Source organism: Paroedura picta, chromosome 7 (assembly GCF_049243985.1).
Source record: "Paroedura picta isolate Pp20150507F chromosome 7, Ppicta_v3.0, whole genome shotgun sequence".
NCBI classification, from domain to species: domain Eukaryota; kingdom Metazoa; phylum Chordata; class Lepidosauria; order Squamata; family Gekkonidae; genus Paroedura; species Paroedura picta.
In genome coordinates this window covers 3,815,455-3,950,037 of record NC_135375.1, presented here as the reverse complement: position 1 = coordinate 3,950,037, position 134,583 = coordinate 3,815,455, and the positions used below count along the sequence as shown (strand labels likewise).

The 134,583-nt window shown below is 53.5% G+C and overlaps 5 protein-coding genes and 1 long non-coding RNA gene across 17 annotated transcripts; 4 read left to right on the top strand and 2 right to left on the bottom strand.

Annotated features, from left to right (window-relative positions):
• Window positions 1-26,321: 26,321 nt before the first annotated feature.
• LOC143842005 (uncharacterized) lies at window positions 26,322-26,838 on the bottom strand. The gene is made up of 2 exons (XR_013232960.1): window positions 26,639-26,838; window positions 26,322-26,522 (listed from the first exon to the last, which is right to left on the bottom strand). It is a non-coding gene; the product is annotated as an uncharacterized LOC143842005 (long non-coding RNA).
• Window positions 26,839-27,062: 224 nt separating this feature from the next.
• TPGS2 (tubulin polyglutamylase complex subunit 2) lies at window positions 27,063-41,637 on the top strand. Of its 2 annotated transcripts, none has more exons than XM_077346588.1 (7): window positions 27,063-27,227; window positions 30,125-30,204; window positions 32,493-32,580; window positions 33,816-33,947; window positions 34,692-34,811; window positions 36,103-36,263; window positions 38,844-41,637. In XM_077346588.1, exons 1-7 carry the CDS (start codon window positions 27,152-27,154, stop codon window positions 39,063-39,065), a joined length of 879 nt encoding a protein of 292 aa, XP_077202703.1. In that variant the 5' UTR covers window positions 27,063-27,151; the 3' UTR covers window positions 39,066-41,637. The 2 variants fall into 2 exon arrangements, with proteins under 2 accessions (XP_077202703.1, XP_077202702.1); XM_077346587.1 differs by having other exon boundaries at window positions 38,841-41,637.
• On the bottom strand, window positions 40,359-54,518 carry LOC143842004 (aquaporin-7-like). 2 transcript variants are annotated; one of them, XM_077346590.1, is made up of 7 exons: window positions 54,380-54,518; window positions 48,188-48,308; window positions 45,815-45,941; window positions 43,853-43,990; window positions 43,098-43,216; window positions 41,927-42,144; window positions 40,359-40,674 (listed from the first exon to the last, which is right to left on the bottom strand). In XM_077346590.1, exons 2-7 carry the CDS (start codon window positions 48,290-48,292, stop codon window positions 40,497-40,499), a joined length of 885 nt encoding a protein of 294 aa, XP_077202705.1. In that variant the 5' UTR covers window positions 48,293-48,308; window positions 54,380-54,518; the 3' UTR covers window positions 40,359-40,496. The 2 variants fall into 2 exon arrangements, with proteins under 2 accessions (XP_077202705.1, XP_077202704.1); XM_077346589.1 differs by lacking the exon at window positions 54,380-54,518 and adding an exon at window positions 50,561-50,811.
• A 3,107-nt stretch (window positions 54,519-57,625) lies between these two features.
• On the top strand, window positions 57,626-105,936 carry LOC143842002 (maestro heat-like repeat family member 5). 3 transcript variants are annotated; one of them, XM_077346585.1, is made up of 27 exons: window positions 57,626-57,883; window positions 60,375-60,790; window positions 61,827-61,966; window positions 63,515-63,637; window positions 64,811-64,927; window positions 66,348-66,470; window positions 67,700-67,849; window positions 69,224-69,343; window positions 71,362-71,441; window positions 72,436-72,571; window positions 74,804-74,899; window positions 76,611-76,715; window positions 77,060-77,195; window positions 78,434-78,552; window positions 82,152-82,301; window positions 83,649-83,803; window positions 86,060-86,207; window positions 88,772-88,950; window positions 89,812-89,949; window positions 90,870-90,984; window positions 92,538-92,681; window positions 94,378-94,554; window positions 96,145-96,300; window positions 100,664-100,789; window positions 101,780-101,882; window positions 102,802-102,867; window positions 105,505-105,936. In XM_077346585.1, the coding sequence occupies exons 2-27, from the start codon at window positions 60,376-60,378 to the stop codon at window positions 105,678-105,680; spliced, it is 3,693 nt and encodes a 1,230-aa protein (XP_077202700.1). In that variant the 5' UTR covers window positions 57,626-57,883; window position 60,375; the 3' UTR covers window positions 105,681-105,936. The 3 variants fall into 3 exon arrangements, with proteins under 3 accessions (XP_077202700.1, XP_077202699.1, XP_077202701.1); XM_077346584.1 differs by lacking the exon at window positions 57,626-57,883 and adding an exon at window positions 59,086-59,171; XM_077346586.1 differs by lacking the exons at window positions 57,626-57,883; window positions 60,375-60,790; window positions 61,827-61,966 and adding an exon at window positions 63,194-63,334.
• Window positions 105,937-110,157: 4,221 nt separating this feature from the next.
• DCTN3 (dynactin subunit 3) lies at window positions 110,158-115,434 on the top strand. The gene is made up of 7 exons (XM_077346582.1): window positions 110,158-110,309; window positions 110,743-110,827; window positions 111,173-111,259; window positions 111,737-111,820; window positions 113,276-113,334; window positions 114,740-114,799; window positions 114,999-115,434. Exons 1-7 carry the CDS (start codon window positions 110,214-110,216, stop codon window positions 115,086-115,088), a joined length of 561 nt encoding a protein of 186 aa, XP_077202697.1. The 5' UTR covers window positions 110,158-110,213; the 3' UTR covers window positions 115,089-115,434.
• A 1,913-nt stretch (window positions 115,435-117,347) lies between these two features.
• Window positions 117,348-133,845, top strand: RPP25L (ribonuclease P/MRP subunit p25 like). 8 transcript variants are annotated; one of them, XM_077346575.1, is made up of 8 exons: window positions 117,348-117,523; window positions 119,589-120,070; window positions 121,143-122,826; window positions 124,964-125,134; window positions 125,924-126,094; window positions 127,617-127,787; window positions 128,486-128,644; window positions 132,467-132,604. In XM_077346575.1, exons 2-7 carry the CDS (start codon window positions 119,788-119,790, stop codon window positions 128,616-128,618), a joined length of 2,613 nt encoding a protein of 870 aa, XP_077202690.1. In that variant the 5' UTR covers window positions 117,348-117,523; window positions 119,589-119,787; the 3' UTR covers window positions 128,619-128,644; window positions 132,467-132,604. The 8 variants fall into 8 exon arrangements, with proteins under 8 accessions (XP_077202690.1, XP_077202689.1, XP_077202695.1 ...); XM_077346574.1 differs by lacking the exon at window positions 132,467-132,604 and adding an exon at window positions 128,777-130,334; XM_077346576.1 differs by lacking the exons at window positions 117,348-117,523; window positions 132,467-132,604 and adding an exon at window positions 128,777-130,333 and having other exon boundaries at window positions 119,925-120,070; window positions 120,989-122,826.
• Window positions 133,846-134,583: the final 738 nt, after the last annotated feature.

Sequence of the window (134,583 nt, the reverse complement as noted above, 5' to 3'; positions counted from 1 at the left end):
GAAGGGAGGCTGGACTGGAGGGACCCTCCCTGGCCTGACCCAGCAGGGCTCTTCTGAGGGTCTTCTCAGGGGAAGGCCTCGGCCTCTCTGCCCTGTGGCTGGCCCTGCAGAGGAACTGGCTGGCCCCTGGGGGAGACGGGAGGCTGGACTGGAGGGACCCTCCCTGGCCTGACCCAGCAGGGCTCTTCTGAGGGTCTTCTCAGGGGAAGGCCTCGGCCTCTCTGCCCTGTGGCTGGCCCTGCAGAGGAACTGGCTGGCCCCTGGGGGAGACGGGAGGCTGGACTGGAGGGACCCTCCCTGGCCTGACCCAGCAGGGCTCTTCTGAGGGTCTTTCTCAGGGGAAGGCCTCGGCCTCCCTGCCCTGTGGCTGGCCCTGCAGAGGAACTGGCTGGCCCCTGGGTGAGAGGGGAGGCTGGACTGGAGGGACCCTCCCTGGCCTGACCCAGCAGGACTCTTCTGAGGGTCTTTCTCAGGGGAAGGCCTCGGCCTCCCTGCCCTGTGGCTGGCCCTGCAGAGGAACTGGCTGGCCCCTGGGTGAAAGGGGAGGCTGGACTGGAGGGACCCTCCCTGGCCTGACCCAGCAGGGCTCTTCTGAGGGTCTTCTCAGGGGAAGGCCTCGGCCTCTCTGCCCTGTGGCTGGCCCTGCAGAGGAACTGGCTGGCCCCTGTGTGAGATGGGAGGATGAACTGGAGGGACCCTCCCTGGCCTGACGCAGCAGGGCTCTCCAGTTCTCCTTATGAAGGCCTCGGACTCCCTGCCCTGTGGCTGGCCCTGCAGAGGAACTGGCTGGCCCCTGGGTGAGACGGGAGGCTGGACTGGAGGGACCCTCCCTGGCCTGACCCAGTAGGACTCTTCTGAGGGTCTTTCTCAGGGGAAGGCCTCGGCCTCCCTGCCCTGTGGCTGGCCCTGCAGAGGAACTGGCTGGCCCCTGGGTGAAAGGGGAGGCTGGACTGGAGGGACCCTCTCTGGCCTGACCCCGCAGGGCTCTTCTGAGGGTCTTCTCAGGGGAAGGCCTCGGCCTCTCTACCCTGTGGCTGGCCCTGCAGAGGAACTGGCTGGCCCCTGGGTGAGACGGGAGGCTGGACCAGATGGACCCTCCCTGGCCTGACCCAGCAGGGCTCTTCTGAGGGTCTTCTCAGGGGAAGGCCTCGGCCTCCCTGCCCTGTGGCTGGCCCTGCAGAGGAACTGGCTGGCCCCTGGGTGAGACGGGAGGCTGGACTGGAGGGACCCTCCCTGGCCTGACCCAGCAGGGCTCTTCTGAGGGTCTTCTCAGGGGAAGGCTTCGGCCTCTCTGCCCTGTGGCTGGCCCTGCAGAGGAACTGGCTGGCCCCTGGGGGAGACGGGAGGCTGGACTGGAGGGACCCTCCCTGGCCTGACCCAGCAGGGCTCTTCTGAGGGTCTTCTCAGGGGAAGGCCTCGGCCTCTCTGCCCTGTGGCTGGCCCTGCAGAGGAACTGGCTGGCCCCTGGGGGAGACGGGAGGCTGGACTGGAGGGACCCTCCCTGGCGTGACCCAGCAGGGCTCTTCTGAGGGTCTTTCTCATGGGAAGGCCTCGGCCTCCCTGCCCTGTGGCTGGCCCTGCAGAGGAACTGGCTGGCCCCTGGGTGAGACGGGAGGCTGGACTGGAGGGACCCTCCCTGGCCTGACCCAGCAGGGCTCTTCTGAGGGTCTTCTCAGGGGAAGGCCTCGGCCTCTCTGCCCTGTGGCTGGCCCTGCAGAGGAACTGGCTGGCCCCTGTGTGAGATGGGAGGATGCACTGGAGGGACCCTCCCTGGCCTGACCCAGCAGGGCTCTCCAGTTCTCCTTATGAAGGCCTCGGCCTCCCTGCCCTGTGGCTGGCCCTGCAGAGGAACTGGCTGGCCCCTGTGTGAGACGGGAGGCTGGACTGGAGGGACCCTCCCTGGCCTGACCCAGCAGGGCTCTTCTGAGGGTCTTCTCAGGGGAAGGCCTCGGCCTCCCTGCCCTGTGGCTGGCCCTGCAGAGGAACTGGCTGGCCCCTGGGTGAGACGGGAGGCCGGACTGGAGGGGCCCTCCCTGGCCTGACCCAGCAGGGCTCTTCTGAGGTCCTTATCAGGGAAAGGCCTAAGCCTCTCTGCCCTGTGGCTGGCCCCTGGGTGAGACGGGAGGCTGGACTGGAGGGACCTCCCTGGCCTGAGCCAGCAGGGCTCTTCTGAGGGTCTCCTCAGGGGAAGGCCTCGGCCTTTCTGCCCTGTGGCTGGCCCTGCAGAGGAACTGGCTGGCCCCTGGGTGAGACGGGAGGCTGGACTGGAGGGACCCTCCCTGGCCTGACCCAGCAGGGCTCTTCTGAGGTCCTTATCAGGGAAAGGCCTAAGCCTCTCTGCTCTGTGACTGGCCCCTGGGTGAGACGGGAGGCTGGACTGGAGGGACCTCCCTGGCCTGAGCCAGCAGGGCTCTTCTGAGGGTCTCCTCAGGGGAAGGCCTCGGCCTTTCGGCCCTGTGGCTGGCCCTGCAGAGGAACTGGCTGGCCCCTGTGTGAGACGGGAGGCTGGACTGGAGGGACCCTCCCTGGCCTGACCCAGCAGGGCTCTTCTGAGGGTCTTCTCAGGGGAAGGCCTCGGCCTCCCTGCCCTGTGGCTGGCCCTGCAGAGGAACTGGCTGGCCCCTGGGTGAGACGGGAGGCTGGACTGGAGGGACCTCCCTGGCCTGAGCCAGCAGGGCTCTTCTGAGGGTCTCCTCAGGGGAAGGCCTCGGCCTTTCGGCCCTGTGGCTGGCCCTGCAGAGGAACTGGCTGGCCCCTGTGTGAGACGGGAGGCTGGACTGGAGGGACCCTCCCTGGCCTGACCCAGCAGGGCTCTTCTGAGGGTCTTCTCAGGGGAAGGCCTCGGCCTCCCTGCCCTGTGGCTGGCCCTGCAGAGGAACTGGCTGGCCCCTGGGTGAGACGGGAGGCTGGACTGGAGGGACCTCCCTGGCCTGAGCCAGCAGGGCTCTTCTGAGGGTCTTCTCAGGGGAAGGCCTCGACCTCTCTGCCCTGTGGCTGGCCCTGCAGAGGAACTGGCTGGCCCCTGGGTGAGATGGGTGGCTGGACTGGAGGGACCCTCCCTGGCCTGACCCAGCAGGGCTCTTCTGAGGGTGTTCTCAGGGGAAGGCCTCGGCCTCTCTGCCCTGTGGCTGGCCCTGCACAGGAACTGGCTGGCCCCTGGGTGAGACGGGAGGCTGGACTGGAGGGACCCTCCCTGGCCTGACCCAGCAGGGCTCTTCTGAGGGTCTTCTCAGGGGAAGGCCTCGGCCTCTCTGCCCTGTGGCTGGCCCTGCAGGGTAACTGGCTGGCCCCTGGGTGAGACGGGAGGCTGGACTGGAGGGACCTCCCTGGCCTGAGCCAGCAGGGCTCTTCTGAGGGTCTTCTCAGGGGAAGGCCTCGGCCTCTCTGCCCTGTGGCTGGCCCTGCAGAGGAACTGGCTGGCCCCTGGGTGAGATGGGTGGCTGGACTGGAGGGACCCTCCCTGGCCTGACCCAGCAGGGCTCTTCTGAGTGTGTTCTCAGGGGAAGGCCTCGGCCTCTCTGCCCTGTGGCTGGCCCTGCAGAGGAACTGGCTGGCCCCTGGGTGAGACGGGAGGCTGGACTGGAGGGACCCTCCCTGGCCTGACCCAGCAGGGCTCTTCTGAGGGTCTTCTCAGGGGAAGGCCTCGGCCGCTCTGCCCTGTGGCTGGCCCTGCAGAGGAACTGGCTGGCGCCTGGGTGAGACGGGAGGCTGGACTGGAGGGACCCTCCCTGGCCTGACCCGGCAGGGCTCTTCTGAGGGTCTTCTCAGGGTAAGGCCTCGGCCTCTCTGCCCTGTGGCTGGGCCTGCAGAGGCACTGGCTGGCCCCTGGGTGAGACGGGAGGCTGGACTGGAGGGACCCTCCCTGGCCTGACCCAGCAGGGCTCTTCTGAGGGTCTTCTCAGGGGAAGGCCTCGGCCTCTCTGCCCTGTGGCTGGCCCTGCAGAGGAACTGGCTGGCCCCTGGGTGAGACAGGAGGCTGGACTGGAGGGACCCTCCCTGGCCTGACCCAGCAGGGCTCTTCTGAGGGTCTTCTCAGGGGAAGGCCTCGGCCGCTCTGCCCTGTGGATGGCCCTGCAGAGGAACTGGCTGGCCCCTGGGTGAGACGGGAGGCTGGACTGGAGGGACCCTCCCTGGCCTGACCCAGCAGGGCTCTTCTAAGGGTCTTCTCAGGGGAAGGCCTCGGCCTCTCTGCCCTGTGGCTGGCCCTGCAGAGGCACTGGCTGGCCCCTGGGTGAGACGGGAGGCTGGACTGGAGGGACCCTCCCTGGCCTGACCCAGCAGGGCTCTTCTGAGGGTCTTCTCAGGGGAAGCCCTCGGCCTCTCTGCCCTGTGGCTGGCCCTGCAGAGGAACTGGCTGGCCCCTGGGTGAGATGGGAGGCTGGACTGGAGGGACCCTCCCTGGCCTGACCCAGCAGGGCTCTTCTGAGGTCCTCATCAGGGGAAGGCCTCGGCCTCTCTGCCGTGTGGCTGGCCCTGCAGAGGAACTGGCTGGCCCCTGTGTGAGACGGGAGGCTGGACTGGAGGGACCCTCCCTGGCCTGACCTAGCAGGGCTCTTCTGAGGGTCTTCTCAGGGGAAGGCCTCGGCCTCTCTGCCCTGTGGCTGGCCCTGCAGAGGAACTGGCTGGCCCCTGGGGGAGACGGGAGGCTGGACTGGAGGGACCCTCCCTGGCCTGACCCAGCAGGGCTCTTCTGAGGGTCTTCTCAGGGGAAGGCCTCGGCCTCTCTGCCCTGTGGCTGGCCCTGCAGAGGAACTGGCTGGCCCCTGTGGGAGACGGGAGGCTGGACTGGAGGGACCCTCCCTGGCCTGACCCAGCAGGGCTCTTCTGAGGTCCTCATCAGGGGAAGGCTTGTGCCTCTCTGCCCTGTGGCTGGCCCTGCAGAGGGACTGGCTGGCCCCTGGGGGAGACGGGAGGCTGGACTGGAGGGACCCTCCCTGGCCTGACCCAGCAGGGCTCTTCTGAGGGTCTTCTCAGGGGAAGGCCTCGGCCTCTCTGCCCTGTGGCTCGCCCTCCAGAGGAACTGGCTGGCCCCTGGGTGAGACGGGAGGCTGGACTGGAGGGACCCTCCCTGGCCTGATGCAGCAGGGCTCTTATGGCCCTGCAAGCTAGCCTGATCTGGTCAGATTTCGGAAACTAAGCTGATGTGGCTCTGCTTTGTACTTGGATGGGAGGCTCCTTGAACCTTCAGGGCTGCTGCACAGGCACTGGCAAACCCCCTCTGGCGTCTTCTGCCTCCTGAGCCCACCTTCATGCCAAGACCCCTCCCAAGAATGATGCAAAACTGTCACCATCACGAACAGCCTAATCCTGCGAAGACGCAGCTGTGATATTTCCTAGTCCAGGAGGAGCAGATGGGAATGTCAATTAATTTTTCTGTTTCTTGTCTATTGGTTTTAAACCGTTGTACGCCGCCCCAAGACAGCTGTCCCGAGAGGGCGGTTCTAGAAATGGCATCAATCAATCAATGGCAAATTTGTTGAAAGCAGGGCAGAGCTGGGTGTGCCTTCGGGTCCCCGAATTCCAGCTGATCTGCAGAGACTGGCCAAAAGTCACCTGAGCAGCCCCCCTGGAGAAAACAGCTGCTTTGGAGGGCAGAGGCTATGGCGGTCTACCCCATTGAAGTCCCTCCCCTCCCCAAACCTCCCCTTCCTTCCGCTCTGCCCACTAGATCTCCAGGGATTCCCCCCCCTCCGGACCCCTCCATCCCACCTTATTATCTGGTTACTTCCAGCCAGCCCCCGGCTGTTATAAATTGACACCTGCAAAAAATGCCAGGCTTTCTGAAGACTGAATCAGAATCACAGAGAGCTGGAAGAGACCACAAAGGACCATCCAGTCCAGCCCCCCCCCCCTACAGAAAAGAGATCTGCACAAAGCCGCAAACACCACCAGTCTCTCATCCCAAGTGCCTTGGACGTGCACATCCTGGGGAACAACAAAATCAGAGTCCAGTAGCACCGTTAAGACCAACCAAGATTCATTCAGGGCGTGAGCTTTCGAGCGCAAGCCCTCTTCCTCAGACTGTGAACTCTTTGCATGACAGTGGGAATACACAGTCTTGTGCTTTAGGATGCTTAGGGCTGATCCTGCGTTGAGCAGGGGGTTGGACTAGATGGCCTCTGTGGCCCCTTTCCAACTCTATGATTCTATGATTCTGTTCTATGCTACTTCAGACCAACATGGCGACCCATTTGAGTACATCCCGGAGAAATACAGGATGCTTAGCTCTCATGGACTGTCAGTTCCAGGGCTGCCCCGCTCCCTCTTAGAGTCACCAGCTCTGGGTTGGGAGATTTGAGAGATTGAGCTTGGGGAGGGTGTGGTTTGGGGACCACAGCAGGGTATAACACCATAGAGTTCACCCTCCAAGCAGCCATGTTTTCCCCAGGGGAACTGATCTGCAGATCAACTGCTATAGCAAGAGGTCTCCAGGTGCTACCTGGAGATTGGCAACCCCACTTCCTCTGTGTGCTTGGTTTTGACCCTTGGAAGGCGCAAGAGAACAGGGCGCAGCATCCTGTCGGAAGGTGGGGGTGGCCCGGGAGGTGAGGGGGGCAGATTAACCCAGCCACCCTAAAAGTCTCTTCTGTGGATAATTCTCCCTTTTGACACTTGGTGGGGAAAGGCCGCCTCTCTCCTCATCCCCCTGGCACATAATCTATAAAGCAATCTATATTTATAGAGTGGTGGTTGGCCAAGTACCTCTGCAACTGGAGTCTATTATTTACCCTGCTTGGACTGACATTTTGTCCTGAGCAAAGAGGGTCTCTGGGTCCGGGGGAGGTGGGCCACCAAGAATCCACAATATGACAACCACCGGGAGCTGGAAGGTGCTGGGGAGTTAGAGAACCAACCTCTAACCCGGCAAAAACCTCTAATCTGTTCCCGCTGGTGTGACTGATTGTCACAGTCAACAAAAGCTCCGTGGGCGCTTGTTGGGATAATATTTAGCATCGATTATTATACTGCGCTCCACGTAGATTAGCTCAGTCATTTAATGATATATTTCATTTGCAACCCCCCTGTGAAGTACCTCTGGCCGGGAGGCTATGGCCGGCCCAGGGTTGCTCAGCAAGCTTCCGTGGCAGGGGGAGGATTCAAACCTGGCTCTCCAGATGTCTGTGGACTACAATTACCATGAGCCCCTGCCAGTAGTCCACAGACATCTGGAGAGCCACAGTACCCCCCTCCCCCATGCTGGAGTAGTGCGGCACTCTAAGCACTGCGCCACAGTGTCTCCCAAAGGTTTGCAGGAACCTAGAAAGGAAGGTCATAGTAATGATCCCCACCATGCAGAAGACAGATTGAGAGAGGGTAAGGGGCCATCAGGCGAGAAATAAAACTGGGGACTTTCAAAATGCCCTTCACAATCCTTGTTTTTGCTTAAATCCATCCAGGCTAAAGGGGGTGCCAGAGCTCTGTTATAAAGCAATTTCTAGGTTTCCCCCGCCCCATCCTATGCACCTTTGCTTAAGAGTAAAATTCAGTGGGTCTTACATCAGAGTAAACACACATGGACCACCATCTAGTTGAGAATTCTGTCTCACACAGTGGCCAAACAATGCATGTGTTCAGATCACGGGAGGTGATGGTACCGCTGGACTCTGCTCTGGTTCGGCCTCCCTTGGAGTCCTGTGTTCAGTTTTGGGCACCCCAGTTGAAGAGGGATGTAGACAAACTGGAGCGTGTCCCGAGGATGGCAACCAAGATGGGGAGGGGTTTGGAGACCAAGACATATGAAGAAAGATTGGGGGAGCATGGTCTGTTTAGCCTGGAGAGGAGACGACTGAGAGGGGATCTGATAAGTACTTAAAAGGCTGCCATGTAGAGGATGGAACAGAGTTGTTCTCTCTTGCCCTGGAGGGACGGACCAGAACCAACGGGATGAAATTAATGCAAAATAAATCCCATCTTGTAAATCTTGTTGCTATTCGTGCTATAATTAATTCTGTTTTAAGGATAGGTGTTACTGTGGGTTACCGTGTTTTTACTGTATTGGTTTTAGGGGATTGGTTTTATGTGACCCGCCTAAAGCCTCCAGGGGGAGACGGGATATAAATAAAATGATGATGATGATGATGATAATGATAATACTAATACTAATACTACTAATAATAATCTAAACATCTGGAAGAAGTTCCTGACAGTCAGAGCGGTTTCTCAGTGGAACAGGCTTCCTCGGGAGGTGGTGGGTTCTCCATCATTGGAGATTTTTAAACAGAGGCTGCAGAGCCTTCTGACGGAGAGGCTGATTCTGTGAAGGCAAAGGGATGGCAGGTGACAGTAGATAAGCGATAGGGATGTGAGTGTCCTGCATGGTGCAGGGGGTTGGACTAGATGACCCAGGAGGTCCCTTTCAACAGAAGAAGAAGAAGAAGAAAGAAGAAGGGTTGGTTCTTATATGCCTCTTTTCTCTACCCGAAGGAGTCTCCAGGCAGCTTACAATCGCTTTCCCTTTCTCTCCCCAAAACAGATACCCTGTGAGGGAGGTGAGGCTGAGAGACCCCAGAGGTTACTGAAGAAGAAGAAGAGTTGGTTCTTGGATGCCGCTTTCCTCTACCCGAAGGAGTCTCAAAGGGGCTTCCAATTGCCTTTCCTTTCCTCTCCCCACAATAGACCCCCTGTGAGGGAGGTGAGGCTGAGAGAGCCCTGAGATTACTGAAGAAGAAGAAAAGTTGGTTCTTGGATGCCGCTTTTCTCTACCCGAAGGAGTCTCAAAGGGGCTTCCAATTGCCTTTCCTTTCCTCTCCCCACAATAGACCCCCTGTGAGGGAGGTGAGGCTGAGAGAGCCCTGAGATTACTGAAGAAGAAGAAGAGTTGGTTCTTGGATGCCGTTTTCCTCTACCCGAAGGAGTCTCAAAGGGGCTTCCAATTGCCTTTCCTTTCCTCTCCCCACAATAGACCCCCTGTGAGGGAGGTGAGGCTGAGAGAGCCCTGAGATTACTGAAGAAGAAGAAAAGTTGGTTCTTGGATGCCGCTTTTCTCTACCCGAAGGAGTCTCAAAGGGGCTTCCAATTGCCTTTCCTTTCCTCTCCCCACAATAGACCCCCTGTGAGGGAGGTGAGGCTGAGAGAGCCCTGAGATTACTGAAGAAGAAGAAGAGCTGGTTCTTGGATGCCGCTTTTCTCTACCCGAAGGAGTCTCCAAGGGGCTTACAATCGCCTTCCCTTCCTCTCCCCACATTGTTAGGTCGGTGGAACTGAGAGAGCTCTGAGAGAGACTGCTCTATGAGAACAGCTCTGACACTACTGTGACTAGCCCAAGGTCACCGAGATTAGAAGACACAGCTCTTAACTACTACAACACATGGCCTCAGATATCACCCAGCCTGAGTCTCACAGGAAGGAAGGGCTGGAAAAATTCATTTATGTTTTTAGGACCGCCTTGGGCTTGAATGGCTGCCAAAGTGGCCAAAGCACACCGAAGTGAAAAAAATGCTAATTTAACCTTCTGGCAATATATTTCTTAAGAGATTTCCTGCACTCAGGATCCTGCTTCCATGGCTGGGCCAAATGTTGCCCTCGTCACCAAATCTCCCAGTTTGGTATTGGGACAGTCAGCCCCTAAGCTCATTTTGGATCAGAAAAAAATTGGAGTCCAGTCAGGCACCTTTAAGGCCAACCAAGCACAAAAGCTCATCCCTTGAATAAAACCTTGTTGGTCTTACAGGACTGGACTCCGATTTTGTTTTGCTGCTTCAGGCCAACATGGCTTCCCACTTGATCCTTCTGGACCGGCTTGCGCAAAAGCAATGGATCCAATTTCTGCTGGAGACAGGCCTTGAGAAAGGAAGGAGTTAACTTCCACGTTCTGATGTTTGTCTCTTTGGCCTGCCCTGCTGATAAGAAAAACATCAGCCTCAGGAAAGTTGAGTAAGGAAATGCGGAGGTGGGTGCTTTTGAAGAGGACAGGCTGTGGGTGCAACTATTTTTTTTTTGCCCAGGGGTGTGTATGCACACACACGCACATGTGTGTGTATGCTTGCATGTGACGGTTCCTGGTGGAAACAGTTGTTTTCAGTGGATTATCTTATTCAAAACATTTTTATGCCGCCTTTGGACCCAGCACAAGTCCCCCGGGCAGCGCACAGAATAACATGAAAACATGTGAACCATGTTTGCTAGTTTCAACACTAGCGAAGATTGGCAGAATAAGAGACAAGGCAGATTTGCCCTTCTGACTGAAGTCTTGGGCGCACATGGAAACAGCCCGGAAATTCCATGAAACAAGGAAAAAAGGTTTAGAAACTTCGGGATTGGTGGGGTTTGTTTCTCTGGCCCTAGGTGAGCACACGGTGGAGAGACCGGGCCCCTCCCGCCAGCCCCTCAATAAAGGACCGGGCACCGGCATTCCCTTGAACATGACAGGACATGCTTCAGAAAAGCCATTAAGACTTGCAGGCGGCTGGGATGCGGAGAGCAAGGAGAGGGGCACATCACGCCCTGCAAAGTGAGTTCTGGAGAGGATCAGGCAAGCAATGACGGCTCTCGTTGGTCTGCCACCGTCTTCTGACACACTTTCTCATTCCTGCCTCTGCCTGTTAGATGCTGTTTTGCAAAACATCTTGTGGTCCTCATTGCATTTGCATTCTAGGTGCCAGGAAGCCAGGACTGGGCCCCTGTTTTGCAGGTGGAGAATGAAGATCCCAACATAGTGAGCCCAGGGCAGAGATGGGTCTTCAGCCTGAGACACCGAGAGCCGCTTGTTGAATGATCAAAGCTTCATGGAAGGGACCTCCTAGATCATCTAGTCCAACCCCCTGCACTATGCAGGACACTCACTATCGCTCACCCACCGTCACCTGCCACCCCCTTGAGCCTTCACAGAATCAGCCTCTCCGTCAGATGGCTCTCCAGCCTCTGCTTAAAAATCTCCAAAGATGGAGAACCCACCTCCTCCCGAGGAAGCCTGTTCCACTGAGGAACCTCTCTAACTGTCAGGAACTTCTTCCGGTAGTTTAGATGGAATTTCTTTTGAATTAATTTCATCCCATTCGCTCTGGTCCGTCCCTCTGGGGCAAGAGAGAACAACTCTGCTCCATCCTCTACATCAATGGTCCGCGACCTTCCAGCTGCTGCGGACCGCTGTGTCAGAGTGGGGGGAGAGGGCGGCCCGGGGCCCCGCACACTCGCGGCAGCCTCAGCGCAAATGCTCATGTGTGGACTTGCTGTATGTGCGCATGTGCAAATCTGCCGTGCACGCGCGTTTGCGGTCCCGCCGGATGCAAATGCGCATGTGCGGCAGTCCGCGCGTGTGCGTTTGCACCTCCGCCATGCCGGTGGCCGCGGCTCCCTCTCCCCGCCCCTCCAGGCTGCCAGCAAATCAGGCGCTGAAGCAGCCAATTAGCTTGTGGCCCAGCAAGCTTCTCTCCCCCCCCCCCTCCTGAAGCAAGAAGGTTGCCAGGCCCCAAGCTAATCGGCCGCTTCGGCGCCTGATTTGCTCGTGGCCTGGCGAGCTTCTTGCTTCGGGGGAGGCGGGAAGAGGGATCTGCGGCCCGGCGTCAAGGCCTTTACGGCCCGGCACCGGGCCATAGCCCGGGGGTTGGGGACCACTGCTCTACATGGCAGCCTTTTAAATACTTGAAGATGGTTATCAGATCCCCTCCGTCGCCTTCTCTCCAGCATCCTGTCTCCTTCAGAGAGCAACATCTGTCCACTGGTGCTTATTATTGTTAATAATAATGAGAGACCACCTCCCTGCCTACACACTCCGCCACCTCCAACTGGCTACGGATCCCTAGCCCTAAAGAGGCATGTCGGGCCTCAACCAGGGCCAGAGCCTTCTCGGTCCTGACCCCCACCGGGTGGAATGAGCTCCCCGAAGAGATCAGGGCCGTGTCTGAACTCCCACAATTCCACAGGGCCTGCAAAAAGGAGCTCTTCCGCCAGGCATTTGGTGGGGCCGACTGACCCATAACATCTACAGGTGCCCCCAGACTGAGGGACCGAACGTACTGAGGGATTGTCAAGTTATTGTTGAAGTGCGGTTCTAATTGTTCCAGTCGATGTGTTGTTGTTATTGTTATACTGTTATATTGATTTTGATAGTGATCTATGTGAATGTTCAGAAATGTTTTATGTAAACCGCCCAGAGCCATAGGGAAGAGCGGTACAAAAATATAAATAAATAATGCCGATGATGCTAATAATAATAATTTTATTTATATCCCGCCTTACCAATGCTCATATCAGGTAGCAGCATTAAAACATGAATTTGGCACCAGCCTGTGGGAACCGAGGCTGTCCAGCCAGAATCCAAAGCCCGATTGATGCCCCAAAAGCCACTAAATGCAGGTGTTCTCAAAATCATACTTAGGCCTGTGCAATGGAGCTAATTCCCAGGAAAAACGTTCTTCATATTGCGCTTCTAATCATAGAATCACAGAATCCTAGAGTGGGAAGGGGCCACCCAGGCCATCTAGTTCAACCCCCTGCTCAACGCAGGATCAGCCCTAAGCATCCTAAAGTATCCAAGAAAAGTGTGTATCCACCCTTTGCTTAAAGGCTGCCAGTGAGCATCTCTTGCCAGGAGATGTGCAGTGTTACTGTCCCATACCAAATTCCTTTTTTTTTTTTTTTTTGGGGGGGGGGGTCTGGCAGAAGTCTTGCCAGCAATATGGGGAAATGCGACATCTAGCGAGAGGACAGAGAACTGCAACTGTAACTCAGCATACAATAAGGATCGCCCACAAGCATCTTGGAGGCCGACAAGAGTTGCAGGGGAGTCCAAACTCCCTTCATTGTTGTTATGTGCGAAGTCGTGTCCGACCCATCGCGACCCCATGGACAATGATCCTCCAGCCCTTCCTGTCCTCTACCATTCCCCGGAGTCCATTTAAGTTTGCACCTACTGCTTCAGTGACTCCATCCAGCCACCTCATTCTGTTGTCCCCTTCTTCTTTTGCCCTCCCTTCATTAGACAAGGCTAAAAATTGAGGTCTCAGAGTCTGTATTTCCTTGTCAGATGGTGGGGGGGGGCACCCTGTAAGGAACGCTTAATCCCAGGTTTAAGTTTCCATGAACATGCACATGAAAGCTTAGATCCAGAATTTAACTTTCTTGGTCTTAAAGGTGCCCCTGGACTCAAACTTTGTTCTGCTACTTCAGACCAACACGGCGGCAGGGGTAGTCAACCTGTGGTCCTCCAGATGTCCATGGACTACAATTCCCATGAGCCCCTGCCAGCGTTTGCTGGCAGGGGCTCATGGGAATTGTAGCCCATGGACATCTGGAGGACCACAGGTGGACTACCCCTGGGGGATGCTAGAGTATTTTGTATCCTGTTGGATCCGTGGGCTCAAAGGAAACCAGGACCACTGGGAGTTCATTTCAGCTCTTTATTGTGACCCCAGCAGGATGGTACAAGAACCAAAACTGAACCAAAGAAACCCACAGCCAACCCCAACTTCTAGACACAAGCCCCACAATAGATCTCCCCGCCAGTGGACTCTATTGGTCAGTTTCCCTTTAAACTGACTGGATCAGTCAATTACCTTGCCGGCTTCAGGTGCTGCATCTTGCTTTGGACCACACGCTCGGTTCTCAGCAGGTCTACAGACACACAACCAATTTGCCATGGTAAAATTGAACACGAGTCTTGTGGCTCTTTCGAGATGAACAAAAAATTTGTTCCAGCGTCAGTTTTCATGAAATTGAGCCCCCATCTTTGGCTGCGACAGGGATCCACTCACATCACATGTAGCTGATCTGCACAAATCTTCGGGAATTAAATTTGTTAGTCTGGAAAGTGACGAAAGAAGCCAGTTTGCAGTGGCAAAACTGTTCTTAGCAAAAACACACACACCCGGGAAACTAAGGGCCATTCCGCACCAGGATCTATGTAGCAAACTGGTTTCGGAATTTAAAAACGCCATTTTAAATAGTGGAATTCGTCGTTATGCACACCTGCCTTTGTAGTGGAATCCAGTTGCGTTTCTATCGTTTCCCACAGGTTTCCGGTCTTGGCAAAAATCGCTAGCCAGGAAGCGATATAGCCGAGCTTTATCCCGCACTTGGCCGTCAATCAAACAAGCAGCCAATGGGCGGCCATTATCATGCTCCCGAAAAGCCCCTTTCCCTTTAAGGCAGGTTAAAAAAAAAACACGTTGCAACGAATCTGTGTTGATTCGTTGCAACGGAGAGACCCATCTAGCTAGCAGGTGGTGTTTGAGCTGCCGTTTCATCGTTGGCACGCTCCCCCCGAGTGAAAAAAAACATACCCCCCCCCCGCACGGGCGCTATTTTCGGCTGAAAATAGAGTGAAAAATAAAGGGAAAATAAACCAGCAAACGGGGCTGTGTGGTGCTTGGTGACTTAAAACAGCTCTGGGGAGGGACTGCAGCCGGGGAAGCCTCACTTGGTGAATGAAGGCTCGCCGGTGTATTGATCTCCGCTTGCTCCGAGAAAAAAAAATGGCGATCACTTCGCCGGAAGATCAGAGGAGAGAGCCAGGGGGAGGGACTTTGCAGAAACAGCAACAATGGTAACACACAGAATTTTCCCACTAGTGTTGCAGATTGGTTGCAAGAGTGTAGCGCTTTCCGGAGGGTGAGTCCACTTTTTGGGATTTCCCTGAAAGCGCTACAACGAAGCGCATTTTGCGGATCGGTTTCAGGAGTGTGGCAGATTGTCAACGACATTGTGCATAACAGCAAATTAGTAGCGATTTCAATTTGCAACCATTGTGCAATTTTGAACGAGTGCGGAATGGCCCTAAGAAACCCTCTTGGTTCTTAGGAAGTATGTGGCTGTGCAAAACTCTCAAAATTACTACTTGACACAGAGAGGGTTTAAAATGTGGAATTTGTTACCAGAGGATGTAGTGACGGCCACAGGAACCAACAGCTGGAAAAGGGAGTTAGTCTATCAATGGCTCCCATCCCTGGGGTCTGAAGGGCACCCTCACATTCAGAGGCACTGAACTCCTGAATCCCTGAGCCAGGAGGCAACCTCAGGGGAAGTCCTCGGCCTCTGTGGAGCCAGCTGGCTGCTGTGTGAGAGAGGATGCTGGACGAGATGGACTCTCACTGTTCTGCTCCAGCAGGACTCTCCTTATGGTTTCCTCAGTCTTGGCCTCTGTGCCCTGCTGTTGGCCCTCCAGAGGAAACTGTTGTCCATTGTACAAGTCAGGATACTGGACGAGATGGACCACTAATCTAATCCAGCAGGGCCCTTTGGATGTTCTTGAGGTCCTCAGCCTCTATGTTCTGTTCTTGGCCCTCCAGAATAACTGGCTGGCCACTGTCTGAGATGGGAGGCTGGACCAGTGGGACCGTCACTGATCTGACCCAGCAGGGCTCTTCTTATGTTTTTATTCTCACAACGTGTTCAACTGGTAAGAGACAGTTGTCTTAAGACACATATTATTCTGATGGCTGGATCTTTTTTTAATTTTGGAGGAAGGAACTAAATGCATGAGATCTGTACAATTATGCCTCACTTTAACAACTAGCATTTGTGCGTGGCCTGGCTTGTGTGTGTGGGGGGGGGATATTTTCTCCTTGTGCCTAAACTTCAGTCAGCGAACCAGGAAATCCAGGGGAATGCACTGTAATACCTGCCTCACTTTTGGAATTCAGAGTTTTCAGAGCCATTCCCGTGAGGCTGCCACGTTCAGAATCTAACTGAGGGCCCAGCCAAGCAGGGCCCTGAACATGCTCCTGAGATCCCCCATTCCCGTGGCCTCTTTTCCGCTGGAAACTGGGGTACTTCCTAAACGCCCACTGTCATGAATTCTAATTCTGGGACAGGAGCTCCCTCTGGAGCATTGTTTTGAGTGTATGAAGCACAGTGTTCTGAATTAGTAAATATTCAGTGATGAAGGAAATATACTCTGTACATGCCTAGAGGCACTCTCATTGCTTCCTGTCTTGGAGTGCTCAGCCCTGGGACTGGGAGCAGGACTCTGTGGCTGAATCCTGATCCAGAATAAGGTCCCTTTCACCGTCCTCAGGACATTCTGTTCTGAAAAGCTGGTCCAGAAATTCACATGAAATTAAAGAGCAGGATTTTTTTCCCTGTTTTTTTTTTTTTGGGGGGGGGGATGCAATCCAGAGCAGCTTTTGCGTATAATTTTTTCTGCCGCCTTCCCTTCCGAATCTGCATGCCCTCATTTCTGCGAATGGGCAAATTAATCAGGTCCTTTTTGCTTGTTTTGCGCCTTTATAAATACGGTCAATGCGGATTTCAATTGCAGTTTAAAAAATTATTCCTTCCCACACCGAACTTGTATCTTTCTTTTTAAGTCGAAAACGCTCACCTTGTTTCCAGGTGCCGTAAGGCGGGCGCTGTCAATTAATTTCTCCGGCAAACGCCGGGTGCTGATGGATGCCCAGAGTATATCGCTCGACAGCCGCAGCGGACAGACGGATAGCCCCAGCAGATATCCAGATAACGGGAGACACAGAGATACACGAGATATATAGGGGCTTCACCGCGGATCTGCGGACAGCGCCGCTAGACAGATAGCCTGGTAAGCAAATCAATGGCTCCTGTACACCGAAGGACGGAAAGACAAAGGGAGAGGCCGGGAGAATATGTTGGGAGCTGCAGAGAGGCACATTTGTCCACGTCCGGAGGCCTGGGAGGGCGCAGACCCGACTCTCTGGAAAGCTTAACTTTACTCAAATTGCTCTGCGGCTCAGATACTCTCGCTGGGCCCTGGCTTCTTCGGATTCCACGGGGACCCCGGGCTGCCAACGTCCAAGCGGTGGCTACAGATCTCCTGCTATGACTGCTGTTCCCCAGGCAATGGAGGTGGTTCCCCTGGAGAAGACGGCTGCCCTGGGCGGAGGAAGCCCTCCCCAAACCTGCTCCCCTCAGACTCAACCCCCAAAATCTCCAGGTTTCTTATTTAGTATTATCATTGTGGTGGTCATAGACTACAAATCTCCAGGGAATTCCCAGCCCAGAGCCAGGGGAAGCCTGGAAGCCTTTTTGCTTTGGAACATCAGAAGAGCCTTGCTGGATCAGCCCAGTGGGCCATCTGGCATCCCGCCTCAAACAGGGCCCAGCCAGGAGTCAGCAACAGGGCAGGGAGTGCAAGGCCTTCCCCTGGGGGTCCATCTAGTCGAGCATCCTGTCTCTCACAGTGGCCAACCAGCTCCTCTGGAGGGTCAACAACAGGGCAGAGAGGCTGAGGCCTTCATAAGGACACAAGAAGAGCCCTACTGGGCTGGGCCAGGGAGGGTCCCTCCAGTCCAGCCTCCCGTCTCACACAGTGACCAAGCAGTTCCTCTGGAGTAGGGGTAGTCAAACTGCGGCCCTCCAGATGTCCATGGACTACAATTCCCATGAGCCCCTGCCAGCATTTGCTGGCAGGGGCTCATGGGAATTGTAATCCATGGACATCTGGAGGGCCGCAGTTTGACTACCCCTGCTCTGGAGGGCCAGCCACAGGGCAGAGAGCCTGAGGCCTTCCCCTGAGAAGACCCTCAGAAGAGCCCTGCTGTGTCAGACCAGGGAGGGTCCCTCCAGTCCAGCCTCCCGTCTCACCCAGGGGCCAGCCAGTTCCTCTGCAGGGCCAGCCACAGGGCAGAGAGGCCAAGGCCTTCCCCTGAGAAGACCCTCAGAAGAGCCCTGCTGGGTCAGGCCAGGGAGGGTCCCTCCAGTCCAGCCTCCCGTCTCACCCAGGGGCCAGCCAGTTCCTCTGCAGGGCCAGCCACAGGGCAGAGAGGCCGAGGCCTTCCCCTGAGAAGACCCTCAGAAGAGCCCTGCTGGGTCAGGCCAGGGAGGGTCCCTCCAGTCCAGCCTCCCGTCTCACCCAGGGGCCAGCCAGTTCCTCTGCAGGGCCAGCCACAGGGCAGAGAGGCCGAGGCCTTCCCCTGAGAAGACCCTCAGAAGAGCCCTGCTGGGTCAGGCCAGGGAGGGTCCCTCCAGTCCAGCCTCCCGTCTCACCCAGGGGCCAGCCAGTTCCTCTGCAGGGCCAGCCACAGGGCAGAGAGGCCGAGGCCTTCCCCTGAGAAGACCCTCAGAAGAGCCCTGCTGGGTCAGGCCAGGGAGGGTCCATCCAGTCCAGCCTCCCGTCTCACCCAGGGGCCAGCCAGTTCCTCCACAGGGCCAGCCCCAGGGCAGAGAGGCCGAGGCCTTCCCCTGAGAAGACCCTCAGAAGAGCCCTGCTGGGTCAGGCCAGGGAGGGTCCATCTGGTCCAGCCTCCTGTCTCATCCAGGGGCCAGCCAGTTCCTCTGCAGGGCCAGCCACAGGGCAGAGAGGCCGAGGCCTTCCCCTGAGAAGACCCTCAGAAGAGCCCTGCTGGGTCAGGCCAGGGAGGGTCCCTCCAGTCCAGCCTCCCGTCTCACCCAGGGGCCAGCCAGTTCCTCTGCAGGGCCAGCCACAGGGCAGAGAGGCCGAGGCCTTCCCCTGAGAAGACCCTCAGAAGAGCCCTGCTGGGTCAGGCCAGGGAGGGTCCCTCCAGTCCAGCCTCCCGTCTCCCCCAGGGGCCAGCCAGTCCCTCTGCAGGGCCAGCCACAGGGCAGAGAGGCCGAGGCCTTCCCCTGAGAAGACCCTCAGAAGAGCCCTGCTGGGTCAGGCCAGGGAGGGTCCTCCAGCCCAGCCTCCCGTCTCACCCAGGGGCCAGCCAGGTCCTCTGCAGGGCCAGCCACAGGGCAGAGAGGCCGAGGCCTTCCCCTGAGAAGACCCTCAGAAGAGCCCTGCTGGGTCAGGCCAGGGAGGGTCCATCCAGTCCAGCCTCCCGTCTCACCCAGGGGCCAGCCAGTTCCTCCACAGGGCCAGCCCCAGGGCAGAGAGGCCGAGGCCTTCCCCTGAGAAGACCCTCAGAAGAGCCCTGCTGGGTCAGGCCAGGGAGGGTCCATCTGGTCCAGCCTCCTGTCTCATCCAGGGGCCAGCCAGTTCCTCTGCAGGGCCAGCCACAGGGCAGAGAGGCCGAGGCCTTCCCCTGAGAAGACCCTCAGAAGAGCCCTGCTGGGTCAGGCCAGGGAGGGTCCCTCCAGTCCAGCCTCCCGTCTCACCCAGGGGCCAGCCAGTTCCTCTGCAGGGCCAGCCACAGGGCAGAGAGGCCGAGGCCTTCCCCTGAGAAGACCCTCAGAAGAGCCCTGCTGGGTCAGGCCAGGGAGGGTCCCTCCAGTCCAGCCTCCCGTCTCCCCCAGGGGCCAGCCAGTCCCTCTGCAGGGCCAGCCACAGGGCAGAGAGGCCGAGGCCTTCCCCTGAGAAGACCCTCAGAAGAGCCCTGCTGGGTCAGGCCAGGGAGGGTCCTCCAGCCCAGCCTCCCGTCTCACCCAGGGGCCAGCCAGGTCCTCTGCAGGGCCAGCCACAGGGCAGAGAGGCCGAGGCCTTCCCCTGAGAAGACCCTGAGAAGAGCCCTGCTGGGTCAGGCCAGGGAGGGTCCCTCCAGTCCAGCCTCCCGTCTCACCCAGGGGCCAGCCAGTTCCTCTGCAGGGCTAGCCACAGGGCAGAGAGGCCGAGGCCTTCCCCTGAGAAGACCCTCAGAAGAGCCCTGCTGGGTCAGGCCAGGGAGGGTCCCTCCAGCCCAGCCTCCCGTCTCACCCAGGGGCCAGCCAGGTCCTCTGCAGGGCCAGCCACAGGGCAGAGAGGCCGAGGCCTTCCCCTGAGAAGACCCTGAGAAGAGCCCTGCTGGGTCAGGCCAGGGAGGGTCCCTCCAGCCCAGCCTCCCGTCTCACCCAGGGGCCAGCCAGGTCCTCTGCAGGGCCAGCCACAGGGCAGAGAGGCCGAGGCCTTCCCCTGAGAAGACCCTGAGAAGAGCCCTGCTGGGTCAGGCCAGGGAGGGTCCTCCAGCCCAGCCTCCCGTCTCACCCAGGGGCCAGCCAGGTCCTCTGCAGGGCCAGCCACAGGGCAGAGAGGCCGAGGCCTTCCCCTGAGAAGACCCTCAGAAGAGCCCTGCTGGGTCAGGCCAGGGAGGGTCCCTCCAGTCCAGCCTCCCGTCTCACCCAGGGGCCAGCCAGGTCCTCTGCAGGGCCAGCCACAGGGCAGAGAGGCCGAGGGCTTCCCCTGAGAAGACCCTCAGAAGAGCCCTGCTGGGTCAGGCCAGGGAGGGTCCCTCCAGTCCAGCCTCCCGTCTCACCCAGGGGCCAGCCAGTTCCTCTGCAGGGCCAGCCACAGGGCAGAGAGGCCGAGGCCTTCCCCTGAGAAGACCCTCAGAAGAGCCCTGCTGGGTCAGGCCAGGGAGGGTCCCTCCAGTCCAGCCTCCCGTCTCACCCAGGGGCCAGCCAGTTCCTCTGCAGGGCCAGCCACAGGGCAGAGAGGCCGAGGCCTTCCCCTGAGAAGACCCTCAGAAGAGCCCTGCTGGGTCAGGCCAGGGAGGGTCCATCCAGTCCAGCCTCCCGTCTCACCCAGGGGCCAGCCAGTTCCTCCACAGGGCCAGCCCCAGGGCAGAGAGGCCGAGGGCTTCCCCTGAGAAGACCCTCAGAAGAGCCCTGCTGGGTCAGGCCAGGGAGGGTCCCTCCAGTCCAGCCTCCCGTCTCACCCAGGGGCCAGCCAGGTCCTCTGCAGGGCCAGCCACAGGGCAGAGAGGCCGAGGGCTTCCCCTGAGAAGACCCTCAGAAGAGCCCTGCTGGGTCAGGCCAGGGAGGGTCCCTCCAGTCCAGCCTCCCGTCTCACCCAGGGGCCAGCCAGTTCCTCTGCAGGGCCAGCCACAGGGCAGAGAGGCCGAGGCCTTCCCCTGAGAAGACCCTCAGAAGAGCCCTGCTGGGTCAGGCCAGGGAGGGTCCATCCAGTCCAGCCTCCCGTCTCACCCAGGGGCCAGCCAGTTCCTCCACAGGGCCAGCCCCAGGGCAGAGAGGCCGAGGCCTTCCCCTGAGAAGACCCTCAGAAGAGCCCTGCTGGGTCAGGCCAGGGAGGGTCCAAGGCCTTCATAAGAGTATCAGAAGAGCCCTGAGAGTTGCCCACCAGAGTTGCCCACCAGTCCACGTTCTGGATCTGCCCCTGTCTTTAGTTAACTCTGGAACACGTCAAGTTTCTTTATACTGAACTAGGACCATCAATACAAGTTTGCGTCCAGGGACGCCTTGAAGCCCGACCAAGTTCTATTCAAGGGGTAAGATTTTTGTTTGTGTGTGTGCACCCGAATGCACAAAAACGGATGCCTTGAACCTGGCCCGTCTTCAAGGTACCCCATACCCAAACCTTGTTCTGTTGCTTCAGACCAACACAGCAACACACCCGTCAAGGGCAATATGGTCTGCTCGGACAAGCCGTGGGTCTCCAAGGTCTCAGGCAGGGCGGCCTCTCATATCCCCTGCCACTTGGTCCATTTAACTGGAGACATCGGGGATTAAAATTGGGACCTTTAGCATGCCAAGCAGGTGTTCCTGTACTGAGCTACCTGTCAGAAATGGTAACTCTGCACGCGAGAGCGTCTGGCAGGGAAAAGGTGAAGAGGATTCTCACACTCAGGTACACTTGCAGGTGACCCCCCCCCCCCCGGTTGAACCTCTTCGGATGGCCTTGTGTTTTTGCAAGTAAAATTTCTTTCTCTTGTTCCCATTGGAGTCAGATCATCTTTGCAACATTTCCCCTTCCACTGGAAAATGTGGAGGATCGAGGATACTGTGTAAAGTTCTGTACTTCCAAGGTGAGTGATTTTTTTCCTGCCCTTAACCTGATACCACGGCCCTTCCCCAAAACGCACATGAAACTGCCTTATATGGAATCAGACCTGTGGTCCATCAAGGTCTGTATGGCCTGCTTAGGCTGGGAATAGCTCTCCAGAGATACAGGATTTTCACACCCCACAAGGATGGTGGAGGAAAGTTCTGCCAAGGCACAACGATCCTATAGGGCTGGCAGGGGCTCATGGCAGGGTCCTTGGACATGTAGAGGGTCCCATAGGGTTTTGGCCACCCCTCCCATAGGGTTTTCAAGGCAAGAGATGAGCAAAGCTGGTTTGCCATTGCCTGCCACCATGTCATGGCCCTGGTATCCTTGGAGGTCTCCCAACCAAGTACTAGGCGGGGCTGACCCTGCTTCGCTTCTGAGATCTGGCAAAATCAGTCCAGCCTGGCCTGCCCCCTACTGTCAGATTATTTTAAAAACTAGATAGGCTAGGGATTGAACCTGGGACCTTCTGCATGCCAATGAGATGTTCTACCCCTGAGCCACAGCCTCCCCCGAAGTTCCTGTCCTCAGTTGGAAGCCAGATTGAGCTGCAGCCGAGAAGCCCTGCGATCTTGCCTGGGTGGGCCGCCGATCGTCCCGGCCCCCTGCTCCCCATGGCAGGAAAGGTCACAGCAAAGAATCGACCCCCGCTCCCCTCCCCCGGACCATGTGGCGGGCGCCCCCCAAATGCGCAGAGACGGCCCACAATTGGGTTATCGACACGCAATCTGCAGAAAACACTATCGAGATGGTTCACACTAATGTTATTTAGCTGCAATACTTCCGTAATAAAAGGAATCAATGGGGGAGAGAAAAGACCTGTCTGGGGGTTTGATTTTCTCATTTTAATGGCATACTTATTTACTCCCGCCAGTCCCCAGATTGGATTTTCATTACACCGCCCAGCGCAGTAAGTGGACCGGTATTGATAGGAGCTGCTGACTTCAGCTGGCTTCCCCGAGGGCACAAATTAAAAATTACTCATATTCAGCGACAGAGCAGGATGCTAAATGAGTGGACACAGAGCAGGCCTGCAAGGCTAACCGGAGCTCGAAAACTTTTGGTGATGCTCTGAGGACTGCAGCATCCCCCGAGCATCTACACCCTGTTGCAGCAGGCAAGAGACGATGCTCTGCCCACACAAGAGAAGTTGCCACCCTCCAGGTGTGGCCTGGGTATCTCCTGCTATTATGACTGATCTCCAGATGATAAGAGACCAGCTCCCCTGGAGGAAACGTCTGCTTTGCAGTGTGGATACCAGGACACTGGGGGTACCCCATTGGGGTCTGTGCCCTCCTTAAGCTCTGTCCTCTGCAGGCCAAATCCCCAAATTCTCCACCCATCCCATCCCAGAGGTTCACCTGGCCCCTTCACTCTCAAGTCTTTTGGAGGCGGCAGAAAATGCCTTTATTTAGGGCGCATCTGATTAAGAAGAAGAAGAAGAAGAGTTGGCTCTTAGATGCTGCTTTTCTCTACCCAAAGGAGTCTCAAAGCGGGGAGGGGAGGCTGAGAGAGCCCTGATATTCCTGCTTGGTCAGAACAGCTTTATCAGTGCTGTGATGAGCCCAAGGTCACCCAGCTGGTTGCGTGTGGGGCAGGAGCGCGGAATCAAACTCGGCTTGTAGAAGTTCTAGATTGTGGTTTTAAAACTTGGCTTTTAAAGGAATTTATCTATGTTGCATGCTGTCTGGAGCATGATAAGGAAGAAAGACAGTGAACCCCCCCAAAAAAAGAAACCTCGCTGTCATGGGATTTCTGGGCTTTGGGTATCACTTTCCCCTCTTCAGACTTGGCTTTTGGGACAGAGATCCCAAGCACAGACATCAGCCTGGGACAGAGAGCAGAGGACGGGGGGGGGGGGGGGGCTCCTCCTTTCCCAAATGAGATACTACGACAGAGACAACCGGTCTAGGTAGGAGTCTTCCAGAGCAGATGGCTCCCTCAGATGAAAATTGTGGAATGACACAGTTGGCCCCTGACCCTTAATTCTGTGGCCTGGTTCAACCACAAGGATGGTTCCTTCATCCTTTTCTGTTGGAAGCAATTGGCCAACTTTCTAGACAAGGGGGAAACCAAAGAGGCTGATGTGATCTCAATGCACAATTCGTGGAAGATCATTCCAAGGGAGGGGAAAAGGCCAGAATTTCTGAGTAACCCCGGCCCAGACCCCTGCATCTGCAGCTATATAAAACGACTTCGAGAGGAGCTGGAGATTTGACGGTTCTCCTTGGAGAAACCCAGTCGATACTTCCATTTCCTTCCCAACACAAAATCCTCTCAAATGCATTGCAAACAGCTAAAGACTGCGAATCAGTATTGATTTTTTAAAGTACGTATTAAAGATACAACGTATTGCTGTAGTTACTACACTGTACAGAGGAAGCGCATTATAGGTTATTCTATGAAATTCCCCATCTTTCACGATTGTCCCTTGGAGACCGTTTCTTCATAATGGGGGGCAACGAGGGCATGGAGAGTCCCAACAAGTGGCAACCCTTCACTGGACAGAAGCAACCCCCCCAATGAATGAAGACGTTTCCAAAAGCAGAAAAGAGCAAGCGTTCAGGAGCACCTGAAGAACTAACACAATTTGTGGCAGGGTGTGAGCTTTTGAGAGTCTCTGCTCACTTCTTCAGATGCAGCTAGAATGTCAATCCATCTCTCTTACATATTGGAAAGTGGAGGGATTTCAGATGCTGAATGACAACAGCAGGTGAATTGCAAGAGTAGGAGTGATTGTATTAGGTCTGAGAGGCAGAGTGGTAGTAGGCATGGAGAAATTGATATGGAGATAGGAAACCTAAGTCTAGATTCAGTCCAGGAGGCTGCATTGGCTTGAGCTTCATTATCAGTTGGAATTCGGCAGTCTCTCCAGCGTAGTGGTTAAGAGTGGCAGCTTCTAAGCTGGCAAGCTGGGTTTGATTCTCCACTCCTCCATATGCAGCCAGCTGGGTGACTTTGGGCTAATCACAGCCCTGATAGTGCTGTTCTCACAGAGCAGTCTTATCACTCAGCCCCACCTATCTCACATGGTGACTCTTGGAGGAGAAAAGAGAAGGCGATTGTAAGCCGCTTTGAGACTCCTTAGGGTAGTGAAAAGCAGGGGATAAAAACCAACTCTTCTTCTTCCTCTAACGTTCCTTTGAAATCGCTTTGGACTGGATCGAGACCTAGGTTTCTTCTCTCATTACCAGTGCTCCCTTCTCCATGCCTACTACCTCTGAGCTTATCACAACAAATCCAATCACACCTGCTATTGTTACTCACCTCTCCAAGATATGACAGATGGACTCACATTCTTGCTGTATCTGAAGAAGTGAGCACAGACTCCCAAGGCTGAGATAGCGAAGAAGAAGAAAGAAGAAGAGCTGGTTTACTGTACCCCACTTTTTACTATTCAAAGGAGTCCCAAAGTGGCTTACATTGGCCTTCCCTTCCTCTCCCCACAACAGACACCCTGTGAGGGAGGGGAGGCTGAGGGAGCCCTAATATTACTGAAGAAGAAGAGCTGGTTCTTATATGCTGCTTTTCTCTACCTGAAGGAGGCTCAAAGCGGCTTACAGTCGCCTTCCCTTTCCTCTCCCCACAACAGACCCCCTATGAGGTGGGTGAGGCTGAGAGAGCCCTGATATCACTTATCAGAACAGTTTTATCAGTCCCATGGCGAGCCCAAGGTCACCTAGCTGCTGATGCTGCTAACCACTACACCATAAGACGTCTGGTCAGTGGAGGCATTGGTATGCATGTACACACTGATTTTATTGAGTCTATATGCAATAAGCCTTAGGTTTTTAATATGGAAATGGCTCACTGGAAGAAGACAGCTAGCATAATAGGGCGGCTAAATGGTCAAACTGAATCTGGGAGGCCCAAGTTCGAATCCCTACTCTGCCATGGAAGCTGGCTGGGTGACCTTGGGCTGGTCGCAGCCTCTCAGCCTAACTTACCTCACAGGTAGGATAAACTGGAAGAGAGGAGGATGTAAGCTGCGTTGGATGCCCACTGGAGAGAACAGTGGGACAGAAGCAAAGTGAATAAATAAGTAAATACTGCTGCTCTTTTGTTTAGTTTCTATATCAGGGCTGCCTCAAGGCAATGCTGACCTCCACCTGAGACCCTGGAGAGCCCCTTCCAGTCTCAGCAGGCGATACAGACCTTGAGAGACCAATGTCCTGAGGAGGGTCCTTGACACAGTGGTAGAGCCTCTCCTTTGAATGCAGGACGTCCCAAACTTAATCCCCGTCATCTCCAGTTGAAAGGAACAGTGATGGGAAAGAACTCTGCCTGAGAACCTGGAGAGCTGCTGCCAGGCTGGGCAGGCAATGCTGCCTTTGATCTAGGGCAGGTCGATACAAGGCAGGTAAGGGGCACCAGGATTTTAAGATGCTTGAGACAAATCTAAGCAAAAACAAGCTTGAACTTTGATGAAAAGCAACTTGACACTCAAAGGCATTTTCCCACCCTGTCCTTCCTCTGAGGCAGGACATACAATTCTTATTTTGTCTTCACAACAAGCCAGTAAGGTACACAAGCCTCAGAGAGACTACTCCAAAGTCACACAGCAAACGTCATAGCAGAATTCTGATTTGAAAACGGGCGTCCCAGCCCTCAGGGCAAGACACAAGCTGCTCCTTTCAGCCAATTCTTTATTGCAGAATAACCGCTGGCAAGACGGGATCTTTCTCTGCACATGCAGCAATTCGACATGGAAGGCCGGCTTCCAACAGGTGGGGCTCAATTAAACCTGAGTTGCTTGATAGAAAAAGCACCAACAAGGATGAAAATTTATTGACAAAATACAGAAACTGATGTGACATCAGAAACCAGCTCTCCTTCCAACTCTGTGATTGTGTATGATGCAGGGATTGTGTATGATGCAATAAAAGTCTCTGTGAACCTGAGAGCCTGAACTACCTCGCAGGACTGTTGTGAAGGGTGAAGCTCATCCGACGCCCTGCGGGCAAAAGGAAGAGGATTTAAGAAGGAAGGAAAGCGACGCCTCAGCCGTGACAGCGACCCGCCAGGAGCCCTCTCCAGCGCTCAAGGCGCTCCGCATGCGCAGTCACTCACAACAACCCTGCAAGGTAGGCGCGCGTCCACTAAAAACCCGGCCCTGCTGCCGCTCCTGGGCTCGGGTTATCTCCGCTGGCGACATCCCCACCTCCCGCCGCCCCTCGCCGCCCGCAAGGGAAGGATACGACCCGACTCCAGTACGCAGCTCCTTCCGGTCTCGGCCCCGCGGCCACATCCGCCATCTTGAAACAACCGCCACCCCCCCCCGACATGCTCGCTCCCCATTGGCTACCGGCGAGGAGGCAGCCTATCGCGGCCTTTCCCGGAAGACTCCAGGCGAGGACTGGGCGGGGTTTACGCCTCGCGCGTTGCTTCACGGGAGTTGAAGTCCAGCGACCCACGGCTTTCTCCGGAGCTGGGTTAAAGCGGACTACGACTCCCGTGAGGCAGTGCGCCTTCGTAAGCGGAAGCGAGAGGACTACGGGCCCCACAATCCCCGGCGGCGGTCGAGGACGGGTCGTGCGCGGGGCCAAGTGGGCTGTCTTTCCGTGGCCCGGCGCCTGCGGGAGGATGGAGGAGAGGGCGGCGCGCGGCGGCATCAAGCCCCACCTGGACAGGCTCACCCTGGGCGTCACCCGCCTTTTAGGTAGGCCCCGGGTTGGCATGGCAACCGCCGCTGTCGGAGCGCCGAGATGGGCGGGGCGGGCGAGGACCGGGGCCAGAACACATGCCATCCTCCCGGTGGGGCCGGGAGATCTCCCGGAATTGGAGCACGTCTCCCGGAAACCGCTATCCTGGAGAGAATGGCTGGAAGAAAAACCATGCCCCAACACCCCATCCCTCTCTGGGGTCCCTGGACACGTGCCACCCCCTAAAGGCTCCAGATATTCCCAACACGGGATCCTGGTGGCAGCAGAGAGCGGGACCCACAGGGATCAGCGGAACCGGCGAGGTCTCAGGGCTCACATGTCACAGTCAGGGTCGTTAAGCAGGGGAAGGGGCTGCCTCAGGAGGTGGTGAACTCCCCCTCAGTGGTGGTCTTCAAGCAAAGGTTGGATACACACTTTTCTTGGATGCTTTAGGATGCTTAGGGCTGATCCTGCATTGAGCAGGGGGTGGGACTAGATGGACTCCATGGCCCCTTCCCACTCTAGGATTCTAGGAGTCTAGTTCAGCAGGGGAAGGGGCTGCCTCAGGAGGTGGGGAGCTCCCCCTCACTGGCTGTCTTCAAGCTGCGGCTGGACAGATCCTTCTCCTGGATGCTTGAGGCTGACCCTGCACTGAGCAGGGGGTGGGACTAGATGGCCTTTGTGGCCCCTTCCCACTCTAGGATTCTAGGAGTCTAGTTCAGCAGGGGAAGGGGCTGCCTCAGGAGGTGGGGAGCTCCCCCTCACTGGCTGTCTTCAAGCTGCGGCTGGACAGATCCTTCTCCTGGATGCTTGAGGCTGACCCTGCACTGAGCAGGGGGTGGGACTAGATGGCCTTTGTGGCCCCTTCCCACTCGAGGATTCTAGGAGTCTAGTTCAGCAGTGGAAGGGGCTGCCTCAGGAGGTGGGGAGCTCCCCCTCACTGGCTGTCTTCAAGCAGCGGCTGGACAGATCCTTCTCCTGGATGCTGGAGGCTGACCCTGCACTGAGCAGGGGGTGGGACTAGATGGCCTTTGTGGCCCCTTCCCACTCTAGGATTCTAGGAGTCTAGTTCAGCAGTGGAAGGGGCTGCCTCAGGAGGTGGGGAGCTCCCCCTCACTGGCTGTCTTCAAGCTGCGGCTGGACAGATCCTTCTCCTGGATGCTTGAGGCTGATCCAGCACTGAGCAGGGGGTGGGACTAGATGGCCTCCATGGCCCCTCCCCACTCTAGGATTCTAGGAGTCTAGTTCAGCAGTGGAAGGGGCTGCCTAAGGGGGTGGGGAGCTCCCCCTCACTGGCCGTCTTCAAGCAGCGGCTGGACAGATCCTTCTCCTGGATGCTGGAGGCTGATCCTGCACTGAGCAGGGGGTTGGACTAGATGGCCTCTGTGGCCCCTTCCCACTCTAGGATTCTGTGAATCTAGTTTAGCAGGGGCTGCCTGAGGAGGTGGGGAGCTTGGCATGTTTGCAGCTCAGTAGCAGAACTCCCATCTCTCCAGTGAGTCAGGTGAGTCTCTGATAGAAGGTGCTGGGAAAGATCTTTGTTTTGCCTCAGGCTTTAGAGAGCTGCTGCCAGCCAGAAAAGAAAATCCTGAACAGCCTTATTCTGTTTTAGAATGAGACAGCTTGACCTACCAGCTGTAGATTACCATCTTGGAGTAGGAGAGCCAGCCTGGTGTAGTGGTTAGGAGCAGCAGCTTCTAATCTGCCGAGCCAGGTTCGATTCCCCGCTCCTCCGCATGCAGCCAGGTGGGTGACCTTGGGCTCACCACAGCACAGATAGAGCTGTTCTGATTGAGCAGTTCTGTCATGGCTCTCTCAGCTCCACCTCCCTCACAGGATTTCTGTTGTGGGGAGAGGAAAGGGAAGGCAAATGGAAGCTGCTTTGAGACTCCTCCTGGTAGAGAAAAGTGGCATCTAAGAACCAACTCTTCTCCTTCTGGATTGGGATATTCCCAGAGAGGGACCTCTGCTGCTTTAGAGGGTGGACTATGGCATTGTGCTCTGCTAATGCCCTAGAGCCCACCCTGCGAGGCGCCCGTCTCTCCAGAGGAACTGCCCTCTGGCACCTGGTGCTGAGCCAGGCTCAGGATCCGGCTCAGACTCTTTTTAAAAGCCCTTTCCTTTGACCCTGGGTTCTGGCCCGCTGCTGCCAGAGTAAGTCAGACCGTATTGCTAGAAAAAAAAAAGGCTGATCTAAGTCTATACATTTCTGCACTCTTCGATTTAATGCCTCGTCAAAATGGCAGCTTAGGCATCCTTGAGGGACTCAAATCGTGTTCCTGTTGAGTGTCCTTTGAGTTTTGGGAACAAAAAGATGTCTGGAGTGGCCTGCCCTGCTTCCCTTTGTGTGCCTGTAAAGGACCTGCAGGTCTCAGCCAACTCATGGCGACCCTGTTGGGCTCCCAAGGGAAGAGACGAGCAGAGAGGGTTTGCCATTGCCTGCCTCTGGGCAGTGACCCCTGGACTGCCCCTGCTCACCTTGGAAGACCTGGCCAGGTCAAGCTCGCCTGGGCCATCCGGGTGAGAACAAGAGATGAACAGAGGGGGTTTGCTGTTGCCTGCCTCCGCATGTCAACCCTGGACTTCCTGGGGGGGGGGGGGGGGCGTGTCTCTCATCTATGTTCTAACCTAGTCCAACCCTGACTTTAATTCTCCCTCCTCAGCCTCGTGCCCCCAATCCATGTCATTTCTTCACCAGCACCACTGACTGATGCTTGGGTCCCCACCTGTGCAGCCCTAGTCTCAGGGGCCTTTTAGAGAAGGTCCCCTGAGGCTTCCGTTGCCAGTCCCAGGGCAAGACCAGCTGTCCTGGATGCAGACGAACGCTGTGCATTCCCTGGGGAAGCTTCCCCCGTTTCCTTGCCCTCGACTGCCCGCCCCCCAAGGACAGCTTCACGGGTTTCCTTCTTTCTAGAAGCGGCTCCGGGAGTGGCCGAAGTGACGTTTGTGGAGAAGGAGCCAGCCGAGCGGCACGCCATCATTTCGTGGGAGCAGGTAGGCGGGCCTTTCTTGGGGGGGCAGCTGGGGAGAGGGGAGAAGAGTCCCATCGCGGCCTTTGCCGTGTCGCCCACGTTTCTGGCCTGGTCCGGATCGCCCCGGCTGACACCGTTTTGTCCGAACTTGGAAGCTGAGCAGGGGTGGCCTTGCGAGGGCTCAGAGAGGCAGGTGGTGGCAGACCACCTCTGAACATCTCCCGAATGGCCTAGACTGGCCTCCTCTCACCATATCTCAGAAGCTAAGCAGGGTGAGCTAAGCAGGGTCAGGAGGGGAGACCATCAAGGAGGTCCTGTGCAATTAATCTCCTGGAGAAAATGGCTGCTTTGGGGGGGGGGGGGCTGTACGGCATTCTGCCCTGGTGAGATGAGATCCCTTGCCTCTCCACATCCTGCCCCCCCAGGCTCCACCCCCAAGATCTCTTGTTTATTTCCAGCCCGGAGTTGGCAACCCCCTTTGGCCTTCCCCTGTTTTCCATCTTTGGCACTCTGGGATTCAGGGAGATCCCTCCTCTGGCCAGAGAGGGGAGCCCTTGAGCTACCAGAAAGTTCAGTGCCAGGAAGACAGTCCTCCTTCTTAAACTGGTCTCATCCTTTCCCCTTTAACTGGCTGTCTCAGGAGGGGCCAGTGCTCCGTCTTTTCAGAGCCCAGTCTCTTGAGGCCCACACACGTTGCAACCTCCGGCTGCAGCCAAAGCGGCCAAGTTCCCTGCCCCTAAAGGCCAGCAAAGTCTCAAAGTGGCTACGGAATTTCGTCACAAATCTTAGATTGGCTAGGTAGGATGATCCTTTGGGGCACCTCTAAAGTCTATCCATCCGTCTTTCAAGAGGACACGGGGACTATCTAAGCAAACTTGAACACTTGTTCATAAATTCATCTGCATCGCAAGAGTCTATAAGTTTTTCATCCAGTTTGTATCCATCTAGTCCCCTCTGCTTATTGTGAATCCTCTTCTTGGGCCTAGGCTTGCCAACTCCAGGTGGTGGCTAGAGATTTCCTGGGACTACAACTGATCCCAGAGGCAGTTCCCAGAGCCCTGCCCTCCTCAGGCTCCACCCTCCGAAGCTCCAGGTCCTTCCCAATCCGGAGCAGGCAATCTCTTCTCGGGCCAGTGGAAGGGTCCGGATCAGCCTCAGGTCCCCCAGCTTGTCCTTGGAGGAGGAGTGACCCAGTCATGTCTGCCTGCCCAGTTCTATGATGTTCCTCCCCATCGTGCACAGAGCAGAGGCCAAACTCTGGCTCACTGGCCTGGATGCTGCTCTCTGCTATTTAGTCCCGATCCCAGGGGTTCAGCACTTAAGGGCAGGAGGGCATGATGGCTGGATCCAGACACTGGATAAGGTTGCTGCTCTCCAAGTGGGGCCAGGAATTCTCTTGATCGCCATAAAGGTAGCTTCAGGTGGGTGGCTGGGTTGGCCTGAAGCAACAGAACAAAGTTTTAGTCCAGTGGCACCTTAGAAACCAGCAAAGTTCAATTCCAGGTAGAACAGCCAGCTTGGTGTAGTGGTTAGGAGTGCGGACTTCTAATCTGGTGAGCCGGGTTTGATTCCCCGCTCCTCCTCCACATGTAGACAACTGGGTGGCCTTGGGGTTGCAACGGTGCTGATAAAGCTGTTCTCCAGTGACGATGATCCTGGGCCTGGGGAACCAAGGAAAAGGCTAAGGGACTCGGAATGTTCATCCGGGAGAAGAAGAAGCTGAGAGAGGACAGGATGGCTTTCTTGTTGTATCTGAAAGGTTGTGACAGAGGAGGGCAGGGAAAGGTTCCTGTTGGCACCAGAGGAGAGGACCTGCAGTTATGGGCTTAAACTATGTGGGAAAAGAGATCAGCTAGAAATCGGGGGGGGGGGGGTCTCAGTAAAGAGCAGTTCAGCAATGGAATGGCTGCTTAAGGAGGCATGAGATCCCCCTTATTGACAGTCTTCAAGCAGCGGCTGGACAGATCCTTCTCCTGGATGCTGGAGGTTGATCCTGCACTGAGCAGGGGGTGGGACTAGGTGGCCTCTATGGGCCCTTCCAGCTCTGTGATCTATGATTCACGACCCTGTAGCCCAGCCCCACAATTTTCTATGTTTGGGGTAGGCCCAGGTGGCCAAATTGCGGCTGCCCCGATGTCCATGGACTACAATTGCAATGAGCCCTTGCTAGGTACGTGTGCCGGCAGAGGCTCATGGGAATTGTAGTCCATGGATACCTGGAGAGCCGCAGATTGGCCGCCCCTGGAGGAGGCTGTCTTGCCTGGGACTGCCAGCAGCCTCTGCTCTTCTCTCCCCTCGGCTCTTTTGCAGAAGAACGGCTGCGTGCTCCCAGAGGATCTGAAGAATTTCTACATGATGGTGGATGGCTTCCACATGACTTGGAGCATCAAGATGGACGGTCTGTGCTTGTCTGCATTAACTCCGTATTAAGCAGCTTCTTCCTGTACCTGCTCTCTCCCTGGGGTGCTCTTAAGAGCCAGCCTGGTTAAGAGCGGTAGCCTCTAATCCAGAGATCTGGGTTGGAGTCCCCACTCCTCTTGCCCATGCGGGAGGCTGGGTAATGTTGGCCTAGAAACAGTTCTCTGAGAGGTGTTCTTGCAGAGCAGTTCTCTCAGAGCTCTCTCAGCCCCACCTACCTCACAGGGGGTTTGTTGTGGGAAGAGGAAGGGAAAGGGATTTGTAATCTGCTTTGGGACTCCTTCAGGTAGTGAAACGCTGGGTATAAAACCAGCACTAATTAATCTGATTGTGTCATAATCCAGTATGCAGCATGAACATGACCCTTTGGGTGGGAGCCCCTCTCTTGTTATGGGAAGAGAATTTAAGAAGAACCCTGCTGGATCTGACCAGTGGTCCATCCAGTCCAGCCTCCTGTCTCACACCAGGGTCAACCAGTTCCTTTTTCAGCCCTCTGGGCTTCTGAGGGCTCACCTAGGCATGATCCACGGGGACTGTGGAAGCCAGGGCACAGGTGTGTCCTGGAGACCTCCCGAAATGACAACCTCCATCCAACAGAGATCAGTTGGGAGAAACAGATGCTTATCCTCCTGAGGTCCCTCCCCAAACTCCGCCCACCCCAGGCTCAACCCCCAAACCTCCCCATATCTCCCAGCCTAGAATTGGCAACCCTGACACATCCTAAATCACTTCATTTTAAATCTGTGTTCTTTGAAGTTTTGCATGTTGTTCCATGAACAGCAATTGTAGGGTATAATTATGTTGTATTCTTTCATGGTTTTTGTTGTTGTTGTATATTTCTAAATAAATATAACATCCTTGAAAATATCCCTCTGCTCATAGGGATAGGCACAAACCCCATGTTTGCCATTCAGTTCGTGACCCTGTTTTCTGGTTTCCAAACCGTGACTCTCCAGATGTCCATGGACTACAGTTCTGCCAGCATGCTGGCCGGGGCTCATGGGAATTGTAGCCCATGGACATCTGGAGAGTCTGGCCCCCCGTGTGTTAAACCCTCAGACTTTCTGTTACCAGCTGTCTTTTCACAGAACATTTCCTTGTAACAAAAGAAACGCAAATGGAGGTTCTCTAGAAGCCGAATTATTTCTGTTTCTACTTGTGTCCTTGTACGGCCTGGCTAACTCTCTGCCACCCCGAACCCACTTTGTCCTGCAGACAACGTCATGCCCCTGGGCTCCATGTTGATCAACAGCATCTCCAAGCTCAACCGCCTGGGTGCTGCAGCCGCTTACGCCCTGCCCAACACGCCGACTCTGGCCGACCTGGAGGACACCGACGAGGAAGAAGGTAGCATCCCCCTGGCCAGAAACCTTGGCTCGCTTGCCCCCCAAAAGTGTCCTACAGTTGGTGTTCCTGGCCTCACCCTCTCTGCACTGCACTCCCATCGTGGTTGAGCGTTGAGAGCAGCGGCCTCTCATCTGGAGAGCCGGGATTGATTCCCCATTCCTCCTCCATGTGCAGCCAGCTGGGTGATCTTGGGCCAGTCACAGTCCTCTTAAGAGCTGCTCTCCCAGAGTAGTTGCATGACAGCTCTCTCAGCTCCACCAGTCCAGGAGGATGCATTGTCTCATTCATTCACTGCTGAATGGCAAGTGATAATGAAACTCAAGACAGTGCGTCCTCCTGGACTGAATCCTGATCTAGGTTTCCTCTCTCATTGCTGGTGCTGCATTCTCCATGCCTGCTGCCCCTCTGCATAGCACGTCTCATCCATTTACTCCTCCTGCTGTCATTCACCTGCTATTGCCAGTCTGCAGCTGAAATGCCACCCTCCAAGATTTTAGATGAAGAAGTGAGCCATGACTCACAAAAGCTCCTCCCCTTCCACAAGTGTTGTAAACCTTCAAGGTGCTCCTGGACTCTGGCTCTTCCCAGGGGTGCTGCTGACTGAATGTCCCCTCCTGACGATTGTATTGACTTTGCGTAATCCGGCCTGAGGTGAAGTGATACCGAGACTGTCAATAAAATAAATAAATAGCTTTGTTATCAGGGCGCTGGACTCACATTTCAATCTCCCTTTTCCCCCCCTAGAAAAAGGAAACCAGGATCAGCCAGAGAAGCCTCACTTCGACTCCCGCAGCTTGATCTTCGAATTAGACTCATGTGGTGGGAACGGGAAGGTCTGCCTTGTGTACAAGAACACCAAACCCGGTATGGTCCCAAGTCCTGCTGTGCTGATTTCAGTCTAATCCTGCTGAGGTAGAGCTTCCAGGTGTGCCTAGTTTGGCCGCTGTGCGAAGCACGGCTAGATGGACCCTCCCTGGTCTGATCCAGCAGGGCTCTTCTGATGTCCTCATGAAGGCCTCGGCCTCTCTGCCCCATGGCTGGCCCTGCAGAGGAGCTGGCTAGCCCCTGTGTGAGATGGGAGGCTGGACTGGAGGGACCCTCCCTGGTCTGACCCAGCAGGGCTCTTCTGAGGGTCTTCTCAGGGGAAGGCCTTGGCCTCTCTGCCCTGTGGCTGGCCCTGCAGAGGAACTGGCTGGTCCCTGGGTGAGACGGGAGGCTGGACTGGAGGGGACCCTCCCTGGTCTGACCCAGCAGGGCTCTCCTGTGTTCTTATGAGGGTAAGGCCTCGGCCTCCCTGCCCTGTTGCTGGCCCTGCAGAGGAACTGGCTGGCCCCTGTGTGAGATGGGAGGCTGGACTGGAGGGACCCTCCCTGGTCTGACCCAGCAGGGGTCTTCTGAGGGTCTTCTCAGGGGAAGGCCTCGGCCTCTCTGCCCTGTGGCTGGCCCTGCAGAGGAACTGGCTGGTCCCTGGGTGAGACGGGAGGCTGGACTGGAGGGGACCCTCCCTGGTCTGACCCAGCAGGGCTCTCCTGTGTTCTTATGAGGGTAAGGCCTCGGCCTCCCTGCCCTGTTGCTGGCCCTGCAGAGAAACTGGCTGGCCACTGTGTGAAGCAGGAGGCTGGACTCCATGGACCACTGGTCAGATCCAGCAGAGCTCTTCTTAAATTCTCTCCCATAACAAGAGAGGGGCTCCCACCCAAAGGGTCATGTGTAAACTGCATAATGGATCATGCCACAACCAGATGAAGGAGAACTGGTTTTTATATCCTGCTTTTCACTACCTGAAGGAGCCCCAAAGCGGGTTACAAACCCCTTTCCCTTCCTCTCCCCCCAGCAGAGGAGACAGCAGTGCAGACTTCCTTTACCAGAAGTTGAAGGCTCCCGATCAGCCTGGCTCCCGGGCTCTTGAAGCCCTGTTCTTGGCTTTGTGGGCTTGTCAAGGTTGCCAACTCCAGCTTAGGAAATTCATGGAGATCGGGAGGGGGGGACTGGAGGGGTGAGGTGGGGAGAGGGGAGACACCTCCCTGCAGTAGAATGCCACAGAGTCCCCCCTCCAAAACAGCTGTTTTCTCCAGGATGTTGTCTGGAGTCATAATCCCAAGACCTCCAGATTTCGCCTCGGGTGGGTGACTTGGTTTCTCTGCCTTGCTTCCAGTCGTTGCCCCGGATTCCGAGATCTGGTTCCTGGACCGGGCCCTCTACTGGCATTTCATCACCAAAACGTTCACTGCTTACTACCGGCTCCTGATCGCCCATCTCGGGCTCCCGCAGTGGCAGTACGCCTTCACCAGCTACGGGATCAGCCCCCAAGCGAAGGTGAGTGAGGTGCCAACTGGCCAGACCGCCCTCCAACTGGGAAATCCCATCCCCTATCAAGAATATGCCTGGTAAGGCTCAGAAGCGGCCTTGCAGATGTCCTGGGGCTTTAGGGGAGGGAAATCCAGGCAGGAAAGTCCCTGGAGGTCTTGGGGGTAGAGAGGGGAGGGGCTTCAGGGGGGCCAGCACCATAGAGTCTGCCTTCCAAAAGGGACATTTCCCCCAGGTGAACGGATGGCTGTCATAAGAGGTAGAGAAAGAGCTACTTTTCCTCCTTTCTCAAAGACTCTGTGAAATTAAGGAGCAGGAGGCTTAGACCAGAGCTAAGGAAGTTCTTTGTCACCCAAAGAGTTCATTAGCCTGTGGAATTCATTACTGCAGGCACAGACAGCTTCAAGAGGGAGCTGAAGAAACCTGTGCAGCAGAAGTCCTCCCCAAACTCAGGAATTCCCCAACCTTGAGTTGGCAGCCAGAGTCAGGAGCCTTCCCTCCCCTCCTCTCCAAAACCACCTCTGCCTGGAGAGGATGCCGGGGATTGAACTCGGGACTGGCTGCCGCCCAAGTAGGCTGGGAAGCCGCATTCCTGAGTGAGCTATTGGGTCCCACGCCCCGTCCCCACCCTCCCCTGGACTCTCCCCGGGCAGGGCCCTCCCACGCTGTCTCTGCCCACGGGTGGCTTTTATCTGTTCTGATCAGGGGCATCCCCAGAAAGGCAGCTCTGGGACGGGGCTCTCCTCTCCCTCTTTTCAGGGCCTGGCTGAGTCCCCTCCCCTATCCTCCTGGCTCTGAGAATCGTTCTCTCCATATTGTGCCGTGTCCTTAGGCAGGGGTAGTCAACCTGTGGTCCTCCAGATGTCCATGGACTACAATTCCCATGAGCCCCTGCCAGCGTTTGCTGGCAGGGACTCATGGGAATTGTAGTCCATGGACATCTGGAGGACCACAGGTTGATTACCCCTGTCCTTGGGGGTCGTCTGTAGGTTGTTTCATAGGGCAGAGCTCCCCAGCCCTCATGTCAGGACTCCAAAGTGAGTGGTGAGCTGTGGACAACACCCCCGTAACGCCCCCCCCTTTTCTATTGCTCTTTTCTGCATTTCGAAGACCCTGGAAACTGTACCTTGTATGGCCCTTTCCTGGGGCCCACCAAGGATTTCAGCAAGTGGGATTAAGGTTCCTCTCGTGGGGAGGGCTTTGTTAAGGGACCCTCGGAGAGCCAGCACGGTGTAGTGGTTAAGAGCACTGAGCCCAGTTTGATTCCCCGCTCCTCCTCCCCATGCAGCCAGCTGGGTGACCTTGGGCCCGTCACAGCCCTGATAGTGCTGTTCTCTCCGAGCAGTCCTGTCGGAGCCCTCTCAGACCGTTTCCGCATTTGAGACGCAACTTGTTTTAGCCCGTTTTGGATTTCCATAGGATGCTGTGCTTTCCGCATTTGGGCATCCCCCCCTCCCCCATTTCTCAGGCTGAAATTTGCCATAAGTTTTCTACACTGGGTTCAAAAGGAGGCAGCCTCCCATCATGCTTTGCTCCCTTCCCCCTTTTCAAGACTTTTTGAAGGTTCTGTCCATGGTGCCCGATTGAGCTTTTCTTTGCAATGTGCCCCATCATCCCACCATTCTGTGCCCTTAGAGAGCCAGTTTGGTATCGTGGTTAGGAGTGTGGACTTCTAATCTGGCATGCCAGGTTCGATTCTGCGCTCCCCCACATGCATCCAGCTGGGTGACCTTGGGCTCGCCACGGCACTGATAAAATTGTTCTGACCGAGCAGTGATATCAGGGCTCTCTCAGCCTCACACACCCCACAGGGAGTCTGTTGTGGGGAGAGGAAAGGGAAGGCGACTGTAAGCCACTTTGAGCCTCCTTCGAGTAGGGAAAAGCGGCATAGGAGAACCAACTCTTCTTCTTCTTCAGTAATCTCTGGGCTCTCTCTGCCTCACCCACCCCACAGGGTGTCTGTTGTGGGGAGAGGAAAGGGGAGGCGATTGGAAGCAGCTTTGAGACTCCTTTGGGAGAGAAAAGCGGCATATAAGAATGAACTCTTTCAGTAATCTCAGGGCTCTCTCAGCCTCATCTACCTCACAGGGTGTCTGTTGTGGGGAGAGGAAAGGGAAGGGGAATGTAAGCCGCTTTGAGCCTCCTTCGAGTAGGGAAAAGCGGCATAGGAGAACCAACTCTTCTTCTTCTTCAGTAATCTCTGGGCTCTCTCTGCCTCACCCACCCCACAGGGTGTCTGTTGTGGGGAGAGGAAAGGGAAGGCGACTGTAAGCCGCTTTGAGCCTCCTTCGGGTAGGGAAAAGCAGCATATAAGAACCAACTCCTTCTTCTTCTTACTGGCCACCTGCCCCCTCTCTTCCCATCCCCCCCCCCAGTATACTAAACACAGTTTTAATTTAAAAAACACTGTGTTAAAACTAAGACTGCTCCCCCCCCTTAGAGGCAGAGCTGTCACGTGATCATCTCCTCCTTTAAAAAAAATAATAACATTCCAGGGGGGGGGGAGGATGCCCTCTAGCATCTGGCCTGCGGGTCGCTTTCTTCCTCCTCCTCCTCTTCCTCCTCCTCTTTCCCGTTGTCTTCCAGCAGTGGTTCAACATGTACAAGCCCATCACCATCGACCTGGCTCAGCTCTCGTCGGAGGCAGAGGTTTTCGTCAACAAGCTGGACCCCGGGAAGCTCTTCAAAAGCAAGAACAAGACCCCGGTCCTCAAGAAGAAGCCGCCCTCCCAGCCGCCCCCCCCTCAGAAAGGCCCCGCAGGGCTGGGCGCCAGGAACCTCCTGCAGTCCGGAAGCTCCTTGAGGAAATGAGGGTTCTCCCTTCAGGGCCCTCCAGATCCTTCGGGCCGCTCCACCGCGTGGCGAGGGCTGTCGCCGCATGGCGCATGAGCTGCATTGCTTGGCCCAAGCTCCAGATATTTATATTAAAGTATTTATTTAAGAAACCCCGGAGAGGGGCGGAGGGTGGCACCTCTGCCCTGGTCAGTCCTCCCGCTGTCTCAGCTTCTTCCCTCCTTCCCCCCCCCCCAACTCAGTCAAGCGGAGCGGTGGAGAGTGAGGAAACCCCGTACTTGTCCCTGCTTGTTTCCCTTATTATTAGGATGACCCCTAATTATAGGCTCTGCAACTAAGCCATGGCCCGTGCTGAGGTCTCCGCAGACTCCCCCCGCCCCCCCCCCAAAAAAAATCCCCAGGTATTTCCCAACCTGAAGCTGGCAACCCTCCCAGGAAGGCCAGCTGGCAGGAACGTTCTGGGGCTGAGGGGCGGCCCTGTGCCGTTCCAGGCGTCTCAAAGCGTTCAGGGGCCCACCCCATACCAAGGCCCTGGGCAACTGGCCCACTCGGCCTGCCTGGAGAGGCTTCTGCTGGTGCCAGAGAGCAGGACCAAAGTCCAAAGGTGCCGTGGAAGCATTTGTGGGCCTGGCAGCCTCTTCCTCGGGGGCTCCTCCCTTCTGCGGCAAGTGGCCAGGTTGCTTTTTCATGTCCCGTTCCCCCCAGCCCCCAGGAAGGCTTGCCAGCTGGATCCCCCAGGTCCTAGCCTAACACTCTTAACCACAATGCCACAAAGAGTTGCATTGAGTTGTTTTTTGATGCCCCGCTTTCCACTACTTGAACAAGTCTCAAAGCCGCTGAGGGTCGCCTTCCCTTCCTCTCCCCACAACAGACACCCTGTAAGGAAGGTGGGGCTGAGAGAACTCTGACAGAACTCCCCCGTGAGAACAGCTCTAACAGGACTGTGACTGGCCACGGTCACCCAGCTGGCTGCACGTGGCAGAGGAGTGGGGAATCACACCCAGCCCCGCAGATCAGAAGCCTCCGCTCCTAACCCCGCGACACCAAGCTTGGCCCCAGCGGTCTTTGAGCCGTTTGGAAGCAGACGAGCAGAAGAGGCCCTTCCCATGAGACTCACAGGGCTGGCCCTGACCATCTGCTACGCAGCCTTCCTCCAATGTTAAACTGCGCTTCCTCCATGCCAAAAGGAAAGACCAGGTATAAACATTTTAATAAATAAAAGAATAAGTGAATAACCTCTGCTCCATCGAGCGGGGGGGCTCAGGAGAGGATCCACCCCATTAAGCAAAGCGACTCGCCTTCCCTGACAGCTCTGTTTCCCCTCCCCTCTCTTTATTTCGTCTGTGCAAATACACATGAATAACCCTCCCAAGTGCCCAGAGGTCCGTTCAAAGACCGCGGCCTGATCCCCCCGGCGGGGGTTGGGCCGGGGCAGCCACTCCTCCAGTCTCACACCATGTGTTGTTCGGTCACCGTCACAATCTCCAAATTTTTCTTCTCCGTCTCGTCGCCGGGTTCCAGGGAAGGGCGATTGTGGAAGTCGATTAGGATTTGGTACACGAGAATCCCCACGATGCTGCCCAGCGTCGGTGCCACGATGGGGATCCACCACCAGCAGTTCCCCGCCCTGTAAGACAAGGCAAGGGTATTTGGCTCTGCCAACGGGGCCCCCGCGGGCTTCACATCGCAAGCCCCCCCCCAGCACTTGAGGAAAGCAGGGAGGGTCAAAAGAATGTATAATCCCCCCCCCCCCCCAGCACACGGATCCTCACTGGTAGCTAGGGTAGTAGCTAGAGATCTCCTGGGATTACAATTGATCTCTAGGAAACAGAGATCAGGTCACCTGGAGTAAAGAGCCTCTTGTGGTGCAGAGTGGTAAGGCAGCAGACATGCAGTCTGAAGCTCTGCCCATGAGGCTGGGAGTTCAATCCCAGCAGCCGGCTCAAGGTTGACTCAGCCTTCCATCCTTCCGAGGTCGGTAAAATGAGGACCCAGCTTGCTTGCTGGGGGGTAAATGGTAATGACTGGGGAAGGCACTGGCAAACCACCCCGTATTGAGTCTGCCATGAAAACGCTGGAGGGCATGACCCTAAGGGTCACCTTTACCTTTACCTTAGCCTGGAGGACATCTGCTTTGGGAGGTGGACTCGAAGGCCTTATGCCCCACTGAACTCCTATGCCTCCTCAAAAAGGTGTACGTCTGACTCCTGATGCCCCGACCTGGTGGAATGAGCTTCTGGAAGAGCTGAGGAGGACCTTGACAGAACTGGGTCAGTTCCGCAGCGGCCTGTGAGACGACAGCTCTTCCCCCAGGCATTTGGTCGGGGCCAAGGAACAGTAAGACAGCTCCGATTCCACATTGCTTGTGCTCCCACTACATGGATATCTTCCGCCTGTGAACACCATAAACTAAGAGACTCTCAAATGAAATAACTGGGATCTGTAGCTGTTTTTAAGATGGTTTGGAAGTTTTAATTATATGTGCATTTTTACTTATTACGTATGCTTTATGTCGGAAGCCGCCCTGAGCCAGCACACTGGGAGGGGTAGGGTATGAATCAATCAATCAATCAATAAAAAAATAAGTCAACTGCACTTTCCTCAGGCTCTGCCCCTCCCCCTCCAATATCCAGGTATTTCTCAACCTGGAGCTGGCAGCCTGAGCTGCAGCATCCATTTTGTGTCTGGCTCCGCCTCCTGTGGCAGCCATTTTGTGGAATCAGAATTCCAAAGGGGCCCACGGGCTCGAAAAGCTTGGGGTCCCCTGAGTGAGAAGCTTCCTGCCTGCCTTCTGAGTTTTGTTGACCCCTTGATGGCTGTCCTGATCTTTCCGAGGGGAGGGGGGCGAATGAGGCCCAGAGCGTAGGGGCAGCACTCACTTGAAGACCTCCAGGCCCCAGCCGGCGATCGCTGTGAAGACCCTCGGGGGCAAATCCCGGGACGGGTTGATGGCGTAGCCGGTGTTCATGCCCATCGATATGCCAATCGTGGTAACCAGGAGCCCGATGACGAAGGCGTGGGTGCCCGGAAGGGCCGCGGCATTCTTCCTGTCGTTGATAGCCAGGATGCCGATCAGGAGCACAGCGGTGGCAATGAACTGTGGGGGGACACATGAAGACACACAATGCTGCCTTCAACAGAACCACAACCATCCATCAAAGCTGATATTGCCTACTCAGACCAGCAGCAGCTTTCCAGGGTCTCAAACTGAAGTTTCCCACCTCCCCTACCACCTGGCACCGAGGTACAAACAAATGTTACTTGCCAAGACCATTGCTCCCCTCGAAAGAACAAGCACTTAGGTATCTACCGGCCACTCCTATTTCCAGCTCTGTCCTCAAAAAGAGCATTATTTGCTACGCCACAGCGTTGGAATACTTCTCTTTACAAGATGTTTGTCTTGTAACGCGTCGTGTGCTTTTGTACACACTGTGAAATTCCTTTGTTAAATAATGGCCCTCATTACAGGGAAATGACTTTTTCACATATTTTGTGAAGGACAACTGTTCTATTGGAAGAGAATACTTAAGAGAATGTATTCAGTCCCCAAGGAAAGAAGCTTAACATTTTGAGAAATAAATCTTCAAGGGGGTGGCAGGTGACAGGGGATGAGCAATAGGGTTAGAATCATAGAGCTGGAAGGGCCCTCCTGGGTCGTCTAGTCCAACCCCCTGCACTATGCAGGACACTCACTATGGAGGAAGGATTGTGAGTGTCCTGCATAGTGCAGGGGGTTGGACTAGATGACCCAGGAAGGCCCTTCCAGCTCCATCATTATATAATCTTTTGCCTCACATGGGATTGTTCGTTAATTCCCACCTGGAGGCTGGCATCCCTTCTTCCCATTCATGCTGCTACGTTAGTCTTTTGCTAGTTTTCCAAAGCAGAATCCAGCCTCCTGAGAAATTTTCTAAATTTAAAGCCAAAAAAAAAAAGCCCCTCCCCAAACCTCTCGTCCTCCAGGCCGCATGGAACTTCAGGTTCCAGATGACGGCGGTCCAGGTGGCCTGGAGGGTTATTGTCCTCGCGCTCCAATCCATGACTACTGACCTCATGGATGAACCCTCTCCACAGAGACATGTACGGAGCCGGGTAAGTGGCAAAGATCCCAGCCGTGGCAGTCGGCCCCGTCACCGTCAGGTTTCCTCCAGTGTAATCCTGAAGAGCATCTGGAATGGGAAGGAAAACAAGCCAGTGCAGCATTTTACCAGGGGAAGGCTGGTCGGGAATTTACAAAAGTTAGGAATCTTCAAGTGGGTGCTAACTTCGCACCCACCGGCTGACGTGTCTTCGGGGCCACCCTGTGTGTGTGACCCATTAGGGTTGGCAGATCCCATATTGCGGGAGATGGAAAGGGTTGAGCTGCCAGATCCAGGTCAGAAAACGTCTCGAGATTAGGGGATGCAGCCCGAGAGGACAGGGAACTCAGTGGGGTATACGGCCAGGGAGTCCGTCCTCCCAAGCAGCCGTTTTCTCCAGGAATTCCTAGAGAAGAGCTGTAATTTTGTGTGAACCCCTGGTCCCACCTGGGTGCTGGCAACCCTACAAGCCCTCAAGCTGCCTCCAACTTATGGGGACCCCATGAATCAGTGGTGTCCCATCCTTACTCCGGTCATGAAAATTGGAGGCCCTGGCTTCCTTGGTTGAGTCGATCCATCTCTGGTTGGGTCTTTCTCAAGTTCCTGTGAGGGTGGTGGGTCTTCAAGGGGCCCCTGGACTCAGACCAACCCAGGATCCCCCCAGAACTCACTGAAGTGTATCCATCTTTCCATCTCAGACTGGGGTGGGGTGGGGGAGCAACGTACCATAGTACATTAAGAAAACAGTGGCAGATGCGATGAATGATCCCAGGAACTGGCCAATCACATATGCCGGAAGCTTGCGCCAGGGAAGGTTTCCAAATACACAGTTTGCAAAGGTTACCGCGGCATTCATGTGAGCACCTGGGTGGGGGGGGGGATCAGAGACAGAAAGGGGGTGATCAACAAAGAAGAATGGTAGTGGTTATCCCATGGCTACCGGATAGTACCAGAAATCACAGGTGCTAGCCAGACAGCAATGAGGCATGTGCAAAAAATGCATTAATTTGGGGAAAAGCCCACCCACCACCCGCCCCCAGCCCACTGAACAGTGGATCCCTGGAAAGGCCTTGGTCTGGGGATCAGCAGTTTGTTAGGAACCAAAATCAAAAGCTATTCAATTTTTTGCACCTCAGGTCCTGAACTGAACTGAGGATTCTCAGTTCAGGTAAAAATGGATTGGGGGGGGGGGCGTGTTATTGCCTGAACACAGACTCCTAGGTCAAACTCCAGGACATACCTGAATTTAGATCTTGGATTAAATCCCGTGGGATCATAGGGGTTGGTTCTCTAATAGCTTCATCTCCCCACACAAAGATGCGGATATTTAGGACAATAGGTCATCCAAGAACAGTAACTAACCTTATTTCTTTTTTCTTTGTTTATTTTTACATTTATACCCTGCCCTTTCCCCAGGAGCTCTCATCAACTCCTCACACCCACAGAAGCAGCAACTCCTGACAGCTGACCCACCTAGACAGATTCCTGTGATGACATTCACTTCTTTTGTTCTACTCAGGTAAAGCAATCACAGTAATTGTCTATCACCTGGAAACTAGTTGTGGTTTCACCCATGGTATTGTCCTCACTTGGGACCAACCCATCATATGTCCCCTAGATTCTTTGTCAAGCAGAGACAATCTCATCAATGCATAGTTTTAGTGGGCTAGTACATCAGCATAGAATCATAGAATCACAGAGTTGGAAGGGGCCATAGAGGCCATCTAGTCCAACCCCCTGCTCAACGCAGGATCAGCCCTAAGCATCCTAAACCATCCAAGAAAAGTGTGCATCCAACCTTTGCTTGAAGACTGCCAGTGAGGGGGAGCTCACCACCTCCTTAGGCAGCCTATTCTACTGCTGAACTACTCTGACTGTGAAAAACTTTTTCCTGATATCTAGCCTATATCGTTGTACTTGTAGTTTAAACCCATTACTGCGTGTCCTTTCTTCTGCAGCATACTGTCCCTATAAAACCGAACACCCAGCATGTGGTTAGTGTGTTCTCTTGGCACATTGCATATCCCACCTACTTGCCTGTAGGATTTCTTCCTTCTTTCTGAGAAATGCCACTCATTTTGCTGAATCCGGACATCCTGATGGTAACTATCACCTGTTCCCTTTCATCCCTTGGGAAATGTTGTGCTTGTGTGCTTCATGTGATGTTGAAAGTCAGTTTGGGGTCATGGTTAAGACCAGTGGCCTCTACTCTGGAGAACTAGGTTTGATTCCCCACTCCTCCTCCACATACAGCCAGCTGGGAGACCTTGGGCCAGTCACAGTTCTCTTAGAGCTGTTCTTACAAGGCCCTCTCAGCCCCTTGCAGGGTGTCTGTTGTGGGGAGAGGAAGGGAAGGTGACTGTGAGCCACTGTGAGGTATAAAAATCCAGCTCTTAGTGTGTGTGTGTTTAACCCTTCTAGTAAAAGCAATCTTCTAGTTTACACTGATAAACCTAAATAAACCTAAATAATTCTTAAAGGAATATCCTAGAATATAGAGGTGAAGATCCTATAATTATTCCCTTCACGCTAAGTTTCCAAATTAAATTGCTAATTTCACCAATCAATTTAGGAGACCTCTAAATTGGATAACAGTGTTCCCTCACTAGGCTTTGGTCACTCCCCTCTCCGGGCGGTCCACAAAGTCTTCCTGATGCAGTAGCAAAGACCGACCTGCTGGTGACTCACCTGAGATGCCCCCAGCCGCGTGGATGCCCATCATGACTCCGAATCCATACCCCAGGTTGATGCTCAAGAAGGTCCCAAACATTTGCCTTCCCAACACCACCTGGGCAACGGAGCCTGTGCCAAAAAGCTGTGGGGTGGGGGGTGGGGGGTGGGGGGTGGGGGGGGGGAGACAGTGCATCAGTATTAGAGTGATCAACTCCAGGTTGCAAAATTCCTGGGTGCTAGGGAGTGGAGCTTCACAGGTAGTCCTGGCGTGGTCTCTCCTCTCTCCCAAACCCTTCGCTCTCCAAGATTGGCCCTAGGTGTGTGGAGGGGGGGGGAGATTGCCAATTCTAAATTAAGAAATATCTGGAGATTTGGAGATGGTGTATGGGATGGGCAGGAACCTCTGCGGGGTCCAATGCTCTAGAGTCCACCCTTCACAACAGCTGTTTCCTCCCAGGAAATTGATCTCTGTATTCTGGAGATAAACTGTAATTCTTGGAGGTCCCCAGGTCCCACCTGCAGACAGGCATCCCCCCTTGGCCCCCAAAGCTCCTGGAATTTCCCATCCAAAATTAGCAATCCAGGTGGGCGTGGTATGGAGTGGGATAAATTGCCATAGACTTCCCCTTCCAGGACATCCACGTTCTCCAGGGGAACGGATTCCTATGGTCTGAAGATTCATTGTAATTCTGGATATCCAGACTGCCTGGAGCCTGGCAACCCTAGGCATGAGAGCATGGGGGGGGGGGGGTCTGGTTGCCAGCTTCCAGTTGGGGTCGAATGATCTGCCAGAATGTCCACTGCAGGCTACAGAGATCTCTTCCCCTGGGAGAAATGGCTGCTTTGTCCCCACAAACTTCCCAGCCCACAGTGGGCAATCTTATTGAATGGCAATTTTCCCTTTGACATCCCCTCTCCCCCCCCCCCCGCTGCCCAAGGCTGGCCTGGGAATGAGAAGGGGGCAGCTGTGAAGGAGCAAAAAAGGGGAACTGAACCCAAGCCCCTCTCCCAAGTGGAGGCTGGGCCCATCCCGTTGTTTGCGTGAGTGATGCTCCTGGTCCCCAGAGGCTGCTGTTACTCGCACTTTGAAATTCACGGCCAATTCACTGAATCAGGGAGGGGGCTCATGGGCACTGTAGTCCAAGGACACCTGGAGAGCCACAGTTTGCCCCCCCCCCCCCGCTGCTCTAAATAAATATTGGTCCATGGCACAGTCCAGTCGCTTGCAACATTCACACAATCAATCTCCAGACAACAGAAATCGCTTCCCCAGGAGAAGAGGGATGCTTTGGAGGACTGACTCTTACAGCCTTGTATCTACTGGAGGGCTCTGTCCTGCCCCCCCCCCCCCCAGCCCCCTTCCTGGATCTGTCAACCCTACCCCCTCCCAACTCCCCCATGGGTAGCCAGTCAGGGAGAACAGACAGCCCTAGCTCTGCTGGATCACCTTTCTGCCACCTCCCTCCCTCCAAAGAACCTAGGAGTACATAGAGCATTCTCCCCCCCCCTATATTTTGCTCTCACAACATCCCTGCAAGGAAGGTTCAGCTGAGAAAAAGTGACTGGAAACAAGTTTTCCCAGGGACCTTCAGGGCAGAGCGGGAACCAGAAGGAACCTGAGGCTGACAAATCCCTGATCCAGCACTCCTCCCTCTGCACCACGCGGCTGCTCCAGCTCCCTGGAGGAGGTTGCTGCTTAGGACGGGAGACTCTGCCCTTATCCACAGCTGAGCTCCTTCCCCAAGCTCTGCCCCCAAAGCTTCTGGGATTTCCCAACCTGGACTGGGTGCTGCAACCAAGGTGCCACATCCCCAAGAGGTTCGTCGAGCTCCCCCCACCACACACACTCTCTTTGCGGGTGTCACATCACCACTCAAACTGCCGAGAGCATTACTGCCCCATTCTGTGTTGCCAACCTCCAGGTGGGGCCTGTAAATCTCCAGTAGGGACCAGTCATCTCCAGACTGCAGAGATCAGTTCCCTGGGGGAGGAGAAGAAGAGTTGGCTTTTTGTACCATGCTTTTTCATTCCCCTGAAGGAGTCTCAAAACGGTTTCCATTCGCCTTCCCTTCCTCTTCCTGCAACAGTGAGCCTGAGAGAGCTCTGAGAGAACTGTGACTGGCCCAAGCTCGCCCAGCTGGTTGCCTGTGGAATAGGAGTCGGAAATCGAACCCAGTTCTCCAGGCTAGATGCAGCTGCTTTGGAGATTGGACCGTATTTTATTCTACCCCACTGAAGTCCTCCCCCTTCCCCCCTTCCCAAGCCATGCCTGCCCCAGGCCCCACCCCCCCCTCTCCAGGAATCTCCCTACCCAGGGCTGGCAACCCTCGGAAACAGCACCCAGCTCTCTACACACGCAATCGTAAACAGAGGCTTCTTTGTGCTCACCATCAAGAGGAACGTAGCCAGGGTCTCCGCCAGGGCCTCCCGGATAGTGTCATTCTTGATCACCAGTTGGCTGGCTAATTTCTCCAGCATCTTGGCCTTTGGCATCCAGGCGCTTCAGTGCCTGTCGGAAGGGCAGAACATCATGCCGGAATTACGTTATCGTTGTACCCTTTGGAACATGCCTTGCCAGCGCATCAGCCCCTCCCCACCACCACCTCCTCAGTGGCACCAGGCTATTCCCTGGGTCGAGTTAAAGGCTAACAAAGCCATCCAGATTCAAATGAGCAGCCGTGTTGGTCTGAAGTAGCACAATAAAATCAGAGTCCAGTCAGGCACCTTTAAGACCAACAAAGATTTATTCAGGGCGGGAGCTTTCGAATGCAAGAACTCGAAAGCTCACGAATAAATCTTTTTTTGGACTTAAAGGTGCTCCTGGACTCTAAACCAATCCAGGGTCTGTCCGTGCTTTTGCCTTTTCTTCCTGCCTTCCGTGCTCTCTTTTTAACATTTCCGCTTGGCACCAAGAAACAAAGCAGCTGTCATTTCTTTCATCGGTTCTGAGGAGGAAGGAGAACACACCCACCTTAAGGATGGCTTTAAGGACTGAAAATTGAAACGTGAGGCTGCTGGGGGGGGGGTGAGAAACAGCTGCTAAGTTCAGGAGTCTGGATGCAAAAAGTTTCCTTTGCCAAGGCCACCCAGGGAGAGAGAACAAGATGGGTCACCGTGTTAATCTGTCTGTAGCAGGGGAAAAGAGCAAGAGTTTAGCAGCTCCTGAAAGTCTACAAGAATTTGTGGCAGGGGAGGAGCTTTCCTGAATCATTGCTCCCTTCTTTTCTCATGGAAGATCATACCCCGCCATGAATTTTGTCAGTCTTTAAGGTGCTATTGGACTCTTGCTCTTTTCTACCAAGTGGAAACCTATATTCGTCAAGCATTCAGAGGTCGAAGAACAATCCAGACGATCTGAGAGTCTTTTTTGTAACTTTTCAGCGCAGAGAAAAGAACTTTGGGTTCAGATTTTCCCAGTTTTCCACCAGATTTTGGCTAGCTACTAAGGGTGCTGGCCTCCAGGTGGGAGCTGGAGATTCCCTGGCATTATAGCTCATCTCCAGATAACAGAGACCAATTTCCCTGGAGAAATTCCCTGTGTACGCATCTGAGGTACCAGTCCTTCCCAAGTTCCATCCTCAAATTCCCAGGAGTTTCCCAGTCCAGATCTGGCCCACCCTATGGCCCCATACCCCCTACCTGTGTTAGCAGTCAGACCCCTCTTCTCACTGAGAGGCAGTTTATAGCTAGAAAACCATATGCACCCTTCCTAAAATGTCATCTCTATTTTCATGAAAGCAGTATACTGCCTGGCCCAAATTGACACAGAATGGATCCCACCAGAAACAAGCCTGGGCATGTAGCTTAGAAGAATGACTAAGAACGGCAGGCTAGCTAATGCTCTACTCCGCACCCTGGAGAGATTCATAATTTAGGACAATGGGTCACCTGAGAACCTATTGCCTCAGCTTGGATTAATCTCATCAACACTCAGTCTTACTTACCCATTCACCCTAATAATGCAACATTTAACACTCTTTACCAAGCCTGGTAGCTTTTCTCATTTAGTACTTATAGGGTCACCAAGCACCAGTTACACCTATGATCTACCTCAGGAAAACCACCACACTTCCCTCAAATCATTGTCCATCTCCAGACAACAAATATGTCAGATGGCTTCAAAGACCATTTTCCCTATAAAGTATGGCATCCTGCTCCATAGCTCTGTGTGTGTTCCCGGACCTGTACAGCACATCCCCAAATACATTTGGGTCTTCTCTCTGTGAAATGCTGGTCATGCCTCCACTGACCTCTTTCTTTGCCACTGGTAATGGTAGTCTTCCCTGAAATTGTTTTCCCTGATTTTCTCTTAGCTAGCCTCGTATGTGTTTTCAGTGTGTTTCTATGTGCGGGTTTGCCCTTTTTATTTTTATTTTAATTAAAAAAAAAACCATTCCAGTAGAACATCTGCCTGGTTTATTTCGAGAGTTCTCTTAAGGGGGGAAATCCCCATAAACATTGGTGGAGAATCCCAGTTACCCCCTCTCGCTTTGTCTCCTTCACGGCTACTTTCCCCTAACTAGTTAGCAGACATCGCCATCCCCCCCCCCCCATGGTCCCTGCATTGCTGCAGCCACAGTCCCATACAACTTCTGTCCACATAGATTTCATGCTCCGTGGCACAGCCTTTGCTGTGGTCAACAGGACTGCCCTCTTTGTCCAGTGGAAAACCTGGCAGGGTATCGCCAGAGGTGGAGAGACTGCAGCTGGTTTCAAAGGTATTGCTTGACGCTCACTGTCAGAAAAGACGCGTTTCCTTACCGTGCAGGGAATCAGATCACTAGTGCAGTACCAAACTCCTCTTCTAGCAAAAGTATGTCCCACAGAAAGAGAAATACAAGCAGACCCATTAGAGGTACACATCAAGCTCAGCTGGATTTCTCCAGTGCAGAAGATGTGAAGCAAATTGTTTCCCCAGCATATTGCAAAATAATATCACGAAAGCAGTAACGTTTGTTTGCCTGTGAGGTCGTAAAATGGGCGACAACCTCCTTTTATCAGTTGGTCATAAAACTTGTCGGTGGGACTGACAGCTCCAGCTTGGGAAATATCTGGAGATGTTGGGGGTGGAGCCTGAGAAGGGCGGGGTTTGCAGAGGGGCAGGACTTCAATGGAGTATGAAGACACAGAATCCGCCTTCCAGGACAGCCTTTTTCTTGAGATGAACTATTCTCTGGCCCCTGATATCCCCCAAATAGTCTCCTCCTGTATCCTGATTGGCTGTACGGGAGACTTCCTGCTCCTCAGAGCACACTTCCTCTCTGCACTCCCTCCGCAGCACTTAGTCAGTTAGGCAGTTAGGACTATCTCCTCTCACTGACAAAGCTTCTTTTCTCAACAAAACTGTCTGAACCTCTGCTAGGAGACCCCAGGCAGACAAGGTTTGGGGAGGGGAATGACTTCAGTGCTGAGTCATGCCATCTAGTCCACCCTCCAAAGGAGCCACTTTCTCCAAGGGAGCGGATCTGTATCATCTGGAGAACTGTTGAAATTGCAGGACATCTGCAGCCATCCCCTGGAGGTTGGCCAGCCTCAAAGGATGCAGTGAGCTCTCCAAAATGTCCCCCCTTCCCGCCACGACTCTTCACGAGCCCCCGGTTTGCGTGCAAGAATAGCTGACCCTGAACTCGATGCCGTCTTACAGGGTCTCTTCGTCAAGGCCTTGGAATCTGGGATCGTGTGGCTAACCAGATTGTCCCGGATGATCCCTTCCCATCCCTGCTGATCCCCTGAAGTTTAAGCCACGCACTAAATGAGATTCTAGAGCAGGGGTAGTCAAACTGCGGCCCTCCAGATGTCCATGGACTACAATTCCCATGAGCCCCTGCCAGCATGGGCCTCAGTAAAATTGTCAAGCGTTGACTGGTCCCCGGTGATAAAAAGGTTGGGGACCACTGCTTTAGGATGCTTTGGGCTGATCTTGCATTGAGCAGGGGGTTGGACTGGATGGCGTGTATGGCCCCTTCCAACTCTAGGATTCTATGATTCATATGAAGCCTTCTGGGTGACCTTGGGTCAGTCCCAATTCTCTCAGCCTCGCCTACCTGTTGGGAAAAGGAAGGGAAGGCGATTGTAAGCTGCCTTTGAGACTCCCTCCGGTACAGAAAAGTGGGGTATAGATTAGAAACCTACTTCTTCACCATTGTTTGTACTCTCAGAAGCTTATACCCTAAAAAGCTACTGACAGCCAGCATGTCATGGTTAAGAGCAGCGACCTCTAATCTTGAGAACTGTGCTTGATTCCCCGCTCCTCCTCCACATGCAGCCAGCTGGGGGACCTCGGACCAGTCCTCTTAAAGCTGTTCTTGTGAGCAGGTCTCACAGAGCTCACTTACCTTATAAGATGTCTGTTGTGAAGAGAGGAAGGGGAAGGTATTTGTAAGTTGCTTGGGGACTCCTTCGGGTAGTGAAAAGGGGGAGTTAAAAAACCTCAGCTCTCTCTTCTGCTGGACTCGAATGTAGCTGCTCTATGCAGGCCATCATGGCTCCCCTCAGAAACGATGTCCAACACAGGTCAGGATCCTTACTTTTGCATGCCTTTAGAAATCTGACCATGCCAAGCCCTACCATGCTCACCCCCACCCCCACCCCCCATGCCCTTTCTTTATTCCAGGGACTGGGCAAGGCTGCAAGTGGGCCATTAGGAGTGCTACTAGGACCCCCCACCCACCCCCCAGGCTATTACCCATTGGCCGGGATCTGTCAGCCTCTGACGATGGACCAGCTGAACTGGTCTAGCCCCCCTGAGAAGGTTCAACATTTGGAAGAATCGAGATAATTATAAGGGGGCAATATTGATCTTCACCATTCCCAAGTCCTCCACCTGGACTGGGGAGGAAACCCAATTGAGACAGAGTCTTGCTCCATGAGTAATTTGGGACAGACCCATGATTAATATGGAAGCTATGAAGTTCCAACAAGCCACACCCAACAAGGCAGCCGTGGCATGTTGAAGTCCCCTGGGACAAATAGACTGAAGGTGAAGCCAGGGTCATCCACATCATTTCATCAGAACAGCAGAAAAGTCCTGCTAGATCAGACCAGGGAGGGTCCATCTAGTCCAGCCTTCTGCCTCACACAGCAGCCAACCAGTTCCTCTTGACAGTCAACAATGGGGCAAAGAGGTTGAAGCCTTCATAAGAACCTCAGAAGAGCCCTGCTGGGTCAGGCCAGGGAGGGTCCATCTAGTCCAGCCTCCTGCCTCACACAGCAGCCAACCAGTTCCTCTTGACAGTCAACAATGGGGCAAAGAGGTTGAAGCCTTCATAAGAACCTCAGAAGAGCCCTGCTGGGTCAGGCCGGGGAGGGTCCATCTAGTCCAGCCTCCTGCCTCACACAGCAGCCAACCAGTTCCTCTTGACAGTCAACAATGGGGCAAAGAGGTTGAAGCCTTCATAAGAACCTCAGAAGAGCCCTGCTGGGTTAGGCCAGGGAGGGTCCATCTAGTCCAGCCTCCTGCCTCACACAGGGGCCAGCCTGTTCCACTGGAGGGCCAGCCACAGGGCAGAGAGGCCGAGGCCTTCCCCTGAGAAGACCCTCAGAAGAGCCCTGCTGGGTCAGGCCAGGGAGGGTCCATCTAGTCCAGCCTCCTGCCTCACACAGCAGCCAACCTGTTCCACTGGAGGGCCAGCCACAGGGCAGAGAGGCCGAGGCCTTTCTCTGAAGAAAATAAGAAGAGCTCTACTGGATTGGACCAGTGGTCTATCAAGTCCAACCTCCTGCCTCAACCACCCAGTTCTTCTGGACAGCCAGCAACAGGGTCCAGAGGCCAAGGCCTGCCTTCCTTCGATGTTGCCGGCTGGTTACTGTATTTCCTTTTATCCATCCTGAACCTACGGCTTCATTGGATGCTGATGAGATGCCACGTTTTGGGAGAGGGAGAAAAAGTTCTCTTTGCCAATTCCTCCAGAAGCATGATGTCACTGCTGGGTTTTCTTGGAAATGACATCACAGGATTGGAGCCTCCCTTTAAAAAATTCATTCTCCTGCCAGCTGCTGAAAGGCTCTGAGCAACCCCTGCTCAGGGCAGAGAATTTCCCACCCTCGGAGGACACGGGGCCAGTCAGCTGCTGTTCCAAACCTCCAGAAAATCCTTCCCTTCCAACAGAGGCCAAAAGCATAACAGATTTCACCCCCCACCACCACCACCACCCCCCAATCCACAAACTGCAAAATAGCAAATGTCGATCTGTAACTCAAATTCTGCCGGACACGAGGGATTTGCCATGGCCAGAGGGAAGACTAGAGTTCAAAGCTCCCCCTGGCCACTGGCAGGGTGTGGAAAGGGTTACATTTGGCAGATCCAGGATGGAGATTCGGGGATGAAGTCTGGGGGGGACCTCTGCAGTGTGCAACACCCTACAGTCCACCCTCCAGAGCATTCCTTTTCTCCAAGGGAGCTGATCTCTGTAGTCCGGAGAGGAGCTGTAATCCCAGGGGATCTCCAGGTCCTGTCTGGAGGCTGGCATCCCTCAGAAAGACTCTCATTGGTGCCACCTCTTGCCTGCAATCCAGGGGCAGTGGGGACGTTTGCAGCCCCATTGCCCGGGTTCCAGGCTAGGCGCATGGCCAGCCACTGACCTGCCGTGATGCTCCTGGTGCTCTTCTCAGGTGCCCGACCCAATTTCCTCCAGAGCAAGGGTGCACGCCACCGAGGCAGGGAGGGCGGGGGACAGAGCACCTCCCCAGGCTGCTCTCTCACAGCTGAGGAGGCTCGCCAACCGTCTGAGAGGGATCCACTGTGCCTCGGTCAGGGACGGCTTTTCATGTGCCAGGCTAAGCCTCTTTCCCAGTGGCTTATGCTGCTAATTCCGCGTTGTGGCTCTGCTTAATTTGGACGGGGGCCGCGAAAGGGAGAGAGCCGCCCTCACCAAGAAACCCAGGGGTGCCCGTTGCAAAAGTCGGGAAGTTCCTTTGCCCTGGAGGAGGCAAGCGATCCCTTTCCCCGGACAAAAGCTAATCATAGGTCTCTCCAGGCTGTTCCTGCCAGCCACCTCCGTAAGAAGCTGAGCCGTAGTAGCAGCCACCTGGTCCAACGAGTAAATAAAGCCACGTGCCTGCTTTCCATTTCCTCATCTCATTACCCTCCCAGAGCATCCTCATTCACAAGAAGCCTGGGTTCGAAGGATGCCAGCCTCCCGGTGGGGCCTGGGGATCCCCTGGAATTGCAGGTCACGTCCAGGCGACAAAGATCCGTTCCCAGTAAGAAATGGGAAGCTTTGGAGGGTGGGCTCTGCATTGCCTGCACGCTTGTCTGCCTATTCGTTGCTCCAGTAAGTTAACCATTTTTTAAAAGAAATTCCCGTCCCTGGGAAAAAGGGAGAGGGTGGTGGGTGTGAGGGCAGAATGAGGCCTTTTAGCGTGTTTGAGCCTCAATACCTTCCCTCTGCTGGTTGCTCTCTGGTAGCTTGAGCTTTTTAGGTTGGTGAATCCACTTGATGTGATCCCCGAACTCGCGCTTTAAAATGGAGGATACAGCAAGACAGTTACTGCCCAGACGCTAGATGTTGACAGTCATATGGAGGGGCCAGAATGTAAAAACTACTTAAGGAAAGCATTTCAATGCATTTAAAGGGTGCGGAAATGCCCCTTGTTTCTGAGGTCACCCTGCTATCAACACAAAGATCTGATAAATCTCCATTTCACCAGATTCCTGCTTCTTCAGTGAATCCAAGAAACCACATAGGACCATAGCTAAATAGATACCCAAAGAAAATGACCTCACAAGGACAAACATCCTAGAAAAATTCTTCCCAAAATCCAAGCAGCCTTTTCAGTTCAAAAGAACTTCTCCTAAATGCAAAGGCATTCTCCTCGGACGATGCCATTGCGAGGTCCTTTCTTGAAATTCATTGGCGCTCATATCACATGGACACCATCCACCTCCAGCAGCACATGAGTCGTCCAAACTGGGAATGTGTGATTCATTTCTGATAGTCCAGAAAGTACCAAAATCGATATTGATTCAGACTCTTTTTGGACAAATCTGATGTGAACTGCAGTTTCCCCTTAAATTGCCCGAATCAGCCTTGGCAGAATTGCCGAACCGTGATTCGGGTGTGATTCGACCATGCGGAGATCGGGCCGTTTAACGTTTAAAGGGGTCAAATATTTCCTTTTTCAGTCCATTCTGTGGGCTGGGATGGGGAGGAATTCACTGCATAGTTGCAGCAGCCTCTCCTCAAAAGAGCCCCCAAATTTCAAAAATATTGGAACTGGGGGAGGGAACTCCAAACCACATGGTCCTGACAAGGAGGCCAACAGACAGGGATCACCATAGCTGCAGGATGTGACCATGAGATGCAACAGTATTGTCAGTCCCAGATCTCATGAATGGCCAGCGAAAGAACATCTGCCTCAGCATCTCAGTCCACAGGCTGTGGGGGTGTCATGCTGGCAGGAAATGCCCACAAAGAAGCCCTTATCAAGGGCACTGTGTGAGGAACAGTTTGCTCCATGAGCAACAGCTCTTTTCCAATATAAGCAGAGAGAGCAGAACGGATCTTGTGATCTCTCCGTGAGCCATTAACCTGCACGACCACGCAGAGCGAAAGGTGAATGCCAGGGTGGGACGGTCTCACACACGGAGAGGTGTTCCTTGTGTCACAGACTGTTCCCGAGTGGCAAATATACCCTTGGGCTGCTTTCTGTGAAATGAAATGGTCACTGGACCCTCCCACACCCACACACCCCGGCTGCATTTGGTATTCAAGCAGCATTTGGGATGCAAATAAGAATCTAATTCCACAGGCCCAAAATAACTCCACGATAGACCCCATTCATTCATTCATTCATTCATTCATTCACGAAAGATCATGTGCTGTTTCCCCGTGGTGGGCACAGCCACCAAACAGCTGCCACAAAATGGCTGCCACAGCCAATCTTCAATCCCACAGAGAAGATCTTGTGCTGTAGGGGCAGCTGCAGCTGGGGAATGTCTTTAAAATCTGCACGGCCAAACGAATCTCAGACGGACCCAAAGAAGCTTTGCTGGGCAAGCACCCCCCACCCCCGGCCCCACAAACATTGTCAAAACCCTCGGTGGGCAGAAGGATAGGTGTCAAGGACGCCTGACACGCAGCACGTCAGAGAAGCCCTGTTGGATCCGGCCAGTGGCCCGTCCGGTCCAGCACTCTGTGGCACACAGTGGCCAAACCCAGAGGCCATCAGATATCCACCAGTGTGGCCAGAACCCCTGAAGCCTTCTCACGTGTCCCCCCAAGTCCCAAGAAGACACAGCATCCCTGCCCCACACAGAGCATTCCATCTTCCCCTTGTGGCTCACGGCCGCTGAGGGACCTCCGTCAGTGGAGAAGGGAAGGAGAAGAGTTGGTGCTCAGACTTTTCCCTACCCAAAGAAGGTCCAAAGCAGATTCCCACAACCTCTCTTGTACCCTGATCTGAATGGCCCAGGCTAGCCTGACCTCACCAGATTTCAGAAGCTAAGCAGGGTCTGCCCCGGTTAGCCTTTGGAGGCGAGACCACGCAGAAGGAAGACCATGGTTGCTACGCAGAGGCAGGCCAGGGCAAGGAACCTCTGCTCCTCTGTTACCTTGAAATCCCTCCAGGTGGCTGGAAGTCTGCAGGGACTCTACCAAAGTTGGGTGGGGGGGGAGCTACTCACCTCCTTTGACCTGCTCTCTAGCATCCACAGACAGGAGGAAGGAAGAGCCCCCTTTCAGGAGAACCACCCACGAGTCAGTCCTCTGGCCGGATCCAGCCTCGTCTCGTGTCCGTGAGCTCAGAACTCTGCCGCAGCACCATCTCCAGCGAGACCGATTCTGAGCTGGCGCTGAGCTCACAATGGCAGCTCCGGCTTGCTCTGTTTGCTTGACTCCATTCCCGGTGGCTTTGGGGAGCTCAGGCCAAGGCGACACGGTTCCCAGGAATGGGCCATATTGTGAAAGACAAAAAGCACCTCGGTCAACGAAGACGCCTTGTTCAAAGGCACTGATCCGCCACGCACGCCTGTCTCCAGACTGTGTAGGCCTCGCACATCAAAGGAAAGCAGCCCCAAGCCGCCCTTCCCTTGGGACTGTCTCGGTGCCAGGGCTCTCTTGAAGCGACCATTGCAAAGCAGCACAGGTAAGCCTGTGCTTACCAAGGCAGAGACACACCTGTGTGGAGGGGCTACCAATAAACAGAGTCCGTGTAAAGCACTAAAAGTTTTATCTTGATTGCCGGCCAAAATGACTTCAGGGTTTTGTTGGATTGCAGAACGGTCCTCAGAGGACAAGACTCACAAGCTGTGAGGAGTTTATTCATAGAATCCTAGAATCCTAGAGTTGGAAGGGACCTCCTGGGTCATCTAGTCCAACCCCCTGCACTATGCAGGACACTAACATTCCTATTGCTTATCCACTGTCACCTGCCACCCCCTTGAACCTTCATAGAATCAAGCCTGTGAACTGTTAGAAAACTTCCTAGAAGGTTTGAGTTGGTCAGGACATTGTATGTGAAACAGTTGAAAGAATTAAAGGCACTTTATATTTGAAATCATGCCACTGAAGAAGAAAGAGATTGAAAACGGGGAACAGAATTATATAGTTTATCCGGAACCCGTTTTGGTGGTTATTGTTTGGTTCATACTTTATATTATTTGGAAGAATCAACACTTGCCCGCAAGGGAGTCTCAAGCTGTGAACATTTAAAAGAATAGCAAAATAAAAATAAGAAGAATTAAGGTCAGCCAATTGAACAAAGGTTTTTTCCCTCATTTTCTGGGGTCACAAAAAAGAGCTGAAGTTAACTCTCAGGGTCCTGGTCTTAGTGTTCTACGTAGTGCAGAGGGTTGGACTAGATGACCCAGGAGGTCCCTTCCGGGATTCTATGATTCTAAATTCCATTTAAACCTCCGGAATAAATTCCTACCAGTCAGAGCGGTTTCTCAGTAGAACAGGCTTCCTCAGGAGGTGGTGGGTTCTCCATCTTTGGAGATTTTAAAGCAGAGGCTGGATCGCCATCTGACAGAGAGGCTGATTCTGTGAAGGTTCAAGGGGGTGGCAGGTGACAGTGGAGGAGCGAGAGGGTTGGGAGTGTCCTGCATAGTGCAGGGGATTGGACTAGATGACCCAGGAGGTCCCTCCCAACTCTGTGATTCTATGATTCTATGAACCCACAGATTTCACAGTGGGGTTTGCAGCTGGGACCCCCCTGGAGTGGGAGGTGCCCCTGAGCCACAGCCCCTCCCCTCCTTCCTGACATCACCTCCCCCTGATGATGCCACAAATAATGCTGTGATCTCATGGGGCTTGATGTCCTGAGCCCAGAGGCTTTGCCACAGTCAGTGGCAAGGAAAGAGCATTTGCAAAGGAGCTTTTCATGGCCATTCGAACTCTTGAGAGCCTTAACTGGGCTAGAAGACCACTTGGAGGTAAGGCTGCTTACGTGGGAAGGGACTGTAGCCCTATTGATGTGTGACATGGACCCAGCATGCAAAGCGCTTACCGGGTTTATAATTTGGGTTGCTAACCTCCAGGTGTGGCCTAGAGCCACCCCCCGAATTGCAACTGTTCACTGGACAAAAGAGTTCAGTTCCCCTGGAGAAAACGGCTGCGAAGGAGGGTGAATGAGATCCCCTTCCTCCCCAAAATCTGGATTCCCTGGCTCCATCCCAGAAATCTCCAGGAGTTCCCCAAGCCAGAGTTGGCAACCCTATTTTGGGCATGTTCACATGTTTCATTGGAAGCTGGCTTGTAATCCAGAGATGGACATGGATGAGCTTGGCCCCAAAGGAGGATGCCTGCTTAAACCCCCCTTGAGCCCCCTTGCGGAGGGGTGGGATAAAAATCAGACACATTTTTAAAAGGGCTTTTCTCCGTTTTCATTTCCCAACTTTGCGTGTTTTGGTTTCTTTGGGGATTTTTTTCCTGTTCAGCAGATCTGTTTCTCCCCCTAGTGGTTGATTTGATATTACATTCCTTAATGTCCAGCATGTAAATCTGAAGGGCAATATTCTTGTTGCTGTTGTTAAGAGCCAGCTTGGTGTAGTGGTCAGAGCCATGGCTTCTAATCTGGAGAGCTGGGTTTGACTCCCTGCTCCTCTGCATGCAGCTAGCTGGATGACCTTGGGCTAGTCACAGTCCCGATGGTTCTGTTCTCACAAAGCAGTTCTGACCAAGAAGGAATATCGGGACTCTCTCATCTCCCTCACAGGGTGTTTGTTGTGGGAAGAGGAAGGGAAGGCAACTGTAAGCTGCTTTGAGAATCCCTTGGGTAGTGAAAAGTGAGGATTAAAAGGCTACTCTTCTTCTATTACTATTATTTTAAAAAATCCACCAACAAGGATTCTCACTTCCATTTGAGGGAGAGCGCCAGTAGATGTTCCACATCAATAATAATAATTTCTTATTATTGTGCTGCCCCGTCCTTCAGTTCAGGGGAACTCACAGTATGCCAGACATAAACTGATGTAATATTGAATCAGCCTCTAGGGGGAGCAAACATGCCGAACAGAGGCAAAATCCTAATGCAACAGGGCCGATCAAGAGAGGGAAACGAGGATGGAGTAAACTCTCGTGTCTCCTTGACTGTGCTTGGTTAGTTTGGAAAAAGTCCCTAAATTTCTCCATTGCAGGATGAGTTCCTTCCTCAAGAAGTTCCAACTGCTGAAAAGGAAGAGCCTCGAAAATGATGAAAACACCTCGGGTGAAAAAACCAATCATCAGGAAGGCCGAAGCCTCCCTCACCAACCCAGTTCTCACGACCCAGCTGGCCGGCGGACTTCCCAACTCCTCCCCCTTCTGATCAAGCCAGCATCGTCCACTACATCAGAGGATCAGAAAAAGCCGCCGCCGCTGCCGCCACCCCTGGTTCTACCGGAGTTGGTGCAGCGCCGATTGGCCAAAGCCACCCCTGTGACAAGCAAGGCAGATACGACCAAGGAGGCAACCCTATTGCCAAAGCTGCCTGTGAAGGCCGTCAGGAACAGCACCACCCCCGCAGGGAGGAGGAGAGCCTCACAAGCTCTGGAAATCTCTGCACCACTGTCAGGTACTGGCCGGGGCCAGGAATTGCCAGCTGGTTTGGGGTTGTCTCAGGGCAGCTGCTTGCTTTGGCAGAGGCTGCTGGGAGCCAGCGTGGTCAAGAGCAGCGGCCTGTCATCTGGAGAAGCGGGTTTGATCCCCCGCTCCTCCTCCACATGCAGCCCGCTGGGTGACCTTGGGCTAGTCACAGCTCTCACAGCGCTCTCTCGGCCTCACCCGCCCTCACAGGGAGAGGAAGGGAAGGAGATTGTAAGCCGCTTTGAGACTCCTTTGGGTAGTGCAAAGTGGGATACAAAGCCCAGCTCTTCTTCTACTGAATTAGACCCTTGGGCCCTCGAAGTCACTGTTGTCTCCTCCACGGGCAGCTGATCTCCAGGGACTGACGTGGTGGCCTTTCCCCTCGCCCACCCCCTGGCCCTTAACTGGAGATGCCGGGGACTGAACTTGGGACCTTCTGCCTGACAAATAGATGCTCTGCCACTGAGCCCCATCCCCTCCCCTTCCATTCACAGTCTTTACTTTTGGAGATGCTCTTGAAGCATCAGAGAGAAGCCCCTGAAAAGACGGGGTGTGAATCAGTTATCGGCCTGGGCTGGCTGCTGGCCCTGCCTGGTGACTGCAGGACTTAGCGGAGTCCAGTGAAATCTCTGGCATGAGAAAGAGAGATGGTCCAGCCTCCAAGATACATACTTTTCTTGGATGCTTTAGGATGCTTAGGGCTGATCCTGCACAGAGGAGGGGGTTAGACTAGATGGCCTCTATGGCCCCTTCCAACTCTATGATTCTATGATTCTATCCTCTGAGCTCTGATTCCAGCTATCAACAAATCAAACAAAAATAAATGAGTTTCCCAAGCCAATGTGGACCCATTGTGCGAGGCGTGGTGGCTTCCTCCTTCCCTGATGTAAGGGATGTCCTGTCAGGGAAGGCCCTTGACACCTGAGGAATATGGTACGGCTCTCAGCATGGATCTGACCCATCCCCTCACTCACCTGTGAATATTTTCTCCCCCCCCCCATCCACCCCCCCGGGCCCTTCTCTAGAGCTTGCTGATGAAAATTTTCGATATATCTGGAACAGCAAGATCCTGCCACGGGGCGTCAGCGTCCGGGAGGCTGTGGAGATGCTTGATATGAGAGAAGTTTTGGAGACCATTCTGAGCCACCTGCAGAAGAAGGCTGAGGTTTGTCTCAAGGGCAAGGCCTAAGGCTCCAGGTTGGGGAATCCCTGAGGTTTGGGGGCAGAGCCTGGGGAGGGCAGGGCTAGGGGAGGGGAGGGACCTCAGGGGAGTGGCATTCTGCAGAGCCCGCCCTCTAGAGTAGCCATTCTCTCCAGGAGCATCGATCTCTGGAGATCAGCTGTCATTCTGGGAGCTCTCCAGCCACCACCTAGAGACAGGAAGGTCCACCTGAGGAAGGTCAAGGATAGAGGAACACAAGGGGTTGATGGACATATTTTATAAAATGGCAACATTTGTGGTAGGACTGCATCTCCTTCGCCTTCTCAGGAGATTCTTCCTATCTCCCCTATGGGCCTTCTCCCTCAAAGGAGCCGCCAAAGTCCAGGGTGGCCAGCTGCCCAGCGAAAAACATGGTCCTTCTCCATAACAGAAGCTTGGAGGGATGTTCCTTGTCAGGGGGTGGAAGGGAGGATGGAGTGGTGTCCCCAACAGGGGGACCTGCTACTTAGCAGCCCCTGGTCCAAGGCAGGCCCTTCCGATGGTCAACCAAGGCCAGGCATTTTCCGCCCCAGTTCCGCCCCAGTTCCTGTAAAATGGAGCTCTTCCGTTAGGCCTTTAGCTGACTGGGGGTGCTGAAATTATTTCACCACCACCCTCCCTCTGTCCCCCCTTATTGTCTGGCAGACCACGCACCATAAAAACATTTTAATGATAATGTTTTAATCTGACAATCGTAAACCGCCCAGAGCCTGCTCGAAAAAGTGGGAAGGGCAGTAGACAAATCTAATCAATAAAATGTTTAGATGTTCCATCCCTGGACAGACGAGGCCTGCTTCTTCTTGTCCAGTCTCTGAAGCTGAGCAGAGTCGGCCCTGGTTAGGACTTCAGCAGAAAGTTGAAGGGCTGCTACACAGGGGCAGGTGCTGGCAGACCACCTCTGTATGACTTTTGCCCCGAGCTGGGTGGCCCGGACTAGCCCAGCCTCTTCCGGTCCTGGGGGCCGACCCTGCTGGAGACCCTCCAGCAAGTCCAGGGTTGCTCAGCAGAGGCAGGCCAGGGCCCACCCCTCCCTCCGTCCCTTGCCCTGAAATCCCTGCCTGGGTGCCACTGGGTGGCACTGCCCACCTCAGGCAGCACAGACGGTCTGGGCGGTTCTTCATCGCAGTGCTCCCAACGGTCTTGGCAGAGTCTGGTCAGGGGAGGGGAAAGGGGGCAGCCCCAGAAGAGCCTGCAGGGTAAAACTGACAACGCGGAGGAGAAGGAAGGGCAGGGAGAGAGAAGCGTCCCCGCAGGCTCCGACTCCACTGAACTTTTCGTATCGTTAAGGCTGCCGTGCTGGACATTTCAAAAGTCATCCTCGGGGGCTTCACAGTTTGTTGATTGATGAAAAGGGTCTTGAAAGATGCTTTCTGGGTTAAGCAGTGAGACATGACGAGTGGGGTGTGGGGTGTGTGTGTGTATGCGTGTGTGTTTTATCTCAGCAAGCTGCCAAGAGAGAGCTCCGGACTTTCCTGTTCTAGAGAAACTCAGATTGTCTCTTTCTCCTTTCAGCCTTCCCCGGAAGAGACGAAAACAGCAGGGCGGAAACGGGGAGGAGGGGTGGCAGAGATAGATGCCAACAACAAGGCAGCCGCCGCCTTAATAAAATTACCAAACACTGCTGGCAAAGAAAAGGTAAATCCTGGACCGAGATGTTGTTGTTGTTAGGTGCGAAGTCGTGTCCGACCCATCGCGACCCCATGGACAATGTTCCTCCAGGCCTTCCTGTCCTCTATCATTCCCCGGAGTCCATTTAAGTTTGCACCGACTGCTTCAGTGACTCCATCCAGCCACCTCGTTCTCTGTCGTCCCCTTCTTCTTTTGCCCTCGATCTCTCCCAGCATGAGGCTCTTCTCCAGGGAGTCCTTCCTTCTCATGAGGTGGCCAAAGTATTTGAGTTTCATCTTCAGGATCTGGCCTTCTAAGGAGCAGGCAGGGCTGATCTCCTCTAGGACTGACCGGTTTGTTCGCCTTGCAGTCCAAGGGACCTAGATATGGACGGGGAACTATTCTGGCATTGTGGCACCACTGTTGCATCCATGATGGGAGTAGACAGATTCTCCACAGTGGTTGGACGAACAAGGGGCTGGCACCTCCACATGCTTCTCACAGAAGGAGGAGAATGGGCTTTGAGACCCCGCTTTACTTCACCAGAGGAGCATGAAAGCATCTCCCGCTGGGTTGCATCCCTCTCTTTGCTCTCTTGCCCTACGCCTCAGCATCTTCACCCTGAAGGGGGAAGGAGATCACCTGCTCGAATCGCGGCAGAGCCCTGAGCTGGAGGGCCAAAGTGAGATGCAACAGTTTCCTTGTGACTGGCACGAAGAAGCCGCCGTCATTTTAAAGGGGTTAAAAATCCCACAGGGCCTCAGTTGGCCCACTGTGGTGTAGTGCTTAAAAATGACAACCTCTAATCTGGAGCACCGGGTTTGATTCCCCACTCCTCTGCATGACCTTGGTCATGTTATTTTAGGTCTGTTCTTACAGAGCAGTTCTCTCAGAGCTCTCTTAGCCCCATCTACCTCACAGGGTGTCTGTTGTGGAGAGAAGAACGACAGGTGATTGTAAGCCTCCCTCCAGTGGCCAGTTCGATATTATACTGGTGTATAACTGGCATAAAAGCCTTCAGTTTAAACCTGCAAGGTGATATGCTGGACACAAACTGGTGTAATATCAAATTAACCATTAGGGGGAGCAAAACACATGCAGAACATAGGCCAATGTTAGGCACCCATACCTGAATTTACTCCCTGTTTTGCGGATGATACGTCTGTTTGACTAATGGAGACCTTTTCTGACTCTTAACAGATCTTGCTATATCGATACTATGGCTCAAAGTTACGAGACACGAGTCACAAAGAAATTGTGACAGAATATCTTCAAATGCTACTTGCATTTTCAACGCAAGAAGAAGAAGATCGAGTGGTGAGGAAATGCCTGCGGTTTCCAAAGACTTCTGGGGAAATCATTCACATTGCTGGACTTTCAGCTTAGTTCGTCCTGTCCGGAACACAAACGGCTTCCGTCTTAAGAACATCAAAAGAGCCCTGCTGGGTCAGGCCAGGGAGGGTCCATCTGGTCCAGCCTCCTGTCTCACCCAGGGGCCAGCCAGTTCGCAGGGCCAGCCACAGGGCAGAGAGGCCGAGGCCTTCATAAGGACATAAGAAGAGCCCTGCTGGGTCAGGCCAGGGAGGGTCCCTCCACTCCAGCCTCCCATTTCACACAGGGGCCAGCCAGTTCCTCTGCAGGGCCAGCCACAGGGCAGAGAGGCCGAGGCCTTTCCCTGAGAAGACCCTCAGAAGAGCCCTGCTGGGTCAGGCCAGGGAGGGTCCCTCCAGTCCAGCCTCCCATCTCACCCAGGGGCCAGCCAGTTCCTCTGCAGGGCCAGCCCCAGGGCAGAGAGGCCGAGGCCTTCCTCTGAAAAGGACCTCAGAAGAGCCCTGCTGGGTCAGATCAGGGAGGGTCCATCCACTCCAGCCTCCCGTCTCACCCAGGGGCCAGCCAGTTCCTCTGCAGGGCCAACAACAGGGCAGAGAGGCACAAGCCTTCCCCTGATGTTGTCACCTGGTTCTGAGATTCAGAAACTCTAAGTTGACTGCCTCTTGGATTCAGAGGTGGACTGCCTCCAGGGCAGCCCTTTTCTCCAGGGGATCTGGTCTCTGAAATTCCAGGGGATCCCCAGATCCCACCTGGAGGCTGGCATCTATACAACCATGCCCCCCTGTGGCTTTGCCGCAGGGGATTGAACTGCATGCAGGCTAGAGTTGCCCCCTCTGGGTCAGGAAATCCCTGGAGACCTGGGGAGGCTGCGGATTGGGGCAGGGAGGGGCGTCACAGAGCCCACCTTCCAAAGTTGCCCTTTTCGCCACGTGATCTGAGCTGTGATACCTGGAGAACAGCAGTAATCCTAGAAGATCTCCAGCCGGTACCTGGAGGTTGGCAAGGCTAGTGTGGGCTCAGGTAGGGGCGGACTTTGAAAGGCCTTGAACTGACCCTGCCGGAGGGGCCAAGAGAAGAAAGGCTGAGACTCCACTGACCCCAAAGGCGGTCACAGAAGGAGATGAACACGGCCTCTTAAGGCAAGGCAAGGCTGTGGGGAGCAGGGTTGCCAACCTGCAGGTGAGGCCAGGAGTTGCCCTGGAACTGCCCCTGATCTCCCATTGACAGAGCGCTGTCCCACCTGGAGTAAATGGTGGGCGGACGGTGGGCGATTCTACCCCGCTTGGGCCCCTACCAGCCTGCGTTCTCCAGGGGTTTCCCGGGGGTTGGGCCCATGCCCTGCAACGACCAGACCAGGGAGGCCAGGGAAGGGAGCCCTGCCGCTCACGCCCATCCCTTTCTCCAGGGCATTTCTGAAGTGGTTGGCCTCACCGCATCCTGCCACCTGCGAGAAATCCTGATCGTGCTCAGAGACTATGGAAATATGATGCGAGCTAGGAGATCTCTTACTCTGGAGAAGACATCGGAGGTACAGTCGCAGAACCATTTCTTTATCAGTTGATTTATTTCGCTTACCGGAGCTGATTCCTCCCACCGCTCGGACTCCCTAAGTGGTACCCAGGTGGCTGACAAGTTCGAGCCTTAGGCATTAAGAAACCCAATTGAAAGCAGTGAAACACGTCCAACCAGAGCTAAGAGCAGGGGTAGTCAAACTGCGGCCCTCCAGATGTCCATGGACTACAATTCCCAGGAGCCCCTGCCAGCGAATGCTGGCAGGAGCTCCTGGGAAATGTAGTCCATGGACATCTGGAGGGCCGCAGTTTGACTACCCCTGGCTAAGAGAAATTAAAAAAGGTAAAAACGGCAAATAAAAAGGTTGAACGGGGAAGCGGGATCATGCGGCTTGGTGGAGTGGAGGATAAAGTCCCCTAACAGTCTAACAGCTCCGTTCTGTTGTTCCATCTGTTCAGGAGGCAAGCAGGGTGGAAGTGGGCTCAAAGAAACAGGAAGTCTCCAACTGAGCCAATTAGGACAGAAGGAGATGATTTGAAAAATGTCAGCAAGTTCCTAATCTAACTATGCTAAATGCACATCTCCCCTCATGCCCCCTGCAGGATAGTCTTCATATGCCTTTCAGTCATGCACGCTGCAGACCTTACAGATTCTAATGATGTCTGTATGTGTTTTATTTCATATATATGTTCCTCCTTTCTCCCCGACGGGGCTGATACCATCCTCCTATCCTTCCATTTCGTCTTTACGACAACCCTGTGAGAGGAATTAGGCGGAGAGGGTGTGATTTCTCTACGGTCTCCGAGGGAGCTCCCACACCAGTGTGGGGATTCGAACGAGGGTCTCCTGGAGCCATCCACCCCCCGGGCTCTCTTCTTTAGTGGTGTCTCAACAATTTGTCACCTGGATGGCCTGGACTAGACCCGTCTGCACAGATCTCAGCAGCTAAGCCAGGCTGGCCTTGGAGAGTCCTTGGGTCTGACCACCACGGACACCCAGGGCTGCTAGACAGAGGCCAGCCCCCTCTCTGCCACTCTTGCCTTGGAGACCCTGGCCCTCGGTCGGCTGTGCTTTCCACCAGGCAGAAATCTGGCTCTTTTAAGGTCTTTCCTTGACATTTTCGTCTTCGTGCCTTACTCCTGAACACTCTCAGGGCCTGAGGGTGTCCAGAGGCTGAGTCAAACTGTGCTGTGCTCAATATGCAGCTGAATGGTTTCCCTTTCTGCCCCCTGACATCACCTCCAGGATCAGAAGACCCGTGTTGCAATTCAGGTGCGCATCACCCTGATCCAGTGTTACGGGCACGCGGCCGCTGGGGCACAGACAGAAGACCTGCTCCTGCTGATCGAATTCATCATCTCGGAGATGCTGATACAGTTCCATGCGGGCCACAAGGTACTGCGAAACATCCGGAGAGCCCAGCTGGATCTGGCCAGGGGTCCCTCTAGTGCAGCATACCCAGAGGGCAGCCGGTTCTTCTGGAGGGCCAACCACAAGGCAGAGAGGCCAAGACCTTCCCCTGTTGTGACCTCCTCACTCTGGGTTCCAGAGAATCACTGCTTCTGAATGAGGAGGTTCCCCCAGTCACCAGGGCTACCGGCCACTGATATACGTCTCCTTCCCGAATCTCTCGAATCCCACGGAGAAAATGTTTGCTTCAGAAGGCAGATTCAGTGACATTCTGGCCCCTCGCCTGCAAAACCTGCCATCCCCAGACTCTGCCCCCCAAATCTCCAGGAATTTATCAACTTGGAGCTGGCTACCCTACCTTAAGCCTTTCAAATCATGCTGCGTAGCTAACAATTCAGGTGGGAAAATAATGGGCCTTGTGGGTGTATTATTTCCCCAAACACACGCGCAAAGGTGGCCCCATAAGTGCTTATGACTCCATGGGAGAATAAAACTGTGGGATTAGATCAGGGGTAGTCAAACTGCGGCCCTCCAGATGTCCATGGACTACAATTCCCGGGAGCCCCTGCCAGCATTCGCTGGCAGGGGCTCCTGGGAATTGTAGTCCATGGACATCTGGAGGGCCGCAGTTTGACTACCCCTGGATTAGATACTTGGAAGGTATCTAATCTGGATGACCTACAGGATCCCTGACGAATAATCCGGTAATGTCTGCTTCCGTTTCCCTCCCAGGAGGGAGAGCCCACACGTCTGGAGAAGCGAATTCCCCATGAGCAGCCTCCATTGCTCAGAAGCTCCTCCCAACACCCGGCTGATATCCCCGCCTCCATCATAGGAAAGCTCAGTCCACATTGCAATGACGTTCCTCCATCCCTTCCAAGGTGACCCGGAAGAGTCATGCAGCAATGGCAGTGGAACACTCTGGTATTTGGGCAAAGACTGTGTGGTCCATTTGACGTCTACCCTTTTTGTCCGAAAGCCAGAGTGTCACCTCACCACCACTGACATCATGGCGTCCCTTCCGGGTCACACTGGATGTGGCGTCCCCAACGTGATGAGGTCTCCTTTGGCAGTGACATACGTGCGTTGCTGCAATATTGACCAGACCCCAGTATTTTTCTGGGTAAGGTCCCCCTCCTAGTCAGATCATTGGTGGTGGCCAGTGGGGCCTGGTGGCGAGGGACTCCCCTTCCACTGGAGGGTCTGGCCATTCTAGCTGAGATTGATCTCCGTATTAATTTGGGTCATTCCCCTGGTGGTTTCTTTCCTCCCCCCTCCAGCCTAGTGCCTCCCCCCAGCACCCACTCCTGGAAGGGGGGTCTAACCTCTCCGCACCCTGCTTCTTTCTCCCCCACCCAGGACGAATTGTTGAAGAAAACGTTTATGAAATCTGTGGTGATGGTCAGCAGAGCCCTACAGGAGAGCCAGAGGGAAGAAGTTCTTTGCCCCCGCAAAACAGAAATAGTCCTATGCATTATTGTAAGTCAAAGAGGAGGGGAAAAGCAGGTAGGGGGCTTCTGGGGGAGCGAGTCTCAAGCTTGGGACGTGTTTGGGGTGCGGTCTTGGCATCCCGTCTGCAAGTGGAGCTGGCTGCATGTGGAGGAGGAGCAGGGAATTCAACTCAGCTCGCCAGATTAGAAGGCGTCACTCGTAACCACTACACCAAGCTGGCTCTTTTGCCCAGGGGAACTCTGAGTGGCCAGAGTTAGCATTCCTTCCCCCTCGTTTGCATTGATATGCTTTATGGCCACAGGAGGTACTCTCTCCCCCACTGTGAGAACTCACTCTTATCTGCCGGTGTCCTTGGGCTGCTTCTCAGCTGCAGGAAATTTACTGCTGCCAACAAGTGGCAGGGCAGACTGGATGTCTCCTTAGAAACTGCGCCTTAAAGATCAAAAGCCTTTCCTATGTGAAAGCACCACCTTCCCGCCTTTCCCCCGTGAAACTACCTCCCCCCCCGCCTAAAAGCTGCCCCCCTATATATGACCCCAAGGGGGCTTCTGTGCTTGTCTCTGTCCATGCTCCCCTGTAGCTACCGTGCTTTGTCTCGCATCATCTTATGGAACCTTTCCATAAGGACTGACTTCTTAGCACCACATGTTTCTGGAGCAGCTTAATACGAGGGAGTCTCCTCGAGCAGACTCGCCAACGGTTCATGCCATATGCCCACACAGCAGCAGAGGGAGAGACCAGAGCGCCTTAAAATAGTGGCTGCTCCTTCTGCCAACACACAGGGGCTTTACGCACCGGGATCTTTGTTGCAAATTGGTCACTGAATGAAAAATCGCCATTTAAAATAGTGGAATTCGTCGTTATGCATACCTGCCTTTGTAGTGGAATCCAGTTGCGTTTTGTAGCGTTTCCCACAGCTTCCGGTCTCGGCAGAAAAGGAAGCGCTATTGCCAAGCTCGTCCCGCCCCTGGCCGTCAAGCAGCCAATGGGCAGCCGTTAGCATGCTCCCAAACAGCCCCTTTCCCTTTAAGAAAGGTTTAAAAAAAAAAAAAAAAAAAAACAGACCCATTGTAACGAATCTGTGTAGATTCGTTGCAACGGAGAGACCCATCCAGCTGCCTAATGTGAGCTGTCGTTTGATCGTATGATCGTTGCCACGCTGCCTCGAGTGATAAAAAAAAAATCCCCCCCCCTCTCACGGGCCCGATTTTCGGCTGAATTAATGTGTAAAAAATAAAGGGACTTTATTTCAGCAAACGGGCTTTTATGTGGTTTGTGCTTAGTGACTAAAGGTGAAGGACTGAAGCCAGGGAAGCCTCTAAACAGAAAGAGGCTCGCTGGTGCATTTATCCCCTCTCGCTCGGAGAAAAAAAATGGCGATCGCTTCGCCGGAAGTTTGGAGGACAGGGTCAGGAGGAGGGACTTTGAAGAAACCGCAACAATGTTAACGCACAGGTCTTTTTCGCTAGTGTTGCAGATTGGTTGCAAGAGTGTAGCGCTTTCCGGAGGGTGAATCCACTTTTTGGGATTCCCCTGAAAGCGCTACAAGGAAGCGCTTTTTGCAGATTGGTTTCAGGTGTGTGGCAGATTGTCTACGACGTCGTGCGTTATGGCAAATCAATAGCGTTTCCAATTGGCAACCATTGTGCGATTTTGAAGCCGTGCAAAAAGCCCCACACTGTTCTTCCTGAAGAAACAGGAAGTGGGCAGGAGCCCAGCTTAAACAAAGAGATCCCCCAGGCATGTGCTGAGATCGTTCCACTGCAATCCCAGAGCGACCATAGAAGCCACTAATAAACACACAGATAAAGCTCAGCTGCTAAAATGGCTTAACAACAACCCTTCAAGGCTGACTTCACCAAATAACTTGCTGATTGCAATTCCAACACAAACTGTGGCTCTCCAGGTGTCCATGGACTACAATTACCATGAGCAAGCCCGTTCCTGCAGTATCTCATGGACATCTGGAGAGCTACAGTTTGGCCACCCCTGCCTAAAAGCATTCCTTGGAAGTGACCCTCTGTCTGTGTGTTTTTCCACTGCAGGAAGTGATCGAAGAAGAGCCACAGGGGTCGGTGTGCTTCACGATCCTCCACCTTGCTATGACCACCATTTGCTCCATTACGTACGTACCCAAGGTTTGCTTCTCCTTAGCTCTCCTGGCCAGGCTCCTTGTGCCTTGCAGTGGGAGAAATGCCAGGCGTCCATTGTGAAGAGAGGGTTTCTTTAAGAGTCACGTGAGAGGAACAACCAAAAGGAGGCTGAGGAAAGGATGTAGTTAGAGGGCAGAAGAGCTTCAGGTAGGGTTCCCAGGTGCCCACTTCAAGCCAGACACTTCCTGTAATGGCAGCCCAAGGGAGAAGTATCAGGTGCCCTCTGAGGTTGGCGGGCAGAAGCAAGACCCAAACCATGACCATTTCCGCATGGAGGTGGACAATTCGTGCTGCCTCCTACTTGCAAAAGTGCGATTATAAACCGCACACTTGACCGCTTGCTGATGGGAGACCCCTCCTGCATTGGAGAGCTAGTTTGGTGTAGTAGTTAGGAGTGCGGACTTCTAATCTGGCATGCCGGGTTCGATTCTGCACTCTCCCACATGCAACCAGCTGGGTGACCTTGGGCTCGCCACGGCACTGATCAAGCTGTTCTGACCGAGCAGTGATATCAGGGCTCTCTCAGCCTCACCCACCCCACAGGGTGTCTGTTTATTTTATTTATCATACTTCTATACCGCCCTCCCCGGAGGCTCAGGAGGTTTGTTGTGGGGAGAGGAAAGGGAAGGTGACTGTTAGCCACTTTGAGCCTCCTTCGGGTAGGGAAAAGCAGCATATAAGAACCAACTCTTCTTCTTCTTTAGTAATCTCAGGGCTCTCTCAGCCTCACCTCCCTCACAGGGTGTGGGGAGAGGAAAGGGAAGGCGACTGTAAGCCGCTTCGAGCCTCCTTCTTCTCTTCAAATGGGACCCCTCAGATTTGGCATCTGCTCTTCTGTTTGATAATAAAATATTCAGAGCTGATTCTGTTGAATGGACTGTAGAGGGAAAATGTGTACATACCTGTAGGGGGGGTGTCTTAATATTTCTCCTCCACCACCTCTACCACTGTCTGTTTTATTTGCAGTCTCCTGAAACCTGTGCTGGACTTTGAGGTCAAATCCGACCTTGTCTGCAAGAGCATCAGGAAGGTGTATTCTTTACCAGCTCTAAAAGTGACCAAGCTGAAAGCAGGCAGCCCTACACAACCAACGCAAACTCAGGTGCCTCCCCCTCCCTGCCCGGGGGTTCAAAACTGAAAAACAGGGTCTCTTGGCCAGGAACTAAGTTCAGATTCATAGAATCATAGAATCATAGAATTGGAAGGGACCTCCTGGGTCATCTAGTCCAACCACCTGCACTATGCAGGACACTCACAACCCTCTCGCTCATCCACTGTCACCTGCCACCCCCTTGAACCTTCAGAGAATCAGCCTCTCCGTCAGATGGCTATACAACCTCTGTTTAAAAATTAAAGATTCAGAGAGAGGGTGGTTGGGATGGGACTAATCTCCTTGCAATTGGACACAAAGGATCGCCTGACCTATGTCCGCGGTTTCAGGGCACGGACCCCCAGTGCGTTTTTTTGGGGCACCCTGAGAGCAGTCTTCCAGGTGCCCACCAAGGGCTCGTGGCCCTGTAGCCCAACTGGGCTTCTGACTGGCCCCTGGGAATTTGGTAGGTTGCGCGGACTTCTTAAAAAGCAGCCCAAGATGCTGGTTGGCTTCTTCTAAGAGATGCATAACCTTAGAGATGCTGGCAAGATGGCCTCAGTATTGCAGAAGAGAGAGTCATAGTAAAGTCTAGCGTTGCCAATTTATGAATTAGGAATTTTGTGTAGATTTGGAGGTGGAACCTGGGGGGGCTGAGGTTTTGGAAGGGGATCCCCCGGAATTTCCCTCTGGAATTGGCAACCCTCAGCAGAGGGTCGCCACATTATCCTGGATAATGTGGTCCCTAAACTTTCTCCTGTCCCTAAACTTTCTCCTGTCCTGCTGCATCTTTTTATTATTATTATTATTAGATTTATTTCCCGCCTCTCCCGATAGGCTCAAGGCGGGTTACAACAACTAATCCCATTAAAATTCCCATTAAAATATCAATCTACTAACATGGCGGCTAAAAATCCCATCCCTCCCCCAATTATTAAGAGGTGAAGAGGAAAGGAGAGGGGAGTAGCGTACACTCCAACTCCTAGGGGGGGACCGATGTCCCTGGTTCGCTGACCCCAGCCTCAACCATAGACCTGGTGAAAGAGCTCCATTTTACAGGCTCTGCGGAAAGCTGACAAATCCCGCAGGGCCCGATCTTCCTTCTACTGTTTCAGCTTCTTACTCATAAAAACATAAGTAGAGCCCTGCAGGATCAGACCAGTGGCCCATCCAGTCCAGCATCCTGGCTCACACAGCGGCCAACCAGTTCCTCTGGAGAGCCAATGACAAGGACCAGGCCTGCGCCTGAGTTTGCCTCCTGGCCCTGGAATTCAGAGGATTAGTGCCCCTGAATGTGGAGGATCCCTTGAGTCACAATAGCTCACAGCCATTGACAGACATCTCCTCCCTGAATCAATCTCCTCTCCCCTTTGAAAGCTGCTTGTTCTTTTGGCCACCATTGTTCCCCTCCTCGAATTTCGCACCTCCCCCAAGCAAACACCCCAGCTGCTGTTTCTCGATTCTCCCCCCCTCTCCCTGGAACGCCTGGCCCCAAGGGGGACTGTTTTTGCAGCTTGAGGGCAATGGCCATTTTGCAGGAACTCATTCCCAGCCTGGAGATGCCAGCAGAACTGGTGGGAAGGGGCTCAGTCGAAGCTGCCAATCTGTCCCTGCACCCTCCTTCCCAATGCCAAGAACTCTCCCCTGACCAGGACCCGAGGATCGGGGGCCCAGGGGGTGGCAAAGTGGACCCATCCCCTGCCCTCCCTCTGGAAAGAGCAACAGGGTCTTCCTCTCTGGTTTCTCAACGGTATCTACGTAGCCATCTTCTTTCACCCCACACATTGTTAGGTAAAACTTTGCCTGGTTATTCTCCCTCCCCTCTCCTTTTCTTTTTCCCTTTAGGGCTAGCAGAGAGTATGCACAGCATAGGGATGCCAGCCTCCAGGTGGGGCCTGGGGATCCCCCAGAATTACAGCTCATCTCCAGATTGCAGAGATCAATCCTCCTGGAAGAAAGGGTGGCTTTGGAGGGGGGACTGGGTGGCCTTGGGCCCCACTGAGGTCCCTGTTCTCCCCACACTCCTCCTTCTGCAATGCCTCCCGTTTGCCTCAGGAATGACGGCCCTTTGGCATGTGAGAGCTGTGTCCCGGAGGCTCACCCTTGGGCCTGTCCTGCTTGCAAACGCGTCTGCATATTCCACTGGAATAGAAGCCCTGCTTTCCCCAGCCCTGGCTATGTCTGGCAGACTGATCTTCTCCGTGCCTTGGCTCATGCTAATGGCGTTTTCTTCTCTCCCTTTAGGACTTCTACCAGCAGACGATGAGTGCGTGTAATTCAATGCTCACCAGCCTCCTGTCCGAGATGCCCAACATGGATGGACTTCAAGAAATACTGATAGTAAGGGAACTACTAACTACTATAAGGCATAAGAAAATCATAGTTTCATAGAGTTGGAAGGGGCCGTACAGGCTGTCTAGTCCAACCTCCTGCTTAATCCAGGATAGAACCATAGAGTGGGAAGGGGCCACGCAGGCCATCTAGTCCAGCCCTCGGCTTAATCCAGGATAGAACCATAGAGTTGGAAGGGGCCAGACAGGCATCTAGTCCAACCCTCGGCTTAATGCAGGATAGAACCATAGAGTGGGAAGGGGCCACGCAGGCCATCTAGTCCAACCCTGGGCTTAATCCAGGATAGAACCATAGAGTTGGAAGGGGCCAGACAGGCATCTAGTCCAACCCCCTGCTCAATGCGGGTCCAGCTTAAAGCATCGATTCAATGGCATAGAGCAGGCATGCATGGCCTTTAGGGAGCTGCTTAGGTGGCCTACCTGGGGATTCCCTGGGCAGAGCCCAAGGAGAGGACCATCCATCAAGGCCACCTCCCAAAGTGGCTGTTTTCTTGGGGTGAGCTGTTCTCTGCTCCCTGGAGGTCAGGGGAGAAACTCTAGATCAGCCTTTCTCTACTTTCTAACCATTGAGAGAGCCCTGAAACATCCTTCAGGCTTCGACAAACCCCAGGAGGGGTCTGCGATCGTGCAGAATACGATTGGGAAGCAGAGCTGTGGACACGCCCACTCGGGGGCCCACCCCTCCCCACCCCCTCCGGGCCCATCATTGGCCATTTGGGGAGTGGGGAGCAGACTGGCATGACCATCTGTGGTCATATCACTTGAGGAAATGTTTAACAAATTTAAAATATGTGTACAAAATCCATCACCTCCCAGCCCTTCAGAAAACCCTTCCAGGACTGTTCCATGAAACCCGGGTTGAGGAAGCCTTCTCTAGGAGGGAGGGAGGGAGCTCAGAGGCACCCGCAGCAAGGCACCTGCCCAGAGCGAGGAACAAGCCAGCCTGAGCAGGAGTGGAGGAGCTCTCCAGTGGGGAGAGGACCAGCCCATCGAGAAAGGAGGACCACTCAGTGGGAGGGGAGAGCTGGGGAGGATGGGGACCTCCGAGGGGTACGGTGCCGTGGACCCCACGCCAAACACCCATTAATCTCTGCTCTCTGGCAAGGAGCCATCCTTCCACTTTAGACCCCCAGAATTCTGCTCTGTGGGTCTTCCGGGTACCATTGGGCTCAAACGTTGTCCTTTGAGAGCCAGTTTGGTGTAGTGGTTAGGAGTGTGGACTTCTAATCTGGCATGCCGGGTTCGATTCTGTGCTCCCCCACATGCAGCCAACTGGATGACCTTGGGCTCACCACAGCACTAATAAGGCTGTTCTGACCAGGCAGTGATATCAGGGCTCTCTCAGCCTCACCCACCTCACAGGGTGCCTGTTGTAGGGAGAGGAAGGGAAGGAGACTGTAAGCCGCTTTGAGACTCCTTCGGGTAGAGAAAAGCGGCATCTAAGAACCAACTCTTCTTCTTCTTCAGTAATATCAGGGCTCTCTCAGCCTCACCCACCCCACAGGGTGTCTGTTGTCGGGAGAGGAATGGGAAGGTGATTGGAAGCCGCTTTGAGCCTCCTTTGGGGAGAGAAAAGCAGCATCTAAGAACCAACTCTTCTTCTTCCTCTTTCCAAACTGGCCCTTCTGTGAGTGGTCCTTGAACGGAGACTTTGGCGTTCCGGTTTTGCCTTCTGTCTCCAGCGTGTTCTTTCTTCACAGCACACCAACAGCTGGATGGAATCGGAGAAGACCTACGAGCGGGAAAGAGCCGTGAGGAGCACCATCCATGTGCTGAAGTTTGCCGCCGAACACCTCGATTTTGACGTGAGCATCCTTGGGAGCGGAAGAGCCCGTCCGAAGGGGCACATCCCCCTTGACCGAAAGGCCGGGCATGCTGTTTGATCCCCCAAAGCCACTCCAGGTGCTGTTAATGTTTCAGGTGCTGCTACAACAGTGATGCTTACAGATCAAAATGTAGCTCATGCGTTGCAGCATAAGAAATGGGGGCTGCACAGCACATGGTGCTCCAGAGTCTCTGCGTGTGCCTTTGAGGGGGAAGTGGAGGGGGGGAGTCTTCTCTCTGGGCCAGGGAGGCAGCCTTGGGCCCTGCAGAAGGAAAGCACGGCAGGCTTCCTGGGGGCCCCTTCCCACCTCCCTCTCCCTTTCAGGTCTCGCAGGAATTTTCCTTGCTTGGCCAGCTGGTGGCGGTGTTGGGCATGCGGACCATGGACAGCGTGAAGGAGATCGGCTTGCAGGCGGCCGAAGCGATATACCACCTCCACTACCTGACCATGAGCAAAATGGGTGAGGGGCATGCTGGGAAATCTGAAAGCCGCCTGCTCAAAGCTCATCTTTATTTATTCGTTCATTGCTGAAATGTTGATTCCATCCTCTCCCGGCAGACTCAGGGGGGGGGGGGGGTCACAGCGCTATTAAAATCCCATAGAATTCTTAGAAGCCGGATGAAATCTAGTTTGAATTAAAATTTCCAGCAGCAGACAACTGATGGCCAACAAAACAACCACACTCTTTTCTGCCTCCTGCTGGGACAAAACTGATCCTGGCCACCAGATGCTTGTGCATTTTGTCCCTTCTGGCAGGATCGGAGGGCACCCCCCCCCCAACAGACCCTCCCTATGTGTGATAAAGCCCCTTCCCAATTCATATATATATTAATTAAAGATCTCCTCCTTTTCCCAATTCCTCAGGGCAGCTAAGGAATTGTAATTGTAGAATCATTGTAGTGTAGTATCAGAGTTGGATCAGCCTGAGGCATCTGGGATAAATATCTGTCCAGCCAGTGTTTGAAGACCACCAGTGAGGGGGAGCTCCCTGCCTCCTTAGGCAGCCCCTTCCTCTGCTGAACTAGACTCCTAGAATCCTAGAGTGGGAAGGGGCCATGGAGGCCATCTAGTCCCACCCCTTGCTCAGTGCAGGATCAGCCTCAAGCATCCAGGAGAAGGATCTGTCCAGCCGCTGTTTGAAGACCGCCAGTGAGGGGGAGCTCCCTGCCTCCTTAGGCAGCCCCTTCCTCTGCTGAACTAGACTCCTAGAATCCTAGAGTGGGAAGGGGCCATGGAGGCCATCTAGTCCCACCCCTTGCTCAGTGCAGGATCAGCCTCAAGCATCCAGGAGAAGGATCTGTCCAGCCGCTGCTTGAAGACGGCCAGTGAGGGGGAGCTCCCCACCTCCTTAGGCAGCCCCTTCCCCTGCTGAACTAGACTCCTAGAATCCTAGAGTTGGAAGGGGCCATGCAGGCCATCCAGTCCCACCCCTTGCTCAGTGCAGGATCAGCCTCAAGCATCCAGGAGAAGGATCTGTCCAGCCGCTGCTTGAAGACGGCCAGTGAGGGGGAGCTCCCCACCTCCTTAGGCAGCCCCTTCCACTGCTGAACTAAACTCACAGAATCCTAGAGTGGGAAGGGGCCACCCAGGCCAACCAGTCCCACCCACACTCAATGCAAAATCAGCCTGAAGTGGGGAACAGCCAGCGGGTGGGACGAAACTAATGATGTCTTTTCCTTCCTGAAACTTTCTGATTAGTTAAGGAGATGGAGAAGAGACACAAGAACAAGAAGGGGAATATTGTGAAATGGATGCGCGAAGATTTTTTCATTTCTGGCCCTTCCGTCTTTTACAACAACATCTCTAAAGTGGCAAAGGTACTTCCCAAGACTCTGTCCTATCGGGCGAACCCTTTGTTTGATGACTTTGGAGTCGCAGGAGGGTCTTTTTAGCCATTTTGGGGTTTAATTGGGCTAGGCTTTGATGGGGTATTATCCTGTCATCCGCCTTAAGTCCCAGGAGGAAGGCAGACTATAAATTTAATAATAATAATAATAGAATAATCCTAAAAATAATCTCCCTCCCTGGCCTCTTCGTCTCCCGCCATCTTTCCAATTGCTTCCCATGGGTGTTCCACTAAAACCACAGTCCAGAAGACCATGGGGCAAGTTCCCCTTTGGGTTTCCCTCTGGGAAACTTGCCCCATAACCTTCTGGACTGCGTTTTTAGTGGGACACCCATGGGAAGCTATTCAAATTGAGCATGCTTGGGAAAGGTTCATCTCTGGAAGAGAGTGCTAGAGGAACTTTCCCCAAACATGTTCAGTTTGAATGTCCAGGGCAGAGTCTGCACTTACTTTCCTTATTCCATTGTCAATCCTGTTGAATTCAGATCGCTTTTAACTCGGGTCTTCCTCTCCCCCCCTCCCCATTGAAACAGGAAAGTCTTCTGCACATGGTTAGGGTAGTTCAGAAGGGGGGGAGCCAAGCCTCTTTCTTTCTTTTCTTGAAGGGGGGGGGGTGAGCCAGGCAGGGAGCCTCTTTCTTTTCTTGGAGGGGTGGGGGAGAAGATCGAAAAAGGCAGAGGAGGGAGGAAAAATCCAGAACCGACAGAAGTTGAGAGAAATTAGGGGCTTCTCCTTTAAGGCAAGCTTGTCACATGACCAGGTGTGGCCTATCAGAGGTTCTCTACCACGGAGCTTGGTTTCCCAATCCGGATTTTAAAATATATTGAGCATTAAAAGCACTCCAAGATATTGCACAATAAGTGTAGGGTCACTCTGGATCAATCCTTCTTGCTGCAGAAGGAAAATTTAAATCGTCCAAAATCCAAATGGAAATCACATTCTGTGTAGAGGGCAGGGACTGAATCGATCTGGGGTTGGAATAAAAGCTCCGTGCAGTTTACACCCAGGTAAATTCTTTGAAGGTGTAGCCAGCTTTTGCCCCCCACCCCACAGGATTTCCCAAGCCCAAAATTCACAGGTGGTTTCCCTGCCTCTGCTTCGCCACCCTGGAATTCTTCTTTGTGGTCTCCCATCCATGTGTTAGCCAAGGTGGACCCTCTTGAGTTTCCGAGGTCTCATGAGACCAGGCTAGCCGGGGCCAGGAATAACAAAAGAGGAGCCCTGTTGGATCAGGCCAGGGGACGAGTCAGTCCAACACTCAGGGTCTCACAGGGGCCAGAACCCAGGGGCCTCTGGGAAGTCCACCAGCAGGGCCAGAACTCCAGAACCCCCCCCCCATACAGTGATGCCCAAATACCAAGAGGACAGGGTTGCCAGTCAGCAGGTGGGCCCTGGAGATCTCCTGGGATTATACCTCCAGGCAACGGAGATCAGTTTGCCTGGAAATAACGGAAACTTAGGAAGGTGGATTCTATGGCCTTCTACCTAGTCGAAGTCCCTCTGCTCCGTACTGCGTTCTCCTCATGTTCTTCCACAAAATCTCCAGGTGTGCGCCAACTGGGAGCTGGCAAACCTAGCCATTCAGGTCAAAGCCATTCACGCACACATTCAGACATGCTTTCTCATCCAGGATTTCACGAAACCCTGAGGTTTCCTGAAGGGCTTCCCAAATGGGTGCGAGTTAAGTAATTTTGAATATAGTTACAAAGATGTGTTAAACATTTATTGGGTGATATGGCCATATGCAGTCATGTTGACCTGCCCCGCCTCCCATATTGGCCAGTGATGAGCCTGGATGTAGAGGGAAGAGGAGGGGCCCTGGGTGGGCGTGTCCAACAGCTCTGCTTCCCAACCATGTTCTGGATGGATGGATGGATGCAGAGAGAGAGAGAGAGAGAGAGAGAGAGGAGAGAGAGAGAGAGAGAGAGAGAGAGAGAGGATGGGTGGGTGGGTGGGTGGGTGGGTGGGTGGGGGGATAACAGATCACAGATGACAGAGAGCTATACAGACAGATAGTCAGACCCTGCCTACTATTAACTATTAGAAATATTGGGGGTCATTCATAGTGTTGCATAATGCTACAGCCCTGAAAAGTCTTCAGATGTGGCTGCTCCGATAATTTCAGGAGCATTGCCAGGTTAGTCTGCCATAGAAGAGCTCAATTCAGGTCTAGTAGAACCTTAGAAACCAATGGCATTTTCTAGGGTCCATGGTGTGGCCAAACTGAGGGCCATTTCGCACGGCTTCAAAGTAGCAGAATGGTTGCTATTTGGAAACGCTACTAATTTGCCATAACCCACGACGTCGTAGACAATCTGCAACAATCCTGAAACCAATCAGCAAAAAGCGCTTCGTTGTGGCGCTTTCAGGGGAATCCAGAAAAGTGGATTCACCCTCCGGATAGCGATACACTCCTGCAACCAATCTGCAACAGTAGCGCTAAAGACCTGTGCGTTACCATTGTTGCTGGTTCTTCAAAGTCCCTCCCCCTGGCTCTCTCCTCCAAACCTCCGGCGAAGCGATCGCCATTTTTTTTTCTCCGAGCGAGCGGGGATAAACGCACCGGCGAGCCTCTTTCTGTTTAGAGGCTTCCCTGGCTTCAGTCCTTCACCTTTAGTCACTAAGCACAAACCACTGAAAAGCCCGTTTGCTGAAATAAAGTCCCTTTATTTTTTACAAATAAATTCAGCCGAAAATCGGGACCGTGAGGGGGGGGGGGATTTTTTTTTTATCACTCGAGGCAGCGTGCAAACGATCATACAATCAAACGACAGCTCACATTAGGCAGCTGGATGGGTCTCTCCGTAGCAACGAATCTACCTAGATTCGTTGCTATGGGTCGTTTGTTTTTTTAAAAAACCTTTCTTAAAGGGAAAGGGGCTGTTTGGGAGCATGCTAACGGCTGCCCATTGGCTGCTTGACGGCCAGGGGCGGGACGAGCTTGGCAATAGCGCTTCCTTTCTAGCGATTTCTGCCGAGACCGGAAGCCTGTGGGAAACGCTAAAAAACGCAACTGATTCCACTACAAAGGCAGGTATGCATAACGACGAATTCCACTATTTTAAATGGCGATTTTTCATTCCGCAAACAATTTGCAACAAAGATCCCTGTGCGAAAAGGCCCTGTGGCTCTCCAGATGTCCATGGACTACGTTTCCCATGAGCTCCTGCCAGTACTGGGAATTGTAGTCCACGGACATCTGGGGAGCGCCAGTTTGGCCACCCCTGGAAAGCTTATTGGACGTCTGACAAAGAGCTTAAATTTTATCAGTTACTGGACCCAAATCTAACATTCATATCATGTATTTAAGCTGCTATACCGAAAGCGCAGCTATGTGAATCTGTCCTCCTATATTTGTGGATGGTTCCTGCAAAGGCCAGTCGGCCTCTGACAAAATCATCTCTTGTCCAGGACAGCTGCATAAAAGTTAGTTCCCCCTCAGGGTGCTGCAGGGCTCCTGCTTGGTCTCGCTGCTCTTCCGGTTTTCCATCCCACTCGGTGTCGCCATGAACAGCCGGGGCGAGCAGCAGGTCCAAGAAAAACCACCTTTTTGCTTTCTCTCTGTGTCAGGCTTTCGGGGAGCACCTCAGCCCCAATCAGGTCACAGAACTGGTGCTCAAAATCATCGGCAACCTGATGCACGAAGACAGACTCATCTCTCAGGCTGCATCGGCGCTGCTGAGCTCCTTCCTGGAAGAGTGCGGGATGGATGTGGAAGATGTGAGGAACAAGAGGAAAGGGGGGGGGGGCTTGTCTGGTAATTGTGGACAGAAAAGGGGGGGGTCCTGCCTCCTTCACATAGGAGCTCGGGAAGCTGCCCTGCACTGAATTTTAAATCCCTATGGGTAAGAAAGGTGGGCTATTAAGGAAGAAGAAGAGTTGGTTCTTATAGAGGCTGGAGAGCCATCTGACGGAGAGGCTGATTCTGTGAAGGCTCAAGGGGGTGGCAGGGGACAGTGGAGGAGCGATTGGGATGTGAGTGTCCTGCACAGTGCAGGGGGTTGGACTAGGTGACCCAGGAGGTCCCTTCCAACTCTATGATTCTATGATTCTATGGTTCTATATGCCACCTTTCCCAAAGCGGCTTACATTCACCTTCCCTTTCCTCTCCCCACAACAGACACCCTGTGAGGGAGGTGAGGCTGAGAGAGCCCTGAGATTACTGAAGAAGAGTTGGTTCTTATATGCCCCTTTTCTCTGCCCGGAGGAGTCTCAAAGTGGCTTCTAGTTGCCTTTCCTTTCCTCTCCCCATAACAGACACCCTGTGAGGGAGGAGAGGCTGAGAGAGTCCTGAGATTACTGAAGAAGAAGAAGAAGAGCTGGTTCTTAGATGCCACTTTTCTCTACCCAAAGGAGGCTCAAAGCAGCTTCCAATCACGTTCCCTTTCCTCTCCCCACAACAGACACCCTGTGAGGGAGGAGAGGCTGAGAGAGTCCTGAGATTACTGAAGAAGAAGAAGAGTTGGTTCTTATATGCACCTTTTCTCTGCCCGAAGGAGGCTCAAAGTGGCTTCTAGTTGCCTTTCCTTTCCTCTCCCCGTAACAGACACCCTGTGAGGTGGAAGGCTGAGAGAGCCCTGAGATTACTACTTGGTCAGAACAGCTTTCATTTAAGAAAAGCTGGATTTTTGTACCCCACTTTTCACTTCCCAAAGGAGTTCGAAAGTGGCTTACAAATACCTTTTCCTTCCTCTCCCCACACCAGGGGTAGGTGGGGCTGAGAGAACCCTAAGGGAAACTGCTGTGCAAGAACAGCCCTAAAAGAACTGGGACTAGCCCAAGGTCACCCAGATAGCTGCATGTGGAGGCGTGGATTCTAATAGGCACCTCCAGATTGCAGTCTGCCACTCTTAACCATGCTGGCTCTCTCAGTAAAGAAAGTCAACAAATACATACCAATAAATATGAAAATAAATGCCACTTAAGATTCCAGATGGCCTCTCTTACCCAAGCAACGGATCTTCCCTTTCAGGGGAGAGCGGACTAAAAATAAAACTGGCTGGTGGAAGCCAGTCAGAAGTGGGGACGCAGGCAGGTTCCCCTCACGCTCACCTTTCCGTCCTGCAGCTGCCCTTGATTGTCAAGGACATTTACACCCGACTCTCCACCATCCATGATGCCGTGACCAAAGAGGAGACCATGAAGGCCATGTGCTCCCTGGCTTCCAAGCGTGTCAATGGAGTCGTCGATTGCCTTCTGGAAGTTTCCACTGAATGTGACAAGTAGGTGGACCAGCTATTTCGGAGGGGTTGTTGGGTTGGGAAATTCCTGTTGACCGCCACAGTCTGAAGGAGGACGACGTCTTCCAGAGCCAAGTTCCCCTCTTGGTTCAGTTGGTTGATCCGTTGACTAGAGAGGGGAGCAGCGAAACATAAAGCCATTTTGAGGCAGTCCCTCTGCTTGCTCTGTTTAGCCTGGAGAGAAGATGACTAAGAGGTGATATCAGAACCATCTTCAACTACTTGAGGGGCTGTCCTAGAGAAGATGGAGCACAGTTGTTTTCTGTTGCTCCAGACGCAGGGGTAGTCAAACTGCGGCCCTCCAGATGTCCGTGGACTACAATTCCCAGGAGCCCCTGCCAGCTAATGCTGGCAGGGGGCTCCTGGGAATTGTAGTCCACGGACATCTGGAGGGCCGCAGTTTGACTACCCCTGCTCCAGAGGGATGGACCAGAATCAATGGGATGAAATAAATGTATTATTTATTTACTTTATTTATTTATATTTATATACCGCTCTCCCTGAAGGCTCAGGGCGGTTTACAGGAAACAGGAAAAAGATACAGATAACAGATCCAAATGATTTGGATGAGGGATTAGAGGGGATCCTTATTAAACTGGCAGACGATACTAAACTGGGTCGCAAACACAACTGAAGACAGCAAGAGAATACAGGATGATCTTGATAGGCTCGAGAAGTGGGCTAAACGGAATAAAATGAAGCTCAATAGGGACAAAGGTAAAGTTCTGCATTCAGGTAGGAAAAACCAAATACACCAATATAGGATGGGGGAGACTTGTCTTGGCAGTAGCATGTGCGAAAAGGATCTAGGAGTCTTAGTAGACCATACACTGAACATGAGTCAGCAGTGTGACTCAGTGGCTAAAAAGGCAAATGGGATTTTGGGCTGTATCAAATGGAGCATCGTGTCCAGATCACGGGAGGTGGTGGTACCGCTTTACTCTGCTCTGGTTCGGCCTCATTTGGAGTCCTGTGTTCAGCAGAACTGGACTGTCCTCTGTGCTGAACACAAATGGACAGTTTACCTCCCCTCCCCCGCATAGTATTGGTCCTAGTAATGCTATTCTGAACTCTGATCCAATCCATATTATCCCAGAGTGTCTATGAAGCTGTCATAGGCCAAATCCAATCTCCCAGTATTTCAAATTGTTCCTTTATTGAAAAGCCAGTTTGATGTACTGGTTAGGACTTCTAATCTGGCGAGCCAGGCTTGATTCCCTGCTCCTCCTCCACATGCAGCGAGCTGGGTAACCTTGGGCTACTCACAGTCCTGATAGAGCTGTTCTGAGCAGGCAGTAATAGTAGGGCTTTCTCAGCCTCAACTCCCACACAGGGTGTCTGTTGTGGGGAGAGGAAAGGAAAGGTGAGAGAGGTGTCTGTTGTGGGGAGGGGAAAGGGAAGGCAATTGGAAGCCTCTTCTTCTTCTTCTTCTTCTTCTTCTTCTTCTTCTTCTTCCCAGCTGCTGCTTGAAGACCGCCAGTGAGGGTCTGCCCCTTCTTAGGCAGCCCATTCCCCTGCTGAACTACTCTGTCAATTCCCCCTTCCCAATATCTAGCCGGTACCATTCTATATGTAGTTTAAAGCCATAACTGTGGCTCCTGTCCGCTGCTGCTAACAGGAACCTTTCCCTGGCCTCTTCTAAGTGACAGCATTTCAGATACTTCAAGAGAGCTATACAGCCCCCCTCTCAACTTCCTCTTCTCCGGGCTGAACCTCCCCAAGTACCTCAGTCTTTCCCCCTAGGGGTTGGCCCCCAGGAAGCCCCAGATCATCCTCCCCCCCTCTCCATTTTGTCCACATCCTTCTTGAAGTGAGGCCTCCAGAACTGCACCCAGGACTTCAGGTGGGGTCTGACCAGTGCCTTATACAATGGGACTATGACCTCTTGGGATTTTGATGTGATGCCCCTGTTGATACAGCCCAAGACTGCATTGGCCTTTTTTGCCACCAAATCATACTCTCTGCTTTTATTTAGCTTACAATTCACAAGTACCCCAAGATCTCATTCACAAACACTGCTATTGTGCAAGATATGCTGGTGTAATATTGAATCGACCGCTAGGGGGAGCAGGATACTTGCAGTAAAGGCGGGGAGGAAACATTAAAGAAACAGGAACTTATAAGCAAGGAAAAATAAGAAGGCAAAATTTGCTATAGCTCTCAGCTAGTTCAAGCAGAACAACAGGGAATTTTCAACAGACTGTGTTTTCTTTCTTGCTCTGTTTCAAAAAACTGCAGCAATGCCATGGAGCTGTGGAAAGCCTTAGTTTCTGATCCTTATTCCAACGCCAAGCTCGTGAGACCGCTGCTGAAACGGTTGCAGGATGAAGACCCCCTCTCAGAAAACTGTAACAGGCGTAACAGCAAGTCCCACATGCCTTTAGCGGTACAAAACTACTCCAAAATGGCTTCTGTGTTCCTTAGGGTCGCCAGCTCCGGGTTGGGAAATCCCTAGAGATCTGAGGGCAGGGGAGCTGGGGCAGGTAATGTTTTGGAGGGGGCAGGGATGTCAGTGTGGGTATAATTCCAACACCATAGGGGGGGAAACTGCCTAAAACAGGGCAATTTTAGATGCAATAAACCAACTTGCTTGCTGTCTGCTTCTTAATCTTCTTTTGCTTGCATTGACACACAAAACAATTCTTTCTGCCAGATCGCTTTCATCAGTTGTGGTCTAAGCAAAAAAATTTTTACAATCCTTAACTAGTAACAGAAGGCCTTTAGGTAATAATTCTAGTACAAAAATGTATTTATCATTATCTTACAATATATAAAGCACTCACCAGAGTAAAGAAGACTTAATATCAATCACAAAACAATTTGGGTCCAACGGCAATTTAAGACCTGGGTGAGGAGTTGTGCATTCACACGAAACTTCACGCCTTGCACAAATCTTTGTTGGCCTAGGAGGCGCCATTGGACTCAACTTTTGTTGTGCTACTTCAGACCGACACAGCAACCCACTTGAATGAATATGAATCAATAAGTATTAAAGAGTACATTCCGCTTTGTACAATACATTTTGGCACCATTATTTGAAAGTAAATGAACTTTTAAAGATTCTCAAAATTCGAAGAGGATTATGTTCTCTTACCTGAAAAGAAGAGGCAACCATCCATCCAGAAAAATAATTTATGCTGCAAAACCGATAAAGGCTTCCCAAGTAAAGGTGGCATCAGCAGCCAAGGAGAATTGTTACCTGTAAGCCTTTTGTTCCTGGAAACTGTAAAAAGAAATTTGCGTTGACCAAAGCTGATGAAAGCTGTTTGACAGAAACAATTTTTTTTTGTGTCGCTATAACCAAAATAAGAGCCTCTTGTGGTGCAGAGTGGTAAGGCAGCAGACATTCAGTCTGAAAGCTCTGCCCATGAGGCTGGGAGTTCGATCCCAGCAGCCGGCTCAAGGTTGACTCTGCCTTCCATCCTTCCGAGGTCGGTAAAATGAGTATCCAGCTTGCTGGGGGGTAAACGGTAATGACTGGGGAAGGCACTGGCAAACCACCCCGTATTGAGTCTGCCATGAAAACGCTAGAGGGCGTCACCCCAAGGGTCATACATGACCCGGTGCTTGCACAGGGGGTATCTTTACCTTTATAACCAAAATAAAATTAAGGGCATTTCTGCACCCTTTAAATGTAGTGAAATGCTTACCTTAAGTAGTCATCGTATTCCGGCCCCTCCATATGACATTGCCAACATCCAGCGTCTGAGCAGTAACCAGCTCGCTATATCCTCCATTTTAAAGCGCGAGTTCAGGAATCCCATAAAGTAGATTCCCCAACCTATTTAGCGCTAGCCAAGGGACAGCAACCAGCAGGCGACCAGCAGAGGGAAAGCACCCACCTCCTTCTCCCTTTTTCCCAGGGATGGGAATTTCTTTTTTAAAATGGTTAACTTACTGGAGCAACAAATAGGCGGACAAGCGTGCAGGCGATGCCATAAATAAAAGATTTTTTTTCAAAGTCGTAATACAAAGAGTGCCTCTCTAAAATTGTTCCCCCAATCAAAAATGAGATTAATTTTTAAAAGTATCAAGGGACTTGTGATCCTATAAGGCAGGGGTAGTCAAACTGCGGCCCTCCAGATGTCCATGGACTACAATTCCCAGGAGCCCTTGCCAGCATTCGCCAGCGAATGCTGGCAAGGGCTCCTGGGAATTGTAGTCCATGGACATCTGGAGGGCCGCAGTTTGACTACCCCTGCTATAAGGCATGGCGTTCAAAAAGCACTATGCCTCTATAATTCTATACATAGGCGTTTCAACGGAGAAGTATGAATTTTAAAAAATAGTGGGCATTGCCAGACCTTTAAAACTTGGAGAAAGGGGATTGGTTGCCTGGATTGATTGACAGGCGAAGCGAGTCGCATACAAGGCGCATTGCTTTTTTCTGCCATTTCCCTCAGTAGATGTGGAGGGTGAGATGTGTGAAAAGAAGGCAGACAAAGGCAAGACAGCAGAAAAGGTGAGGAGAGGCCAGGAGGCACAATATGAATTAACGCTACAACATTCATCTGGCATAACGCTGTTTTTGCCGATGTGCGGAAATTGCCTAAAAAGAAGACAGCCAGCAAGTTTGCTCATTGCATCTAAAATTGTCCTGTTTTAGACACAGTTTTTTTCCTACTGTATTGGTAATTTTCCCCTGTGTCTTTTGCCTTGTTGTTGTAATTATGCTTTGTAATGGCCTTTGGCTATATACAATAAACATTTTCGTATCGTGTTTTCGTAGTGGAGGTATGATGCATAATGCCTTAGCAGTCGTCCTCCAGAGTAGCCATTTTCTCCAGGGGAACTGGTCTCTGTTGTCTGGAGAAGGCTGCCAGCTCCAACTGCCTGGGAAATTTAAGAGTGGCGACCGTGGGCAGCGGTGTTTGGGGAGGAGAGGGGAGGGGCTGCTGGGCAGATTCTTTGGTTCTTGAATCCATTTCTCTTTCTCCTCCCCCCCCCCAGGCCACCAATGCCTTGCGCTGGATCCTGACCCTGCCCGACGCTGTTGAAGTTGTCCAGGGAAAATTCCCACACTTGCTGATAGCGCTGGTGACTCAAATCTATTACACCCTTGGGTCAAGCAGGAAAGGATCCAGGAAGTCGAATACTTCTGAGGCCTCAGAACCACCCGGAGCATTGAAGTAAGAAGCCAAGATCGGAGATGGGCCCGGTTCTGCCCTCCAATGAGACAGGGATGGCTCTCACCAGTCCTTCAGCTACATGCTGCTCGCTTCTCCCCACAATGGCAGCTTACGTCTTTTGCCCCTCCTTCATTTTATCTTCACAACAACCCTATGAGGTAGGCTAGGTGGAGAGCATGCAATGGGCCCAAGAACATCCACTGAGATTTCACAACATGGGATTCAAACTTTGCCCTCCTGGATCCTGTCTGCGCCGGAGCAGTGAAGTAGCACATGTAGATTAGGAACTTCCTGGTCTTTTTCAAACACTTTCAAACACTCTCCTCCTGTGTCCTCATTGGCTCCTGCTCCTTTGAGCACACTTCCTCCCAATTGCTTCCGGAAGAAAACAATTAGTCAGTTAGACTGTTAGGACCATCTCTCCCCTCTCTTCTTTATAAAGTTGCTTCTCTTCTCAATAAGCTATTTATTCTTTCAGCAGCCAGGGCATCTATAAACTCTGCCAATAGAAAGGAAGACCACGAAAGGTCTGCAGAGGAAGGCAATGGCCACCTACCTGTGCCTTTCACTTGTAAGCCCCTTCCGGGGGTCCCCATCAGTCACTTGCCCTTGGAGGGCTCTTAGGTGTGTCTGTGCCCTCCCTGATTTGGCCAGGCCAGCAGCAAAACCCAAGAAATAGACAGACCTCCAGCACATGCAGGGGGGGGCAAACTTTGGCTCTCCAGATGGCCACGGACTAAGTACAGGGCCATGGACTACAGCTCCCATGAGCGCCTGCCAGCAGGGGCCACCCCTGTCCTTAGAGGCGGTCCGGCTGGGCAAAACGGCTTCTGGTGACACCTTCTCCTTTGCCCCGTTCAGCTCTGGCGTCCAGGCCCTGAAGAACCTCATCACATGCATGGGCTACTACAAGGAGTACAATATTTTGGGGATGCAAAATACCTGGGACAAACTGCAGCAGGCGGATAATTTCTTCGAAGGGGTTTTTCAGCTCGTCAGGTAAGAAGAGGCAGGCCAAGAGGGCCAGAAGGAACCAGCTGCTCACTCGAGATTTGGAGTGAGGGAGGTGGGCCTTTGAGGAGGTGTGGAGCTTCAGCAGGGTACAAGGCCATAGAGTCCGCTCTCCCAAGCTGGCATCTGATATGGAGAACTGGCTCTGAGTTGTCACAGGTAGGGTTGGTATCTCTGGCTTGGGGAAACCTCCTGATGGGAGGATGCCGCCAAGGTGGGGGGCTGGCTCCAGGTCCTGGGTGCAATTTACTGAGGGGGCAGGACACATTGGGGGAGAGACATCACTCCTGTCTCCCCCCCCCCTGCCGCCTTGGTTATGCCCTATGCTGAGGTCCTTCCCCTCCCTATAACCCACCCTCCCCTGGATGCAGCCCCCAAAATCTCTAGGGATTTCCCATCCCTAAGTTTGCCCGTTGACCAGCCAACGTGGCCTATGATTTGATTGTAGTCAAATCGCGTCAGATACCCCTCCAAGGCCACTTGACTCTTGGCAGGTTACCACCTCTCTTTGTCTGTTAGGGCTGCCAGCACTGGGTGCGAAATACTTGGAGACTTTGGGGGTGGAGCGGAGAATGGGTGGGATGGGGGGCAGGGGGGGGACCTGCGTGGAGGAGAGTGCGAGGGAGTCCTCCCTCCCAAGCAGCCCTTTTCTCCCCTCCCTTTTCTCCGTCCCCTGGAGAGGAGCTGTGAAACGGGGGGAGCTCCTGGGATCTGGCATCCCCATTCTCCATTAGATGCTGCTTCCTAAAAGACAGCACTCTCTGTGGGGCTCACTCTGCAGCCTCCTGAACCAGATTGGGGGTTCCGCATGCGCTGCAGCCGTCCCAGGGGTAGCAGGGCCCAGGGTTCCTGCCTTTGACCCTTCGGAGCCGATGACCCTTTGGGGATTTCGTGTTTCCCCCACGCAGGGTGCTGTTCACATTCACCAACGTGCACATGAAGATGACATTTAAACAAGCCAACGCATATTTGCGCCGTCTCGAATTGAAGGAGAGGACAGTTGGAATGGCTTTTTTCACCGAGGTGAGACCTGGATGACCGGGATGCATGCAGACACTTCTGCTGGGTAGAGCTGTGGATCGTGGCCCACTGGACTCTTGACACCCTTGAACCCTCTCCCAGACAGGCAGGACTTCCTTTCCTGACATCCAAAAGTCACAGATATTAACCCTGGCCAAACATGTTTCAGCCCAAACGTTTCAGCCCAAGGGACCAAGCCCTATGAAGATAGGTTGAGGGACTTGGGAATGTTCAGCCTGGAGAAAAGGAGGTTGAGAGGGGACATGATAGCCCTCTTTAAGTATTTGAAAGGTTGTCACTTGGAGGAGGGCAGGATGCTGTTTCTGCTGGCTGCAGAGGAGAGGACACGCAGTAATGGGTTTAAACTTCAAGTACAACGATATAGGCTAGATAACAGGAAAAAGTTTTTCACAGTCAGAGTAGTTCAGCAGTGGAATAGGCTGCCTAAGGAGGTGGTAGTCCATTGACATCTGGAGGGCCACAGTTTGCCCACCCCTGAGGTGGAGTTTATGGAGGGGAGGGACTCCCTTGGCTGAAAACGCCATGGAGTCTGATTATGCCCCCGTAGAGCTCTGCACTCCACCAGTTCCAGCCAGCCGGTGGTCCCTGGCCCTCGCGACGTACGCTTGGCCTCAACCCGGGCCCTTTTCAGTGCTGGCCTCAGCCTGGCAGAATGAGCTCCCAGAAGACCTCTGGGCCCTTCAAGAGCTCCCACAGTCCCGAAGGACCTGCGAAACAGAACTCTTCCGCCAGGCATTTGATCAGGGCCAATGATTTATAGAACGACACCCAACTGGCCTCCCCCCACAAGAGCCCGAAAGAGCCCCCCCCCCTGAACAAATGGAATATGGATCTACAAGGCAACATCTGTCTTGAGCTTTCTAAGTAATAATGCAATCCCAAGCATTTGATCATTTGAATTATTGTTTTAATGCAGGGGTAGAAGAAGAAGAAGAGTTGGTTCTTATATGCCGCTTTTCCCTACCCGAAGGAGGCTCAAAGCGGCTTCCATTCACCTTTTCCCTTCCGCTCCCCACAACAGACACCCTGTGGGGTGGGTGAGGCTGCGACAGCCCTGATATTCCTGCTTGGTCAGAACAGTTTTATCAGTGCCGTGGCGAGCCCAAGGTCTCCCAGCTGGCTGCATGTGGGGGAGTGCAGAATCGAACCCGGCATGCCAGATTAGAAGTCCGCACTCCTAACCACTACACCAAACTGGATAGTCAACCTGTGGTCCTCCAAATTCCCAAGGGACTACAATTCCCATGAGCCCCTGCCAGCGTTTGTTGGCAGGGGCTCATGGGAATTGTAGTCCATGGACATCTGGAAGACCACAGGTTGACTACCCCTGTTTTAATGAGTCGTGTTTTAATGTTATCTGTTGTCAACTGCCCCAGGCCAGTATCAGAAGGGGCAGTGATCTCAGTCCAAGGAGCCCCCGTAATCCATATAGAGCCCACCTCCTAAAGGGGAACAGATCTTTCTCTGTAGCCTGGGCAGCAGGAGGGGGGGTGGTCCTCTTTGGCCTCTCTCACGACGGGGTTTTTGTGTCTCAGCTCCTGTTCCACGGAGACATCGGACTGATGTTCGTGAAGCAGGACATCCTGGACGTCCTCAGAGAGTGGATGGTACAGCCGTGTCCACTAATGCAGCTGTTCAGCATCCGAGGCCTGGGTCACCTGCTGCAACACCCCCTGGAAGTAAGAGGATGGCCAGCTCTGGATCGGGAAGAGCCTGGGGAGGAACGGATTTGGGAAAGAGCTTCGTTAGGAAATACTCCTTTTCGCAGAGAGAGAGGAAAAGGGGGAAGCTTTTTCTGACACCCATGAAATGCACTCTTGATGCAGAATGAGACTATAGCGGAGAGGGGTGGTCCTAGACCATCTATATCTTAGAAGGTGGGCTTCAAAAAGCAACACTTTAGATACATTGGTTGGGGCTACACCAAACAGATTTCTCTTGAACCCCCCGGCAAAACTTTAAAATTTGTTTTTAGACAAGAGAGCCTTGCACAGTATATACTGACCACTGAGAAAGACCCCTGGGGGTCAAAGCGCATTTGGTCTGTTCTTCATATGCAGTTAGATATGTGTTGTTTTCCCTTCGTTTTTAGTATATTATTGGTGCACTTTAATAAATCCTTATCCATGGTTCCTCTATATATTTGTGAAACAGCCTGGGGGGTGGGACGTGTCCGGCTGTCCAATTAGGGTGCAGCCAGCAACACCCTACCCCTACAGCTCCTGCCCTCCCTCCCTGGACGCTAGCCATGTTCCTCTCAGACACGCCAGAGACAGAGAGAGACACACAGAGCCCTGCCAGACCGAACACAAGCCCTCATTCCCTCCTATCGCTCCTGCTGTGAGGGAGGCAGAGAGAGACACAGAGAGCCGCCCCTGCTGCGATGGAGGGAGAGAGAGAGACAGAGAGCGGCCCAAATTGCACACCAGACCTGCTTCCCTCCTACAAACCAGCCCTGATTACTTGCTATGTCTCCTGCTGCAAGGCACACTGAGACAGGCAGCGAGAGGGAGACACAAAGAGAGATCTGCAACTCCTGGTGTCCCCTGGGTCCTAGCGCCCATTGCATTCCTCCTTGTATTGGGCTTTCTTGCTAGCATTTGTAACAATGTTTTAATATTGTTTTAACATTGTTTTGCATGGCCACAGGAATAGACAGCTTGAAAAGGGGATCAGGCAGATGAACAGAGGAGAAGTCTCTCAGTGGCTACCAGCCATGGGGACTGAGGGGAACCTCCACATCCAGAGGCAGTCCACCTCCGAATCCCAGAGCCGGGAGGCAACCTTAGGGGAAGACCTCGGGCTCTACAGTCTGTTTGCTGGTCATCCTGCAGAACTGGTTGGCCCCTGTGTGAGACAGGATTGTGTGATAGATGACCTAGCAGGGCTCTTCCGATGCTCTTAGGAAGGCCTCGCCCTCTCTGCCCTGTTCTTGGCCCTCGAGGGGCCACTGGTCTGACCCAGCAGGACACTTTTTTTTTTTTTATGAAGTTTTTATGAAGGTTTTTATGAAGGCCTCAGTCTCTATGCCTTGTGGTTGGCTGTCCAAGCTCTTCCCTACTGAAGTACCCTCCCCAAAGCTCCAGGAATTTCCCAGCCTGGGAATGGACAACCTTACCTGGTAGGAAGAATTCCCACCAGCTGACTGAAAGGAGGTCTCTCTGAGCTCACCATCTGCTGCATCCCTCCCTTGGTCACTCTTTGGACCACGAGGAGGGACATTCTGTCAGGACAGAAAAGTCAGAGGCAGAATGAGTCCTGCTCTCGGTTGGCGGCACAGGCCATGTGCCTGCGCAGGGAACCCGGAAGAAAGGTTTGAGCGTGTCTCACACTAGCTGTGGCCACCTGGCCTCATCCCTCCTTTCCTCCCTTCAGGACGAGTCTCTGGAGGCCCTCCTGCCTCCTCTCATGAGTTGCGCCTTCGACCTGGACAAGACAATCGTAAAGGAGACCATCAAGACCCTGCGGGCTGTGTTCGAACACATCCATGTCGAAGAGTACAACTCACTGGGCGTCACCCTGATCCCAACAATGCTGCAGTATTTCAGTGATGTAAGGCAACAAGCAGGCAAGACCGTACTGTTGCCACCTCCAGGTTCCGAAAGCTTCTGGGGACTGGAGGATGGGTGGGGCCGAGGGAGGGTGGGGTTTGCAGTGGAATGCCAAAGTTTCCTCCCTCCGAAGCAGCCTTTTCTCCCGGGTCATTGACCGCTGCAGTCCAGGGAGCAGTTCTAATGCTGGGAGATCTCCAGGCCCCACCTGGAGGCTGGCAACCCTTGCAATAAGGGGATTAAACTACATGTAGAACAATACTGGGCAGATATCAGGATTAAAATGTTTCACAGGCCGAGTAGTTCAGCCGTGGAATGGGCTGCCTCAGGAGGTGGGGAGCTCCCCCTCACTGGCAGTCCTCAAGCAGAAGCTGGACAGATCCTTCTCCTGGATGCTTGAGGCTTATCCTGCACTGAGCAGGGGGTGGGACTAGATGGCCTCTGTGGCCCCTTCCCACTCTAGGAGTCTAGGAGTCCAGTTCAGCAGGGGAAGGGGCTGCCTAAGGAGGTGGGGAGCTCCCCCTCACTGGCCGTCTTCAAGTAGCGGCTGGACAGATCCTTCTCCTGGATGCGTGAGGCTGACCCTGCACTGAGCAGGGGGTGGGACTAGATGGCCTTCATGGCCCCTTCCCGCTCTAGGATTCTATGAGTCTAGTTCAGCAGGGGAAGCGGCTGCCTAAGGAGGTGAGGAGTTCCCCCTCACTGGCCGTCTTCAAGCAGCGGCTGGACAGATCCTTCTCCTGGGTGCTTGAGGCTGATCCTGCACTGAGCAGGGGGTGGGACTAGATGGCCTGCATGGCCCCTTCCCACTCTAGGATTCTAGGAGTCCAGTTCAGCCGTGGAATGGGCTGCCTAAGGAGGTGGGGAGCTCCCCCTCGCTGGCCGTCTTCAAGCAGCGGCTGGACAGATCCTTCTCCTGGATGCGTGAGGCTGACCCTGCACTGAGCAGGGGGTGGGACTAGATGGCCTTCATGGCCCCTTCCCCCTCTAGGATTCTAGGAGTCTAGTTCAGCCCTAGAATGGGCTCCCAGCCCTACCTACCTCGCAGGGTGTCTGTTGTGGGAAGAAGAAGAGAAAGGTGTTTGGAAGCTGCTTTTAGACACAAAATAGTGAAAAGTGAGGCTTAAAAGAACAATCTCAGTGCAGTGGTTAAAAGTGGTGGCTTCTAATCTGGAGACCCGGGTTTGATTCCCCACTCCTCCGCCACATGCAGCCTTGGGCTCGTCACAGTCCTGATAGAGCTGTTTTCACAGATCAGTTCTCTCAGAGTCCTCTCAGCATCACCTACCTCACAGGGAGTCTCTTGTGGGGAGACGAAGGGGATAGTCAGCCACTTTGGGACTTCTTCAGGGAGTGAAAAGTGGGGTATAAAACCAACTCTTCTCATATTTCGCTCCTTCCTTCGCCCCCAAGTTCATTCCCAGAGATTGTCAGCAGCCTGATGCACTGAATTGAGGGGTCCCAAGAAGGAAGGGTGCATTTGCTCCAAAGCATTAGATGGCCCCTTGATTGATTTAGCCACCACCTCCCCCCCCTCCCATCAAGGCCCCCGGAGCTTGGGACTGACTGACTGGGTTCCCATCCGTTTTAGGAGGATGATGACTTGAGGAGCAACTCCATCAGGCTCTTTGGGACTTTCCTGAAAGGGGCGGCCGTGTCGGATGGCAACCGACACTCTCTCAAAGAGGAGATCTTCCGCAGCCAGGTGCCCCTGCTGATCCAGCTAGCAGATCCGGTCACCAGAGAGGTGAGCAGAGGGACAAAAAGCCATTTTGAGACAGTCTGTGTTCTTGGTCTGTTTAGCCTGGAGAGAAGTCGATAACCACCTTCAAGTACTTGAAGAGGATGGAGCAGAGTTGTTTTCTGTTGCCCAAGAGGGACAGACCAGAACCAATGCGTTGAAATTAATCCAAAGAAATTCCGTCTAAACATCCGGAAGAAGTTCCTGACAGTCAGAGCGGTTTCTCAGTGGAACAGGCTTCCTCGGGAGGTGGTGGGTTCTCCATCTTTGGAGATTTTTACACAGAGGCTGGATAGCCATCTGACGGAGAGGCTGATTCTGTGAAGGCTCAAGGGGGTGGCAGGTGACAGTGGATGAGTGAGAGGGTTGGGAGTGTCCTGCATAGTGTAGGGCAGGGGTAGTCAACCTGTGGTCCTCCAGATGTTCGTGGACTGCAAATCCCATTATCCCCTGCCAGCGTTTGCTAGCAGGAGCTCATGGGAATTGTAGTCCATGAACATCTGGAGGACCACAGGTTGACTACCCCTGGTGTAGGGAATTGGACTAGATGACCCAGGATCTCCCTTCCAACTCTATGATTCTATGAGTCTAATGAGATGAAATTAATCCAAAAGAATTTTTGGCTAAACATCTGGAAGAAGTTCCTGACAGTTAAAGTGATTCTTCAGTGGAACAGGCTTCCACTTTGGAAATTTTTTCCAAAGCTTTGAAGCAGAGGCTAGAGAGTCACCTGGCAAAAAGCTGGTTCTGTGAATTTAGGCAGATGGTAAGTGGGTGGGCAGAAGGGACTGTGTCCGTGCCTGGCTACTGTGGCCCTTCCTTGCATGCCCAGCGAAATGCCGGTCACCACTTTGGGGTCAGGAGGCGAAATTCCTTCAGGCCAGACTGATCAGGGATTCTGGGGGGGGGGGGATCATCTGGGCATGGAATTGGGATCACTGTGGGTGGGCAAGTAGTTGTGAATTTCCTGCATTCTGTATGGGGTCGGACTAGATGACCCTGGAGGTCCCTTCCAACTCTGTGATTCTATCATCTGGAGTCACTTCCTGGGCAAGCGTCCCTGCCTGACATTTACACGCAGAATCCCTTTTCTGTGCAAAAACGCTCCATGACACAAAAATTCTCTGCGTATAAAGCTATGCATGAGAGAGAGAGAGAGAGAGAGAGAGAGCAGGCCCTCTCTCGAAAGTTTGTAACTCGAGGGCATCCTCGAGTTTGTAACTCGAAGTTTGTAACTCGAGGGCGGTAGCATCTTGAAGATTGATAGAATTTGTGGCAGGACAGGAGCTGTTGTGAGTTGGGGCGGGCACGAACCGGCACAAACCAATCATTCCCATCCAGATGCCCTGATTTGTGCCTCCCGAACTGAATTTCGGGGAAGGTGCCTCCCCTTAACATTTCACAGAACATTTCTAGGCTGGGTGTGCGATCAGGCAAATGCAGTGCATTGGAAGTGGGAGGGGAAGTGACCCGACGCACTGAAAAGGCTTCTAGCCCTTTGGGCCTAACAGCTGGGAGGCAGACGTGCCCCACTTCTAAGTGGGCAGAAGCAGGACAGATTGGCCAAATCACAACACTCTGAACCGAATCGGAATTTTCCATTTCGTGGCCATCTCTAGTCCTCTCTAATCCCTTGTTCATATCCTTCTTCAGAGCAGTAGCTTGTCCCCGGCCACGGATTTTGCTTCGCTGTACAGCACCACTGGAGTCTTAGCCATCTCTGCTGCTACAGAAAAGGTGGCGGGGCAAATTCCCAATTCCACATGACGTCAAAGCCAGGCTGGGGCTGTCCCCAGCCTGGGCCGACTCCTGCCCTCATTTGTCCCATCCTGGCCCGGCAACTATGGGGTCCTGGAAGCGACAAAAAAATGCCCCAGGTGGTTATGCCATGCAGCATGGTAGAGCTGCCTGGGGCATTTTAAAAAATTATTTTAGAGAACGGGATATTACATTGTAACACAATACCGCACCCTTAAAAATAAAAATCAGCCCCTGCCCTGCAGTGGGGTGGAACCTTGCCGCCCCGGCTGCCGAGTCCAGAGGCACAAATCCCAGGCAAGGAAAATGATCATGATTGCCACAGGCAGAGTCGGCTTTAAAAAGAACTTAGATTCATGTTAAAGTCCGTCAGTGGCTAACTATGCGGACTGAGCCTGTTTCTGGAGGCAGGAAAACCTCTGAATCCCAGAGCCAGAGGGCAGCATCTGTGCCCTGTTGTTGGCCCTCCAGAGGAACTGGTTGGCCCCTGGGTGAGACGGGAGGCTAGATTGGATGGGCCATTGGTCTGACTGAACAGGTCTCTTCTGAGGGTCTTCTCGGGGGAAGGCCTCGGCCTCTCTGCCCTGTGGCTGGCCCTGCAGAGGAACTGGCTGGCCCCTGGGTGAGACGGGAGGCTGGACTGGAGGGACCCTCCCTGGCCTGACCCAGCAGGGCTCTTCTGAGGGTCTTCTCAGGGGAAGGCCTCGGCCTCTCTGCCCTTTGGCTGGCCCTGCAGAGGAACTGGCTGGCCCCTGGGTGAGACGGGAGGCTGGACTGGAGGGACCCTCCCTGGCCTGACCCAGCAGGACTCTTCTGAGGGTCTTCTCAGGGGAAGGCCTCGGCCTCTCTGCCCTGTGGCTGGCCCTGCAGAGGAACTGGCTGGCCCCTGGGTGAGACGGGAGGCTGGACTGGAGGGACCCTCCCTGGCCTGACCCAGCAGGGCTCTTCTGAGGGTCTTCTCAGGGGAAGGCCTCGGCCGCTCTGCCCTGTGGCTGGCCCTGCAGAGGAACTGGCTGGCCCCTGGATGAGATGGGAGGCTGGACTGGAGGGACCCTCCCTGGCCTGACCCAGCAGGGCTCTTCTGAGGGTCTTCTCAGGGGAAGGCCTCGGCCTCTCTGCCCTGTGGCTGGCCCTGCAGAGGAATTGGCTGGCCCCTGGGTGAGACGGGAGGCTGGACTGGAGGGACCCTCCCTGGCCTGACCCAGCAGGGCTCTTCTGAGGGTCTTCTCAGGGGAAGGCCTCGGCCGCTCTGCCCTGTGGCTGGCCCTGCAGAGGAACTGGCTGGCCCCTGGATGAGATGGGAGGCTGGACTGGAGGGACCCTCCCTGGCCTGACCCAGCAGGGCTCTTCTGAGGGTCTTCTCAGGGGAAGGCCTCGGCCTCTCTGCCCTGTGGCTGGCCCTGCAGAGGAATTGGCTGGCCCCTGGGTGAGACGGGAGGCTGGACTGGAGGGACCCTCCCTGGCCTGACCCAGCAGGGCTCTTCTGAGGGTCTTCTCAGGGGAAGGCCTCGGCCGCTCTGCCCTGTGGCTGGCCCTGCAGAGGAACTGGCTGGCCCCTGGATGAGATGGGAGGCTGGACTGGAGGGACCCTCCCTGGCCTGACCCAGCAGGGCTCTTCTGAGGGTCTTCTCAGGGGAAGGCCTCGGCCTCTCTGCCCTGTGGCTGGCCCTGCAGAGGAACTGGCTGGCCCCTGTGCGAGACAGGAGGCTGGACTAGAAGGACCACTGGTCTGATCCAGCAGTTCTGATGTTCTTATGATGGCCTTGGCCTCTCTGACCCAGCTGGGCTTTTCTGAGGTTCTTATCAGCCTTGGCCTCTCTGCCGTGTTGTTGGCCCTCCAGAGGAACTGGCTGGCCCCTGTGTGAGATGGGAGGCTCGAAGGACCTCTGAGCCATAAATCAGTTCCCAAGTCCAACGTTGAGTTTCCTTGAGCCATGGAGGAAGGTGGGGTGCACATGTTTTAAACAATCCGCTGACCCCTGCATCCGTGGCTGAGAGGAGACAGAGTGGGTAGACACATGGAGATCCTTCCGGGGGATTCCTAGTTCAAAGGACCAGCTTGGTGTAGGGCTTAAGAGCAGCGCTTCTACTGTGGTGAGTTGCGTTCAATTTCACGCTCCTCCACATGCAGCCAGCTGGCTGACCTGGGCTAGTTACAGTCCTGATAGTGCTGTTCTCATAGAGTAGCAACATCAGGGCTCTCTCAGGCTCACCGACCTCACAGGGTGTCTGTTGTGGAGAGAGGATGGAAAGGTGATTATACATTGCTTTGAGGTGCCTTCAAGTCCTGAAAAGCAGGGTAAATAAACCAACTCTTGTTCTTCTCAAACACAAATAGAGTTGGTTTGCCTTCTCCTCCCTGGATTTCCTCAGTGGTCTCCCATCCATGGACTAACCGGGGCTGACCCTCTTTAGCTTCCGGTGCTGGACGGATCTTGACTGGTTCCCCCTCCCCTGCTGAGCTAGGAGACCAGTGAGCCATTCTTCCACAGCAGGGTTGTAAAAGCACATTTGCATCCCCCCCCCACGCCTTCTGTCCCTCCTGAGCTGCCCTTGCGTGAGGCCACATCCTGGCCTGGCTAACTCTGTTGTCTGTTTTTTCATCCTCTAGGCCTCGAGGAACGTCCTATCCACATGCACCACCTTTCTGAAATGGACGGATGTTCCAGCCGGACTTTTTGGCCTGGAGAATTGTCCCAATATCGGCGAACTGTACAGGAACCTGTGCAAATATCTTGTGAGTAGAACCACCAAGACAGGGTTGGGGGCTGGGTCAAGACCCTCGCTCCATCGACGTCAGAGTGATCGGCCCAGATGGGGCAGCAGTTCTCAGGTGGAGGAGGGCTTGGGGGTGCCCCAGAGAATTTGGGGGAGTCAGTGGTTATGCAAAAGCTCCCAGGGTCCATCCTGGCCATCTCCAGTCCAAAAGGGCCAGGCAGGAGGTGAAGTGAATGACCTCAGCCCGAGACGCTGGAGAGCTGCTGCCACTCTGAGTAAGCAATACTGACCTTGCTAGACTGGCTTCAAGGTGCCGTAAATATCATGAGTTCCTCAAAGGCAGTTGTGGCTTCCCAAAAGAAGCAGCTCAGGTTTTTTTACCCCAATTTCTCTACTCTGAAAGTGGCTGACAACTGCTTTCCCTTCCTCTCCCTACAACCAGCAACTCAAGAAGCAGGTGGGGCTGGGAGAGCTCTGACAGAACTGTACCTGGCCCAAGTTCACCCAGCTGGCTGTATGTGGAGAAGGAGTGGAGAATCAAACCTGGTTCCTCCAAATCAGAAGCCACCATTTTTAACCACCCCACCCCACCACACTGGCTCTCCCCACAACAGGCACCTTGTGAGGTCGGTGGGGCTGAGAGAGTTCCAGGAGAACTGTGACTGGCCCAAGGTCACCCAACAGGCTGCATGTGGAGGAGCATGTGGGGAATCAAACTCAGCTCTCCAAATCAGAGGTCTCCATACACACTGGCTCTCCAAGGTTCGGCCCATGTTTCTATTGGGTCCCAAATACAGAGCCCCCACCATAGGCTGGTCTATAGCTGCAAATGCCAGACTCTCACGTACACAGGTGGAAGGTCTGTGGTCCTTCCGTAGCGCCTCTTCCGTCTCCCAGGTTGTAACGCCTGAAAGAAAGGGGCATCCACAGATACGGGGTGAGGGTGGCTTCTGCCCAAGGAAACAAGGGAGCTCCTTCACCTTGCCTGTCTTCCTGTTTTGTCTTTCAGCTACGGAAATACAAGAACAAGACGGCGGAAATCCTTGCACAAACGGTCAGTTTTCTGAAGAGCAAACTCACTCTGCACCGGGAGGCGGCTGCGATATTAATAGGTAATCAGGGGCCAGAACCCGGGCTCCGGGTTTTGCGCTTGTCCTGGCTCCCGAAGTAAAAAGCCGGAGAAAACGAGGCGAGGATTTGAACCTGGGTCACGCTGGAGTCAGGCTCAAGAAGAAAAAGCAACTCCACTGACAAGGGGGTGGGGGGGAAGACTGAAGTTCAATAACTGAGCCTCTGCTTAGCCTGCGGAGAGTCCGAGGTCCGATCCCTGGCATCTCCAGGGGTTGGTTTTCTGAAGGTCCAGGCGGTGGGTGACATGAAAGACCTTGGCGGGAGAGCTGCTTGTCAGTCACAGATGACTGACTTTGATGGGTGACTCGGTGTAAGGGAGGGGTCCCCAACCTCTTTGAGCCTGCAGGCAGCTTTAGAATTCTGGGGCAGCAAATAAATAAACAAACAAACAAATAAACAAATATATCTATAGCCCCGCCCTTCCTGGAAGTACAGGGTGGGTGGCAATAAGCAAGCAGAATATAAAATCAGGGAATAAATATAACCAGTAAAACATTTTATTCCTGTAGCCCCCTGCAAGTTTAGGCAGGGGAAGGGTCAAATCTGTAGAGGGCAGATCTTCCTTCTGCTTCAGCCGCAGGAGGCACAGTTAACTGCCAAACGGCAAATGCCAGGGCATCGGGTAGCACATTATTTACTTATCTATCTATTTTTTTATTTATATTCCGCTCCTCTCCATTACCCATCTCGTGATGGTTTTCAAAGAAAGGGAGGGACAGAGGGGGTGGCCATCGCCTGCCTCGGACTTCCTCCAGGGTGGACTTCCATCCAGGACCGACCTTGCTTCGGCTCCAGTCTCTGAGGGGCAGGGGCCGGCCTGAGCCCTGTCGGTTTGGGCCTCTGGCTTTGAGAAATGGGTCCTCGTGTGCAGTCTCATGACCCTCCTTCCTGTCTCCCTAGGGATCTATGCGCCGCACCTGACAGCAGATGTGGTCAGCTCAAAAGATATTGAGGAGGCCTATTTGGGTGAGTCCAGAATATCTCCTGCCCAGCTCTGGTTCCTTTTCTTAATAGGGGTAATTTATAAGATAGTTACCTTTATGGACCTTTGATAGACCCAAATTATACGACTTAAAATATACTATATAAGGTATATAAAATATAAGAATTAGGTAGTGGGTTGAAGACTTTCATAGAATCATAGAATCCTAGAATCCTAGAGTTGGAAGGGGCCATAGAGGCCATCTAGTCCAGCCCCCTGCTCAATGCAGGATCAGCCCTAAGCATCCTAAAGCATCCAAGAAAAGTGTGTATACTTTGTTTGTATCCCTGGAAAAAAAAACAATTCAGAAATAAGTTTACTGAGGAAGTAAAATACGAAAACGAGGTTTTATACCTAGGAACTCATTCTGAATAAAGCTTTTTGCCACCGCCAGCTTGGAAATTTCTTTCTGTTTATTGATCTTCGGCTGACGGGTCGTCTCTGCTGGTTCCTTTTCTTAGCAGCCGTCCAAAATCAAACTCTTCGTCTCGGCACTAATCTTTCCCCTCCCGTTTCCTCCCGCCTTCCTTGCACCCCTTTCCTGCCTTTCTTTTAAAAAAAAAATAAAGATTGGAAGTTTCTCAATGTTAAATTACCTGGAGGTTGGAGCTTTATGGTCTTTTGTCAGAAGCAGTTTGGTTCTTTCCAATGGTTGAGGTTCCAATGTGTATCATTCCACCCACCCGTCACTTTATTCTGGGAATAGTCCCTATTCCTGGCCTTTCAAGAGTAACCAACTGATGAGATAATGGCCTGGCCTTCCGGTGGAGAACTGCTTTTGTGTTGCAAATCAGGTTGGGACTCATTAATGCATTGGACTGCAAGAGATCTGAACTCTCCAGTTCTCACCTGGAGAGTCTCAAGCCTGTCCACTGTCTGGACACAGATTTGGAATTTTCTTTGACCTCAGAATGCCTGTGCTTTCGGCCCATGCTTCCTTATTGTTGCTAGATGTGTAGATGGACTCTAAAAAAGTTACTGCTTTCTCCCTTCTGCCTCCATTTGCACCCCCGTCCCCTTCCTGTCCTTGGGCTCCCCTGTTATCTCACAGCAGCCTGGTTTGCTTTCCCTTTGAAGCTTCCCTCGCTATTTGGGTTCTCATGGATGGAGGGGGGAGCAGAAAGAGATACATGCTGTGTGTAATTTCTTGAACCCCAGTTCCATCACAGCTTGTGTTGGGTTAACTCTCCTGCTCTAGAATAAACCTGTCTTTTGCTCCAAGTCAAAGACTGCTTTCTTGGCAACTGAAGAAACCTGACATCTGTTCTGTTTCCAATCGGGAACTGGTCTAGATGGCTGCAGGGATTTATGTCGGCTCCAAGCAGCCTCTCCGAAGATGGAAACAGACATCTCACTGGTCCATATGCTTCCCCAGCGGGGCTGCCAGGTGTCTGCCAAACTAGTCCTTTGGACCAGTCATTCTCAGCCTGGGTTACCAGTAACCCCAAAATAGATTCAAGCGGGTCACCACGTTGCTCTGAAGCAGCACAACAAAAATGGTGTCCAATAGCACCTTTAAGACCAACAAAGATTTATTTTCTGACACACGTGAGATGCACTCTCTGTGCAGAGTAAAACAATAGCTGAGAGTGGTGTTCCTAGATATCACATATCTTAGAAGGTGGTGCGCCAAAAAGAAATATTATACCAGTACTAGCTTCAAAGCCCGTTCCTAAGAACAGGCCTTGAAAGGGTCCCCTCCCCGGCCCCCAGCCAGGCAGCTTTGGGCCGCAGCTCGCAGCCGGATCAAGTGGGGCAGGCGGGGACTGGCCAGCTCCTTAGCAAGGCAGGGCTCCTTAGCAGGCAGTCAGCAGGCTGGGAGGCCCTCAATAGCAGGGCCAGCCTAGCAGGCCAAGAGGCCCTCGTTAGCAGGGCCAGCCTAGCAGGCCAAGAGGCCCTCGTTAGCAGGCCCTCCACCACAACCCTTTGCCCAGTGCCTCTTCCCTTACCTGCTGCTGGCTCCAGGCACTGAGGTACATCTGAGAGCAAAGAGGATAGAGTCCAGGGACAGAGGGCGGGAGCTGCAGGGGCAGGGCCAATCAGTGTGCAGCCACTTTGCTGTCTGCTCCCTTATTGGCCCTATTCCAGTTTGGACAGCCGGACACGTTCCACCCCCCAGGCTGTTTCACAAATATATAGAGGAATCATGGATAATGATTTGTTGGGGCTACACCTAACAGATTTCCTTTCACCAAACAGCTATACTTCATAATTGGTTTTAGAGAAGAGTGCATTATTTTCCCCACTGAGGAAGACCCAGTAGGGTCGAAACGCTTTTGGTCTGTTCACGTGCCGCTAGATCTGTATGGTTTATTAATATGGTTTTTACTTTGTTTTTAACCTAATATTGGGGCACTTTAATAAATAATTATTTAAATTTTATATTGTTTCATAGCTTAACTTTTGAGTTCCTGACTTTGTTAAGGTTGGGTTTTTGTTCCCTTTTTGGTTTTGTACTGAGAGGCAAAAGGCACCAAGAAAGAAAGAGTAGCACCTGGGAACTGCAGTAGCACTTTTGCTGCCTGACAAACCAGCCCTGTGAGGCAGGCTGCTGTTGTTGCTGGCTTCAGGGTTGTTTCCACCGTTCCATGACCCCTCTGCCTGCCCTGTTCTCCTTCCAGCTGTCCGGGAGCTGCAGGGAGACTGTGAGGACTCCGTGTCCACCGCTGCTGTCACCGCCATCGAGCAGCTCTTCCAACACTGCAGGAACCGAATCAGCCGCCATCTCATCCCTCATCAGGTCATGCCGCTCCACAAATCCAACCTAGACAAAAGGAGCCTAGAGGAAAGGAAGTAACCGGCCCAGAAAGAGAACTGTTTGCGCAAGCCTGAGGGGAGAGCTGCGGATGTACACCACACAGAGATAGATAGGGTGCTTTCTTTCCCATGGCGGACAGAGGGCATTGACGGAGGACATGCAGGCGGGCCTGAGAGCTGGGCTCTTTCTGCCAGCACAGCAGTTCTCCCCTCCGAGGAAGCAAGAGATTTATATTATCCACCAAAGGTCCATGAAACAGCATTAAACGAAAACTCCAAATGCATTCCTGAAGTCCAGACAGCCGATATATATCTCAGCTAAACCAGAAGTCAGGGAGGCAGCCTTCCACTGGGAGAGATTTTGAGTTTTTTAATCTCCAAGGTTACTGCGGGACACAGTCTGGAATTCCAAAACTAGGGAGACCTGACACCAAGCACTAGGTTTCGGCGGGCAACTGAGAGAGGCATCCAACAGGAAAGAGGCCCACTGAGAAGGCAGCCTGTGAGGCATGGAGATCTTAAAGCAGAGGCCCCTAACACAGTGCCCACAGGGACTAAAGTGGCCCACTGATGCTCCTTCTGGCACCCACCTTTAGGCAGTGGCGGGCCCAGGTGAGTCTTCCAGTTGGCCACTGGAGGTTGGATTGGAAATTTTGAAGTAGGGGTTAGATTGACAGAAAAGCTGATTCTACTAATTTTGGGAGATTGTGGGTGGGCAGAAGGCATTGTGTCTATGCTTACATGCTGCTTTTCTCTACCTGAAGGAGTCTCAAAGCGGCTTCCAGTCGCCTTCCCTTTCCTCTCCCCCAAAACAGACACCCTGTGAGGTGGGTGAGGCTGAGAGAGCCCTGATATCACTGCTCGGTCAGAACAGTTTTATCAGTGCCGTGGCGAGCCCAAGGTCACCCAGCCAGCTGCATGTGGGGGAGTGCAGAATCTAACCTGGCTCGCCAGATTAGAAGTCCACGCTCCCAAACCACTAAACCAAGCTGTGTCCACATGATGGGGTGATAGACAGGTGGCTCTATCAGTGTTCAATTCACCAGTGAGCACGTCCATCAAAAGCATAGCAAAAACAAGTGGAAACTGGACAGGAAAAACAGGTAGCTTATTTAAACAACCTTTATTCAACCAAAAATCCCCAAGGCAATTTACAACTAGTAATATACGAATCAAGGCGATGTTTTTGTTTTATGGCACCCTGAAATAATCTTTTTGTGCTGGTATTGAGAGAGATGCTGTTTCTGGAATGTAAGAACAACCTCTTTCCTAATGCACTAGGGGGAAATCTGGGGGCATTTCCACACCCTTTAAATATAGTGTGACATTTACCTAAAGTAGTCCTTATATTTTGGCCCCTCCACATGACATCGCCAATATCCAGTGTCTGGACAGCATCTGGTTGGCTACATCCTCCATCTTAAAGCGCTAGTTGGTGAATCTCAAAAAGTGGATTCACCAACATTTGTAGCACTACCTAATGGAGAGCAGCCAGCAGCCCACCAGCCAAAGGTACGGAGGCTCAAATGCGCAAGGCGCCTGCCTCGTTCTGCCCCTGCTCCCGCCCCCCTCTTCCAGTGGACAAGTGTGCAGGTGAGGGCAGAAAGAATTTTTCTCCAAACCTCTCTCTTTTGAAGAAGCCTCCCCATCAGATCACATGGGGGAGCGTGTGTATGTGCGCATGAGAGGAAAGGCAGTGATAGCAGAATAAAGTTTTATTATTTTTTTCAAATGAACTGCCTGGAGCAACGAATAGTCCTTCAATTGTGCAGGCAAAGGTTTTTAAAAAATCACCAAAGTTATAGCACAAAGCATGCCTCTCTAAGCTCCCCCCATCAGAAACGAGATTTATTTTTAAAAGAAGCAAGCCTCATCATTCCATAAGTGGTGGCAATAAAGAAGCACTATGCAAAGTCATTTCAATGGAGAACTACTGATTTAATAAAAATTAGTGGCATTGTGGGCCCTTCAAAGGATGGAGAAGAGGGCACTGGCTGCCTGGCTTGAGTGACAGGTGGAAGAGAGTCCGGGGTAAATCGCGCTGCCCTCTTCTGCCAGTACCAGCAGCACCCTATGATTCTAGGGTGAAATCTGATTGTTTTTTTTTTTTTACAACCTTTGAGATGTGAAGAACATAAGTAGAGCTCTGCTGGATCAGGCCCAAGGCCCATCACGTCCACCAGCATGCTGCTTACAGGATGGTTGACCAGCTGCCTCTAGAAAGCCCAGGGACATGATGAGTGGAAGAGCCCTCACCAAATCATGTTTGAATCTACTCCCATAATTATGGCAATGTGGAGCCACTGTGAGAACAGGCTGGTCGGTGGCAGCTCAAGGCTGCCATCTGCTGATCTGATGCAAATGGGGGGCTGTGTTGGTCTGAAGCAGCAGAACAGAATTGGAGTCCCGTGGCACCTTGAAGGCCAACAAGATTTTTGTTGAATTCAGGTAGGCTACAACGGACATGTGAAAAATCGATGAGGAGAAATATGCCAATCCCTCCGTTGGCCTTCCTTGGAGCCTAACAGCCAGGGAGACCACAGAAATCCAATTTTTGCCCACTCAAAAGTCCTTCTCATGCATGCCCCCCTTTCTCCTCCTGCATGCTGGCAGATGACTTCAAGAAGGACGTCGATAAAATTGAAAGGGTACAGAGGAGAGCGACGAAGATGATCTGGGGCCAAGGGACCAAGCCCTGTGAAGATAGGTTGAGGGACTTGGGAATGTTCAGCCTGGAGAAAAGGAGGTTGAGAGGGGACATGATAGCCCTCTTTAAGTATTTGAAAGGTTGTCACTTGGAGGAGGGCAGGATGCTGTTTCTGCTGGCTGCAGAGGAGAGGACACGCAGTAATGGGTTTAAACTTCAAGTACAACGATATAGGCTAGATATCAGGAAAAAAATGTTCACAGTCAGAGTACTTCAGCAGTGGAATAGGCTGCCTAAGGAGGTGGTGAGCTCCCCCTCACCGGCAGTCTTCAAGCAAAGGTTGGATGCACACTTTTCTTGGATGCTTTAGGATGCTTAGGGCTAATCCTGCGTTGAGCAGGGGGTTGGACTAGATGGCCTATATGGCTCCTTCCAACTCTATGATTCTGTGATTCTATGATTCTATGATTCTATTATTCTATGTCATTTCCGGTGACAGTAGCTGCATGCTGGCAGGTGACATTTCCGGTGTCAGTAGTTAGAAACTGCACACTGTGCTTTAGCATTGTTGGTACTCCCAGGATACATGGTGCACCGTCATCGTCGAAGGGACCGCCCTTCCCTCAGCATATTTGTATTTGCGTCCTACGCAGTCTCCTCTGCTGGGAACAATTATCAGTATAAATACAACCCATTCTCTCCGCCAGCTTGCTGTCTGCTCAAAAGAAACCAACCACCCTTTGGGAGAATTCTGACGAAGAGTGCTTGCCCTCCAAAGCTCACGCCTTGAATAAATCTTTGTTGGTCTTAAAGGTGCCTGGCTGGACTCTGATTTTATTATAAAACACCGGAGTTTCTTGACCGCCGTGGAAGGGTTTCTCAAATGGGTGGGAGTTAATTTTTCATGTATTTTCATGTAGACCCACCCACCCACCCCTGCCAAAATGGCGAATGATGGGCCTGGAGGGGGTAGGAATTGGGTGGGCATGTGCACAGCTCTGCTTCTGAACCATCTTCTGCACGATTGCACCACTCCTGGGGCTTCTTGAAGCCTGAGGAATGTCCCAGGGGTTTCTCAATGGTGAAAAAGGTTGAGAAAGGCAGAGTTAGACTGAGGGAGGCCCGCAGGTGTGCCCAGAGTGGGCTCCATTGAGAGCCAGGGCCGGGGGGTGCTTAAGCACGTCAGGGAAGCATCACCCAGGTTGGAATCCCCACCCGTCCCATAGAAGCTTAGTGGGTGGCTGTCAGCCTCTTTCAGCCTGAGCTGCCTCGCAGGGTTGTTGTGAGGAGGAACTAGCGGAGAAGCCTTCCGGGGGTTCCCATTCATATTAGCAACCCAACCTTCATGAGGCTCTCCGCGGAGTTTCCCGTCCATTGCACAGTGACGCCCAGGAGGGGCTGGAGCCAGGGGAGGCCAAGGGCCATAGACTACAGTTCCCATGAGCCCCTGCCAGCATGATGGCAGTAGTCGGTAGTCGACGGACATCTGCAGAGCCTTTGGCATCATCATATTCATAAAGCTCCCCCCCTTGCAAAGCGGCCACTTTCTCCAAAGAAGTGCCAGCTCTGGACAGAAGGTTGCCAACCTCCAGGCATGGCCTGGAGACCTCCCGGATTCCCAATGGATCTCCGGATTCTAAAGGGTGGGATCAGACTCCACCCCCAGGTCGCCCGGGATTCCAAACCCAGCGTTGGCAACCCTGTAATAGCGATCAGCCCCAATTCCGGGAGGTCTCCAGGCCACACCTGGAGGTTGGCAACCAATCAGTACCTCAAAGCGGCCCCCTGTTTCCCCGGCAACGAGCTCCCGAACAACTTCCTGCTTATAGGACGAGAACTTCCGGTCCCTACGCCGCGCCTCCGTCTGCTTCCGCTGCGGCCGTTTTCCCCGCCCCTCCGGCTTCCGGTGGGCGGGGCGTGGCGAAGATGGCGGCGGCGGAGGTGCAGCAGCTGCAGGCGCGCCTGGAGGCCTTGGAGGAGCGCGTCTTCGGGGCGCCGGGAGGGCCGGCGGAGGGCAAGAAGGTGCGGCGGGGAGGCTTGGCCTGGCCTGGCCCCTTCTCCCCGGGAGGGCTCGCCTCGGCCCCCGCGCGCCCCTGGAGGCAGCACAACAACCCCGCGAGGTGGGCTAGGCGCGGCCGGCCCGAGGGAGAGCGGCGCAGAGGGGGGGCCCAGCCCTGCCCCACCTCCGGCTCGTCTCCGCCAGGGGAGGAGCTGCCTGGAGCCCCGCCTGGCGCCCTCTGTAATCTGGAGAGTCAGGTTTAATTCTCCCCTCTTCCACATGAATCCTGCTGGGTGATCTTGGGCCAGCCACAGTTCTCTCACAACTCCCTCCGCCCCATCTATTTCACAAGATTCCTGTTTTGGGGAGGGGAAGAGAAGGCAATTGTAAGCTGCTCCGAGATTCCTAAAGGTAGGGAAAAGCAGGGTATAAACAAGAACTCTTCTTCTTCTTCAGATTGCAGATGGCTTGGTCAAAGTCCAGGTGGCTTTGGGGAACATTGCAAGCAAAAGAGAGAGGGTGAAGATCCTTTACAAAAAAAGTAAGTGCTTTTTAATCCCCCTCCCCCAATAACTGAAAAATATACTAGAGCCGTTGAAATAACAGAAGTGTTAAGACAGGTGGCAAACAAGTCTAGGGCAGGTGTCGTGGCTTGGCATGCAGAACTATAATTTGGCAACCTTGTCAAGAGTAGTAACAGTGATGCCAGAGAAAAGTGTTCAACAACAACAACAACAAAATTTTAACAGTTCCATGGTTGGTCAGATAGATTTCAGGTAGGAGGACTGAGACTCGGGGTTTCTGCCTCATGATCCGCGTTTACTCTCCTGTTGTCACATTCTGAAGTTCCCATTTTTTTCCTCTTATGTTACGCTGACAATTGAAGTTGAAGACGTCATAAAATATTTGGATCCTCAGTACATCGACCGCATGGCTATTCCTGATGCCATGAAACTGCAGTTCATCTTGGCAGGTATTGTCATGCAAGGATAGAAATACTGTGTTGTGTTAACATATTTTTATGCACTGTTTCTTGTGGCCTGATTGAGTAAACAGTGCCTCTCTGGTATCCTGTGCTAAGACTTTGCCCTTTTTGGCACCTTTTCCAAGGCTATAATCTTTATTATGGTGCAGTGACCAGAAATGTACAGAGTAAGGATTGATTGATTGATTGTATTTATATACTTGGGGAAGGCACTGGCAAACCACCCCATATTGAATCTGCCGTGAAAACGCTGGAGGGCGTCACCCAAGGGTCAGGCATGACCCGGTGCTTGCACAGGGGATACCTTTACCTTATTTATATACTACCCTACCCGAAGGCTTAGTATTCCAACTGAGCCACACCATAGATCTATGATACTGGCTGGTTTATTTTCTATACCCCTGTAAGTTGACTGACTCAGCTGCTGTTGCCTCCACTGACCTGCGTCCTTGTGTCCTGATCCAGAAGAACCCTCCATCCTGGCTCAAGCGGCACGTCTGGAGCAGGTGGACAGCCTGAAGCCTTACCTGGACAGTGCACATATCAAAGGTGAGTCACCCTGTCTCCATCCCCGGTACCTGCATTTCAAGGTGTCAGAATGGCTGCTTCTAGCTTGAGGTCGGGATCCATATCTGTTGTACTATTTATGAAGAGAGGTTGACAGGACATGATATTTATGTATATCTGTATGCCCCTTCTTAAACAAGTTGCTTAACAAGTTAAAGTTAAAATTGTGAGTTGCTTCAAGAAGTTTATGCTCCAACAGTTTAGATCAGGGGTAGTAAAACTGCGGCCCTCCAGATGTCCATGGACTACAATTCCCAGGAGCCCCCGGCCAGCGTTTGCTGGCAGGGGGCTCCTGGGAATTGTAGTCCATGGGCATCTGGAGGGCCGCAGTTTGACTACCCCTGGTTTAGATCATTCTAATCCCACACTTGTTTCTTCCTGCATCAAGCCAGTTTGTGTATCCTGGAAAAACAGGGCCATGGCTCTTTCACCAGAGTGCAGTTGTTTGTAATGTTGTGAGGAAACGACTACAGGGATTTCCAGTCCTCCGCACCCTGTCTTGTGCATATGAAGATGTGCCGCACAGATGTGTAACCCATGGCCTGAGACCAGGAGTGCTCCCAAAGGCATATGGAATTTCCAGTCGCTCTGGCTGTGTGTGACATCAGTCGAATGCAGGATCACAGTTCTGTGAGGACAGGCAGTGTGAGGAGGAGCCCATGGCCTTATACAGGAAACACTCTTTGCCTCACCCCTGCCTCTGGCTTCCTGCCTGTTCCCCTGGGCCACCTTCTCTGGCAGCCTTAGTGGGCGGATTTAAACTTAAATGATCACAATTTTAATGATCAGAAGTTTAAATTATCAAATTTTTACACAAAATGTTGTAAATAGCTGGTGTTTATTTACATTGTGTTAACTTTTATCTTACCACTTGCCCTTAACTGACAACTGTGGTCTTTCAGAATTGATTTTAGTGGGGATTTCGTTTTTGGTTGTGGCATTTTGTAAATATCTGTGGCTGGCCTAAGTAACAGTAAAATTGATTGATTGAATAATGACCAAAAGGTCTAAAGTTTGCACATCGTGGTCTTTCTCTTTAAGACTTGACAAACAGTCAGACTTCCTAAACTCACAGAAATTGCATGTTTGAGAGATGGGAGGCAAAGCCTGCTATTCATTAATGGGGTAAACAGTATAGATCAGGGGTAGTCAACCTGTGGTCCTCCAGATGTTCATGGACTACAATTCCCATGAGCAAATGCTGGCAGGGGCTCATGGGAATTGTAGTCTATGGACATCTGGAGGATCACAGGTTGACTACCCCTGGTATAGATCGCTCGTTGATTTTCATTGTGGCTTTGTGTTGTGATAAGACATAAAAATACTCTTGGAGGATGTTTAAAATGGAAAGGAGCCTCCGAACTAGCAGTGAAACCCTCCATAGCGAGAATCTCCCTTGCTGACCAGTGACCTTTGCCCTCCACTCTGGTCTTTCAGCTGCTCCTGACCATGCTGCCAGACTCCAGCGACTGTCTCAGATCCACATCCAGCAGCAGGTAAGCAGGCAGGGGGGTTGGGGGCAGCAGAGAATCTGACTTCCTCCAAGGCGTTTTTGTCTACCTCAGCTTGGGAAGCTGCACATCTGGGGGTGTCGTTCCCACAAAGCCAAGTCCTGGGTTGCTGGTTCTCATGACAAGAGCTCTGTGGTGTGTGCACTAGGAGGACGGTTTGCACACAAAGAGCAGTTCTTGAAAAGTGGGGCTGTCCCGGGCCTTGTGAACTCCCAATTATCAGTTAGGCTCGCCTCTGCCTTTAGTGTAACCGTTCCCTACATCTGTTGAGCGGGGTTGGGGAGAGGGATTTTATTCTGCTGCCTGCATAGTGTATGAGGTTTTAATGTTTTATGGGGTTTTATTGTGGGGGTTGCATTTTGGTATCCGCCACAAGCCAGCAATGGGAGTGGTGAGCTATAAGTCAAATTATAAATAAATATATATTCCTCACCTCTTTTGCTTTCCTTTTGGGAGGGCAACCAGGGGACAGAGCAGGACTTGGGATTTCTGACCACAGGCAAGTCCCTCCTCTTCCCACTTAGGGAAAGGGGGCAAAAAGAGGGTACAACTGCAGGGTGGTCAGCTGGTAAGATGAGTTACCCAAGCCAGTTTAGTGTAGTGCAGGGGTAGTCAAACTGCTGCCCTCCAGATGTCCATGGACTACAATTCCCAGGAGCCCCCTGCCAGCAAATGCTGGCAGGGGGCTCCTGGGAATTGTAGTCCATGGACATCTGGAGGGCTGCAGTTTGACTACCCCTGGTGTAGTGGCTGAGAACTGCAGCTTCTCATCTGGGGAGCCAGGTTTGATTCTCCACTCCTCCGCCACATGCAGCCAGGTGTGTGACCTGAAGCTAGTCACAGTCCTGTCAGAGGTCTCTCAGTCCCCCCTACCTCACAGGGTGTGTTGTAAGGAGAGGAAGGTTAGGCAATTGTAAGCCGCTTTGATATTCCTTTGGGTGGTGAAAAGTAGGGTATAAAAAACAACTATTCTCCTTCTAAATATTCACGCAAGAATCTCTCACACGCTCAGTGGCCTGTACAGATGGAGATTAAGCTCTCACATGCACATCCCAGGCCAGATTAGTTAAGAATTTTTCTGTACCTTCAGGAGTCTCGAAACAGCTTACATTCGCCTATTGCTACCTCTCCCCACAACAGTCGCTTCCTGAGAGAGTTTGGAGAGAACTGTGGCTGGCCTATGGTCACCCAGCTGGCTGCATGTGGAGGAGGAGCGGGGAGTCAGGTTTGAGTGGGGTTCTCCAGATTTGAGTCTGTCCCGGTTAACCCGACACCCTGCTCGCTCTTAATGGTTCTTCCACACACCCCTTTTAAAAGTAAAGCTCCCTAGATTTCTATCAGCAGCCCCAAGATGGGGGGAATGTTTGACAGGGTTCTTCTGGTATTACAGGACCAGTGTGAAGCAGTGACCGAGAGCATCCGGCTACTCCTGGAAGACTACAACAGGATGGTATCCTTTTTTCTCTGCCTTGCCCGTGGGGGGTCAGAGGCAAAGCTGCTTTGGCCGGCACGGCTGGCTCCACTTTCTCCTGTCTGCCACCAGCCGTTTGACGTGGGGCTGGCCTTTGCTTGGAGCCCAACTCTCTGGCGAAGATGTTTCCCCCCCAGTTCGGTCTCCTCTCATTTTCCCCTTAACACATTCTCTCCAGACCCTGCTCCTCTCAAAGCAGTTTGTCCAGTGGGATGAGATGCTGACCCAGATGGAAGCCGCAAAGCAGGTGAAGCCTGTGCCAGAGTGAGGACCGGGGCAGGGCAAGGGATCCTTCTGGGGCGTGTGCGGCTGCCTCAAGCCCTTGCCCAACGCTTCCTGTTTCTGTGAGCTAGAGAAGAGGGCTGAACTGCTTCCTTCCATCAACCGCGGCTCCTCGGACTGACGTGCTTGCAGGCCCCGGCTGGCGGCAACACGACAGGCCTGGTCTTGCCGGTCAGCCTGAACCTTGAAGGAGATGAACAGTAACAGTGGCCAGCACTTCCTTCTCCCCCGTAACACTCCTCCCTGTAACTTATTTTGTCTTCGGCGAGCGGTGCACGATGGCTCGGTTCCGCTGCTGTTTATTGTGGACCACAATAAAAATCTTGTCTCAACGCTTATGTTGTTGTCTCAGCTTTTAGTTCCCTTATAGGCTACTCAGAACGGCAGTTCCAAAGCGATCTGTTCTGCTTTGTGGCCCAGTCTTGTCGCCAGGAATTGGAGCTCACTCCATGCTAGGGTTGTGTGCTTCGGCAAGCACTGAAGCTGGAGGCAGCCAGCACTGCGCCTGCACGTGGGTGACGCCTGGCGCACTGGCGCCTCCCCTCCGTACCATCGTGCTGGCCACCTCGGGCTTCAGTGCTTGCCAAAGCGCACCGGAGCACGCAACCCTACTCCATGCTGCAGGTTCAGGGCGAATCATGGGTCAAAATGTGTGGGGAAATTAATTCAGAGTAGATCTCTCACATGCTGCCTTGTCGTTGACTGTCAAAAGAACACCTTGTGTCCCCTCCGGAAGGTGAGAACTTGGGGGTGACAGGCCAGCCCCTTTGAATGCCTGATTGAACCCTTGGCAGAGATGGGGAAGGTGCAGGGAAAAAGCAGAGGAACCGGGGAGAGGGAACATGTTTTTTTTCTTGAAAAAAATGAATTATGGAATATATTGTTTTTACAATTTTAAATAATATCTGTGGCAAGGTGTTCAGAGAGAGCCAGCTTGGTGTCGTAGTTAAGCTGCTAATCTGGAGAGCCAGGTTTGATTCCCCACTCCTCTATGTACAGCAAGCTGAGTGACCGTGGGCTAGTCTCAGTCGTGATTGAGGGGTTGTCACAGAGCATTTCTCAGCTTTTTCAGCCCCACTTACCTCACAGAGGCAGGGGAAAGGAGTAATTCCATAATTGTGGGTCTGGGGGTCCATTGGAGCCCCTGAACAATCATAGCATCCTAGAACTGGAAAGGGTCATGCAGGCCATCTAGTCCCACCCCCTGCTCAGGATCAGCATGTTTCCGGGATAAGAAATCTGTTCAGCTGCTGCTTGATCACCAGTGAGGGGGGGCTCCCCACCTCCTCAGGCAGCCCCTTCCACTGCTGAACTAGACTCCTAGAATCCTAGAGTGGGAAGGGACCGCAAAGGCCATCTAGTCCCGCCCCCTGCTCAGTACAGGATCAGCCTCAATCATCCAAGAGGATTTGTCCAGCCACTGCTTGAAGATGGCCAGTGAGGGGGAGCTCCCCACCTCCTTAGGCAGCCCCTTCCACTGCTGAACTAGACTCCTAGAATCCTAGAGTGGGAAGGGGCCATGGAGGCCATCTAGTCCCACCCCCTGCTCAGTGCAGGATCAGCCTCCAGCATCCAGGAGAAGGATCTGTCCAGCCACTGCCTTCAAGGACTTTTTCCTTTCTGTCCTGTTGACAAGAGGTCAGTGAAGGGGCATCCCTTGAAGGCTACCTGCAGGAGACTGCTGAAGCCCTGACCCAGAGTGCTGTGGCCTCCTAAAAGACAGCCCTTTTTGTGGCAGCGCCTGAACGCGAGGCTCAGTAAAGCACAAGCATTTTGCAAAGTGCTCAGTCATTTTCACTTCCTTCAGCATGTGATCTAATTCACCTCCTGAGTCAGACAGATCTGTTTTTCTTCAAGAGGCTTTCAGTACATCATTTCTTCTGATGTGGAGCGTAACTGCAGCTCCATGAGCTGCTTCATAACAAGGAATGATCTAAAAGATCTGTGGGTCCTTCTCGACTCCTGTAATTCCTGAAATGTTTCCCTGCAGCCCGGCTGGCGTGGGGGAAGGAGTAGCTCGCCTCCCTCCAACTTAGGCCAGCTCTATCGTGCCTCTTTAGGCTGACAATTCCAGTTCCAGAGCCAACAGGGGCTCACTGGCTTGTGAAATGCCTTTGACTGTAGCGCAGGCCTGCTCTGAAGGGCTCATTCATAAAGTCTTGGCGTGGAGAGGAAATGGGCAGGATGTGGAGGTTCATGGGGAGGGCGGGGGGAGCTTTATCTCTCAAGCAGCCCTGCTGCAGACGGGGCCTCCGAGAGGGAATCCTGGAAGCGGCTGTGCAGTTCCACTTCTGTGTGCGTGCCATTAAAGGTTACATTTGCCTCCCTGGAGGACTTCCAGGAGGCCCTGGGGACTGGCCAAAGGAGTCTGCGGGCCAAGCATCGGGCGCCGTTCTTCCTTCACTGGGGAGGCCGCGAGGGGTAAGCTGCCCTGCCTTTTTTCTTTTTACGCTTCCTCAAGACGGGGATGTGTGGGTGACTCTTCATGGCAGGAGATGCCCGAAGGTTTTGCTCCATTTTTCTCAAGCGCATTGGGGCGGGAGAGGACACAGAAGCCGGCTCCTTAACGCAGGGGGAGGATGGATCTGCAGGGCCCAGGCCCCCACAGCTACGCTTCCACCAAGTGCTGACAATCGTGGCAGAAGCAGGGCCCTTCTGACTCCTGGGGGGGGGCGCAGTCCTGAGGGAAGGGGGCTCCGTCTTGTGAGGCAGGTGCTGTGAGCCCCACAAACTGCCCCGTGGATGCAGAAGAGGAGTACTGGAGCCCACCCTCCAGGTGGTGGCTTGAGATCTCCTGGGATTGCACCTGCTCTCCAGGTGACAGAGATTAGCTCACCAGGAGGACAGGGCTGCTCTGGAGGGTGGGCCTGTTGGAAATCCCTCTCCTCCCCAAACCTGGCTTCCCTCAGGCGCCACCCTCACAATCTGGAGCTGCCAGCCTCAAGGGCAGGGGTTTGGGGCTTAGAGCACTGGCTTGGCACCCAGAACGGGCCAGGCCTCTTTGTCTAGGGTGGCCAACTTTGGGGATATTCCAGGGGATTGGGGGGGAGCCCAGGGAGAGCAGGGCATTTGGGGCTGGACCCCCAGTATCGTGTTTCCATACCTCTCACCTTTCAAAGCAGCCCTTTTCTCCAGGGGAACCGATCTCGGTATTCTGGAGGCCAGTTGCAGTTCCAGAAGATCTCCAGGCCCCACCTGGAGGTTGCAAATCCAAAAAAGAGCCAACGGTTCCTCACAGCAGAAAAATAAAGGAAATCGAATGGCTGTAGAATAAATTCTTCCAAACGAAGTGTTTTTTTCTGAAGTTATTTTATTTCAATAACACGAGTAATCAATACGGGGTCCTGGTCAAAAACCACAGAGGAGCTTCCTCAGTGATGACTCCTGCAAATATAAGATAAAAGTACATAATCTTTATTATTTTTCTTTTTAAAAGTTTTTAATAAACATTTTAAAAGTACATAATCTTAATTACATCATTTTCTGACCAAAGATTTCAGTGCAACAAGATTTGCAATATACTTTAGAATCCTGACGTACCTTGGTACATGGATGGACAGGGGTAGTCAAACTGCGGCCCGCCAGATGTCCATGGACTACAATTCCCAGGAGCCCCTGCCAGCGTTCGCTGGCAGGGGCTCCTGGGATTTGTAGTCCATGGACATCTGGAGGGCCGCAGTTTGACGACCCCTGAAATTTCATAGCATCACTTGGGCAATAATAGCTCACGCCTCATGGGGTCTGTTTTCTGTGAGTCCCCAAATGCAAACCTGAATTGAAGAGTTTACACTCCTACATTCTCAGTGGCACCACAGGTGTTTCCACTCAATGTAACTAAAGAGCTACAAACTAGGCTGGTCTCTTTTATACCTACATAAGAAACAAATTAAATCAAGGTTAAACTTGAAACCCTACAATGAAACAATATCATAGTAAACAATAAGCTGTCATTTCTGTTCCAGTGAACGGAGTTAGCTGCAGCTATCATTAAAGAACCTTGAAGTGATTACATCAGTTCCAAAAAAAAAGTCAAATTTGTTGTTATACAGGTGCGTATTGCATTAGATAGTTAATTTCACAGCAGCCCTTGGCCAATAGCTCAGGTGTTGTGGGGTCTGTCCCTATACTGCCCCAATTACAAACATAAATACAACAGAACGATCTCAGTGTTGTCCCCAGATTTTTTTTTTTTTGCTGTTTCATTCAACATGTGAGCTGAATGCATGTTTCCCCCTAATGGTTTGTCCTAAGGAAAAAAGAGAAAAGGTACAGATCTATAAAGTACATGGGAAATTACAAACGAATCCCTTCCGTTGCAATTATAACAGGAAAAACACTCCTGTTTTATTTCCTCCCCCCCCCCCAACCGAATTAATCATCAGAATCACAAATCTTCCGTTCTCGTTCATTTTCCTTTTAGTGCAAAAAGGCCATCCTGGGTTTCCAGTTAATACTAAACGGAGCGATTGTCTTTTCTCGTAATCAGATCTCCGTGAGTCCGCCTGCCTGCCTGCCTGCCTTCAGCAACCACCCCTCTCTTGGCTGGCCTCCCTTTCTGTCGATCATTAGCTGCCCCTGAGCACTGGTCTGGTTAATAAGTTAAGCCGCCCGAAAGGGAAAGCACCAGCTGGCAGGCTCAGTCCTCGCTGGATCCCGGCCGTGCTGGGCTTCTCGGAGGAGGCAGGATGGAGGAGGAAGGCGAGTCCCTGGAAGCAGCCCTCCTCTTTGCCCTGGATGACCTGCGTGGGGACAACTTCAAGCGCTTCAAGAACCAGCTGTGCTTCCTGAAGGCGGAGGGCAGGGCCCCCATCCCCTGGGGCCAGCTGCGGGAGGCCGACACCGTGGACACCGTGCAACTCATGCTCCACACCTACGGCCAGGAAGGGGCCCGAGACGCGGCCCTCGAGGTCCTGAAGGCCATCGGCCTGCGTGGTTCTGCCTCCAGGCTCCAGAAATGGAAAAGGAACGGTAAGAGGGCTGCCCTTAGGAGCAGGGCGGGCGGAGGGGCAGCCCAGCCGCTCAGCACGGGGCTGCCAACTCCAGGCTGTGAAATTCCTGGAGATTAGGGGGTGGCAACTGGGGACAGCAGAGTTTGGGGATGGACCTCAGAGGGATAGAATGCCAGAAAGGCTGCCCACCCAAGCCGCCAGTTGCTCAAGGGGAGCCTGGAGGGCAGCTGTCATTCAGGGGAGCTCCAGGCCTCGCCTGGAGATTGGCAACACTGCCTCAGCACTCCCAGAGTCACCTGCTTGCCCAAGGGTTGCCAACCGGCCAGAGCTGTAAAGAATGGGCGGTATAAAAATCCAAATAAATAAATAAAAACTTACAGATGGGGCCTGGAGCTGTCTAGGAATCATGCTTGAAAGAGAGGATGGCATTGTACCTGCTGAAGCCCCTTCCCAAACCCCACCCTTTCTGGGCCCCGCCCCCAAATCTCCTGGAATTCCCCGGCCAGTGTTGGGAACTGCCGAGGGTTGCCAGGTTCCAGGTGGGGCCTGGGGATCCCCTGGAATTCTAGCTCATCTCCAGACTACAGAGGCCAGCTCCCCATGAGCAAAGGGCTGTTTTGGGGAGGGGGCTCTATGCTATTGCAGCCACCAAGGCCCCTGTCCACCCCAGGCTCTCACCTGACTATGGCCACGCAATGCCCCCATCCCCCACTGAGGGACCTGGTCACCCTAGTCCTGCCCCATGGGGTGTTCTTCAAGTCTCAATGTTTGTAAAAATTCAGGTTCCCCCCTCAGACCTGAGGAAACAAGAGGCACATTCTAGTCTTAACCATTTTAATCTTTCAAACATTTTCCTGTCCTCACCATGGCAGTATTTGCTTTTGAAAAGCACATTCCAGAGCCCGGTCCAGACTCACACACGCCCTTTCTCTCCTAGCCTAACCTACCTCATAGGGTTGTTGTGGGGATTAAACAGGAGGCGAAGAGCTGAGCTCCGTGGCCAAACCGGTGCTCGCATGCAAAGTTTGCAACTCTGATGCAGGATAATTTTGGAACGCCGGCCAACCCCCTCCTCTGTGTGACTCCACTAGATGGCAGGAAGAAATACAAGCAGCATATCCAGGAAGCCTTTGGGAGCCGGTGGGAACAGCCCATCCACCTGGGCACAACGGTGAGCCTCCGTCAAAGCTACACCGACTTGCTTCTAACCCGGACTGCGTGTCTGCAGGAGAGAGCTCATGAACTGATGGCCATGCGGTGGAAGCACTGGGAGATGGAGGCTCACCCCCAAGGGCTCCTCCAGGTCAGGTTGGAGAGTCTCTTTGATTCGGACGCCCAGCGCCAAAGCCCCCGAACCGTCGTGTTGCTGGGGCCTGCCGGAGGAGGGAAAACCAGCGCCATGTGGAAGCTGATGCTGGACTGGGCGTCCGGCAAGCTCTGGCAGGAAAGGTTTGACTTCGTCTTCTACCTCCCCGGTGGAGCCGTGAGCCGCAACAGGGAACCTTTGAGTGTGGTGGACCTGGTTCTCGGCAGCTGTCCTGCAGGGACGCTCCTCGCAGAGGACGTCTTCGCGAACCAAGACAGCCTCTTGGTCATTGTGGATGGTTTTGAGGAGCTGCAGCACCCGGGTCTCCCGGGCGAGATGCTGAGCAGCGACCTACACAAAAAGCAGGCCCCGGAGGAGCTGGTGAGGGGCCTTCTCGCGAAAAAGCTCCTTCCCAGGAGCCGCCTCATTGTGACCTCAAGACCCACGGCTCTCGGGGCCCTCCGGCCGAGCCTGAGGTCGCCGCAGTTTGTGGAGGTTCTGGGGTTCCGCCCAGCTCAGCGGGAGGAGTATTTCCACCGCTTCTTGGGGAACCAGGAAGAAGCCGCCCAAACCTTGGAAACCGTCCAGAGCAATGAAGCCCTGTCCGGCCTGTGCTTCCTTCCTATGACCTGTGCGATTATCTGCTCCCTGGTCAGAAGGAAGCCACAAAGCCACCTCCTCAAGGAGATTCCAGAGATGGCAACGCTCACCGAAATTCACATGCAGCTCCTCTTTGGTATCCTTGACGGTCACTCTTGGCTGAGCAACCTGGAAGCTCTATGCTCCCTGGCGAGAGACGGGGTGCTGGGCAAGAGGACAGTCTTGGATGAAGCTGCCCTGAAGATGCATGGCCTTGGAGGTCCAGACCTGGAAGCCCTTTCTGCGAGCGGCTGGGTTCTCCATCGAGATGTCTTTGCACCGGACATGTATAAGTTCGCCCACTTAGGCTTCCAGGAGTTTTTGGCCGCCTTACACTTTCTGCTGGAGAAAGACGGCGGCTCCGTCTCCTCCCAGACTGATCTGAACAAAGTCCTGGGCAACCAGAAGGAACATGGCGGTGTCTACTCCATGCTGGTGCGCTTCCTCTTCGGCCTCTCCAACGCCAGGAGGCTGAGTGCCCTGCAGGACACGTGGGGCTGCCAGACCTCCCGGGTGGGCCTCTTGCTGGAATTGTTGAAGTGGGTGGAAGGAGAAGCCAAGCAGAATTCCTTCCGGAAGCCGGAGCGCCTTCTGGAGTTGTGCCACTGCGTCTATGAGGTGGAGGACGTTGAGTTCGCCAAGAGCGTGATGGGACATGTGGCCACGCTGGATCTTCGAGATCAGCTCTCCACCCAGCTGGACTTTGCAGCTCTTTCCTTTTGCCTGCTGGCTGCCGAGGCGTCCCGCCCGCCCTGGCTCTCCGGCTACACGCTGGGAGCTGCAGAAATTGAGCAGCTCATCCCTGGACTGCAGACCTCTTCAGACATCCAGTAAGTACGTGGGGGAGATTCAGGGATTCCTGGAGGTCTTCCATACTAACCAAGGCCACCACTGCATGGCTTCTGGATCGGATGGGAAGGGGCTTGCCTGAGCTATCCAGGTTGGGTAAGGGGCCTTCACTCCTGTGGCTTCAATAAAGACCCTAAAGGCAAATGGCTCAGTTATACCGCAAGCCAGAGTCCACTTCCCTCAGGGATCCAGCTGCTACTTGTAACACTGAGGTATAGTGGTGAGAGCCTTAGACTGGGATCCAGGAGAGCTAGGTTTGAATCTGCCATGAGATCGGCCAGTGAGGGGGAGCTCCCCACCTCCTGAGGCAGCCCCTTCCACGGCTGAACTAGACTCCTAGAATCCTAGAGTGGGAAGGGGCCATGGAGGCCATCTAGTCCCACCCCCTGCTCAGTGCAGGATCAGCCTCAAGCACCCAGGAGAAGGATCTGTCCAGCCGCTGCTTGAAGACGGCCAGTGAGGGGGAGCTCCCCACCTCCTTAGGCAGCACCTTCCACTGCTGAACTAGACTCCTGGAATCCTAGAGTGGGAAGGGGCCATGGAGGCCATCTAGTCCCACCCCCTGCTCAGTGCAGGATCAGCCTCAAGCACCCAGGAGAAGGATCTGTCCAGCCTCTGCTTGAAGACGGCCAGTGAGGGGGAGCTCCCCACCTCCTTAGGCAGCCCATTCCCCTACTGAACTAGACTCCTAGAATCCTAGAGTGGGAAGGGGCCATGCAGGCCATCCAGTCCCACCCGCTGCTCAGTGCAGGATCTGCCTCAAGCATCTAGGAGAAGGATCTGTCCAGCCCCTGCTTGAAGACGGCCAGTGAGGGGGAGCTCCCCACCTCCTGAGGCAGCCCCTTCCACTGCTGAACTAGACTCCTAGAATCCTAGAGTGGGAAGGGGCCATCCAGGCCATCTAGTCCCACCCCCTGCTCAGTGCAGGATCAGCCTCCAGCATCCAGGAGAAGGATCTGTCCAGCCCCTGCTTGAAGACAGCCAGTGAGGGGGAGCTTCCCACCTCCTGAAGCAGCCCCTTCCCCTACTGAACTAGACTCCTAGAATCCTAGAGTGGGAAGGGGCCATGCAGGCCATCCAGTCCCACCCGCTGTTCAGTGCAGGATCTGCCTCAAGCATCCAGGAAAAGGATCTGTCCAGCCGCTACTTGAAGACGGCCAGTGAGGGGGAGCTCCCCACCTCCTTAGGCAGCCCCTTCCACTGCTGAACTAGACTCCTAGAATCCTAGAGTGGGAAGGGGCCATGCAGACCATCTAGTCCCACCCCCTGCTCAGTGCAGGATCAGCCTCAAGCACCCAGGAGAAGGATCTGTCCAGCCTCTGCTTGGAGACCGCCAGTGAGGGGGAGCTTCCCACCTCCTGAGGAAGCCCATTCCACTACAGGAAGAGAGGAGCAATTAGGGTTCCCCTTGAAGGGAAAGGCAAAGTATGAAACAAGTGAAGTCAGTAAAGAAATTACCCCTTCACATTATCATAGAATCATACTCTGCTCTGGTTTGGCCTCACTTGGAGTCCTGTGTTCAGTTTTGGGCACCCAGTTGAAGAGGGATGTTGACAAACTGGAGCGTGTCCAGAGGAGGACAACAAAGATGGTGAGGGGTTTGGAGACCAAGACATATGAGGAAAGGTTGGGGGAGCTTGGTCTGTTTAGCCTGGCGAGGAGACGGCTGAGAGGGGATCTGGTAACCATCTTCAAGTATTTAAAAGGATGCCATGCAGAGGATGGAGCAGAGCTGTTCTCTCTTGCCCCAGAGGGACAGACCAGAACCAATGGAACAAAATTAATTCAAAAGAAATTCTGTCTCAACATCCGGAAGAAGTTCCTGACAGTCAGAGCGGTTTCTCAGTGGAACAGGCTTCCTCGGGAGGTGGTGGGTTCTCTGGAGATTTTTAACCAGAGGCTGGAGAGCCATCTGACGGAGAGGCTGATTCTGGGAAGGCTCAAGGGGGTGGCAGGTGACAGTGGAGGAGCGAGAGGGTTGTGAGTGTCCTGCATAGTGCAGGGGGTTGGACTAGATGACGCATGATTCTATAGAGTTGGAAGGGCCCTCCAGGGTCATCTAGTCCAACTCCCTGCACTGTGCAGGACACTCACAACTATGCTATTTCTACTGTACAGGCTGAATCGCTGTGAACTATCCACTGCCACGTGTGAAGCTCTCACCCAGGCTCTGGAGACCAACCGTGGCCTGAGCAGTCTGGACCTGGGTGAAAATCCTTTGTGTGACTCGGGCGTGATCCATTTGTGTGACAGACTGATCAGTTCCAGCAGTCCGCTCCAGAGGCTCCGGTAAGTGGTTGGTGGTTTCGATATGAGACAAGGACTGAAGCCTGTCCAGGCATGTAGTGCAAAGAAACACCCGGCCCAGGGGTCCCCAACGTGCTGCCAAGCCCTGCCCTCTGCTGCTGATGTCACTCCTGGCATGTACTGGAGGTGGTGTGATTACATTGGTGATGCATTCTTTAGCACATGTGAAAGTGCTCAAGACCAACTCATGACAAACCCAGGTCTATGGAGGTTACAAAGGAAGACTCCTAGAGTGGGAAGGGGCCATCAAGGCCATCTAGTCCCATCCTCTGCTCAGGGCAGGGTCAGCCTCCAGCACCCAAGAGATGGTCCAAGGTGGTTTGCCTGTGCCTGCCTGGACTTCCTCGATGGTCTCCCATCCAAATGCTAACCAGGGTGACCCTTTTTTTGTTTTCTGGGGGGGGGGGTTACCTAGAGGCTTGAGGCAGGTTACCATACAGTCAAAAGCACACAATCCAAGTTTATGAAACTACAATAAAACCTCAGTTATTGCTTCCCATTAAATGGATTCTTTAAAATACATCAATACGACACAGGAACAAATGGCCGGTCTACAGCTGTTTGCCCCCATATTAGTGCCAGAGCTTAACTGGAGAGGGAGTCAGAGACACCTCGTGGTTCGCTTCCTAGATACAGCCGGGAAACGATCCTGCTTAGCTTCCGAGATTTGGCAAGATTAGGTCGGCCTTGGCTGACCTGGCCGTTCCCAGTTCCCTCCTGGCAGCTGTTTTCTCCCAACGCCAGCCCTAACCTGTTCCTGGTCTTCCACAGGCTGAATTCTTGCAAACTTACAGCTGCTGCATGCGAGGCCCTTTCACGGGTCCTGGCATCTAACCGGAGCCTGGCAGAGCTGGACCTGGCAGAGAATCATCTGGGGGACTTGGGAGTCCGGCAACTGTGTGAGGGGCTGAAGCATCCACAGTCCAGGCTGCAAAGACTCACGTACGTGGCTTGCTTGTGCCTGGCTCCCGGGGGCTGCAGGGAGGGTGGAGAGGGTTAAGGGCATCCCGCTGGATTTATGTGCCCGTGTGCTCTCAGACGTCACAGTCTGGCTCAGAGTGTTGACTTGCTCTGCAGATCTCATGCAGGCATCCCCAACAGCAGACCCATGGATGCCAGGGCCCCGCTGGCATTTTCCTGGTGCTTCCCAAATGTTTTTCAGAAAACAGGGGTGGCCAAGGGGTGCTTTTGCCAGCAAGGCTTCTGATTGGCCACTGGGGATTTCGGGGGGAGGTGGTGAAAAGAGCCCTCCAGTCACAGCTGACTTAGGGGAACCCTCCCAGGCTTCCCAGTCAAGCACTGAAGAGGTGGTCGGCCATTGCCTGCTGCTGCTGAGCAACCCTCAAGATATTGGGTGGTCTCCCATCCCACGACTAACCTGTTTAGCTTCCAAGCTCTGGTGAGATCCAACCCGCTGGTCAAAATACCCTCCTAGGTAGATCTGTATTATTACCCCAAGCAGCACATGGTGGGGCTGAGGCAGAGAGGGGGGCTGTCCAGCTAAGCAGTGGTCCTCAACCTTCCTAATGCTGCAGCTCTTTAATGCAGTTCCTCATGTTGTGGGGACCCCCAATCATAAAATGATGCAAGGGTTCTTTCTCAGAAATTAAACCAAAACTGACCCATGGCGTGAAGATCCATTGTTCATGACTGCATTTAAATTGTTTTTTTCCCCCCGGGGTTTCTCAGTTCAGTTCTGCCTCTTGTCCCACCATGCCCATCTCGCTCTTTTCTGCTGCTCCAGACAGACGAACGCTCTTGCTCGTTCTACCCTGCAAGGCTGTTGTGTGGATGAAATGGAAGAGGAGCGATGTCGGCCACTTTGGGACCCCCTTGGAGTGAAGGGCTGCTTGCCCTGCCACGACCCCCTGTGAAAGGGTCATTCGACCCCCAAAGGGGTCCCAACCCCTAGGGTGAGAACCACTGAGCTAAGGGCCCTTCTGTCTTGGGTCTTCATGGCTCACAGGCTCCTTACCTGCCTCCCTCCAAGGGGCCCAGGCTGCAGACATGAGATGACCCGGGATGACCCGTCTCCTTGTTCTCTTGGGCAGCAGAAAAGAGCCAGAGTCCAGGAGCAGCTTCAAGACTGACCAGATTTGAGGCAGGGCAGGAGTCCCTTTCTGGAGTCACGTCTTCAGGGCACCGCCTCCCAAAAGCTCCTCCCCTGCCCCAAATTGTGTCTGTCCTTAACGTGCTCCCGGACGCCGGCTCTTTTCTCCTGCTGCAGACAGACTCGCATGGCTGCTGATAATGATGCACCTGCATGGGAGGCAATTTAGCGGCACGGAGTAGAAATCCGTCAACCTGGTGATATCAGAAGGACTCACATTCTAGCTGTAGCTGGAGAAGTGAGCAAGTGACTTCCCGAAGCTCATCTGCCCTGCCACAGATTCGCTGCTGCTGGACTCTGGCTCTTTTTCTCCTGCTCCAGACAGACTCTCAGGGTGACCCATCTCTTTGGCAGGCTGCACTCTTGCGGGCTCACAGCCGCTGCATGCGAGGACGTGGCTTCGGTCGTGGAAACCAGCGAGACCCTGATGGAGCTGGGCCTGGGGGAGAACCGGCTGGGGGATGAGGGCGTCAGCCAGCTGAGCGTGGCGCTGAAGAGGCCGAGCTGCAGGCTCCAGAGACTGGCGTGAGTGTCTGCATCGGGTGTCGCTTGGAGTGGTCAGCCCTGTGAGGCAGGAGGCTGAAGAAGAAGAGCTGGTTCTTACATGCCACTATTCTCTCCCCAAAGGAAAATCAAAGCTGTTTCCAATCACCTGCCCTTCCTCTCCCCACAATTCTGACATAGCCTGGTGGGCGCAGTGACAAAATGGCGGTCTCAGGAGGCGGAGTCAGCAATAAAATGATTGCCATAGCTTGGTTAAGAGAGTGGCCTCTAACCAGGTTTGGGGAACCAGGTTTGATCCCCGACTCCTCAGCATGCAGCCAGCTGAGTGAACTTGGGCCAGCCATAGTTCTCGTAGAGCTGCTCTTGCACAGCAGTTCTCTTAGAGTTCTCTCAGCCTCACCTACCTCACAGGGTACAAAAAAAACCCCATTGGACCCATTGACTACTCCCTGGAGTCTTCTGGCTCTCTGGAAACTGTGATCCTCCTTTTCTCCCCAATCTCTGCCTTGGGAGTTTCTCCCAAAGGACTCACCCAATAGAGGACCTTGCATAATTCCTGGCAGAGCTCAATTCCTGGCAGTGGCTCAAGTAGCAGCCAGCCCAGCCCCCGTCCACACACACACACACACACACACACACACACACACACACACACGGCACTTGGAAGTTGTTGACCGTCCCCTTCCTGCTTTTGCTGTGTCTCTCTTTCCTCTTTCCAGGCTGACAATGAACTTTTTCAGTCGAGCCACCAAGAAGAAGCTGCAGGCGGCTTGTGCCGCACACCCTCAGCTCCGCCTGGTCTCCTTCTACCCACCGGGCTTCCTGACTTTCCCAGGGGAAGGAGACTCCTAGGTGGCACTAGCAGGGACGGCTTGCAGGTAAGGGACAGCTTGGGCAGCTTCTGAGCCCCTCCCAGAAGAAGAAAAAAAGCTGCGGTTTTTATACCCCACTTTTCTTTACCAGTCTGCAAGCGGTTTACAATCCACCTTCGCTTCCTCTCCCCACAACAGACGCCCTGCAAGGATGGTGGGACTGAGAGCTCTGAGAGAACTGTGAGAACAGCTGTAAGAGAACTGAGCCTGGCCCAAAGTCATCCATATGGCTGCATGCGAAACAGCGGGGAATCAAACCCAGTTCTCCTTATTAGAAGCCTTTGTTCTTTAAGCACTACCCCACACCAGAAGCACGAAGAAGGCTGCTGCTTGTTCCGTGAAGCATCACGTGAGAACTGTGTTCGGCTTTGGTAGGGAAGTGATAAGCTGAGAGGAGTCTGATGCAGGGCTTGGAGACCATGGCCTATGAGAAGAGGCAGAAGGACCTGGGAATCTCTGGGATGGAAAAAACATGCTGTCCCCAAAATGGATGTCATGCAAAGCACAGGGTGGACTAGGGTTGTGAGTGCCCTGCACAGTGCAGGGGGTTGGACTAGATGACCCATGAGGTCCCTTCCAACTCTATGATTCTATGATTCTCTGACTAGTGGATACAGACTCTGTCAGATGATGTTTCTGTTGGCAGAATGTGAATGTGAAAAGGCATTGTGCAGCACCAGCAGTTTCAAGAATGCCTGGCAAATAACATGGTAAGGAGGACAGAGAGAGTCCCAGCTGTCTAACTGGCTAGCTGTTGTGGAGGGAAAGAGAGCAGGAAGTGTGCTCAGAGGAGCAGGAAGTCTCCAACTAAGCCAATCACGACTCAGGAGATTCAAGTGACCACCTTTCAGATACTACAAGATAGGCAGCCTGTCTCCTCTCAACCTCCTCTCCTCCAGGCTGAATGCACTCATGTCTCTCAGCCTTTCCTGCTAGGACTTACTTGGGCCCCAGGAGGCCCTGGATCATCCTTCTCACTCTCCTCTGCCCCCTCTCCATTTTGTCCACCTCCTTTTTGACCCCACAGTACTCCAGGTGAGGTCTGACCAGTGTGGGTTTGTAAGTACTGTAAATTAAAGATAAAATTGTTAATGCGCAGAGATTATTGATATATTGGGGTGAATTGGTCAGCTTTATCACTGATCACAGGAGATCAAGTCCTTGAATACATGGGGCAGATCCTTGGTCCCTCAAAGGACTCTCCAGGGTCTCCGCCAGAGAAAGGTCTTTCCATCCCCTCCTGCTTGATCCTTTGAACTGGGGGTGCCCAGGACTACACCTGAGACCTTCTGCCTGTCAGGCCAAGGCTCTTCCACTGAGTCAGAGCCCATCCAGGTCACTATTGTCTACTCTGACCAGCAGAGCTCATGCAGAGGAAGGTCTCCCACATCACCTGCTGCTTTTAATCAGATAGACCAGGGGACGAGCTTGGCCCCGTCTCCCTGAGGCTCAGCTCTGACACAAGACTGTTTCCTCCCCTCTTCTGGAGGGCGAATCAGATGGGGAACAGAGAGAGAGAGAGCTGCAAGATTAGCTGGGATGACCTGGCACCTGGGCTGCAGGCTGGGAAATGCCTGGCCATTTGGGGGTGGCGCCCAGGGAAGGGCTCAGAGGACCCCAAGGGGCCAGAGTCCAACGCAGCCATTTTCTCCAGGGGGTCAGATCTGTCGCCTGGACATGAGCCCCCGGCCCCACCTGGAGGCTGGCATCCCTAGAGGGGTGGGGGGATTAGGGTTGCTGGATCCAGGTTGGAAACCCCTGGGGGTTGGGGTGGAGCCTGGGTGGACTGGGACCCCAGTGGGGTACAGCGCCCTAAAGCCACCCAAATGCACCCTTTTTCTCCCGGGGAGCTGGTCCCTGGGGCTGGGTAGAGCTGCGGTTGCAGGGGAGGCCATCCCCGACCCTCAGGCGCAATGCACGGGGCAATGATACTCGTGCGAAGGCTCAGCCACGTGTACGCGGCACAATCCAGTTTTCAGCGGGGCAAAAACTTCTCTTCGCAGGGCAGCGCCCCCTGCAGGCGGCCCAGATGCCGTCCCACGCGGGGAAGGGCGAGGGGGCGGGGCCTAAGCCGACCTGCGCCAATCCGATACGGAGGAGCCGGGCGGCCCGCCTTGCCTGTGCGCACGCGCCTCCCCTGACCCGGCCGGCTCCCTTCTGCGCGCATGCGTGGGGGCGTCCGCTTCCCGGAGAGCGCATGCGCGGCGCCATCTTGGTGCCTGTGTGGAGGGTCGGGGCGGCCGGTGAGTGGGGGGCGAGCGGGGGGAAGGGCCGGGGGTCTCCCGCCACCCTACAGCGCGGGCGGGGAGGGGGGGAGCGGGGCGCAGCCTCTGGGCACGTGCAGAGTCCCTACGTGGCATGCAGAGTGGAGGGGGGGGGCTTCGCGCAGGGTGGCCAACTCCAGCCGGGAGACTGCGGGAGATTGGAGGGGGGGGGGGTTGTGGCAGGGGAGGCCGGAGGCGCCGTTTCCCTCCGAGGAAGCCGGTTTCTGTAGCCCGGCCAGGCCTCTGGGCGCCCTCCAGGCCCCGCCGGGAGGGTGGCAACACTGCTTCGGCGGGCTGGAAAGGCCCCGGGGGGCTACGAGGCCCGGCTGCCATATTTGGATCGCCCATATTTGCTCAGAGGGGAGACCCTACAATAACCCTGCGCCTTTATAAAAATGCTGCACACCAATATGTTCTGTTAGGTGTGGCTGCAACATGGATGCAAATATAGGGCTTCCGTCTTTGGGTTGGCGGCAGAATGGAGAAGGAGGAAACAGCTGCATTTGCGTGCATGCTGCAGGGGGTGCTCCTCGTGTGGAGGGACACCCCCCCCCTCCTCTCCAGCTCTCCTGGTTTTGATGCAGCCTTTCAAGATGGGTGCTGCTAAAACACAAGAGAAGAGGGGCTGGGGCTGATGTTTTGGTAGGCCTTTCTCTCTGCACACTAGTGATGCTCTAGTGGTTATGGGCATCTTACATCAGCACGGGTGGATTTGAGTCTGTGTGCTTCAGAATGAGTTATTGCCTATTATAATCACAGAATCATAGAGTTGGAAGGGGCCGTACAGGCCATCTAGTCCAACCCCCTGCCCAACGCAGGATCAGCCCTAAGCATCCTAAAGCAGGATCTATTTCTAGATCAGGGGTAGTCAAACTGCGGCCCTCCAGATGTCCACGGACTACAATTCCCACGAGCCCCTGCCAGCGAACGCAGGACATCTGGAGGGCTGCAGTTTGACTACCCCTGTTCTAGATCCTGCATGTATGGGTGTGGTTGTTAGCCAGTATTCCACATAAGAACCTCAGAACAGCCCTGCTGGATCATCCCAGTGGTCCATCTAGCCCCAGCATCCTGTCTCACACAGTGGCTAGCTGGTTCTTTTGGAGGGCCAACAACAGGGCAGGAAGGCCGAGGCTTTCATAAGCGCCACTGAATATGGAGGCTGGATTTTGCGAGAACAAGGACACTGACAGAGACAATCACAGAGGTCTATATATGGGGGGGGGGAATAGCTTAAGTGGGAGAAATAGTTCCCATAGAGCAGGCTTTTGATCTAAAAGGTACGAATCTAGGAGACACCCAGTCTAATTTCTTTGCCATTCCTGGCAGTGAATTTCCAACCCCTCTGTGCAAACCGACCGTGGGATGGAGGAGGGGGGAAAGTACAGAAAAACGAAAGGGACATGGAGGTTGGGGGGGGGTGAAGGACCCCCAGGTCTGTTGAACCTCTTAACACTCCCGAGAAGATTGGGAGGCCGAACATGGCAGTAATATTTGTAGAGGCATCTGGAATTAATCTGCTGGACGTAGTCAACAACTGTGCTCTCTCTCTCCTTGGCCACAGTGTGAATTATGGAGAACTACCAGAAGGCCAAAACCGTGGAGAAGCCCTCCCCCCTCCCGTTCAGCAACCTGCCTGAGGACATCATTGAGATGAAAGTGAAGGACGGCAGCAAAATCCGGAACCTGGTGGGCTACGCCATCGGCAAAATGGAGCTGGATTCGGTGCGGCAGGTCCTCTTCAGCGGCACCGGCAAAGCCATCAGCAAGACCATCACCTGCGTGGAGATCATGAAGCGGCGGCTCCGGAGCCTGCATCAGATCACCAAGGTGTTCTTCCGGCAGACGGAGGAGATCTGGGAGCCCCTCGTGCCCGAGGCGGGCCTGGATCCTTTGACTGTCAAGCGGAATGTCCCGGCCATCTGCATTCTGCTGAGCAAAGACCCCCTGGACACGCAGGAGCCGGGATATCAGGCGCCTGGCTCTTTCGATGCCTTCTGGGCGGAGGCGATGAACTCTGAGTCCCAGGGCCAGGCGAAGAGGAAGCAGGGCGGGAGCAGAGGGGCGGGCCGTGCGGGGAAGCAGCTTCGCTCCGTTGGGCGGGAGGAGGCCAACAAAAAACCCTGACATCAGGACTGCTTGTGGAGCTGAGGGATGCCTGTGGGCTCCGGATCCCAAACACCGTATGTTGGAAAAGCTAGAGAAGAGGTACAGTTAAGGCCGAGGGCAGTCACATCAGGCAAAAGGCAGGAGGCGTTTCCAACTCAGCCGACTGAATCTTGTTCTGTAGATTTCCTTATTTGAAAAAATTATTTCAAAGGGAACAGTCAAGACAGATTTTGTGTCCGGTGTGTTCTGGGCCGGTATGCTAGACTGTCAAATGAACACTCAGCAAATCTGGATGGGACTTTCATATCCGTTTTGCCACTGGCCATGCAAGGATCCTACCATGAAGAAGTGATTTGTGGGACACAGATTCCTAGGATCCAGTAGAATGACAGAGAAGTACAGATTTCTGCAATAGAAATGTTTCTGCTCCTCTGTCCTCCGTTGTTAAGAAAGCAGCTCTGGAGACAATTGGATTTTTCTTGACGGAGAGTCTCGCCCTTTACTGTGTCTAAATCTTGTGCATATGAAGAAGCTCAAGGCAGATGTGAACCACAACTGGCTCTTGATGGACTCCTTACATCTGGGGGCCCAAAAGACTCCCCTAACATTTCTTGTTTTCAACTAAGAAACTGATTTCTCAGAAAGGGTCTTTCCTGAAAGGGCCGGGTTGCCAACTGGATAGATTTCTTATTGCTCAAATGGGTTGTGCCTTTGGGTGTGCTTGTGGGGGTGGGGGGAACCCCCAAAAGTTTAAGAACAGGCTTGGAGTGCTTGTCTGTTATTATCTTTCAAGTCCTAAAACTGTATTTTGGTTAATAAAGCCAGTTTTTCCCATGCATGGCTTACTGATTAGCCCGCAGAAGCTAGCAACCCACAAGTTGTCATCCAAAAACCCCACAAAAGCCTTCAGTGCTAAAATGCATAATTCCCCCCCCCCCTCTAAGCTGGGGAGTTGCTCCAGAGAGAACTGGGGGCTGTCTCCAGTGGAGGTGACCTTTTGACCTTCATGCACTTTTCTGGGCTTAGGCCAAGTTCTTCCTTGGTGCTCACCAGGTGTTTCTGAAAGTTAGGTGGGGTCAGGTCTGCCCAGCAAAGCTTTGATCCGGTTGGCTGTGCAGATTATAATACTATTCCTACAACGTCATCTTCCCAGCACAGTGTGGGTTTCGCTGTCTTTTCCCCCAGGGTATTTTCAGTGATGGGAGGGAAGGTGGCATTTTATAGCCTGATCTCGTTGGATCTCGGAAGCTCAGCAGGGGTCAGATTCGCTAGAAGAGCACCAAGGAAGGCTCTGCAGGGGCAGGCAATGGCCAACCCCCTCTGCTTCGCCCTTGCCTTGAAATTCCCTTGCTGGGATCACCATAAGTGAGCCACCTGTAAGGTAGGTTAGGATGAGGGGGTGGGACTGGCCCAAGGACACCTGACAAGCTTTAAAACATCAGAAGAGCCCTGCTGGATCTGACCAGTGGTGCATCTTGCCCAGCATCCCGACTCACACAGTGGGTGGCATGTTCCTGTGGAGGGCCCACAAGAGGCCAAGGCCTTCATAAGAACCTAAGAAGAGCCCTTCTG

Bases quoted from the DNA above. Each gene is read 5' to 3' on its own strand.
- TPGS2 (XM_077346587.1), top strand. From the start codon at position 27,152: ATGGAGGAGAGGGCGGCGCGCGGCGGCATCAAGCCCCACCTGGACAGG. The intron at 30,205-32,492 runs GTAGGCGGGCCT...GCTCTTTTGCAG, and splicing joins CCATCATTTCGTGGGAGCAG to AAGAACGGCTGCGTGCTCCC. The intron at 36,264-38,840 runs GTGAGTGAGGTG...GTTGTCTTCCAG, and splicing joins GGATCAGCCCCCAAGCGAAG to CAGTGGTTCAACATGTACAA.
- LOC143842004 (XM_077346590.1), bottom strand. From the start codon at position 48,292: ATGCCAAAGGCCAAGATGCTGGAGAAATTAGCCAGCCAACTGGTGATC. The intron at 45,942-48,187 runs GTGAGCACAAAG...CCCACCCCACAG, and splicing joins TGGCTACGTTCCTCTTGATG to CTTTTTGGCACAGGCTCCGT. The intron at 43,991-45,814 runs GTGAGTCACCAG...CCCCCCACCCAG, and splicing joins CGCGGCTGGGGGCATCTCAG to GTGCTCACATGAATGCCGCG.
- LOC143842002 (XM_077346585.1), top strand. From the start codon at position 60,376: ATGAGTTCCTTCCTCAAGAAGTTCCAACTGCTGAAAAGGAAGAGCCTC. The intron at 61,967-63,514 runs GTTTGTCTCAAG...TTCTCCTTTCAG, and splicing joins ACCTGCAGAAGAAGGCTGAG to CCTTCCCCGGAAGAGACGAA. The intron at 64,928-66,347 runs GTGAGGAAATGC...CCCTTTCTCCAG, and splicing joins AAGAAGAAGAAGATCGAGTG to GGCATTTCTGAAGTGGTTGG.
- DCTN3 (XM_077346582.1), top strand. From the start codon at position 110,214: ATGGCGGCGGCGGAGGTGCAGCAGCTGCAGGCGCGCCTGGAGGCCTTG. The intron at 113,335-114,739 runs GTAAGCAGGCAG...CTGGTATTACAG, and splicing joins AGATCCACATCCAGCAGCAG to GACCAGTGTGAAGCAGTGAC. The intron at 114,800-114,998 runs GTATCCTTTTTT...CATTCTCTCCAG, and splicing joins TGGAAGACTACAACAGGATG to ACCCTGCTCCTCTCAAAGCA.
- RPP25L (XM_077346575.1), top strand. From the start codon at position 119,788: ATGGAGGAGGAAGGCGAGTCCCTGGAAGCAGCCCTCCTCTTTGCCCTG. The intron at 122,827-124,963 runs GTAAGTACGTGG...TCTACTGTACAG, and splicing joins CAGACCTCTTCAGACATCCA to GCTGAATCGCTGTGAACTAT. The intron at 127,788-128,485 runs GTGAGTGTCTGC...TCCTCTTTCCAG, and splicing joins TGCAGGCTCCAGAGACTGGC to GCTGACAATGAACTTTTTCA.